We start from the raw sequence: 144179 nt of genomic DNA on the forward strand, positions 1-144179 counted from the left end.
GACTTGTCGCGAAAAGTTTTCGACAAGTTCAAGGAGTTGACTACGATGAGACCTTCTCACCCGTAGCGGTGCTTAAGTCTATCCGAATCATGTTAGCAATTGCCGCATTTTATGAAATCTGGCAAATGGACGTCAAAACTGCATTCCTTAATGGATCTCTTAAAGAAGAGTTGTATATGATGCAACCGGAAGGTTTTGTCGATCCTAAAGGTGCTAACAAAGTGTGCAAGCTCCAGCAATCCATCTTTGGACTGGTGCAAGCATCTCGGAGTTGGAATATATGCTTTGATAAGGTGATCAAAGCATATGGTTTTATACAAACTTATGGTGAAGCCTGTATTTACAAGAAATTGAGTGGGAACTATGTAGCATTTCGGATATTATATGTGGATGACATATTGTTGATTGGAAATGATATACAATTTCTGGATAGCATAAAAGGATACTTGAATAAGAATTTTTCAATAATAGACCTCGGTAAAGCTACTTATGTATTGGGCATCAAGATCTATAAAGATAGATCGAGGCGCTTAATAAGACCTTCACGAAGCACACAGCTTGACAAGATTTTGAAGGAGTTCAAATGGATTAGTCAAAGAAGGAGTTCTAGCCTGTATTGTAAAGTGTGAAGTTGAGTAAGACTCAAAGCCCGACCACGGCGGAAGATAGAAAGAGAATGGAAGTCATTCCCTATGCCTTAGCAATAGGTTCTATAAAGTATGACATGCTGTGTACCAGACCTGTTGTGTGCCTTGCTATGAGTTTGGCAAGAGGGTACAATAGTGATCCAAGAGTAGATCACTGGACAGCGGTCAAAATTATCCTTAGAGGACTAAGGAAATGTTTCTCGGTTATGGAGGTGATAAAGGGTTCATCATAAAGGGTTACGATGATGCAAGCTTTAACACTAATCTAGATGACTCTGAGTCTCAATCTGGATACGTATTGAAAGTGGGAGCAATTAGCGAGAGTAGCTCCATGCAGAACATTGTAGACATAGAAATTTGCAAAATACATACGGATCTGAATGTGTCAGACCCGTTGACAAAACTTCTCTCACACGCAAAACATGATCACACCTTAGTACTCTTTGGGTGTTAATCACATTGCGATGTGAACTAGATTATTGACTCTAGTAGACCCTTTGGGTGTTGGTCACATGGCGATGTGAACTATGGGTGTTAATCACATGACGATGTGAACTATGGGTGTTATTCACATGGCGATGTGAACTAGATTATTGACTCTAGTGCAAGTGGGAGACTGAAGAAAATATGCCCTAGAGGCAATAATAAAGTTGTTATTTTATATTTCATTATATCATGATAAATGTTTATTATTCATGCTAGAATTGTATTAACCGGAAACTTGATACATGTGTGGATACATAGACAAAACACCGTGTCCCTAGTGAGCCTCTACTTCACTAGCTCGTTAATCAAAGATGGTTAAGTTTCCTAACCATAGACATGTGTTGTCATTTGATGAACGAGATTACATCAATAGGACAATGATGTGATGGACAAGACCCATCCGTTAACTTAGCATATTGATCGTTCACTTTTACTGCTATTGCTTTCTTCATGTCAGATACATATTCCTTCAACTATGAGATTATGCAACTCCCGGATACTGGAGGAATGCCTTGTGTGCTATCAAATGTCACAATGTAACTGGGTGATTATAAAGATGATCTACAGGTATCTCCGAAGGTGATTGTTGGGTTGGCATAGATCAAGATTAGGATTTGTCACTCCGAGTATCGGAGAGGTATCTCTGGGCCCTCTCGGTAATGCACATCATAATAAGCCTTGCAAGCAATGTGACTAATGAGTTAGTTGTGAGATGATGCATTAAAGAACGAGTAAAGAGACTTGCCGATAACGAGATTGAACTAGGTATGAAGATACCGATGATCGAATCTCGGGCAAGTAACATACCGATGACAAAGGGAATAACATATGTTGTCATTACGGTACGACCGATAAAGATCTTCGTAGAATATGTGGGAACCAATATGAGCATCCAGGTTCTACTGTTGGTTATTGACCGGAGAGGTGTCTCGGTCATGTCTACATAGTTCTCGAACCCGTAGGGTCCGCACGCTTAACGTTCGATGACGATTTTGTATTATATGAGTTATGTGATTGGTGACCGAATGTTGTTCGGAGTCCCGGATGAGATCATGGACATGACGAGGAGTCTAGAAATGGTCGAGAGGTAAAGATTGATATATAGGACGATGCTATTCGGACACCGGAAGTGTTTCGGGATGCACCGGGTACTTATCGGGTCACCGGAAGGGGTTCCGGGCACCCCCGGCAAAAGATATGGGCCAAGAGGGGAAACACACCAGCCACAAAGGGGCTGGTGCGCCCCCCATATGGGCTGGCCAAATTGGAGAAGGAAAGGGGAAGGAGGAAAGGAAAAAGGGAATAGGATTCCCCTTCCCCCTCTTCCCTTCCTACTCCGAATAGGAATAGGAAAGGGGGAAGGCCGAATTGGGAGGACCCCAAGTAGGATTCCTCCTACTTGGGGCGCCCCCTTGGCTGCCTCTCCTCCCCTCCAACCTATATATATGTGGGGGGCACCGCTTGAACACACCAATAATTGTTAGCCGTGTGCGGCGCCCCCCCTCCACAGTTTACGCCTCCGGTCATATCTTCGTAGTGCTTAGGCGAAGCCCTGCGCAGATCACTTCACCATCACCGTCACCACGCTGTCATGCTGACGGAACTCATGTACTCCCTCGACACTTTGCTGGATCAAGAGTTCGAGGAACGTCATTGAGCTGAACGTGTGCAGAACTCGGAGGTGCCGTACGTTCGGTGCTTGATCAGTTGGAACGAGAAGAAGTTCGACTACATCAACCGCGTTGTCAAAACGCTTCCACTTTTGGTCTATGAGGGTACGTGGATACAGTCTCCCCTCTCATTGCTATGCATGTCCTAGATAGATCTTGCATGAGCGTAGGATTTTTTTTGAAATTGCATGCTACGTCTCCCAATAGAAAACACCATATGATCCGACTATATTACCAAAGCTCGCGATACATCAAGATCGTGCCAAATCAAGTACACGAGAGAGAGAGATTAAACACATAGCTATTGGTACAAACCCTCAGCCCTGAGGGTGGACTACTCCCTCATCATCATGGTGGCCACCGGGATGATGAAGATGGGCTCCAGTGATGATTTCCCCCTCCGACAGGGTGCCAAAACAGGGTCCAGATTGGTTTTTCGTGGATACAGAGGCTTGCGGCGGCGGAACTTCCTATCTAGGGTTATTTATGGGGGGTTCTATATTTATTGGATTTTTGGCGTCGGTTTCACGCGAAGATGGGCCTCAGGGGGCCACCACCCAACAGGGCGCGCCAGGGGGGCTGGCGCGCCCTGGTGTCTTGTCGGCAGCAGGGGGCCCCCTCTGGTGGTTCTTTGCTCCATTATTTCTCTTTTCTTCCAAAAAAAACGTCAAAAAGTTTCGTCCAATTCCGAGAACTTTTATTTCTGCTAAAAAAAAGAACCCAAAAGTTTCGTCCAATTCATTCAAATTATAGCAAAACCATATAAAATTGTTGTAAACATGGCATGAATACTTCATAAATTATAGATACGTTGGAGACGTATCCGTATCCCCAAGCTTAATTCCTACTCGTCCCCCAGTAGGTAAATGATAAAGGTAATAATTTATGAAGTGTGAATGCTAGCATAGTGCATAAGTCTGATCAATGATAATTTCAATCACTTTTCCTGGCATCATAACAGCAACTCTTTCTCATAAAACTCGTCATGATAAAGTAGCAATCAATTCACATGTTATGGTTCAAATAATGCCTTCTCTTGAAACTTAACAACCTATGGTCTTAGTCACCAAAAAATTGAAATTCAACTTATTCTCAACAAAGTCTAAGTAATAGCTCCACATACTCAATCATGATATAGTCTTCTATGATTGCTAGTACTCAAAGCATATTTTTAGAACAAATGGCATCCATCGAACACAGAGAAAGATAGGGGCTTAATGTTTCGCCTCCCAACGCATTTATCATAGAGATAATTGTCAACAATTATAAATCATGATCAAATATGTTGACTGGCCATATGTGCCTAGATCTTTCCCCACCACATGATGCTTGCTAACTATAGAATAATTGAGGTTGAAATGAGAATGCATACTATTGACTCTTGCATAAACGTAAATACTGAAAAGTAAAAGATAGGCCCTTCGCAGAGGGAAGCAGAGGTTGTCATGCACTTTTTATTTTTGGATGCACAATCTCTTAATGCAAAGGAACGTCACGTTATATTGCCCCTTATGATAGCAACCTTTATTATGCAGTCTGTTGCTTTTATTACTTTTCCATCATAAGATTGTACAACGCTTATTTTCCCTTACAATAAAAGATCAAACATATTTAGGAGCAAATTTTATTTCTTTATGCACCGATGACAACTTACTTGAAGGATCTTATTCAATCCATAGGTAGGTATGGTGGACACTCATGGCAAGAAACTGGGTTTAAGGGTTTTTGGATGCACAAGTAGTATCTCTACTTAGTACGAATTTTTGGCTAGCAAAAGATCCTAAGCAAACACCACATGTTGGAGGATCCATAACAATATAACTTCTATGCAAATATACACAACCATAACTCATTACGTTGTCTTCCTTGTCCAAACTTCAACTAATTTGCTCAAGTTTGAAAATAATTAATGGGTATTCACAATCATAGAAGATGTCCAAGATAATATATTTGTATGTGAAAGTTCTCTTCCTTATACTAATCATTCATGAATTGCTTGTATGACCAATATTGTGATTGTCAAGTTTCACACTTTCTAAACCCAATGTGAAGCTACTACTAGGCATGATATGAACATATAATTTTAACTTCATGATATTCAATTCATTCAACAATTTACTCATAGGATATAAGTGAAGCACAAGAGTAAATGACAAACTACTCCAAAAAGATATAAGTGAAGATCAAGTGAGTAGTTAAGTAAATGGGTAGCTATTCAAGGACTCTCTCTTATTTAGAAACTTTCATATCTAAGTATTTTATTAAAACAGCAAGCAAAAAAAAATAAAATGACATTCCAAGAATATCACAACTCATGTGGAGAAGCAAAAACTTAGGCTCAACTGATACTAACCGATAATTGTTGAAGAAGAAAGGTGGGATGCCTACCGGGGCATCCCAAAGCTTAGATGCTTGAGACTTCTTGAAATATTATCTTGGGATGCCTTGGGCATCCCCAAGCTTGAGCATTTGTGTCTCCTTAATTCCTTCTATATCACAGTTTCCCTAAATCTTAAAAACTTCATCCACGCAAAACTTAACAAGAACTCGTGAGATAAGTTAATATAAATCAATGCAATAACCTTATCATTCTCTACTGTAGCAAATTAATAAAATTATTATTTAACATTGCATACTAAATGCCTCTGCATATTTAATACTCTTACCCTTAAATAGAATCATCAAACAAGCAAACATATGCAGACAATGAAATCATAACAGCAATCTGTCTAAACAGGACAGTCTGTAAGGGATGCAAGAAGATCCATACTTCTCTAACTCCAAAAATCCTGAAAAATTACAACACTGTAGAAAATTTATCATAGCTTATTGTGAATACACAGACAATGCCAGTGCGGAAGTGTAGCCCATTGCTCTTGTCAGTACATTTTGTCCTGTAACGCTTCTACTTACAGGGATTGGTAGTTGATTATGTAGCATCAATCTGCATCTTGTCTTCATTATCCTCTATCCCTTCTAGTATTATCATATTTATAATTACTCTCTACAAAATGCAGAGTACAGGTAATGCTGATGAAGAAGTTTCTGTGCTGAAATTCTTGAGTTATCCTTCCCTTGCCATGGAGAAGGGCATTATAGAGCCGGTGTTAACTGTTAATGTAAGTCAGTCCTTCTAAAGCATTTATCCTCAATTGTTGTTTAATTTGCTCATACTGCCTATCGTCAACTGCTCTTTAGTTTGCTATTTCTATCAAAATGCATGTTCGCAACAACTGTAAGTTCCAAGTTTTAGTTGTAATACCAAATTCCTTATTCATACCATGCACATTACTCAATACTCCCTATATGTATGCTTGTTTTTGTGGATCTATAATCTAGTGTGTGGTGAAGCAGCCCACATTTGCATCTTGTCATCTCCTGTTTTATCTTACTGATGTGGCTGATGATATGAACAAATGCCATGCACATTAACCAAAATAGATACAATGATTGTCTTTGCCCTTCATCCATGCTTGTTTTGTTGACATGGTAATTCAGTAGTGTGCTGAAGCTCCCCGCATTATGAACAATGCCAAATTATGCTATTGATATTTTGAACTGACTCTTTATTTTCTAAATTGAAATTGGATGGAATTGACAGCACAGTTACCATCTTTGTTTATACACGTGCAAAACCTGTCATCTCTCTACTTGTTTCAGGGTGATATGCCTGATGGCATGCACAAGTCTGCTGAAGGCTGTGAGCCAAACCCAACATATATTGCAACAAAGAAGGCAAAACATCTTGAAGATAGCGAGACAACCCCAAAGTCATGTCTTGATGCAGTGTTCAAGTTACTTGAGACTAGCAGTCAGACAAGCTCACATAATTCGTTGTCTGAACCAGTTCGACTTCTCCAGTCCCAAGTATAAGCAGAAAGGCATTCTGCAACTCAACTTCGACTTGAAATCCTATCTCTAAGGAAGATCGCGGAGAACACCAATGAGAACCTTGATGCGGCTTGAACTACGTCGATATTTCCCCAAAGAGGAAGGGATGATGCAGCACAACAACGGTAGGTATTTCCCTCAGTGATGAGACCAAGGTTATCAAACCAGTAGGAGAACGAAGCCACACTACGTAAATGATACCTGCACACAAAGAACAAATACTTGCAACTTGACGCGTTAAAGCGGTTGTCAATCCCTTTCGGGTAACAGTGCCAGAAATTGTCAAGTGGACGTGATAAAATTGTAGTAGATTGATAGATGCAAATAAAAGCAAATAAAATTCAGCGAGGTATTTTTGGGTTTTTGATAATATAGATCTGAAAATAAAAGTGGCAAATAAACGAAAAGGCAAACAACAAAATAGATCTGAAAATATATGATGAGAAAATAGACCCGGCGGCCGTAGATTTCACTAGTGGCTTCTCTTGAGAAAAATAGCAAACGGTGGGTGAACAAATTACTGTTGGGCAATTGATAGAACTTCAAATAATCTTGACGATATCCAGGCAATCATCATTATATAGTCATCACGTCCAAGATTAGTAGACCGACTCCTGCCTGCATCTACTACTATTACTCCACACATCGACCGCTATCCAACATGCATCTAGTGTATTAAGTTCATGGAGAAACGGAGTAATGCAATAAGAATGATGACATGATGTAGACAAGATCTATTTATGTATAAATAGACCCCATCATTTTATCCTTAATGGCAACGATGCATATGTGTCGGTTCCCCTTCTGTCACTGGGATCAAGCACCGTAAGATCAAACCCATCACAAAGCACCTCTTCCCATTGCAAGATAAATAGATCAAGTAGGCCAAACAAAACCCAAATATCGAGAAGAAATATGAGGCTATAAGCAATCATGCATATAAGAGATCAAAGAAGACTCAAATAACTTTGATGGATAAAAAGATAGATCTGATCATAAACTCAAAGTTCATCGGATCCCAACAAACACACCGCAAAAGAGTTACATCATATGGATCTCCAAGAGACCATTGTATGGAGAATCAAGAGAGAGAGAGGAAGCCATCTAGCTACTAACTACGGACCCGTAGGTCTACAAATAACTACTCACGCATCATCGGAGAGGCACCAATGGGCATGATGAACCCCTCCGTGATGGTGTCTAGATTGGATCTGGTGGTTCTGGCCTCTCCGGCGGCTGGAATTGATTTTCGTCGACTCCCCTAGGGTTTCTGGAATATTGGGGTATTTATAGAGCAAAGAGGCGGTTCAGGGGGCACTCGAGATGGGCACAACCCACCTGGGCGCGCCTGGGCCCCTAGGCACGCCCTGGTGGGTTGAGCTCCACTCGGAGCACCCCCAGGTGCTTCTCTAGCCCACTGGATGTCTTCTGGTCCAAAAACTCCACAAAAAGTTCTGCTGCGTTTGGACTCCGTTTGGTATTGATTTCATGCGATGTAAAAAACATGCAAAAAACAGCAACTGGCACTTGGCACTATGTCAATAGGTTAGTACCAAAAAATGATATAAAATGACTATAAAATGATTATAAAACATCCAAGAATGATAATATAAAAGCATGGAACAATAAAAAATTATAGATACGTTGGAGACGTATCAGCATCCCCAAGCTTAATTCATGCTCATCCTCGAGTAGGTAAATGATAAAAATAGAATTTTTTATGTCGAATGCTGCCTAACATGTCATCTCATATTCTTTTCTTTATAGCATGGACATTTGGACTTTTATATGGTTCAAAGCAATTGTCTAGTTTTGACATGAGACTTAAATACTCAAGCATATCAACAAGCAACCATGTCTTTCAAAATATCAACGCTAAAATAAGTTATCCCTAGCCCATCATGCTCAATCATTGATCCATTCATGAAACACATTCGCATATAGCTACACCCAATACTCAAGTACGATCATAGTGCCTCCTAGTTGGTGCTTTATAAGAGAAGATGGAGACTCAAATTAATAATAAAAATTGCATAAAGTAAAAGAAAGGCCCTTCACGGAGGGAAGTAGGGATTTGTAGAGGTGTTACAGCTCAAAGTGAAAAACTTAGAGATAAAAACATTTTGGGAGGCATACTTTTCCCACCAACGAAAACGACTTAGAGCTAGATATATCATAGGCGGTTCCCAAACAGTAAATTAAGTTTATTCCTTTTTCCACCATACTTTCACTTTCCATGGCTAGCCGTATCCACGGTTGCCCTCCATACCAACACTTTCCAAGGAATTTATTATTTGACAACATAAAGTAAATTCATTTTTCATTTCGGGACTGGGCATCCCAAATACCTTTTCCTTACTCTTGTGCAACGACAAGTGAATAAACACTCATCGTGAGAATAACACATCTAGCATGGAAAATATTGGCCACCCCTCACCGCCTCACGAGCGGTACGAGCACACAAAAGAGAAATTTATTTTGAAAATTAGAGATGGCACATACAAATTTGCTTAGAACGGCAAAAAGAATACCGCATATAGGTAGATATAGTGGAGTCATGTGGCAAAACTGGTTTAAAGGATTTTGGATGCACAAGTAGTGATCATACTTAGTGCAAAATGAAGGCTAGCAAAAGATTGAGAAGCGACCAACCAAGAAACGAATAATCTCATAAGCGAGCATTAAGCATAATTAACACCGAATAATGCACCACAAGTAGGATATATTTCATTGCATGACTATTGACTTTCGTGCTTGCATAGGGAATCACAAACCTTAACACCAATATTCTTACTAAAGCACAATTACTCATCAACATGACTCACATATCACATCATCATATCTCAAAACTATTACAAGGAATCAAGTTTATTTTGTCCAATGATCTTCATGATTTTTTTTATTATATCCTTCTTGGATATCTATCACTTTGGACCTAATTTTCATGTGTTACTTTTGATAAGCTCAAACAAATATAAGTGAAGATCATGAGCATAATATTTCTTTCTCTCAAATTAATTTAAGTGAAGCAAGAGAGAATTTCTTTAAAAAAATACTAACTCTCAAACAAATATAAGTGAAGCAACAGAGCATTTCTTCAAAAAAAATACTAAAGCACACCGTGCTCAAAAAGATATAAGTGAAGCACTAGAGCAATTTCATAGCTCATAAAAATTTAAGTGAAGCATAGAGAGCAATTTTAACAAGTCATGGCATAATTTTGGCTCTCTCAAATAGGTGTGTCCAGCAAGGATTCATGACTTAGAACACAGAGCAAAATAAGCAAAGACTCAAATCATACAAGACGCTCCAAGCAAAACTCATAGTATCTGACAAATAAAAATATAGCTTCGAGTAAAATACCGATGGTCGTTAGAAGAAAGAGGGGATGCCACTCGGGGCATCCCCAAGCTTAGTTGCTTGCTTCTCTTTGGATAATAGCTTGGGATGCCATGGGCATCCCCAAGCTTAATCTCTTCTTACTCCTTATTCCTTCATCCATCGTAACATCACCCAAAACTTGAAAACTTCAATCACACAAAACTCAACAAAACCTTCGTGAGATCCGTTAGTATAAGAAGGCAAATCACTACTATAAGTACTGTTGCAAACCAATTCATATTTTATTATTGCATTATATCTACTGTATTCCAACTTTATTATGGCAAAAACTCATCAAAGAAAACCATAGAATCATCAAAACAAGCACACAACGCAAAGAAAACAGAATCTGTCAAAAACAAAACAGTCTGTAGCAATCTGGATATTTCGAATACTTCTGCAACTCCAATAATTCTGAAAAATTAGGACAACCTGAGAAAGTTTTATATTAATCATCTGCAAAAAGAATAGGAGCAAAAGCACGTTTATGTGATTTTCTAAAATTATTTTCATGAGCGCATAAGTTTCTATTTTTCAAGAAGATCAAACAACTATCACCCAAGAAGATCCTAAAGGCTTTGCTTGGCACAAACACTAATTAAAACACAAAAAACACAATCATAACAGTAGCATAATTGTGCAAACACTCAAGAACAGAAAGCAAAAAGCAAAAATAAATTTTATTCATTGGGTTGCCTCCCAACAAGCGTTATTGTTTCACGCCCTTAGCTAGGCATAAAGCAAGGATCTAAGTTTTGTCATCTTTTGTTCTAGATCCATAAGATGCTCTCATGATTGATTCACATGGTGGCCTAATTCTTGTTCTAGGGAAGTGTTCCATTCCCTTCCTTAGTGGAAATTGAAATTTAATATTGCCTTCTTTCATATCAATCATGGCACCAATAGTGCGTAAGAACGGTCTACCAAGAATAATTGGGCAAGACGGATTGCAATCAATATCAAGAACAATAAAATCTATGGGCACATAATTCCTGTTTGCTAGAATAAGAACATCATCAATTCTTCCCATAGGCTTTTTAATAGTAGTGTCGGGTGGTAGGTGTGACATATGCCAACGGGTGGCTTATCTTTATGGGAGCCAGTTAAACATCGCCGGTGCCTGGAAACGGGATGAGGCGAAGACATGCACGCCGGCGGATCTTACCCAGGTTCGGGGATCTCCGTGGAGATAACACCCCTAGTCCTGCTCCGCGGGGTCTCCGCATGATCACTAGATCAATACAAGTTGCTACAAGCGCTCCTTGAGCTGTTTGGATAGAGGAAGAGGAAGGGCGAGGCTAGCTCTCCTTTGCTCTCTAGGTGGTGTGTGGAATTATATTAGATCAACCCTTTGCATGGGTGCCCTGGGGGGTTTATATAGGCCTACCCCCAGGGGTACAATGGTAATCCGGCTGGGCGCGGGTCCCCGCCGTCAGTGTCTAGGCTCGCCGGCTTCTCCGCCGGTCATTGGGGGCCGCCGACTGGTGGGTCCCGCCGGCTGCCGGCCTCTTGGCCGACAGGCCGGCCCCACCGCTTGGGGGCTTTATCGGCGGCTGGTTACTATTGCCTCGCCTCTGATGACGAGAGCTTTGTTGAGGTAAGGGTGGCTACAGTGCCGCCGCCTTGCGGGCTCTCACTGTAGCCTTACCTTGTCTTGTCTCCTTAATGAGGCACATGTTTCGAGGGAGGGAGGTAGCCAGTTGTTAGGAGCCAGCCACACCCCTGGCTGACTAGAGGAGGCCAGGCCGCCTTCGGATATCTCTCTGGCAAAAGGGGCCCGCCGCCTACGGGCCGTACTGGCGCCTGTCGTGGGTGACATCGAGGTCAACACGGCAACAGTGCCACGCCGGACGGGGGATGGCTGGCCCGTACGGCGCCCTGTAGCCATGCCTGTTCCGGGATTCAGGGGCAGTGGGCTGTACTGCGGCCGCGCCCCATCCTATCGCCGTTATGTGGGTACAGTCTTTAGTGGGTGTAGTCTTGGCCGGCTTCTGGGAGCTGGCTTTCTTCATGGCCGGCTTCTGGGAGTCGGCTTTCCTCATGGCCGGCTTCTGGGAGTCGGCTTTCCTCATGGCTGGCTTCTGGAAGTCGCCCTGGGGATAGCCGGCCGGGGGAAGGCGGCCATATGCTTTGTATGCTTGAAGGCTTGAATGGCCCGATAATTTTTCAAAGAGCCAGGGGGTGTAGGTTAGGCTACCCGTGGCCATTTACTCCGAAAGTAGTCCCCGAAGCTGGTTGGGCTTCGAGGCTGAGAGGAGGTCGAGAAGCTCGGTCAGCTTCTTATCTTGACGAGCCATCAGTTGGAGCCAGTTTCGGTTAGGCGCGCCGTCTTGGCAAAATGTTTAAAGTCGGAAGGCGGGAGTCTGTTGGTGTGTGCACCGGGCCACGGGCCGGTCACTCGCCGCCTGCGAACCACGTGGCGTCCCTTGGCTGAAAAGAGCCTGCTAACCCACGCGCGCGACAAGACGTCGCCGCAGGCCGAGGGCCCACCACTCCAACGCCTGGGCCCAGGCGCGGATTCTTTGTGGCCCAAAGTTGTCCGCGCGTCTTCCGGTGGCAGTTTCTGCACGCCGTTAGGGCACAGTAATCGTGGGGCGTGGGGGAGTGGGCGCAGTTAATCCCACGTTCCTCCCCACGCCTCGCCTCCTCGGCTTCGCCGCACGAGGCCATAAGTAGGGGGAGGAGGGGAAGCGGCAGACGCTCGCACGCTCCTCTCCTCTCCGCCATCTTCTTCCTTCTGCTTTCTCTCGTAGCAGCGCCTCGCCGCCGCGCCGTCCCATCAATCTTCACTCCACCCTGCAGCTTTGCCGCCGCAGGGCCGTGCTTTCTCCGCCGCCGCACCCTTCCTTGTTAGCTTCTCGCCACCATGCAATACGGCGGCGACTGGGACGGCTCCAACGTCCATATGGACCACATCGAGTTCCTCCACAAGATCTGGCGATTGCCCGGCGCGGACCAGGTGCGGGTCCGTCTCGCACCTGCGAAGGAGATCACGTCGGCGCCGGATGAAGGCGAGTGGGTAGTCTTCCACTCGCACTTCCTGCACGGCATCGGCTTGCCGGCGAGCGCTTTCTTCCACTCCTTCCTCGAATTCTATCAACTCCAGCCGCACCACCTCACTCCGAACACGATGGTGCTGCTGTCCGCCTTCGTCACCTTGTGCGAAGGCTTTCTTGGCGTTCTCCCCACCCTCGAGCTCTGGGGGGAATTCTTCCAATCGAAGCTGGGCACCCGCATGCAGAGCGTGCCGGCCCAGAGCGGCGCCTTCATCGCGATGCGGAGGCCGGCGGCCGACAACCCCTTCCCCGTCATCACGTTAATCCAGTCGGTGAAGCTCTGGCAGAAGTCATATTTCTACGTGAAGAACGTCGCCCTACAAGGCGACTACGTCAACTTGCCGGCTTACGTAGCCGGCCCGCCGGCTGGGAGGCGGCCCCAATGGTCCTATCGGGCCGTGACGCTGTCGCAGGCTAGAGCTGCGGCCGTCGCCCGACTGCGGGTGATGATCCAGTCGGAGGGCCTGGTTGGATCCGACTTGCTGGCCGCCTTCGTCACGCGCCGGGTGCTTCCGCTTCAGAGCCGCCCTCACCTGATCTGTCAGATGAGCGGCCAACTCGATCCGAGTCGGATGTGCACCAAGGACATGCCGCATGAAGAGGTGGCCCATATGGTGAATTATCTGGCGAACTGCAAGCTCTCCGCAGAGTGGCGGTTTGGTAAGGAGCCATATTCCCGTGCACATCCACCGCCCACGGTATGCTCTCTTTCTTCTCCTTCTTCTCTTAGTTTTGTCGCCGAGTTCCTCTTCGCCGACTCTGACCACTCGGCACGCCTTGGCAGAGCCCTCTCTTTCGACCGGCAACCGGGTCGGAGACGGGGCGCCGATTCCTCCCCGACCGGGCGGAGCATGACCTGGAAGACCACGACTTGGGGCGGCCGCCATGGATGAAAACACCGAGGCGGATGGCGGCGAAGCCGGCGGCGAGGCAGGCGGCTCCGGGCTCGGAGCCAACTTCGACGACTGGCCGGATGACGACGAGGCGGAAATCGTCCCATGCCGCCAGCCGGCGCCCGGCCACGGCGCGGGTTCCTCTGCCGCGCCGCCTGCCCGGGGCGGCGGGCAAAAGCGCCGGGCCGCGTCGGGCTTGTTCGGCAGTCGGCCGAAGAAGCCCCAGGGCGGGGCGGCGGGATGAGGCGGCCGCGAAAGCGGCCCGCTTCCGCAAGGTGGTGAAGCAGCCGCAGACGGTGTCGGCGTAAGTGTATATTCCTTTGTATATTCTTTCTTCTTTTCTTGGTGATTTCTGAATCCTTGTCCTTTCTCGAAAATCAGGGCTCCACTTTCGCTCGAGCGGGTTGCTGCCGTCTCCGTCGTTGGATCACCGGGAGGATCCGGGAGCACCCGCCGCGTGGACCCCCGCGCCGAGCTTCAGGCGGCGATGGAGCGAAACGCGCGGGAGGCGCGGGAGGAGCGAGAGGCGGAGGAGTTGAGGGCGGCTGCCGCCAAGGCGGCACAGGAGGAGGAGGAGGCGGCGAAGGCGCGCGCCGACGCAGCAGCCAAGGCCCAAGTAGAGGCTGCGGCTGTGGCAACAGTGGAGGGGGCCTTGCTCGTCACCCCTCTGCGTGTCGCGGCGCCTGAGGTCCCGGAGCCCCCGCCAGACGAAGCTGGCGGCGACCAGCCGGGATTGGAGAGGGAAGACGACGTCGTCGTCCCGGAGAGGGAGGTGGCACCGGCCCCGCCGACTGGGGCGGCTCAAGGCGGGCGGCCTAACGTGCCGCCTGCGCAATCGGCTGGGGGCGAGCCGGCCGCAAGGACGGACCTGGTGGTCCGGTCGCCAGCGCACGGGGAAGGCCGCATTGGACCCGCAGAAAGCCGCGGGCCCCAGTTCATCGGCCTAGGACGTGGAGGCGGCCAGCGCCAGCTCGGGGTGGACGCCGGGTGGAGGGACGGATGTGGTGAACGTGGCAGCGCAGGACGTCCGGAACCGGCTTCAGCGCACCCACTGGGTTAGTCTTCCTATTTTTGCTTTTTTTATCTTGGTTTCTTCCGTGGGGGCGCGTCAGCGCACCCACTGGGTGTAGTCCCCGAGTTCCGAGTCGGCTGCTGAGCAGTCGGCTTGGAACTTCTTAGCGGGCTTTGTTTCGCTATCTTGTTCTCATTCGCTCCTCTGCCTGACTTTGCAGGACTACCACAACCTCCGCGCGGCTGCCTTCAACTCCCAGGCTCGGGAGCTGACCCAGAAGAATCCTGACCTATCTGAGAGCCGGGGTAAGTGCTTCGTCTTTTATCTTACGTGGGGGCGCATCAGCGCACCCACTGGGTGTAGTCCCCGAGATTCGGGCCGACTGCTGAGCAGTCGGGTCGGATCTTCCTTGACGACTTCTTCCTTATTGCTTCTTTCTTTTCCGCCATCCCTGTAGCGGCCAACGCCAGTCTGAGGGAGCTGCTGGGCGGGGCTCAGGCCGCCCTCTGTGTTAAGGAGGCCGAGTTTGATGCCTTGGCACAGGAGCGTGACCGCCTGGCCAAGAGGTTGGCCGACCAGGAGAAGAGCCACAAGGCGGCCCTGAAGGCGGTGCAGGACAGCGAGGCCGCCCTCCAAGCCGAGTATGAGACAGAGGCGGCCAGCTGGGCTGAAGCGAAGCAGACGCTGATCAACGGCTATGGCCAGATCGAAGACTTGGTTGACAGTAGGCCGCCTTCTTCTTCGTCCTTGCTTGCCGCTTGCCGTTTGGCTCATTTTCTGACTTGTGTTTTTCTCTTCTTTCTCTTTCTTTCTTGCGCAGAGTACTTCCCTGGCTACTCTACCGCCGCCAACCAGGTCGTCGAGGCCCACCACGAGGCACAAAGGTAGGCTGGCGCCGAGATCGCGCCGAACGCTCGCCGGTCACTGGAGGAGCAGCTCTTGGCGATTCAGGCCCGCCTCCAGCCGGCTCATCGCATGCTCCGCCGGCTTCAGCATGTTGGGGCGCAGGTGTTGGCCGCTCTCTGGCCTGGTGAGGTGATTCCCCGCACCCCCAGTCGGACTGCCGACTGGCTGGAGGTGGCGGTCGGCTGCTTCGAGGCCTGGAAGGCTTCTGCGGCTCGGTCCGGCGCCAGGCGGGCGCTGGAGTTCGCCAAGGCCTGGTATCCCGAGCTGAGTCTGGACCAGCTGGCCACCTGGCGGCAGGAGGCCGACACGGAGCTGGAGCCGGCGCGGCCGGCTATCATCCAGCGGGGTTCGGCGATTGCCGACTACACCAACACCAGCGCCTTCGCTCCTGAGGTGGACGACAACGGCGCTGCCCAGCCGGAGGAGTGGTTCGGGCTGAACCGACAGACGGCGAGGACACGGCGGAGGAGATCGACTCCAGCGACGAGGGCGAGGAGGAGGAGGAGGGTGAAGACGTCGCGCCAGATGGTGGAGCGGCCGGTCAGCCTCAGCTTGACCGTGCCTCCAGCAACAAGGCATGCGCGGGTGCACCGCCTGTAGTCGGAGATGATCAAGCTGAGACCCGCCAGTCGGCCACTCCTCCAGCCGGCGGCGCCGTCTCCACCGACCAGCCTGGCTCTCCTGCTGTGCCCTTAGTCTAGTCTGCTGCCTCTACTTTCCTGTTTTACCACTCTTGGAACAGTATTTTGTTATGTTTGCACAATTCCACCCACTGGGGGTGTATTCGAACTATATTGACTGCCGGCCTGTTGGGGGCCTTATGTGTAAATATAATTATGCATGCGTTTGGCTTTCCCTTGTTCTTTTCTTTTCATCCTTCGGCTGTTTCCTTTGCCGCCCTCCCTTGGTTGCCGCCTTCCCAGCCGGACAGCTGCTCTGCAATCTGTGGCTGGAGAAGTGCTTGGCCAGTTGGGAGGGCAAGTACTCTAGCTTTGTTGGATTATAGCGAAGTGACTGGGAGGCCGGCCAGCCGGCTGTTTTGATAGTCGGTAGGTGTGATTGGAGGCCGTCTTTGCGTTATATAAGTTCGTTAGTCCTTATCCGTTTTTCGTGTGGGCATCCTTTCTGCCTTTGGCTCTTGCCAGTCGGACAGTCGGTTCTTCGAGCTGCGACTTTCGACAAAAGAGGGCTCGGGTGCCGGCACACTACTTGTGTGACTTCAGGTAGAACTTCTAATATAACTTAAGGCGGCCAGTCCCCGGGCCGACTAGTCGAACCCGGTGCCAGATAGGAAATCAAATGTAATAATACATTCATGAAATTGACACTCGTCATTCATAGATAAAGGAGGGCAGTCCCCGAGTGCACCTCGGGGTGCCCGTTTGTATCATATTTAATATAAAAACGGTAGCATGATACATACTGTTTTCAACTGTAAAATCTTCTCAGGAGGTTTGCGTTCCATGGTCGTTCCGACTCCTTGCTGGAATCATCCCTCTTGCGTGCTCTTGGCTTCTGTGTGTCGATCAGGTAGTAGGAGTCGTTGCCTAGTGCTTTGCTGACGACGAAAGGACCTTCCCAAGGGGCCGAGAGCTTGTGCTGGACGGCTGTTCGCTGGATCAGCCGGAGCACAAGGTCGCCCTCTTGGAAGGATCTTTGCCTGACCTTCCGGTTGTGGTAACGGCGCAAACCCTGCTGGTAGATGGCTGACCGGCTGAGTGCTAACAGCCGGCCTTCTTCCAGCACGTCGACGCCGTCTTCTCGTGCTTCCTTGGCCTCCGCCTCCGTGTACATGGTGACCCGAGGTGAGTCGAACTCGACGTTAGTTGGGATGACAGCCTCGGCACCATACACAAGGAAGAACGGAGTGAAGTCGGTTGACTTGTTTGGGGTAGTATGCAGACTCTAGAGGACAGCCGGCAGCTCGTCGAGCCAGCAGCCGGCCGAGCGCTCCAGTGGTACGACCAGTCGGGGCTTGATGCCGGAAAGGATGAGGCCGTTTGCTCACTCGACCTGGCCGTTTGACTGCGGGTGGGCAACGGACGCTAAGTCCAGTCGGATGCCCTGTGTCGCGCAGAAACGTGCCAGGGCTCCCTTGGCAAAATTTGTGCCGTTGTCGGTGATGATGATGTGCGGCACACCATACCGAGTAGTGATGTCGGCAATGGATGTCACGGCAGTCGGCCCGTTCAGCTTCTTGATCGGCTTCGCTTTGATCCACTTGGTAAATTTGTCCACGGCGACAAGCAGATGTGTCAAGCCGCCGCGGGCTGTCTTGAATGGGCCCACCATGTCCAGCCCCAGACGGCAAAGGGCCAGGTGAGGGGGATGGTCTTGAGTGCAGAAGCCGGCAGGTGTTGCTTGGAACTGAAGACTTGGCATCCTTTGCAGCATTTGACTATCTCTTTGGCATCTTCCAAAGCAGTCGGCCAGAAGAAACCTGGCGGAAGGCTTTGGCCACAAGTGATCTTGAGGCTGCGTGGTGGCCGCATTCGCCTTGGTGGATATCCTTGAGGATTGCTACACCCCTTTCTGGCTCGACGCAGCGCTGGAAGACCCCAGTGACGCTGCGCTTGACAAGTTCTCTGTTTATTATTGCATATGCTCCGGCTCGGCGTTGCACTAGTCTTGCTGAGATCTCATCAGTCGGTAGCTCTCTATTGACTAGGAAATTGAGGATGGGCTGGGCCCATGATGGAGCTGTGACTTCTTCTACTGTTAGTACGGCCACTGTGACTCGGGTGGGTGGGTTGGGTGGTGGAGGGTTGGAGTTGGCCACCACTTCTTGTGTCGCTGCAATCCCCGGGCCGACTGCTGCAGTCTCCGGGCCGGGTTCTGAAGTCCCCGAGCCGGGTGCGACTACGGCAGTCCCCGGGCTGCTTGTCGAAGTCCCCGAGCCGCCTGCTGGGTTCCTCCAGTCGGATCCGGCTGCATCGGGGGCGGGTGGTACAAAGATAGAGTCCGATTCTGGAGACGGCTTGATAGATGGTTTGAGGAGGCGCTGGAGAGAGACACCGGTTGGTATAGCCTGTCGGGTGGAGCTGATCCGTGCCAGGGCATCTGCTTGGTCGTTGTCGGCCCGTGGCACGTGAAGGAACTCACACCCTTCGAAGTACCCACTGATCTGCTGGACGAGGAATCGATAGCTCGCCATGTTTGCATCCTTGGCGTCCCAGCCGCCAGATGACTGCTGGACCACCAAGTCCGAGTCACCATAACACAGGATCCGGCGTATGTCGAGCTCTTTGGCTAGCCGGAGCCCGTGTATGAGCGCCTCGTATTCAGCCACGTTGTTGGAGGCGGCAAAGTGGATTTGCAGCGTGTATCTGAGCTTGTCGCCTTTGGGAGAGGTGAGGACGATGTCGGGTCCCAAGCCGGTGCGCATCTTGGACCCATCGAAGTGCATCCGCCAATGAGTAGAGTCGGGAGCCGGCGGTAGGTACTGGGTCTCGGCCCAGTCGACGAGGAAGTCGGCCAATGCTTGGGACTTGATGGCGGTGCGGGGCTGGTAGAAGATTGTGTAAGGTGCAAGCGCAATGGCCCATTTAGCCACCCGGCCGGATGCACCCCCTGCCTATGATCTCGGCAAGCGGGGCGGTGCATACGACCGTGATGGGATGCTCTTGAAAGTAGGGCTTCAGCTTTTTGGCGGCGAAGTAGACTCCATAGCACATCTTCCGGTAGTGTGGGTAGTTTTGCTTTGAGCTGGATAGTACTTCGCTTAGATAATATACCGGCCTCTGGACTAGCTGGGCTCGGCCTTCTTCTGGGCGCTGGACCACGATGACTGTACTGACCACTCGGCTAGTTGCGGCAATGTAGAGGAGCATGGGCTCCTTCTCAGTCGGCGCCACCAGCACAGGTGGAGTGGTCAGCATCTTCTTCAACTCATGGAAGGCTTGGTCTGCTTGGTCATTCCACTCAAAATGAGTGGATTTCTTCATGAGTCGGTACAGGGGGAGAGCCTTCTCTCCTAGCCGGCTGATAAAGCGGTTTAGGGAGGCTAGGCACCCGGTGAACTTCTGTGCGTCTCGCAACTTGGTGGGAATCTCCATTCTCTCAATGGCCTTGATCTTCACAGGGTTGCACTCAATGCCGCGTTCGGAGACCAGAAAGCCTAGAAGCTGGCCGGTTGGTACTCCGAACACGCATTTCTCGGGGTTGAGCTTGATCTGGAATCGGCGCAAGTTGGCAAATGTTTCTTTGAGGTCTTCCAGCAGGGTGCCGCGCTTTTCTGTCTTCACCACAATATCGTCTATGTAGACGTGGGCATTTCTGCCGAGTTGCTTGAGGAGGCATTTTTGCATGCAACGCTGAAAGTGGCACCGACATTCCTCAAGCCGAATGTCATAGTCAGGTAACAGAAAGCTCCGAATGGTGTGATGAAGGCGGTCTTCAGGCGGTCTGCTGGGTCCAACTTAATCTGGTGGTATCCTGAGTAGGCATCCAAGAAACTCAACAGCTCGCATCCGGCTATGGATTCTATTACTTGATCAATCCATGGCAGAGCAAACGGATCTTTGGGGCAGGCCTTGTTGAGGCTAGTGTAGTCTATACACATACGCCATTTGTTGTTCTTCTTCAACACCAAGACTGGGTTGGCAAGCCACTCTGGGAAAAACACTTCCATAATAAAGTCGGCGGCAAGGAGCTTGGCTATCTCTTCTCCTACGATTCTTCTCTTCTCTTTGGACAGTCGGCGGAGAGGCTGCTTGACCGGCTTTGCGTCCACTTGGACGTGTAACTTGTGCTCGGCGAAATCCTTCGGAACACCCGGCATGTCCTTTGGGGACCATGCAAAGATGTCTCGATTCTCCCGGAGGAAGTCGACGAGCTCGCCTTCCTATTTACTGTCCAGGTTTGCACAAATGACTGCAAACCTCTCCGGGTTCTCTGGGTCTAGAGGTATTTTCTTTGTCTCCTTGGCCGGCTGGAAGGAGCCCTGCGCATCATATTCCTTGGGGTTGGGGGACAAAGCCGGCTGCTTGCCGGCCATGGCCACAACTCGCTCCAGCATCTTCTTCTCTTCTGCCACTACGAGGGACTCGGCCAGCCGGCTGCTGGCTGCAGCGCACTCGATGGACTTCTTGTAGTCGCCGGCTACAGTGATGATCCCCTTCAAGCTCGGCATCTTCATCTTCAGGTAGGCGTAGTGGGGCACAGCCATGAACTTGGCCAGAGCAGGCCGGCCAAGCAAGGCGTGGTAAGGGCTTTCCAGATCCACTACCTCGAACCAGATTGCTTCTCGGCGAAAGTGATCCTTGTCTCCGAAGAGAACATCCATCTTGATCTTGCCGATCGGGGAACAGGACAGGCCGGGTACGATGCCATGGAACACGGTCCGGCTTGGCATGAGCTGCTTCGCCTTGAGGTTCAACTTCTCCATGGTATCGCGGTACAGTATGTTGATACTGCTTCCGCCATCAATCAGAACGCGGGAGAATCGGGCAGCCCGCGTCTCCGTTGCGAGGGTGACATCCAGCACCAATGCGTAGGAGCCAGGGGACGGCATCACCTCTAGGTGGTCGGCCCAGCTCCAGTTGATAGGCCTTTCGGAGCAATGCATGAACTCGGGGTTGCTGGAGGCGACTGCGTTGACCTCTTGGTGCCGTCGGCCCCGGCTGCGCTTGTCTTCGACCTGGCTTGTGAAGACGACGTAGGCGGCTTGTTCATCAGGGAACTCGTCTTGGATGGCTCCGACTGCTGGTCGAGCAGCCGGCTGCTGGGGGGCTGGAGGCGGCGGGCCGGGAGGCGGAGGCGGCACCAGCCCCTCGCCCTTGGAGATCCGGGTGAGCCAGTGGCACTTTCGGGTCGTGTGGTTGGATGGCTTCGCGCCGCTGTGGAACTTGCAAGGGGCATCGAGAGTCTGCTCGTACGAGAAGGCCGGCTGCCAAGCCGGCCTGCCGCCCTTCTTCTTGAGAGCGGGCCGCTCTTCGGGCTGCTCGTCTTCGACTGTGGCCACCTGCCGACTGGTGGAAGGCGGCATAGGGGCCTTGCGCTTGTGGTCGTTCTGGTAGCGGCGCCGATTGGAGTCGCCAGCCAGCGTCTTAGGAGCCGGAGCGAGCACCTTCCCAAAGGCGTCCACTCGGAGCTCGGTCTTCATCGAGGAGTCAGCTGTGGCGTACTTGCCTGCAATGACCAGCAGCTCGTCGAGGGTAGCCGGCTCATCGCAGAGGAGTCGGTGCTTGAGGAGGGTGCCCTCTCGGCACCCGGCGGTGAAGTATTCGATGGCCTGCACCTCGTGCACCCCCTCGCAGGAGTTGCGGAGCTCGGCCCACCGTGTGAGGTAGTCGCGAGTCGATTCGTTGGGCCCTTGGACGCATAAGGAGAGCTGGCGGGGCTTGGGAGGCCGCTTGTACGTCCTGGTGAAGTTGCGGACGAAGACTTCCGTGAAGTCCAGCCAGCTGCTACCGCTGTAGGGCTTGAGGCTGTTGAGCCAGGTGCGTGCCGTGCCTTGCAGCATGAGAGGGACGTACTTCACTGCTACGCGCCTGTTGCCGTTCGCTATACTGACGGCGGTAGAGTAGTCGATGAGCCAATCTTCCGGCTTCACAGAGCCGTTGTACTTGGGCGTGTCTCTGGGGAGCGAGAACCGTTTGGGGAAGGGCTCGTCGGGGATGCGGGGGCCAAAGCATGGCGGGCCGACATCGTCTTCTTCTTCTAGCGCCAGGGATCGAGCTAGGCGGTCGATCCGGTGGCGGGCGTCGCTCTCGCCGACTCCCTCGCTGTAGCCTAGTTGGCCACCGAGAGTCGGATGCGTGACAGGCGGCGGGGTGGGACATCTCTGTCCACGAGGCGGGGGAGGAGGCGGATTGCCCTGGTGCTCCACCGCTCGAGGGCGGCCTTCCGCGTCGCGCTTGATGGTGATTCCAGTCCGGCTGCGGCTAGCAGCCGGCTCCTTGTCCTTCCTTGCGCGGGCGCCGCTCGCAGTCGGCGACCAGGATGTCGCGGCGTGCTCTCGGTGCGGGGGAGGACTCTCAGCGCAGGCGCCGGCTTCATGCCGTTCTGCGGCCGCATCGATCAACTGCTGGATGCGCCTTGTCATGTAGGGGAGCTCATCAGCCCCCAGCCCATTCAGCTCTTCTACTGCCGCCTGAGCAGCTCGCAGATTTTCGAGCGGTGTGGCGTAAACGGGGCGGTCCGCCCCCAGCATGCTGGCGATGGCCGCGCCGCGCTTCTTGACGAGGCCGACTCGGCTCGGCCCGCCATGAGGCGGCGTACCAAAAGCGGCGCGGTCGACTTAGCACTGGTGGGCCTCAGTGAGGCGTCTCCTGGAGGCTATCTTCTGGCCCTCCGCGATGAGGGCGAGACGACGTGCCTCCAGGGTCTCGGCGTCGGCATTGGCCGGGATGGGGACGGACAAGTCATGCATCGCCGCCTGTAGGGCGTTGTGGGCGCTCTCGCCCGAGTCGACGACGTGGCTGACGACCAGCACCTCAGTGACAGCGCTGCTGCCGCTGTCAGCTCGAGGGAGAGGGTCGTCGAAGACTACCACGTTGGAGGGGTAGGCGTCGAACGATGCCGTGTCAGAGTCGACAAGCATCGGGTCGGTGGAGCCAACCGACTCCAAGTCTACAGCAAGCTCGCTGGAGACGTGAAGCTGGTCGAGGAGGCTGATGAGGCGGCTCTCGGGGTAGTCCGTGCCCGCGTCGGACGCGGGCTCGTCGGAGATGCGAGTCTCGCCAAGAAGATCGACGAGGCAGCTTGCTGCGCAAGCGTCGTCGACGCCTTGCAGCGCGTCGGGGCAAGCGCCATCGGGCGTAGCAGGCTGGCTGCGCTCGTGGGGGAGAAAAAGGGTTCCCGTCCAGAACAGGTCTCCGGACGACGGTGCACCTGGCCCCACGGTGGGTGCCAAATGTCGGGTGGTAGGTGCGACATATGCCAACGGGTGGCTTATCTTTGTGGGAGCCAGCAAAACATCGCCAGTGCCTGGAAACGGGATGAGGCGAAGACATGCACGCCGACGGATCTTACCCAGGTTCGGGGCTCTCTGTGGAGATAACACTCCTAGTCCTGCTCTGCGGGGTCTCCGCATGATCACTAGATCAATACAAGTTGCTACAAGCACTCCTTGAGCTGTTCGGATAGAGGAAGAGGAAGGGCGAGGCTAGTTCTCCTTTTCTCTCTAGGTGGTGTGTGGAATTATATTAGATTAACCCTTTGCATGGGTGCCCTGGGGGGTTTATATAGGCCTACCCCCCAGGGGTACAATGGTAATCCGGCTGGGCGCGGGTCCCCCCCGTCAGTGTCTAGGCTCGCCGGCTTCTCCGCCGGTCATTGGGGGCCGCCGACTGGTGGGTCCCGCCGGCTGCCGGCCTCTTGGCCGACAGGCCGGCCCCACCGCTTGGGGGCTTTGTCGGCGGCTGGTTATTGTTGCCTCGCCTCTGATGACGAGAGCTCTGTTGAGGTAAGCGTGGCTACAGTGCCGCCGCCTTGCAGGCTCTCACTGTAGCCTTACCTTGTCTTGTCTCCTTAATGAGGCGCATGTTTCGAGGGAGGGAGGTAGCCGGCTGTTAGGAGCCGGCCACACCCCTGGCCGACTAGAGGAGGCTAGGCCGCCTTCGGATGTCCCTCTAGCAAAAGGGGCCCGCCGCCTACGGGCTGTACTAGCGCTTGTCGTGGGTGACATCGAGGTCAACACGGCTACAGTGCCACGCCGGACGGGGGATGGCTGGCCCGTACGGCGCCCTGTAGCCATGCCTGTTCCGGGATTCAGGGGCAGTGGGCTGTACTGCGGCCGCGCCCCATCCTATCGCCGTTATGTGGGTACAGTCTTTAGTGGGTGTAGTCTTGGCCGGCTTCTGGGAGCCGGCTTTCTTCATGGCCGGCTTCTGGGAGTCGGCTTTCCTCATGGCCGGCTTCTGAGAGTCGGCTTTCCTCATGGCCGGCTTCTGGAAGTCGGCCCTGGGGATAGCCGGCCGGGGGAAGGCGGCCATATGCTTTGTATGCTTGAAGGCTTGAATGGCCCGATAATTTTTCAAAGAGCCAGGGGGAGTAGGTTAGGCTACCCGTGGCCATTTACTCCGACAAGTAGAATCCTCCAAGTGCAAATTTAAAGAACATTCTTCAATATTGGTAAGACCAAGCACATCACATAAAGATTTCAAAATTGTAGAAACACTAGCACCCAAGTCACATAAAGCAAAACACTCATAATTTTTAATCTTGACTTTGATGGTAGGTTCCCACTCATCATGCGATTTTCTAGGAATTGAAACTTCTAACTCCAACTTTTCTTGTAAAGCTTTCATCATAGCATAAACAATATGTTTAGTAAAAGCTTTATTTTGTTCATAAGCATGGGGTGAATTTATCATGGATTGCAACAAAGAAATACAATCAATCAAAGAGCAACTATCATAATTAAAGTCTTTGTAATCCAAAAGAGTAGGCACATCACTAGTTAAAGTCTTGACCTCTTCAAACCCACTTTTATCAATTTTCTCAACAAGATTTTCACCCTACGAATTATCGGGACACCTTCTAGCTAAAGTTGACTCTTCTTCAGTCCCTTTATCATCAATTTTAATTTTACTAAACAAGGAATCAATAGAAGAAACACCAATCATTTTAAGATCTTCATCACTTTTATGAAAGCAATCACTAGAAAACGTTTTTTCTAAAAATTCTCTTCTAGCTCTAAGCATAGCGGTTCTTTTCTTACTTTCATACATACAAACATAAAGAGCTTTAATTGATTCCTCCACCTTAGGCACAAAAATTTTCATCTTGAGATTTTCCACATCATCAGAAATTCTATCAACACTTCTAGACAAATCATCAATCTTATTCAACTTTTCTTCCATTGTAGTGTTGAAATTTTTTTGAGTGTTGATAAATTCTTTAATATTATTCTCAAGATCAGAGGTGTTCCTATCATTATTATAAGATTCAGTACCATAGGAGTTACCATAATTATTAGAGGAATTACTAGGAAAAGGCCTAGGATTAAAACTGCCTCTATAAGCATTGTTATTGAAATTATTTCGTGAGATAAAATTCACATCTATGGCATCACTACTTTGCTCAATAAAGTGGACAAAGGCACATCATTAAAATCTACAAGAGCACTTTTACTAGCAACCAATTTCATAAGAGCATCAACTTTTTCACACAAAGAAGAAATTTCTTCAACTGAATTAACCTTTTTACTAGTAGGAGCTCTTTCGGTATGCCGTTGTGAATAATTTGCCATGATATTATCAAGCAATTTGGTGGCTTCACCCAAAGTAATTTCCATAAAAGTACCACGAGCGGCGGATCTAAAAGATTACGAGAAACAAAATTCAACCCTGCATAAAATTTTGTATGATCATCCAAAGATTTAACCCATGAGTTGGGCAATTCCTTAGCATCATTTTCATCCTTTCCCAAGATTGTTCAACATGCTCATGCTCAAGTTGCTTGAAATTCATGATCTGGGTTCCAAGGGAAATAATTTTTTCGGGCGGAAAATACTTAGTAATGAAAGCATCTTTGCACTTATTCCAAGAATCGATACTATGGCGAGGCAACGAACAAAACCAAATTTTTGCATGATCTCGCAAAGAAAACGGAAATAATTTCAACTTCACAACATCATTGTCCACATCTTTTTTCTTTTGCATATCGCATAATCCAAGAATGTGTTAAGATGGGACGCTGCATCCTCATTAGGAGTACCGGAAAATTGATCTTTCATAACAAGATTCAGCAAAGCAGTATTAATATCACAAGACTCCTCACTAGTGGCAGGAGGAGCAATCGGAGTACCAATAAAATCATTGTTATTGGTATTTGAGAAATCACACAACTTGGTGTTCTCTTGAGTCATTGTAACTTCGCAACAAGATTGCACTCAAAAACAGATCTGGCAAGAAAACGGCTAACGAAAAAGAAGGGCGAATAAAACGGCAATTTTTTGTGAAGTGGGGGAGAGGAAAACGAGAGGCAAATAGAAAATAATGTAAATTGCAAGGAGATGAGATTTGTGATTGGGAACCTAGTAGATGTTGATGATGTCTCCCCGGCAACGACGCCAGAAATTCCTTTTGATGTTGGCTTGAACTACGTCGGTATTTCCCCAAAGAGGAAGGGATGATGCAACGCAGCAATGGTAGGTATTTCCCTCAGTGATGAGACCAAGGTTATCGAACCAGTAGGAGAATCACGCAACACTACGTGAACGGCACCTGCACACAAATAACAAATACTCGCAACCCGGCATGTAAAAGGGGTTGTCAATCCCTTTCAGGCAACGGCGCTAGAGATAGGCAAACGGACGTGAGAGAGTTGTAGATATTGATAGATCAACGTCAAATAAAATAAAGTGAAGCAAGGTATTTTTGTATTTTTGGTTTAATAGATCTGAAAATAAAAGCAAAGGAAAATAGAACGCAAAGGCAAATATTATAAAGAAGAGACCCCGGGGCCCTAGATTTCACTAGTGGCTTCTCTCGAGAAAAATAGCAAATGGTGGGTGAACAAATTACTGTTGGGAAATTGATAGAACTTCAAATAATCATGACGATATCCAGGCAATGATCGTTATATAGGCTTCACGTCCAAGATTAGTACACCGACTCCTGCCTGCATCTACTACTATTACTCCACACATCGACTGCTATCCAGCATGCATCTAGTGTATTAAGTTCATGGAGAAATGTAGTAATGCAATAAGAACGATGACATGATGTAGTCTATTTATGTACAAATAGACCCCATCGTTTTATCCTTAATGGCAACGATACATACGTGTCGGTTCCCCTTCTGTCACTGGGATCAAGCACCGTAAGATCGAACCCATCACAAAGCACCTCTTCCCATTGCAAGATAAATAGATCAAGTTGGCCAAACAAAACCCAAACATCGGAGAAGAAATACGAGGCTATAAGCAATCATGCATATAAGAGATCAAAGAAGACTCAAATAACTTTCATGGATAAAAAGATAGATCTGATCATAAACTCAAAGTTCACCGGATCCCAACAAACACTCCGCAAAAAGAGTTACATCATATGGATCTCCAGGAGACCATTGTATTGAGAATCAAAAGAGAGAGAGAGAGAGGAAGCCATCTAGCTACTAACCAAGGACCCGTAGGTCTACAAACAACTACTCACGCATCATCGGAGAGGCACCAATGGGCATGATGAACCCCTACGTGATGGTGTCTAGATTGGATCTGGTGGTTCTGGACTCTGCGGCGGCTGGAATTGATTTTCGCCGACTCCCCTAGGGTTTCTAGAATATTGGGGTATTTATAGAGCAAAGAGGCGGTTCAGGGGGCACCCGAGGTGGGCACAACCCACCTGGGCGCGCCTGGGCCCCCCAAGCGCGCCTTGGTGGGTTGTGATCCCCTCGGAGCACCCCCAGGTGCTTATCTGGCCCAATGGATGTCCTCTGGTCCAAAACAATCCACAAAAAGTTTCGCTGCATTTGGACTCCGTTTGGTATTGATTTCTGCGATGTAAAAAACATGCAAAAAACAACAATTGGGACTTGGCACTATCTCAATAGGTTAGTACCAAAAAATGATATAAAATGACTATAAAATGATTATAAAACATCCAAGAATTGTAATATAACAGCATGGAACCATCAAAAATTATAGATACGTTGGAGACGCATCATATAACTATTGACTTTCATGCTTGCATAGGGAATGACAAACCTTAACACCAATATTCTTACTAAAACATAATTACTCATTAACATGACTCACATATCACTATCATCATATCGCAAAACTATTACAAAGAATCAAGTTTATTTTGTCCAATGATCCTCATGAAAGTTTTTATTATATCCCTCTTGAATATCTATCACTTTGGGAGTAATTTCATATGTTGCTATTGAAAGCTCAAACAAATCTAAGTGAAGAACATGAGCATAAAATTTTCTTCTCTCAAAATAATTTAAGTGAAGCAAGAGAGAACTTCTTAAAAAAATTACTAGCTCTCAAATAAATCTAAGTGAAGCATGAGAGCATTTCTTCAAAAATACTAAAGCACACCATGCTCAAAAAGATATAAGTGAAGCACTAGAACAATTCCACAGCTCATAAAGACTTAAGTGAAGCATAGAGGGCAATTCTAAAAGTCATAGCATAATTTTGGCTCCCTCAAATAAGTCTGTCCAGCAAGGATAGATGAAACAAAATAAAAAGCAAAACAAGAAAAGACTCATATAATACAAGACGCTCCAAGCAAAACTCATGATATGTGACGAATAAAAATATAGCTCCAAGTAAAATATCGATGGTCGTTAGAAGAAAGAGGGAATGCCACTCGGGCATCCCCAAGCTTAGTTGCTTGCTTTTCTTTTAGATAATAGCTTGGTATGCCATGGGGCATCCCCAAGCTTAGGCTCTTCTTACTCCTTATTCCTTCATCCATCGTGATCTCACCCAAAACTTGAAAACTTCAATCACACAAAACTCAACAAAACATTCGTGAGATCCGTTAGTAAAACAAAGCAAATCACTACTCTAAGTACTGTTGCAAACCCATTCATATTTTATTTTTGCATTATATCTACTGTATTCCAACTTTGCTATAGCTTATACCCTCCAATACAAACCATAGATTCATCAAAATAAGCACACAACGCAAAGAAAACAGAATCTGTCAAAAAACAGAACAGTTTGTAGTAATCAGGGAACTTCGTATACTTCTATAACACCAAAAATTCTGAAAAATTAGGAGAACGTGGAAAATTTGTATATAAATCTTTTTTAATAAATTTAGAGCAAAATCACGTTTATGTGATTTATGAAAATTATTTTTCTGAGCGCAAAAGTTTCTGTTTGCAACAAGATCAAAGCAACTATCATCCAACAAGATCCCAAAGGCTTTGCTTGGCACAAACACTAATTAGAACACAAAAAACACAATCATAACAGAGGCGTAATTGTGCAAACACTCAAGAATAGAAAGAAAAAGGCAAAAATAAATTTTATTCATTGGGTTGGCTCCCAACAAGCGCTACCGTTTTACGCCCTTAGCTAGGCATAATGCATAGATCTAAGTATTGTCATCTTTGCTTTCATTTCCCTTGGAGGTGTTTTTGTCAGGTGGTTTTGCAAAGACAACATAAAATACCTCATCCATAGAGAATTTAGCACTATCAAGTTGCTTATCATCGTATCCCCTTTGATTTCCGGCAACAATCCAAGAATAGTGTTGATTAACATCATTGAAAACTTGTTGGATTATGTCTAAAACAGGGACTTCCTTTTTAAGATTCTCATAAAAAATTTGATTATTTCCAAGCAAGTGCCTTTCACATATAATCACTATTATAAAGGATCTCATCTATCACCGGTTTTTCATGGTTCATACCATAAAAATCAAAGATTTCCCTAGCTTCCCGTATTATGTAGTCAAATTCATTCATAAGAACGAGGGTAGCCAACTTTTTAGCTTTGGGATTCTTTATAATAGGTAACTCATAAAACAATCTTTGTAAGGTAGGATGGGTACGAATGAATTTATTTTCAAGTTTCAGAACTAGTGCTGAAATAGCTTCTCCATAAGATTTTGTTCTTTTAAGTATAGGAGCATCATCAAGAGTTAAATTTCCGACACAATTGAAAAATTCTTGGATATGTTTCTTTCCCATAATATTCCCTTGCCCCAAAACAAAAGTTTTAGCATCCAGATTGCCAGATCGTCCAATTTTAGGAGTTAGGCCATCATCTATTTCTGCCATGCCAAAGTCACTCATGGTGACAAGTTCAAGCAAATAAGAGATCTGACGAGAAAAATGCGAACGAAAAAGAGGGCGAATAAAACGGCAATTTTTGTGAAGTGGGGGAGAGGAAAACGAGAGGCAAATGACAAATAATGTAAATTGCAAGGAGATGAGATTTGTGCATAGGAACGTGGTAGATGTTGATGATGTCTCCCCGGCAACGGCGCTAGAAATTCCTTTTGATGCGGCTTGAACTACGTCGGTATTTCCCCAAAGAGGAAGGGATGATGCAGCACAGCAACGGTAGGTATTTCCTTCAGTGATGAGATGAGACCAAGGTTATCGAACCAGTAGGAGAACCACGCAACACTACGTAAACGGTACCTGCACACAAAGATAGAATACTTGCAACCTAACGTGTTAAAGGGGTTGTCAATCCCTTTCGGGTAACGGTGCCAGAAATTGTCAAGTGGACGTGATAAAATTGTAGTGGATTGATAGATGCAATAAAAGCAAATAAAATTCAATGATGTATTTTTGGGTTTTTGGTAATATAGATCTGAAAATAAAATTGGCAAATACACGAAAAGGCAAACAACAAAGTAGATCTGAAAATATATGATGAGAAAATAGACCCGGGGCCGTAGATTTCACTAGTGGCTTCTCTCGAGAAAAATAGCATACGGTGGGTAAACAAATTACTGTTGCGCAATTGATAGAACTTCAAATAATTATGACGATATCCAGGCAATAATCATTATATAGGCATCACGTCCAAGATTAGTAGACCGTTGTCTGCCAGCATCTACTACTATTACTCCACACATCGACCGCTATCCAGCATGCATCTAGTGTATTAAGTTCCTGGAAAAATGGAGTAATGCAATAAGAACGACGACATGATGTAGACAAGATCTATTCATGTAGGAATAGACCCAATATTTTTATCCTTAATAGCAATGATACATAAGTGTCATTTCCCCTTCTGTCAGTGGGATTGAGCACCGTATGATCGAACCCATCACAAAGCACCTCTTCCCATGGCAGGAAAAACCGATCTAGTCGGCCTAACTAAACCAAAGATCCGAAGAAGAAATACGAGGCTATAAGTAATAATGCATATAAGAGATCAAAAGACTCAAATAACTTTCATGGATAAAAACATAGATCTGATCATAAACTCAAAGTTCATCGGATCCCAACAAACAGACCGCAAAAAAGAGTTACATCAAATAGATCTCCAAGAGACCACTGTATTGAGAATCAAAAGAGAGAGAGAGAGAGGAAGCCATCTAGCTACTAACTACGGACCCGTATGTCTACAATGAACTGCTCACGCATCATCGGAGAGGCACCAATGAGGATGATGAACCCCTCCATGATGGTGTCTAGATTGGATATGTGGTTTCTGGAACTTGCGGCGGTTGGAATTGTTTTTTGTCGACTCTCCTAGGGTTTCTGGAATATTGGGGTATTTATAGAGCAAAGAGGCGGTGCGAGAGGCGGACGAGGTGGGATCAAATCACCAGGGCGCGCCTGGGCCCCCAGGTGGGTTGTGCTCCCCTCGGAGCCCCCCTCTGGTACTTCTTTGGCCCAACAGGTGTCTTCTGCTCCACAAAAAATCACCAAAAAGTTTCGATGCGTTTGGACTCCGTTTGGTATTGATCTTGTGCGAAGTAAAAAACAAGCGAAAAACAGCAACTGGCACTAGGCACTATGTCAATAGGTTAGTCCCAAAAAATGATACAAATTTGCTATAAAATGATTGTAAAACATCCAAGAATGATAATATAATAGCATGGAACAATCAAAAATTATAGATACGTTGGAGATGTATCAAACCTCATTGCTAAACAACTACAGCTGGAAGCTATGACCGACATGCTAGGCCAGTTTCACAGCCCAGTAGCTCCCGCGCAAGGCTAACCTTTTTTGAAATGTCGTGGAAGTGGTCTTGGTTCAGTATTATTTTGTTATGCTGCAATGGCGCCCAGTTTTTGTAATCTGCTTCTTCGTTGCGATTTATGATCACTGGTGGCGAACTTCGATGCCTAGTGGATGTAATATACCATAAATCCTTTATTGTATAGTGTAGGTTTATTCTAAGTTACTATGCCATAATTTCTTTATTGTATAGAGTAGGTTTGTTCTTAATTCCTACTAGTTACCGTGTAACAGCCCCAAAATTGGGTTATCAATTTTTGTGCTGTTATTCCTTACTGGCAATCATTTCTCAAATCTTTCTCGTGAGTTGCTGGATAACTCTGAGAATTCTTATCATTTACAACATTTCAAAACCTTGCTCATGTCTTTGTCAGTGGGCAAGACCCCATTTGCATCCATCTCAACCCTCTCAAAACCCTAATTCCAAAATTTGGATATGCCCTTTTGTGAATACAAAGGAGCCATCACTTTCCTTGATCTGTTGATCCTCCCAACTGTTCCCAGAGACCCTCTTACCTTTCTAAACCTTGGATATGCAAAAATATTGCTAGGTCCTATGCACTATTTTTCACTTGTGATTTATTCCTTTTCTTGTCTTTCTGAGTAATAAAATCCCAAGGCATATCTAGCCATCTCCTAAATTCATGAAAAATTGTGGAGATGATAATTATGTCTAATCCAAGCTCTGGCAAAATTATTGGCCATTATTAAATAAGAAAAATTGTCTTTTCCTATTTTAAGCCAACATTCCATTTCTGCCACTTTCTAAAGGAACTACCATTTTTATAGCAGAGAAAATTCCCAAATAATTTGTGGAGCTTGCCCTTGCTATACCTTCACTAGTTTCATCCAAACCTCATGACCCACAGTTCAAAAATTGGGCACATGATCCAATGCAAGTTTCTGCCTTCTTTGAAATTTTGCAAAGGAAGTGCTTTATTCCTAATTCCATTTGAGCTGCAATTTTTCAGGATGATTAACATTGACAAATCACCCTTTTATACCAAAACTCAGCCCAATCCCTTCATCCTATCTCCCTGTGAAATTTTTCAAAATTTCTGACCAGATTGCAACTTTGTGAAGGAAGTACCTTCATGGGGTGTCCAAATCGGATGAAACTTTACCATCTTCTCACATATCCCAAATATTTAGTACCCACCAAAATTCAGCTCATTCCATTGATCTATGTGATCCCAGGATCAATTCTTTGTTTCTCTCCAAATTTTCAGTTTGTGAAGCAAGTATATTTTATCTTGCTCCATTTTGGCTGACAATTTTCCTAAGACTTCTCCTATCCATATAACCTACCTCCACAAGATTTTGGCTCATTTAATCTAGCCAATATTTCCCTAGAGTTTTCTCAAGATTTTGGGCAGAAAAGATGTTTGTGAAACAAGTACCACTTTGGAAGCTCCAAATGGTATGAAATTTTTACAACATCCATGTATGTCTGAATAACCTTGCCATATCCATTTTTAGCCCAAGGCATCACTCCTAGTGAGTGACCCTTCCTCATTTTGTTTCTGGACCAGAATTAGCAGTTGCAAAGCAACTATGTTAAATACTGGTCCAAACCGCTCCCAAATTAGCAGGACTGTAGTCCTTACTACCCTAAACCTCCCTGACATCAAGCTTCTCTCTAAACCTCACTAGTTTGTTCGCAAACTTGTGAAGCTTGGTTCTTTCTGATCTCTGCGCCTCTACCCGTTCTATCACCTCAGTCTGAATGCATCTTGGAAGGACTTCACTGCTGACATGGTTTGGCATGAAGTAGGAGGCCAGAGCACGCCTTGTCCGTGGTGATCACGAGGGTATGCCAGCCAAATCGGTGGTCTAGACACTGTTGGCGTCGGCAGGACTATTCCGGCCGGTTCTGGCTCGTCCCAGCGTGTCCAACAGCACCCCCTCGGCGTCCTCTTCCCCCTGGACTCCTCCCCCCTTCATTTTCTTCCTCGGCGTGCCATCGCTGTCGCCGCACAGTGCGTGCCCGTGAGCTCCGTTGTCTTCCACCCCAGTGTCCTCTTCCTCCTCTTGTCCCCGAGCTCTGCTCGTCTTCGTGAGCCTCTGCGCCTCGTCCGCTTCCCCCTCGTCGCCTTCCCATACCCTCCCCTCCTCCCCCCCCCCCCCCGTGAACGCTGAGCACGGCAGAGCCTCGGCCGGACTCGCTCGGTGGTGACCGGCTCAGGTGCCCTCGCCCCTGCTATAAATAGCCTGCCTGCGACCCGTCCGAGCTCACTAGCAGCTCCTCCTCACTTCTCTACGCCTCCCCACGCTCCTCATTCCCTCCCAGAGCCGTTCCCCGACCCCCACCATTGCCATGGCCACCGCCTCGGGTCCTTCTCGATTCCGGCGATGCCGCGCCCCTCCCTCCAGTTCTCCACCACCACTGCCTTCCCCAGGGCCCGGCGAGCCTCCCCATGGCCTCAGCCTTTGCTCTCCCCCACCAGAACACCATAGCCGCCAACGGCCGAACCCCTCTCCGCCGCGGGCAACACTGCTCCATCTCCCTAGCTCCTCGCCGGCGACGGAGACCACCACTAGATGCGCCTCGCTCCCCTGAGCAGATCGATGGGTCGCATGCCCCCTGCCGTGGCCGGAATCGCCGTCAGTCGTCATCGAGGTGGCCGCCTCCCTCAGCCAGGCGCACACCTCCGCGGGAGGAAGAAGAAGGCCAGCCGGGCAGGCCCCACTCCACGCGACCCAACCTGTCAAAGACTCAGCCGAGTCCACGTCAGATAAGTGGAGACGCCCCAGGCACTTTACGTTTTCCCTTAACCGAAGACGTATTGCTCGAAATACACCTTCTTTTCTCTAAAAATGCATTTCCTCGTATGCGCTTTCTGTTTTCAGCCCCGCCCGCCGAAGTGCCTATATTTTGAACGTTCACTGTTTAGTGCCTTTTCTGCCTAAAAAGTGAATGGCCATAACTTTTCAACCGTGGCTCCGATCGAGGTGATTCCAACGCTCACATTCTTTGTTCATTGAGCTCTTTCCGATGGGACTATGTTCTTGATGTTTGCACATTACCCATTTTGCCCTTGCCCTAATCCAGCCCCTCTGAGAGAGAACCCCTCTCCGGCAAATTTTTCCGCGAAGTGATCACACTTCTTCCCGGAGTATTCCTCGACCCCCAGGCAAACCAACCTCTTATCGTGAGCCTCGAACTTGCATGTTGGCTTTTCTTGCACCTTGTGTGTCTGTAGTTGTAGTAGTTCTTGTCTGTTTCGTCTACAGTTATTTCAGTTGTGGTATATGTTGTGTTGCTTGCCATGCATGCTTGTGCTTTCATGATATCTTTTGCCATGCTAGCTAGGATATTGTTGTTGGTAATACCATGTCACTGCTCTACTTTAGTCTCATATCATTGCTATGATGATCTTGTACCATTGATATGCTAGTACCTGGTATTGCCATGCTTCATATGTTATAGTTGTTCACTTGAGAGGCTTAGTATTTTGTTAATGCATTTGTATGCTGCATGCTCATTGTTGCATTAGTGTTAAATATGCTCATAATGTTGATGATGATGGACAAGATAATAATATGACTTAATAACAAACCTCCTCCGTCATCGATGGGATTGAGTCACAGTGCCACCAAATCGGGCTTCTCCAATGCAACCACATTTGCCTTTTATGGGAAGGCCCTAACTGGGTCTGTTGTCATGCCTCACACCAGTGCCTCCAACAAGGGAAGGTTATGGGCGCGCGCTACCCTGATCAGGTAGGCGGACATAAGCCTTGTGTGCCCGTAGTTGTTGTTAAGGCCTTTTGTCCCCGTTTGGGACCGTTTATGTTTTGCCACGACGGTGGCCGTTGATGCCTTTGGTAGGCACGGGGCCACCCATGACTTAGCCCAGAGGGGAGTTGGTCGGAGTGGCCGGGTGAGTGTCATGGTCAATGGATTGGTTTTGTCGGAACGCCGTTGGTCCACCCGAATGGGAGTGCAAGGCTATGGGTTCCGTGGTGTGGGTACAGTGTACTACCTCTGCAGAGTGTGTGTTAAATCTATCGATAGCCGCGTCCTCGGTCATGGACATAGTTCGTAGTAGGTCACACTATCGGGTCTTGGTCAAAATGGAGGATAAACCTGAAATAACTAAGTTGATAACTAATGTACGATAAAGAATGTGGTGACTTGGACTATGAAATAGTCGTGAGAAGTCACGGTGATGTTTTTATATGATCACGAGACGAGGTCTCGGTGAGTCATGAGTTTGCTCCGAGGAGCCATTGCAGAGTAAGAGATTGTTGCATAAAGTTAATACACTACGTCTTCATGGGAGGTAACTGGTAGTTTATTTTCAGCATAGTTCATACATGAATCCATGTCTCGTCGATACATCTTTGCCATGCCATGTTATGATCGAGATGCTATGCCATGTTTTGCTGTTGCCATGTTAGAAGTAAGTTTGATATAACAGGTTATTGCCATGCTAGTAGATGCTATGATGTTGATGCTTAGTTTGATCTATGTCTCTAGTTGATATCATGCCATGCTTAGTAATTGTGAGGAGGTAGGTTGTTGCATTCGCTTGGTACTTGCTTTGTCATCTGTTTGTTTGGATGCTATATATTTGGTTGTCTTGCAAGTACATTCAATGTACTGACCTGGCATGTCATGCCAGTTTGTAGGTCGTGCCTGGATTGTTTGCTTGTTTGATCGCGCTAGGCCGTAACCTTGCCAGTCCTGTGAGTTGTGGAGCCCAGCCAGAGTCGATATGCTGCCAAACCAAGACTTCCGCCGCCATTTAGATAGCCTTAGAGCTATGCCAGATGATTGTATTCATCGATGATGTAATACTCTATACATGTATTTGATGAATATTCGTGTACCTGGAATGCTGTATCATGGACCTGTCATGCGTCAGGTGTTATCCTGGGCTGACGTGCGAAGGCCCCCTGCTCCATGCGGATCGGGGTGCCATATACCGTATATGCCATCATTCACTATCTGAAAAAGGCGAAAATCTGATGTAGGCGACCGGGCCGAAACATTCGCCTCTAACGGGCCTGCAATTTAGCGGGCCACAATTTGGCTGGCCCGCGACTTTCTTGGGCCTGAAAGGCCATTGGGGCCTTCACACTTTGCGTCGGGCCCACAACTTACACGGGCCTACATTTGGCCCAAAGTTTAGTTGCGCCTTTAGCGGACCCAGTGCTTAGTTGGGCCCATGTATCTTCGGGCCAGTAACAGGCTGAATATTCTTCTGGCCTGTTACGGCCCAGAAGATACCATGGGCCTTTAGCAGGCCGAAATGCATGTTGGGCCTCAATTCTCAATAGTCGTGCACGGGCCTTTAGCAGGCTGAAATGTAGACCGGGCCATTATTGGCCTAGTTATATGACGGGCCATTACCAGGCCGAAACATATCTCGAGCCTTAGTTGGCCCACTGATATCATGGGCCTTTAAGAGGCCGAAAGCTTAGTAGAGGCATCAACGAGACGAATTATACGACAGGCCTTTAACAGGCCCAAAGTCACATTGGGCTGAACTATTGCCACCTTGATCACGGGCCGTTAGTGGGCCGGATGTCACGTCGGACCATATATGGTCCATAGGCAGCACGGAGCGTTCCGAGGCCGAAAGACACACCGGGCTGAAATGGGCTCATGTCTACATCGGGCCTCTAGCAGGCCGAAATGTCACTGGGCCATAATTGGGCCCAAATACTCGGCAAACAGTTAACGGGCTAGATCTGGCTTTGGGTCATAAATGGGCCATGTTTAAGCAGGCTGTTAGTGGGCTGGCCCACTAGCACCTGAGTAAATACTACGGGCCTTTGACTGGCCGGCCTTTTTAACCTATATGGGCCTGCTTTGGGCCCTGCCACGTGACGACGTATCATAGGCACGTCTCCTCCATTAGATGGACGACATCTGGCCCACCAAGGAGCCGACACGTGTTTCCTCCTGCCAATGATGATTTTACACGTGGAAAAATCCCCATTGGTCCTGGCTGTTAACGGGTTATCGAATCCAAACCGGAACCCGATAGCTTAACGGCGACCCGTTACGGTGGATGCCACGTGTCGGTTACCCTTGACGAAAGCACTTCCATGACGCGCCATTTGTCGTCATGGAAGTGGACACTTCTGTGATGATAATTTTGGTATTGTCATGGAACACTTCTACGACATCACATGTATGACTATCTTGATTCTGTCATAAAATCGTCATGGATGTACATGCATGACAGAAAACGTGACCTACTGTGACAAACATGTATCATCACGCAAGTGGATTTTTTTGTAGTGTGGTATTTTAAATTCTCAAGCTTAATGAAAACACCAAAAAGAAAGTGAGTAAAATCTTAATCTCCCTTTGCTAATTTCCTATTTTATTTGTCAGTAATTTTCTGGAACAAACTTCCTTTGTTCGTTTGAAATTACCAAACCAATTGTGTCACCTAGCTTTAGTCGAACGTAGTTGCTGACTGCCTAGTCCCTGAGGAGAACACACATCTGTTGTTTGTGGGTGATTCACTATGCTATATCTATAGTAGATCACCCTGGAAGCAGGCAAGGAAACTGCGAACAAGATGCTTAACCTGCTAGGAAGGAGGCAGGCCGAAAAGGCCGTACGGTCTCTCTATTAGACCTCGTGATGGCATCGGGCCCAACTAAGTCACCGAGGAGCACGTTAATCGCCTCGGTACATAGCTCCTCCCGAGAGACCCGTGCGGGGTCCGCAGGTCCCGTGTACCGGGACATCAGGGAGCCCCGAACCTGCAGAGGGAGGACGCGACGCGTCACCCACGTCCGCATGATGTGGCCTCCGGTCAGCCCACCTTTCTTCAGGCGGGCGGTGTCCTCCACGAGGACTTTAACCTCTGAGGTCAGCTTGGAGAGCGGAGCCCACGAGAGCAACTTCTGGGGAGGCTCATTCCCGAAGGCTGGGAGGTTGTCGCTGAGGCCCTCCACATAGAACCATGACTTGTGCCACCCTCGAACAGATTTTGGGAGGTCAAAGGAGAAGAAGGTGGAGTTGGGGTGGAGCTGCAGGATGGCTCCCCCAAGGTGTTGCTCCATTGACGCTACTGAGCTATGCTTTTTGTTATTTCATGCTTCTGTCTGTCTACAACAATAACAAAGCAACGTGGGTGCATGCTGTCCTAAAAAATCTCACCAAAAATGTTCACAAGTCATGTAAAATAAAACATATATGTACTTATTAATATGAATCAGGCGACCCATGGGTAACCCCACGGGCATGAACTCATACCCATACCCTACCCACGACTAAACGGGTTACCCATCGGGCTTATCCATGGGTGAAGATGGTGTCCCATACCCTACCCATTCGGGTCGGGTGCCCATGGGCGCCGCCGCCCATGGGTCGGATTGCCGGGTTGACTCTCCACGTACAGTCCTCTCCAGATTCCTCTCGTTTGTTCAGCATGTTCACAACGGCAGACAGCGGCGGCGCAGCGAGCGCACAAAGGCGGAGGACGAGAACGAACCACTGGAACTGGGGAAGGCATGCTACAGTAATGGTGGATGATGTGCCTTATTTCTACCGAAACTACTAAACTAGGCCAGTGGCCAAGTGACACTAGCCGACCGCTGTTCCACCCGGGTTCGATTCCACCTGATGCAGTGAAAATATCTCCAAATTTTTTGCCTCTGCCATTATTGACATGTGGGTCCCCATTGTCATCTATGCACAGCACGTCCAACACTTGCCAAAACTTCGTCCCTCGTTTTCTCTGTTTTTCGCACACTCGACATTGTGTGGGCATTTTGAAAATAGCATATCGTTTTGACTGTGCATCATATGAAGATGTGCTATGCATGAATGTTGATCAGCACGATGTTAACTGGCTGGTAGTTCCATTTTCGACCATGAATAAAACTTCCAACATGATGTTATCCCTGTTTGAAAAGGGCGTGTTAAAATAAATGCTCTGCCTCTGAAACTTGCAGTTTCTTATCTGAAACTGAAACTTGCAGTTTCTTCTCTGAGAATCACATTGTCTGCACTTTTATATGAAACTACATTTTCTTAAGTGCTAAAAATAGATCTCTAGAATTCATAAAATACTTCATATGCTCAATACTGCAAATCAGAAATTCAAAAGACATTCATATATGAAAGTACTCTCAAAATACACAACACAAAACACAATTCACAACCTGCAAATACTGACAACCCTAAGCTCCTCCTGACAATTCACAACCTGCCCGACTATTGGGTTGGGGGGCATTCCCCTCCTATTCCTCGGTGGCAGACAACCGCCCCGTGAGACGATGTGAACGACAAGGGAGAGGATGGCGGGGAAGCGTCATCGGGCCAACTGCTTTTCTCCTCTTGTAGTTGGGTTCGGTCGACGTAGACTCCACTGGCTCGCTCTGGCACGGCACCCTCACAAACGGCACCCTGTAGATGCTCGATCCTTCAATATCTAGTGGATGCTCCATCTTTGATCGATACTCCCACCACCGCTGCCTCATGATCGGATTCGGTGAATCTGTTTGCTCCATGGCCCAGAGGAGCAGCTCTATGTACTCCCGCGCGACTCCCTTCGGGAGTATCACCGCCTTTTCGCTCTATTGTAGATATTTGGCCATGGATGTTGCCGTCACCGCTAGTTGGTCCTTGTTGTTAAACCAAGACTACATCTCCAACATCCTAGCTAGCTTCACAGGGTCGCCATCTGCGATCTTCACGTATCTGTTGTACACCTCCATCGAACTACTTCTCCACAGCACCTTCACTCGCCGGCGGTGGTTTTTGAATGGAAGAGGAGAGGAGCGACACTGGTTTTGGATTGGAACAGGAGAGGAGCGGCGCTGGTTTTGAAATGGAAGAGGAGAGGAGCGGCGCTGGATTTAGATTGGAACAGGAGAGGAGCAACGGTGGTTTAAGAGGAGAGGAGCGGCGCTGGTCTTGGAAGTATTTTTTTTGTTTTGCGTATTTTGGGTCAAAGTTTGACCACATACTGTATTTTGACAAGCAAAATGTGAATGCATGTCACCAAAGATTGTATCGTTTGGTTCGTATCTAAATCTACTTTCAAATTATATTATTTTTGCAACGTATAACATATATTTTATTTGTGAAAATCATGGTCAATTATGACCAAGAATAAAAGGGAGACTAGTTAATGTGGGGTCGCTTTCTTCGTTGAAGGGTAAATTGATTTTAATTTTGATCCAATCACAGCGCGCCGGCCCTCTCGTCCAATCCTAAATCGCTGCCGTACGCTCCTCTCCCTCTTCTCCATTGCAAAACCACCTCCTCTCCTCTCCATTCCAAAACCACCATCTCGCCTCTCCCTCTTCTCCATTGCGAAACCACCCCCTCTCCTCTCCATCTACTCCATTGCAAAACCACCGTCTCGCCTCTCCCTCTTCTCCATTGTAAGACCACTGTCTCGCCTTTCCCTCTCTCCATTGCAAAACCACCCCCTTGAAGCGAAAGTCAGGCGGAGGTGGTGTGCGTACAGGTCGAAGGTCGAGCATCCAGAGGATAACGAATCGATCGAGTACGATGTGCCGTTCATGAGGGTGCAGAGCCAGCCGAAGCCACGGGAGTATTCGTTCTCCCGCCGCAAGAGGAGGCCGGATGGCGCGACGTCGCTTCCCCGCCGTTCTCCACGGTTCCCTCGACGCTCGCCTCATTTCAATGGTGGCGTTAGGGTTTAACGTAAGCTTCGCACTAACCTAATCTTCCATCTGCTCATGCTTACAATCACTGTGATAGCTATTGAAAATCATGCTTACAGTCAGTCTCCGAGTACTACGCCAATCACCCTAAAATAGCTCTGGACCAAAAACAAAGTTGTGACACTGTGTACAAATAAATAAAAATAGATTGGTGCTTCTTTCAGAAAAGACTACTCCCTAGAAAAGTGCCAATATAAGCTACTAGTATTTGGTCAGAGGATTTGTTGCCGAGAAAGATCCGTGCACAGAGAGCTCCACACATCCCACTGGTGGTGGTGGATGCCAATGCTTACATAGAGCATGGTTGGTATCAGTAATTTTTAGTTGGCACACCTCGCACTCTGCATATATGTCGGTTCCATCCGTACATATGTTCAGTTCCACCAAAATGCAGCTGAATAACCCTGTTTGCACACATAATGAAAAAGCGTGATTACATTATAGTGGCACTAGTTGATGAAACATACACTAATAAATAGAAGAAAATATTGCGATAGTATCATAGTATGCCATGCTGCGAGGGCAAGATGGGCCCTGCGACGCCTCATACAGTAGGCCTCATACCGGAAATCGACCCAATTCTCCCTGATACACCTTCTGCCAGTGATGAACATCAGTGTACAGCGGTAGTACAAGGAGGGGCCTTGAGACATTCCAATCTCTATTTTTGTGCAGATCAACTAAAATTAAGCACCCCAGTTTGCACAAACACTTAAACATTAACAATGGGACTAGTTGATGAAACATATACTAACAAAGAGAAGCACTTTCTTTATCTACATTGGAAATGAAATGATAGAGAGGACACTTGCTCTATTTTAACTGTATTATTACTTCATTTTATCAGTGGCACTAGGGTCGAGCAGGTGGCAAGCGAGGTGTACCGTGCGGCGCAAGGATGGAGGCCGGGGGTGCTTAGACTGGGATGCTGAAGCTGGCTCTTTCAGTCCCTATCTTCCCCCCTGATGTTTCAGTGGTAGAATTTGGGTTGTAATCCAAACTTGGTCGAGCTGGTGCTGCACCCGCTACCTGCCTAGCTTATGTGGCGAACTTGTCTCCTGCTAGTACTCAGTCCGTTCTAGTAGTAGTTGCATAACTGCCCATTTACGCTGAGATGTTGTCGGATAATGGTTCTCTATGGTTCGGTTTCTTTAATGAAATCGGAGGAAACCCCCTCTTTCAATATATAAAAAAATCTGTGGCACTAGCGGTGCCGAAACATTGCCTCAAATTAATAGTGCCACTAGATTAAGGTGCAAAATAATAACATTATTGCTTTATCATGGCAGTGCCAAAACAGTAGCACAAGAGCAGACTCAACATGCAGGATCTTTGGCAAATGGTTGGACCAAAAAGGAACATACCTCGTGATGGGAACCATATCTGCAGTCAACGCCATCATAGAAGGGATGACACCAGTCACCAACATGGATGATTCAATTCATGGGACCTTTTTGTGCAGTTCACCTAAAATGAAGCAATGTCCCATGAGCTAGCAGCTTCTTCTTCATTAGTTGCAATAAAATTGAGCAACATCAAGGTTGGTTGTGAAGCTCGTGGAATGTTCAACTATAATTTGTATATCATTTGTGCAGTTCAACTAAGATCAAGCGTGAAATGTATATCTCTGTTTGCACAAAAAGGTGGAAAGGAGGGTGACTAACAAGTGATGAAACATACATCAAATGAAAAGAAGCATGTTCCTTATATGAATGGCGATCCTACAAGGACAATAGCAATTTCTAAAGCAGCATCATAGCTAGATATTAGTGTGGGCATGAGGATTAACTATGACAACCGTTAAATATGACATTACTTTAATGGTGCCATTGCTTCATTTTACCAGCAACATTACATTAACAACTGCTAAAGAGTTGGTATTTGGGCACGGGAGAGTAGGAAGACCAGGATAGTTGCATTTCTAACAAAAAGAAGCAACCTATCTTAATGGGAAATTTAGCATGACATGAAAAACAGTGCCATTGATTCATATTACTGGAGGCATTACATTGAAAACAACATTGATTTAACGTGTCCTTACTTTTAATAGTGCGGCTGCTACATTTTACCAGTGGCATTACATAAGAGGGGCTCGGGGCAACAAACATCAGAACATGATATCTGGGTTGGTCCTATTTTTGTTCGGTATAGCCACCTTATACTGTGTGAGGCTAGCAAATCTAGTGCTGGACATACTTGACTTGTCCCCGACTCCCCACTTTCTTTCCTTTTTCAACCAATAGATCGGTTTATATTGAGTTTGTACTGTGTTTCCCATTATTTCCCTATTAGACCAACCGACCAGTTGGATAGCCAGTCTCTGCTACTTTTCGCCCCCATTATTTCCTCTTTTGACCAAGTCCTAGATTCAGGTAACAAATCTTCCCCCACCCCACCCCCCTTTCTTTCCTGTTTGAACCAAGTAGTACTAGATTCGACTGCATGAACTAATTTTACCTCTTAACAGTAAAAAATTAGGTGGCTTTCGAACAGCCGATCGATCCTATCTACGAGGGGGCCTGAAAATAGTAAAAGATACAAATGGAGCGACGTCAGGAGCTGAGGAAGTAGAGCAATGCCGGTTTCGAAGGAAGTTATACCTGAGGGTCGTCGATATGTCGCTAGGTGGGCGGCGGGAGGCCAGATCTGCCCACACTATGCCAGCGAGGAGGAAGGAGTCGGAGGCCCTCCCTAGCCGGCGCTGCGTGGGAGAGAATGGCAAGGCACGCTGAGCGGGATGCGCCGACAGTGGGTAAGAGCCGTCGCCGAGGACGACCGCGTGAACATTACACCTTCTCACCTTCCCCGGCGGAGAGGATCCGGCTAGATCTGTGACCAGCGGTGAGCAGAGAGAGTGTGGCCACCGCTGTCATGTTTAGATCCGGATAGGACGAGACTGTGTGAAGAGAGCAACACTAGCAAGCAAGCATGGAGGCTCCTGCCTATATAGTGGAGTAGTTTTCTTTTATCGACCGGAGCCGGCTTGACCTCTTCAATGACTGTCGAGAAGTCTTCATGCACGTGCCCCGGAGGCGCAGTTGTCGTCATTTTGATCTGAAGCACCGAATTAACATATAACACGAAAAAATGCCACATGACAAGAAAGCATAACCTCACTTCCCCAAGGAGACAACATGAATCCCGACGGACAAACTAGACGAGGATCAAAGCTCAAATTAAAGATAAACTCGTAGAAAAGGGGTCCATCGATAGATGTCCTAATTAACATAGCCGGCTTGACCTAGATGGCAGCCGAGTAGTCTTAGTGCATGTGCCCCCAATGACCAGCGCCTTGGAGGAACTCAGTTGTCGCTGTTTAACCCTCGCAGTGATCCGAAGCACATGACACCTAATATTGAGAGATGACAAGAAACCTTTTTTTAGATTTCTCATCAGAACTACAGCCTGCATGATATGTAGACGATAGCCAATCCAGCCGTCTGCTGGATTCTGGTCACATGCATGGACGAACTGATCTTCCATGTCATGCAGGGATCGTCCAAGCACTGACGTCTGTACAACACTGCTCCAGTACTATCGCTCGTCTCTCTCTTATATTAACTCAGCCGACTTGCGGGCCCAGGGAGTGTGCCTATGATCGGTTCTCAATTGCGGTCCCACATGTGTGTGCAAACGCAATATGACGCGCATTCCATTCGGGGAGCGGTGTGCCACACCGACCGACCGTCTGGGGTGCGACGCGAACGCGACGGGCATGTTGGATACATGTGTACCGTCGTTTTCTTGAGGCTTTTCTCCATGGCACAATCCATGGATACAAAATTATATTTAAAAGTCGAGGGCGGGACTTTTCCCACGTGGTAGGCAGGGCAGTTCCACCTAGTCGGTTCGACAGAGAGGCGAGAAGATGAGGGGGTAGGATGCTGCAAACGTAGGGTTGTGTGATTTGACGACGTGTTACTGCTGGACAGGTGGGGCCCTGTGATTTGACTTGCCATTATCATTTTAACTGTGACGCTACGACCGGCGTGAGTCTCCTAATTCCTGACCACCTCCATGGTATACAAGTGCCTCTCCCAATGCTCCACCATGTACAAGTGCTAAGCCTGCCACATAGGCATAAAGTCTGATGTGGCAAGTTAATTAAGAAGAGAGAGACTAGTTTGGTGATCCTAGGAAGAAACGGTGCTAAGCGTGTGTATCTAGGTGAAAAGACAATTTTGAGTCTATAGCTAATTAAATGAAGCAAGCTTAGCAACAAAAAACTAAGCACCTATGCATTGGGGACTTGAGTTGCTAAGCCATTTAATGCCCTTAGCACCTCAAGCACCATTTCGTTGGAAGAGGTCACTGTCGGTGTCAAAACCGGAGGATCTCGGGTAGGGGGTCCCGAACTGTGCGTCTAAGGCTAATGGTAACAGGAGGCCGGGGACACAATGTTTACCCAGGTTCGGGCCCTCTCGATGGAGGTAATACCCTACTTCCTGCTTGATTGATCTTGATGATATGAGTATTACAAGAGTTGATCTACCATGGGATCGTAGAGGCTAAACCCTAGGAGCTAGCCTATGATTATGATTGTTGTTCTCCTACGGACTAAAACCCTCCGGTTTATATAGACACCGGAGGGGGCTAGGGTTACACAGAGTCGGTTACAAGGGAGGAGATCTACATATCCGGATTGCCAAGCTTGCCTTCCACGCAAAGGAGAGTCCCATCCGGACACGGGACGAAGTCTTCAATCTTGTATCTTCATAGTCCAACAATCTGGCCAAAGTATATAGTCCGGCTGTCCGAGGACCCCCTAATCCTTCAATGATGATAAGTCCGGCGCGCAGATTGTCTTCGGCATTGCAAGACGGGTTCCTCCTCTGAATACTCCATAGAAGATTTTGAACACAAGGATAGTGTCCGGCTCTACAAAACAAATTCCACATACCACCGTAGAGAGTACAATAGTCCACAAATCTAATCTGCTGACAACTTTTCATAACGTGACATCACGCCACGACCCGATCTTTATTCCAACCGTTTTCCCTCAACCAGCTGCTGCACATGTTGCGAGGCGGTTTTCTTGGCACGTCTTGTCGAAGCAGAGATTGTGCCCCCTTATCACGAGATTCTCATCAATATGGGTATAGGTAACCCAACTGTGCCATCAATCGCGGCGCTTGGGGAGTAAGCGATTTTACGGGGCAAGTGGGGAGGCGCACAGTTTCTACCGCCTTTATAAAGGGATAAGGATTCCTCTTTTTCACCCACGCCTTCTCCTTCCCCTGCCCATCCATCCTCACCCACTCGAGCTCCAGCGCCCAAGTTCTCATTTTCTCCGCAAAGCCATTCCAAACATGTCCGGAGCGGGAGGCAAGTGGATGGTCTCCTCCGTTATGGAGGAGGACATTACGAAGCTCCGAGAATCCGGATACCTGGCCGCAGATATCGCGCACCGGCTCCCGGACGCGGGGCAGATCGTCCCTACTCCAGAACCCCATGAGAGGGTTGTATTCCTTCCCCACTTCGTCCGCGGACTGGGATTTCCTCTCCACCCATTTGTCCGTGGGCTCATGTTCAACTACGGGCTGGACTTCCATGATCTGGCCCCCAATTTCATCCTCAACATCTCGGTGTTTATCGTCGTGTGCGAGGCCTTCCTCCGCATCAAGCCCCACTTCGGCCTATGGCTGAAGACCTTCAACGTAAAACCGGAGGTGGTTGTTGGCCAGCAAGCGGAGTGCGGAGGCGCCATGGTGGGCAGAATGCCCAATGTCACCTGGCTCGAAGGCTCTTATGTGGAGACCGTGAAGGGGTGGCAATCGTGGTGGTTCTACATCACCGAGCCGCGCGACACCAATTGGGTGGCGGCCCCCGAATTTCGATCCGGCATCCCCATGCGGCTCACCTCCTGGAAAGAGAAGGGTCTGTCCTGGGGTTCGTCGGTGGAGCTGACCGGACTCTAGAACTGTGTCAAAAATATGATAAGCAAGAAAATCAAGCTTGTCAACGTGGTCCAGGTCATGCTCTTCCGTCGGATCCTTCCGTGTCAAAGACGGGCATTCAATATGTGGGAGTTTGACCCGGCCGAGCACCAAATGCTGCGAGAGCTTTTCAACACGACGCACAAAGACATCTGGAAGGTGCTGTTCAAGGCCGCCGAGGTACCTCCTTCTCTTACCGAGGATCGCAGACTCAGCGCAAAGCGCCTTGCCAATCCGGTAAGCTCTTTATATCTCACAAGATGTTTCTTTCCCCTGTATAATCGTGCGAGGGATCTAAATCTCCATGCTATTTTAACAGGACTGGGTAGCGACAGCAGAGCGGATCGATTGTCCGGCTCCACTGCCCGAAGATCCAGCAACGGCTCTCTTAACGGAGATGCTGGTTCCGGTGCCCTATGAGGCGCCAGAGAAGAAGGCCAAGAAGAAGGCCGCAGGGACCAGGAAGGGTCTCCGGCGCAAGGTTGTATCGGACTCATCGTCCGAAAACACTGAGGCACGCTCCTCCCCCGAAGACGAGGAGGAGGAAGAGGAAAGTTCTCCCCCTCTAGCCCGGGGGGCGGGGGGGAGAAAAGGAAGGCCGCCCCATCTGGGGAGGCCGAAGGGTCCAAGAAGGGAAGGACCCTCCCTCCGGACCACTCCACAACAGCCGCCTACAGCGACGAGGAGTGGTTGCCCAGGGACAAGCCCCTGGCGAAGTCGTAAGTATCCGGATACAATGATAGTTCTGGTATTTTTGTTTTATTTCTTCTTATATCATGTCGAACATGATCGTGCAATCCGTCCAAAGCCCACATCGACGTATCCTCTTCGGATGGATCTTTGGGCCCGTCGGCGATGAACAACGATTCGCTCCTGACAGCCACCTCCCCCCGGCCCATGGACGACACCGAGGTGCTATCTCAGAGGATACCGGACCAAGGGGAGATAGTTCTGGAGGCGCCCCAAGGCGACATTCCAGGCGCCGGGCGCGTGGGGGGTAAGACTCCCACGGGTTCTCATGACGGGGGCCGCAGCAGGTTTGGCCCTCAGCCGGATACTGCGCCAGAACCTCTAGTGGTTCCGGATTCTGACAGGCGGCCCCTCGCTAAGGGGGGCGAGCCGTCTGTGCCGATGGACTCTGTCCAACCAGAGGCGTTGGACAACTTGCTGGAAGCGCTTCGCGGCGCTTCCATTGACGAAGAGCACCGCGCTATCATGAGTGTGGTGGTCGAGAAAGTTCGGTCCGCCAAAAGGGGTTTGACCGAAGCCTGTGCCAGCCTCCTAACAGGCTTTGAGGTAAGTAATCAAATTATGAGAAAATATCACAGCATAGACAGTAGCCCCTGATGCTCTATTTGGTGTTCGGAAAAGAAAGGCCAAACAGAGGATCAAATAACAATCGTAGGAGTCTAATCAGAATATGTCTATGTGAATAAGCAGGCTTCGCTGCTGGCCGCTGCCGCTCGTACTGCGGAGGTCGCCGTACTGAAGCGGGACCTTAAGCGATCCGAGGAAGAGCTCGGCCTTACCAAGAGGCAGCTCGAAGAGAACAAAGGTAAGTGATACCCTGTTTTTATATTGATAAAGAGAAAGTGGTTTGTAGATCATAGGATCATCATGAATTTTGATAGGGGCCACGACCGAAGTGGCGGCCCTAAAGAAGGCGCTATCCGAGGCCGCAAACAGAGCGGCCAAGGAGCGCATCGAGCGCGAGAAGCAAGAGGCCCGAGTCGGCGAGGTCCAGCAAGAGCTCCAGTATTTCTTCAAGAAATACGACTCCTTGGAGCGCAACTCTAAGACGTAGGGGTCCGAGCTTGCGAAGGCCCTCGAGAACGCACAGAATGCCAAGGCCGAAGCCCAAAAGGCCCTCCAGGAGATTCAGGCGGCCAAGAAGATAGCGGCGGGTAAGGCATTCATTATGCAAAGCAAGCATGTGAAGGAGACTTTCCTTTTACTTACCCGAATTCGGAGCTCTCCAGGAGCGTTCGCAGATCTATCGCGCAGCGTATTGGAGGCCGCAGAGTTCTACCGGGCCGAGGAAGGGAGCTCGACGAAAAAGTTGTTCTGGTCTCAATATGTTGGGACCGAACATCCGATGCCCTTGAGCGACTAGCAGAAGCAACTGGTCGAGCTTCACAAGGCGGCCGAACTGGCCATGAAGGGTCTCATAGTCCGGATGTGGCCTGGCGAGCCCCTGCCTGGCAGCTACTTCAGCTTGGTAAAGCGGCTTGTGAATGCATGCCCACGGCTTGAAGTCATAAAGCGGTTCGTCTGCATTGAAGGTGCGCGCAGGGCCTTTGCCCGTGCGAAAGTGCACTGGGCAAAGATGGATGCCGAAAAGCTGGTGAAGGAGGGGCCACCGGAGAGCAAGGAGCATCGCCACCCCGAAAAGTATTATGACAGTGTTCTGAAGGGTGCCCGCCTTGTGGCGGAGGAATGTGCTAAGGATGTAATATTTGAATGAATGTACTCATGTGATCCTTGTAATATGAAAATGAGTTCATGTGCGCTATATAACGCTTCTCGATTTAAAATATTACCTTCTGTGCGGCCTTTTATAAAATCTGATAGTTGGCCAGTCGTTGGCTTCTGCCCCATGTAACTAGTACTGAGGTGTTCGAGATAAATCTAAAACACTCTTTATCCAAAAAAAATTGGTCCTTTAAGGAGGTGTTTAGCGCAGCGAACAAGGCAATCGGACTATACAGCTTTCTCACTCTGACTTAGCCATAGAAGTCTACAATTTTAAATTTTGGCGAAGCCCCTAGTATTCAGAAGGCCGAACTTGGGGCGCTATATACGCCTAAATCGGACAAGGCCGATTCCTCGCCCGAAGCGGAAAAAATCTTTAAGGATTTGAGACCTCTCGAACAGTGACCAGCTCTCGCCGCATCATGATAGTCAGTTTTAGGCTTTCTCTATTGAGGTGCTCGTCCGGAAGAACCGAGACACAATCGCAGTAGTTCTCCTCGTGCTACCTTAGCCGATATAGCGGAACGTAAGGCACCAAAACATGGGAGCTGGGAAAACCCAACTATTGACCCAAGACATGATTCGGAGCTGATGCATATAACGCTATAAGTTCGGGGTGCCGCACTGTTGAAAGTGTCCGGACTTCTCTTGCAGTGTTATGGTGTACATTGAAGCCCCTGGCGCATTGGACGTACCAGAATGTGTTGGGTAACGTAGCAGAAATTCAAAATTTTCTACGCATCACCAAGATCAATCTATGGAGTTTACTAGCAACGAGAGGGAAGGAGTGCATCTACATACCCTTGTAGATCGCGAGCGGAAGCGTTCAAGAGAACGGGGTTGATGGAGTTGTACTCGTCGTGATCCAAATCACCGATGATCCTAGCGCCGAACGGACGGCACCTCCGTGTTCAACACACATACGGAGCAGCGACGTCTCCTCCTTCTTGATCCAGCAAGGGGGGAGGAGAGTTTGATGGAGATCCAGCAGCACGACGGCGTGGTGGTGGAAGTAGCGGGATTCCAAGAGGGCTTCGCCAAACGCTGCGGGAGGAGGGAGATGTGTCACGGGAGGGAGAGGGAGGCACCAGGGCTTAGATATTGCTGCCCTCCCTCCCCCCCACTATATATAGGGCCAAGGGAGAGGGGGGGCGCAGCCTTGGCCCTTCCTCCAAGGAAGGGTGCGGCCAGGGAGGAGTCCATCCTCCCCAAGGCACCTCGGAGGTGCCTTCCCCCTTTAGGACTCTCCCTTTATCTTATCTCTTGGCGCATGGGCCTCTTGGGGCTGGTGCCCTTGGCCCATATAGGCCAAGGCGCACACCCCTACAGCCCATGTGGCCCCCCGGGGCTGGTGGACCCCCTTGGTGGACCCCCGGACCCCTTTCGGCACTCCCGGTACAATATCGACCAAAACAAGACATCCCATATATAAATCTTTACCTCCGGACCATTCAGGAACTCCTCATGACGTCCGAGATCTCATCCGGGACTCCGAACAACTTTCGGGTTACTGCATACTAATATCTCTACAACCCTAGCGTCACCGAACCTTAAGTGTGTAGACCCTACGGGTTCGGGAGACACGCAGACATGACCGAGACGACTCTCCGGTCAATAACCAACAGCGGGATCTGGATACCCATGTTGGCTCCCACATGCTCCTCGATGATCTCATCGGATGAACCACGATGTCGAGCATTCAATCAATCCCGTATACAATTCCCTTTGTCTATCGATATGTTACTTGCCCGAGATTCGATCGTCGGTATCTCGATACCCTGTTCAATCTCGTTACCGGCAAGTCTCTTTACTCCTTCCGTAACACATCATCCCGTGATCAACTCCTTGGTCACATTGTGCACATTATGATGATGTCCTACCGAGTGGGCCCATAGATACCTCTCCGTTTACACGGAGTGACAAATCCCAGTCTCGATTCGTGCCAACCCAACAGACACTTTCGGAGATACCTGTAGTGCACCTTTATAGCCACCCAGTTACGTTGTGACGTTTGGTACACCCAAAGCATTCTTACGGTATCCGGGAGTTGCACAATCTCATGGTCTAAGGAAATGATACTTGACATTAGAAAAGCTCTTAGCAAACGAACTACACGATCTTGTGCTAGGCTTAGGATTGGGTCTTGTCCATCACATCACTCTCCTAATGATGTGATCCCGTTATCAACGACATCCAATGTCCATGGTCAGGAAACCGTAACCATCTATTGATCAACGAGTTAGTCAACTAGAGGCTTACTAGGGACATGGTGTTGTCTATGTATCCACACATGTATCTGAGTTTCCTATCAATACAATTCTAGCATGGATAATAAACGATTATCATGAATAAGGAAATATAATAATAACCAATTTATTATTGCCTCTAGGGCATATTTCCAATAGTCTCCCACTTGCACTAGAGTCAATAATCTAGTTCACATCACCATGTGATTAACACTCACAGGTCACATCACCATGTGACCAACATCGAAAGAGTTTACTAGAGTCAACAATCTAGTTCACATCACTATGTGATTAATGCTCAATGAGTTCTGGTTTGATCATGTTATGCTTGTGAGAGAGGTTATTAGTCAATGGGTCTGAACCTTTTAGATCCGTGTGTGCTTTACGAATATCTATGTCATCTTGTGGATGCTACCACGCGCTACTTGGAGCCATTTCAAATAACTGCTCTACTATACGAATCCGGTTTACTACTCAGAGTCATCCGGATTAGTGTCAAAGTTCGCATCGACGTAACCCTTTACGACGAACTCCTTTTCACCTCCATAATCGAGAAAATTCCTTAGTCCACTAGATACTAAGGATAAGTTCGACCGCTGTCATGTGATCCATTCCCGGATCACTATTGTACCCCTTGACCAACTCATGGCAAGGCACACTTCATGTGTGGCACACAGCATAGCATACTTTAGAGCCTATGTCTAAAGCATAGGGGACGACCTTCGTCCTTTCTCTCTCTTCTGCTGTGGTCAGGTCTTGAGTCTTACTCAATACTCACACCTTGTAACACAGCCAAGAACTCCTTCTTTGCTGATCTATTTTGAACTCTTTCAAAATCATGTCAAGGTGTGCGTTCTTTGAAAGTATCATCAGGCGTCTTGATCTATCTCTATAGATCTTGATGCCCAATACGTAAGCAGCTTTATCCAGGTCTTCCTTTGAAAAACTCCTTTCAAACAACCCTTTATGCTTTCCAGAAATTTCACATCATTTCGGATCAACAATATGTCATTCACATATACTTATCAGAAATGTTGTAGCGCTCCCACTCACTTTATTGTAAATACAAGTTTCTAACAAACTTTGTATAAACCCAAAAACTTTGATCGCTCCATCAAAGCGTATATTCTGACTCCGAGATGCTTGCTCTAGTCCATGGAAGGATCGCTGGAGCTAGCATACCTTTTAGCATCCTTAGGATCGACAAAACCTTTCTGATTGTATCACATACAACCTTTCCTTATGAAAAATGGTAAGGAAACTTGTTTTTGACATCCATCTGCCAGATTTCATAAATGCAACTAATGCTAACATGATTCCGACGGACTTAAGCATCGCTATGGATGAGAAAATCTCATCGTAGTCAACTCCTTGAACTTGTGAAAATACTCTTTGCCACAAGTCGAGCTTCATAGACGGTAACATTACCGTCCACGTCCGTCTTCTTCTTAAAGATCCATTTATCTCAATGGCTTGCCGATCATCGGGCAAGTTCACCAAAGTCCATGCTTTGTTCTGATACGTGGATCCTATCTCGGATTTCATGGCCTCGAGCCATTCGTCGGAATCCGGGCCCACCATCGCTTCTCCATAGCCCGTAGGTTCAGTGTTGTCTAACAACATGATATCTAAGACAGGATTACCGTACCACTCAGGAGTAGTACATGTCCTTGTCGACCTACGAGGTTTGGTAGTGACTTGATCCGAAGTTTCATGATCACTATCATAAGCTTCCACTTCAATTGGTGTAGGTGCCACAGGAACAACTTCCTGTGCCCTGCTACACACTAGTTGAAGTTATGGTTCAATAACCTCATCAAGTCTCCACCATCCTCCCACTCAATTCTTTCGAGAGAAACTTTTCCTCGAGACAGGACTCATTTCTAGAAGCAATTACTTTTGCTTCCAGATCTGAAATAGGAGGTATACCCAACTGTTTGGGGTTTTCTATGAAGATGCATTTATCCGCTTTGGGTTCGAGCTTATCAGCTTGAAACTTTTTCACATAAGCATCGCAGCCCCAAACTTTTAAGAAACGACAACTTAGGTTTCTCTAAACGGTGTCGTCTCAACGGAATTGCGTGGTGCCCCTTTTAAAGTGAATGCGGTTATCTCTAATGCCTAACCCATAAACGATAGTGGTAATTCGATAAGAGACATCATGGCTTGCACCATATCCAATAGGGTACAGTTATGATGTTCGGACACACCATCACACTATGGTGTTCCAGGCGGTATTAATTGTGAAACACTTTCCACAATGTCTTAATTGTGTGCCAAACTCGTAACTCAAATACTCATCTCTATGATCATATCACAGACATTTTATCCTCTTGTCACGACGATCTTCAACTTCACTCTGAAATTACTTGAACCTTTCAATAATTCAGACTTGTGTTTCATCAAGTAAATACACTCAGCATCTACTCAAATCATCTGTGAAGTAAGAACATAACGATATCCACTGCATGCCTCAGCACTCATTGGACTGCATACATCAAAATGTATTACTTCCAATAAGTTGCTCTCTTGTTCCATCTTACTGAAAACGAGGCCTTTCAGTCATCTTGCCCATGTGGTATGATTTGCATGTCTCAAGTGATTCAAAATCAAGTGAGTCCAAGCGATCCATCTGCATGGAGTTTCTTCATGCATATATACCAATAGACATGGTTCGCATGTCTCAATCTTTTCAAAAATGACTGAGTCCAAAGATCCATCTACATGGAGCTTCTTCATGCGTTCTATACCAATATGACTCAAATGGCAGTGCCACAAGTATGTGGTACTATCATTACTATTTTATATCTTTTGGCACGAATATGTGTATCACTGCGATCGAGATTCATTTTAGGTGCAAGACCATTGAAGGTATTATTCAAATAAACAGAGTAACCATTATTCTCCTTAAATGAATGACCATATTGCGATAAACATAATCCAATCATGTTTATGCTCAACGCAAACACCAATCTCGATGGTAGAGGGAGCATGCGATGCTTGATCACATCAACCTTGGAAACACTTCCAACACACATCGTCATCTCACCTTTAGCTAGTCTCCATTTATTCCGCGGCTTTTATTTTGAGTTACTAACACTTAGCAACCGAACCGGTATCTAATACCCTGGTGCTGCTAGGAGTACTAGCAAAGTACACATTCATATAATGTATATCCAATATACTTCTGTCGACCTTGCCTGCCTTCTCATCTACCAAGTATCTAGGGTAGTTCTGCTTCAGTGACCGTTCCCCTCATTACAGAAGCAATTAGTCTCGGGTTTGGGTTTAATCTTGGGATTCTTCACTAGAGCAGCAAATGATTTGCTGTTTCATGAAGTATCCCTTTTGCCCTTGCCCTTCTTGAAACTAGTGGTTTTACTAACCATCAACAATTGATGCTCCTATTTGATTTCTACTTTCGCGGTGTCAAACATTGGGAATAGCTCAAGGATCATCATATCTATCCCTGATATGTTATATTTCATCACGAAGCTCTAATAGCTTGGTGGCAGTGACTATGGAGAACCATCACTATCTCATCTAGAAGATTAACTCCCACTCGATTCAAGTGATTGTAGTACTCAGACAATCTGAGCACATGCTCAACGATTGAGCTTTTCTCCCTTAGTTTGCAGGCTTAAGAAACTTGTCAGAGGTCTCATACCTCCTGACGTGGGCACTAGTCTGAAATCCCAATTTCAGTCTTCGGAACATCTCATATGTTTTGTGACGTTTCAAAACCGTCTTGTCGCCACAATTCTAAACCGTTGCATTACGCACTGAACTATCACGTAGTCATCAAAATGTGTATGTCAGATGTTTCGCAACATCTACATACGACGTTTGAGGTTCAGCACACCGAGCGGTGCATTAAGGACATAAGCCTTCTGTGCAGCAATGAGGACAATCCTCAGTTTACGGACCCAGTCCGCATAATTGCTACTATCAACTTTCAACTAAATTTTCTCTAGGAACATATCTTAAACAGTAGAGCTAAAGCGTAAGCTATGACATAATTTGCAAAGACCTTTTGACTATGTTCATGATAATGAAGTTCATCTGATTATTTAATGAACTCCCACTCAGATAGACATCCCTCTAGTCATCTAAGTGATACATGATCCGAGTCAAACTAGGGCGTGTCCGGTCATCACGTGAGACGGACTAGTCATCATCGGTGAACATCTCCATGTTGATCGCATCTACTATACGACTCATGTTCGACCTTTCGGTCTCTTGTGTTCCGAGGCCATGTCTGTACATGCTAGGCTCGTCAAGTCAACCTAAGTGTTTTGCTTGTGTTCCGAGGCCATGTCTGTACATGCTAGGCTCGTCAACACCCGTTGTATGCGAACGTTAGAATCTATCACACCCGATCATCACGTGGTGCTTCGAAACAATGAACCTTCACAACGGTGCACAGTTAGGGGGAACACGTCTCTTGAAATTTTAGTGAGGGATCATCTTATTTATGCTACCGTCGTTCTAAGCAAATAAGATGTAAACATGACAAACATCACATGCAAATCATAAAGTGACATGATATGGCCAATATCATCCTACACCTTTGATCTCCATCTTCGAGGCGCGGTATGATCACCTTCGTCACCGGCATGACACCATGATCTCCATCATTGTGTCTTCGTGAAGTTGTCTCGCCAACTATTACTTCTACTACTATGGCTAACGGTTAGCAATAAAGTAAAGTAATTACATGGCGTTTTCATTGACACGCAGGTCATACAATAAATTAAGACAACTCCTATGGCTCCTGTCGGTTGTCATATTCATCGACATGCAAGTCATGATTCCTATTACGAGAACATGATCAATCTCATACATCACATATATCATTCATCACATCCTTTTGGCCATATCACATCACATAGCATACCCTGCAAAAACAAGTTAGACGTCCTCTAATTGTTGTTGCATGTTTTACGTGGCTGCTATGGGATTCTAGCAAGAACGTTTCTTACCTACGCAAAAGCCACAACGTGATATGCCAATTTCTATTTACCCTTCATAAGGACCCTTTTCATCGAATCCGATCCGACTAAAGTGGGAGAGACAGACACCCGCTAGCCACCTTATGCAACTAGTGCATGTCAGTCGGTGGAACCTGTCTCACGTAAGTGTACATGTAAGGTCGGTCCGGGCCGCTTCATCCCACGATGCCGCCGAATCAAGATAAGACTAGTAACGGCAAGTAAATTGACAAAATCGACGCCCACAACTACTTTGTGTTCTACTCGTGCATAGAAACTACGCATAGACCTAGCTCATGATGCCACTGTTGGGTAACGTAGCAGAAATTCAAAATTTTCTACGCATCACCAAGATCAATCTATGGAGTTTACTAGCAACGAGAGGGAAGGAGTGCATCTACATACCCATGTAGATCGCGAGCGGAAGCGTTCAAGAGAACGGGGTTGATGGAGTCGTACTCATCGTGATCCAAATCACCGATGATCATAGCGCCGAACGGACGGCACCTCCGCGTTCAACACACGTATGGAGCAGCGACGTCTCCTCCTTCTTGATCCAGCAAGACGGGAGGAGAGGTTGATGGAGATTCAGCAGCACGACGGCGTGGTGGTGGAAGTAGCGGGATTCCAACAGGGCTTCGCCAAGCGCTGCGGGGGGAGGGAGATGTGTCACGGGAGGGAGAGGGAGGCGCCAGGGCTTAGATATTGCTGCCCTGCCTCCCCCCCCCACTATATATAGGGCCAAGGGAGAGGGGGGCGCAGCCTTGGCCCTTCCTCCAAGGAAGGGTGCGGCCAGGGAGGAGTCCATCCTCCCCAAGGCACCTCGGAGGTGCCTTCCCCCTTTAGGACTCTCCCTTTGTCTTATCTCTTGGCGCATGGGCCTCTTGGGGCTGGTGCCCTTGGCCCATATAGGCCAAGGAACACACCCCTACAGCCCATGTGGCCTCCGGGGCTGGTGGATCCCCTTGGTGGACCCTCGGACCCCTTTCGGCACTCCCGGTATAATACCGATAATGCGTGAAACTTTTCTGGCGACCAAAACAAGACTTCCCATATATAAATCTTTACCTCCAGACCATTCTGGAACTCCTCATGACGTCCGGGATCTCATCCGGGACTCCGAACATCTTTCGGGTTACCACATACTAATATCTCTACAACCCTAGCGTCACCGAACCTTAAGTGTGTAGACCCTACGGGTTCGGGAGACACGCAGACATGACCGAGACGACTCTCCGGTCAATAACCAACAGCGAGATCTGGATACCCATGTTGGCTCCTTCATGCTCCTCGATGATCTCATCGGATGAGCCACGATGTCGAGGATTCAATCAATCCCGTATACAATTCCGTTTGTCTATCGGTATGTTACTTGCTCGAGATTCGATCGTCGGTATCCCGATACCTTGTTCAATCTTGTTACCGGCAAGTCTCTTTACTCGTTCCGTAACACATCATCCCGTGACCAACTCCTTGGTCACATTGTGCACATTATGATGATGTACGACCGAGTGGGCCCAGAGATACCTCTCCGTTTACACGGAGTGACAAATCCCAGTCTTGATTCGTGCCAACCCAACAGACACTTTCGGAGATACCTGTAGTGCACCTTTATAGCCACCCAGTTACGTTGTGATGTTTGGTACACCCAAAGCATTCTTACGGTATCCGGGAGTTGCACAATCTCATGGTCTAAGGAAATGATACTTGACATTAGAAAAGCTCTTAGCAAACGAACTACACGATCTTGTGCTAGGCTTAGGATTGGGTCTTGTCCATCACATCATTCTCCTAATGATGTGATCCCGTTATCAACGACATCCAATGTCCATGGTCAGGAAACCGTAACCATCTATTGATCAACAAGCTAGTCAACTAGAGGCTTACTAGGGACATGGTGTTGTCTATGTATCCACACATGTATCTGAGTTTCCTATCAATACAACTCTAGCATGGATAATAAACGATTATCGTGAATAAGGAAGTATAATAATAATAACCAATTTATTATTGCCTCTAGGGCATATTTCCAACAGAATGTACGGGTGCAATTTGTCGTAAATAAACAAACAAGGAAAAAAGATGAAGAAATGTAATAATAAGCTAACGCTGTATATTATTATTTAAATGACACAAGTGTATGTGTACAAGTAGTGCAATAAGCAAAAAATAGGACTATTTGACATGTCCTATCCAAGGGCGAGCTATGTGTGGGTATGTAAAACAGGTATAGCGATCATTATCAGAGACCACCTGGGGATTCCCTTGTACGTCAGAGCTTCTTGCTTCCTTGGTGTTTCCTTCCCGTGATGGGTCTGATAATCAGGCTATCGTAAAGGGCTTTCAGAGAATAGGGTCCTGAAAGAAAGAAAAAGGTAAAGATATACGGGCCCTGAGGCGGTTGAGCCGCATTGTGGGCCGTGCCATAGCCGTGCCTCCGCCTATGCCCATGGTATTGTGAGTGCGTATTATGTACGCGCGGCACAAATTTCGTCGCGTGTCTGGGACTAGGACGGAGGCCGAATTGCTAGGCGAGCTCTGGACGTGCCAGGCGATCCTGTTGCAGGTTACTCCGGACTCGCTTGAAGGTGTCCGGGGGCTTTATCGCCGAATTGGCGTTTTGCCTTAGAAGGCTGCTTTGTACTTCTGTTGCGAGGGCCGCAGTGTGCTCCTCCGTACGGAGCGAGCGCTCTGTGTTTCCGTTAACTGTTATAACCCCGCGAGGTCCTGGCATTTTGAGCTTGAGGTATGCATAATGCGGTACCGCATTGAATCTAGCAAATGCGGTTTGTCCGAGCAGTGCGTGATAGCCACTGCGGAAGGGGACGATATCGAAGATTAACTCCTCGCTTCGGAAGTTGTCCGGAGATCCGGAGACCACTTCCAGTGTGATTGAGCCCGTGCAGCAGGCCTCTACACCTGGTATGACGCCTTTAAAGGTGGTCTTAGTTGGTTTGATCCTTGAGGGGTCGATACCTATTTTGCGCACTGTATCCTGATAGAGCAGGTTCAGGCTGCTGCCACCGTCCATAAGGACACGAGTGAGGTGAAATTCGTCAATGATGGGGTCAAGGACCAATGCGGCAGAACCGCCATGACGGATGCTGGTAGGGTGGTCCCTGCGATCGAAAGTGATCGGACAAGAGGACCATGGGTTGAACTTTTGGGCGACTGGCTCCATCGCATAGACGTCCCTTAGTGCACGCTTCCATTCCCGCTTGGGAATATGGGTTGCGTATATCATGTTCACCGTTTTCACTTGGGGAGGAAATTTCTTCTGTCCTCCTATGTTCGGCGACCGGGGCTCCACCTCGTCGTCGCTATACAGCCCTTTTTCCTTGTTTTCGGCGTTTAACTTGCCGGCTTGTTTGAACACCCAGCATTCTCTATTGGTGTGGTTGGCTGGTTTATCGGGGGTGCCATGAATTTGACACGAGCGATCGAGTATGCGGTCCAAACTGGACGGGCCTGGATTGCTTCTTTTGAACGGCTTTTTCCGCTGACCGGACCTGGAGCCCCTGAATCCGGCATTGACTGCCGTGCCTTCAGCGTTGTCGCCGTTGTTGCGGCGCTTGTGTCTGTTGCGACGTGGCTTGCCGTTGCTATCTCTGGCATCTGAATTGCCGGGATTTCTTGATGTGTTGTTGCTGCGAGCCAGCCAGCTGTCCTTGCCCGCACAAAAGCGGGTCATGAGTGTCGTGAGGGCTGCCATGGACTTCGTCTTCTCTTGGCCGAGGTGTCGGGCGAGCCACTCGTCGCGGATGTTATGCTTAAATGCCGCTAAGGCCTCGGCATCCGGACAGTCGACAATTTGGTTCTTTTTAGTTAGGAACCGAGTCCAGAATTTCCTGGCTGACTCCCCGGGCTGTTGGGTTATGTGACTCAAGTCATCAGCATCCGGTGGTCGCACATAAGTGCCCTAGAAATTGTCAAGGAATGCGTCTTCCAAGTTCTCCCAACTGCCGATGGAGTTTGCCGGCAGGCTATTCAGCCAATGCCGAGCCAGCCCTTTGAGTTTTAGTGGGAGGTACTTGATGGCATGTAGATCATCACCGTGGGCCATGTGAATGTGGAGGAGGAAATCCTCAATCCATACCGCGGGGTCTGTTGTACCATCATATGATTCAATGTTCACGGGTTTAAACCCTTCTGGGAATTCGTGATCCATTACTTCGTTGGTGAAGCATAGGGGGTGTGCAGCGCCTCTGTGCCGGGATATATCACGACGCAGTTCATACGAGTCTGGTCTGCTGTATTCAGCCCGGCCGGATTTGCTTTTGGTATATCCGGCGTGACGGTCGTCGTCACGCATTAGGGCGCGCCCCCGTGACCCGTAGATTGATCTTGTATGTCCTGCTTTGTTTTCCAATACGTCTCACGGGTCCTGCGTGTAGGCCCGGGCCTTGGTTGACTGGCGACGGGGTGCGGGCTGGACTTCGGGATGATACGCCGCTTTATCTCGGCCACGAGGTGGCCAGTCAGCCGCATCATACGCTGGTAATGCAGGCTTTAGTGCTTCCTCGAGTTGGGGTAGCAACCTGCGCTTTGGGTAACTTTTGGTTGGCCTCGAGTTCGTATTCCTCGGCTTCCAGAACCTCGGTCCATCTGTCCACTAGCAGATCTTGATCAGCTTGAAGCTGCTGCTGCTTTTTCGTCAGGCTTTTTGCTGTGGCTATAAGCCGGCGCTTGAAGCGCTCCTGCTCGACGGGATCCTCAGGTACGATTAATTCTTCGTCGCCGAGGCTCACCTCGTCTTCGGAGAGGGGCATGTAATTGTCATCCTCTGATTCTCCGTCTGTCGCCTGTTCCTGAGGGCTAGCTTGCCCGTCCTCCCGCTCGAAGCCTGGATGGGGAGGATTGTCTTCGTCTTCGGCACTATCTGCAGTATTATTGTCTCTTGTTCCGGTATCACTGCTTTTGCTATGGCGGGGCTTAGAGCGGCGCCGATGACGCCGGTGCTTAGATTGCTTCTCGAGGGGAGTATCCTCCGTTGCCTTATTGCCATCGCTTTCTTTGGGAGTATCCACCATATATATGTCCTATGATGAGGTGGTTGTCCAGCGCCCTGTGGGCGGTGGTTCCTGTTCTTCTCCTGCATCGTCGTCTATAACGTCGATGTCTTCGGAGCCGAAATCAAGCTTGTCGGTTAAGTCATCGATAGTGGCTATTAAGTGGGTGGTGGGTGGGGAACAAATTTCTTCATCGTCTGCTTCCCACTCAAGCCGGACATAGTTCGGACAAGGGTCTCCTGACACGGAGAGAGACCTTAATGAATTTAGCACGTCGCCCAGGGGAGAGTGCTGAAAGATATCCGTGGAGGTGAACTCCATGATCGGTGCCCAATCAGATTCGATAGGCACGGACTCAAGCAGTTCGAAGCCTGTGGCTGGGGACGAATCCAAGGGTCCGGTGACACAGGTCTCATAGGAGGTGAAGTCAGTATTCGGCTCTATCGCCGCTGAGTGTGCGGCCTCCGTGGCGGGGTCTATCCACCCGTCCTCGAATGGCACGATCTGCTCCGGATTGAGAGCTGGAGTAGCCGCAGGTGTGATCTCCCGAACACCGTCCGACGGTAGAGCTAAGTCACGCTCGTCGTGACTGTGCGGCGCACCTGACATGGGCTCGAATCCGTCGAAGATCAAGTCTCCGCGGATGTCGGCCGTATAGTTCAAGCTTCCAAACCTGACCTGATGGCCAGGGGCGTAGCTGTCGATCTGCTCCAGATGGCCAAGCGAGTTGGCCCGCAGTACGAAGCCGCCGAATACGAAGATCTGTCCGGGGAGAAAAACCTCACCCTGGATCGCATCGTTACCGATGATCGAAGAAGCCATCCAGCCTTACCATGACGGCACAGTGGAACTCTCAATGAAAGCACCAATGTCGGTGTCAAAACCGGCGGATCTCGGGTAGGGGGTCCCGGACTGTGCGTCTAAGGCTAATGGTAACAGGAGGCGGGGGACACATTGTTTACCCAGGTTCGGGCCCTCTCGATGGAGGTAATACCCTACTTCCTGCTTGATTGATCTTGATGATATGAGTATTACAAGAGTTGATCTACCACGAGATCGTAGAGGCTAAACCCTAGGAGCTAGCCTATGATTATGATTGTTGTTGTCCTACAGACTAAAACCCTCCGGTTTATATAGACACCGGAGGGGGCTAGGGTTACATAGAGTCGGTTACAAGGGAGGAGATCTACATATCCGGATTGCCAAGCTTGCCTTCCACGCAAAGGAGAGTCCCATCCAGACACGGGACGAAGTCTTCAATCTTGTATCTTCATAGTCCAACAGTCCGGCCAAAGTATATAGTCCGGCTGTCCGAGGACCCCCTAATCCAGGACTCCCTTAGTCACTCCTTGGCAAATGCAATAAATACTATGAAGAAAGAGATAGAGAGAAGTAAAAAAATACTCTTATAGCCAACCTTATAGCTAACCTTGTTGTATGAGTGACTAAGTGATGACTATGTATGACATGCCAACATCAGACAACCTAGCGCACCTGGACGGAGGAAGTAGTTTCATGCATGCGAAGTAGGCAAAAAATGCTCATTTATAGCTGTCTGAAATCTCCAAGGGCGCGACCGCGCGAGCGAGGCGACGGTCGTGGTAGGCGCGACCATGATACGGGCTGCTGACAGCCCTTGGATCTGAGATCGAACGGTCGCATGCTAAGTTGCTGAAACTTTACAGAATAACCCTCCAGGATAGGATATTCACCCATAGGTCTAGAATCACGCCATGCAACCGTTCGATGTCAGATCCAAGGGCTCTCGGAAGCTCGTATCATGGGAGCACGGAAAGCTTCTATCACCTGTAATTTTCCCGACGCTTGACGTGCGAACACGCAAATGCATGAAGCCATTTAATTGGGCGTCTAGTAGACATGATATCTAATTGGGCCCCCATAGTACTGTGCATGAATCCATTTATCCAGTGGCAAGCCACTACCCTGCCTTTCGCACGCCCAACTCATCATTGTTGTAATCGAAAAACCCTAGCAGTTCGCTCCCACTCGCCCCTAGCCGTCCTTTAACATTACAGCAGTTCGCTCCTAGCCGTCCCATTCTTTCACATTATAGCAGTTCCACTAATCCTAACCCTCCTCCCAAATCCATGGCGTCCCAAATCTCCATGATCGGCAGTGAGTACAAGGTTAGAACCATCACCAGCAATGAGTTCGACATCATCTACACCCGTTCTTCCGCGACGGTGAAAGGATGCCTTGCTCGCTTCAGACGCATGTTCGAAAAGTCAAAGGGTGATGAGTGGGTCACTGGGCTAGATGTTGAGTAGACCACAGTCCTGGGAAAAGAGAAGAATCTAAAGGAGGAAGAGAAGAAGAAGCTCACCGTGATCCAGGTTTGCGTGCATAACTTCTACTTGGTCTACCACATATGCCATGCCGACATTGAGTGTGAGGATTTTAAGAACTTCCTCGGGGGTGGCAAAGTCAAATTCGTTTCTGTAGACTTTACGAACGACAAAGAAGTCCTGGATCGGATAGGCCTTGTTGTAGGCCAGCCCTTCGACCTCTAGAGGGATGTGCTGGTGTCCTCCCGTCAGCCTTCAATGTTGACCCTGGCAGCAGCCATGGTTGATCCTTCGTACGGTAAACTAACGAAACCTCCGCCCAAGTTTCATCTTGCATGGCAGTGGAATGTACTAGATAGATACCACATCAATTACGCTGCAATGGATGCCTACCTTTGTTTCAATATCAACAAGGGTTGGATGAAGAGCGAGAGCCAAGTGTGCGGTTCAAGCAAAGAAGTATCGGCCAAAAGGAAGAGGGACAAGGACAAAGTCGAGCACGTGGACGAGGAGTCCGAGTAAGGTGGCAGTGTCGTTGCTCATGGTGGTTGTAATGCAGTGTCTACCGGATTAGTTGCTTAGTTTAATTTCAGGGTGCTTAGTTTTATTTGAGGGGTGTGTTGTGCTGAGCCCCCAGCAGAACTATGTTATGTTCCTTCTCATTACTTTAACTCTTCAATACGTACATACTAGTATTTCTTATAGTTCATCTTGTAGTTGGTAGTACTACCACTCGTTTCTTCACATTATATATGTACAATATATATGGCCAACATCATATAGCCAGCAGTTTAGTTGTCAAAGAATTTCAGGGTGCTTAGTTTTATTTGAGGGGTGTGTTGTGCTGAACACCATTATTGTGACTCATATCTCTTTTGCCATGTTATAATGACATAAATACTTATGGACCAACATGCCAGCTCTCCCTCTATCTCACTACAGTACAATAAAGTGTGGGGCCTACTTGATCCCAACAACGTTCTTATTTTCCTGTAAAATTATTCGCTGGGTTACTCCTGACAAGCGGGGCCACACTTATCATTGTGAGATAGAGAGAATCGACATGTGGGTCTAGGCTTATTTTTGTCATATAACATGGTCAACGGGTTTGACGTGAAAATAACAATGTCTAATGGCATTTTTGAGTAAACATCGAACGGAACGATGGCATTTTTGAGATATCCAATTGCATTTTTGAGCAAGCATCTCACGAATCGATGGCATTTTTGAGTAGTTGTAACTTCTAATGGAAAAACTGAGTAGTGAGACACAACTAGTGGCATAAATAATAAAAACCCAAGAATTAAATAGGTATGCTAATTTCTTTAATAGAATTTAGCACCCCACCTAAGCATGTACTAGCTTTTTTAATAGTACTATATGCATAATTTGGCGATGGGCGCTCTTTATATGTACCACCTTTTTTCTTTAATTCCATCTTGTTAGTTTCACTCCATGCCGCAATCCATCGATACTACTACTGCACAAAAGTATACATTTAAAAGGCTAGAGGGCGGGGCAGTCTTGCTTGGTCGGTTTCACGAGAGGCGAGGGCCTTTGTGATTTGATGGCTCATTACTGTTGGAAGGCGGGGCCTTGTGATTTGACTGCTTATATAAATGTTGCCGACGACCTGAGGAGGAGCAAAGAACCGTGCGGCATACTCAAGTTTCAACTGGAGTACTAGTACGACGGAGGAGCATGAAACACGGCAGCCCAGTGCGATATGGCGATAAAAATGATCTAATTTGCTAGTCATCGATCCCACGGCGCCGCTCATCGTTAGCATTGTTCTATTCATGCCTCGCAGAGAACGTGACACGTGTGGCGAAACACCCGAAGCAAAAGAAGAAACATAGGAGCAAAAGAAGAAGGAAGATAGCCCCCCCCCCCAAAAAAAGAAGGAAGACGCACACACAAGTCTGGGGCGCTGCTCTCTACTACATGAAGGGTTGCTGGCCGCGGAGCCGTAACTGCTTCTTCATCGCCTCCACGACCTCCATCTGCTCGCGCATCTCCTCCGCCATCTTCTTCATTATGTCCATGACACGGGATTTCTTGACGCAAGCCTTCATCATCTCTTCCACGGCCGCATTACGTACCTTGACAGCAGCCGGGTGCTCGATGCGGAGCTTCGCCAACTCCTCCTTCTGTCCCATACCGAGGGCGTGCAACATCTTCACCGAGGAACTACTCTTCTCGTGCAGCTTCTTCCAGCCGGCGTTCTCCACTTTCAGCAGGTCGAGCTCGTGGCGGAGCTTCACATTATCCTCCTGAAGTTGCAGGATTTCGCCGGTCGCCTTCTTATCCGAGGCAATGCTGTTCTTCAGCAGCAGCACCAAGCCGGTGGTCAACTTCCCCTGCTCATTGAGCTCGGCGGGCATGTCGTCGAGGCTCTCCTTCAGCAGCTCCACCAAGCCGTCGATGAACTCCTTCTGCTTATTAAGCTGATCGGGCATGTCGTCGAGGGATAACGACTCCAGCGCCGCAAGCTCGGTATGTTTGCCTACGCGGCTAGGGCACTCTAGGAAGCCCTCGCCTGCCCGTGAGAGATCTTTCGAGGTCTCTGCGAGGCGGCGAGCCCTCTCTCTTTTTTCTGCGGCCTTGGTCGCCACTTCCTTGTTACGAGTAGTACTCGACCTAGAGCTCTGCACACCGGCCATGGCAAGGACGGACAAACCAGAAAGACTTATGAGGAGGAAGGTAGAGTAATTTTCGGCTAAGTAGTTCCCCTTTTTATAACCTAGTACTAGCACTAGTACCAAAACCTGCATAGTGGGAACACGTTCAGGTTTGATACATACTCCACTAGGTGTGAGCAGGTTTGCAATTAATTATAGCATTGTGGTAGGAGTACTACTTTGGAATGTGATGGGAACAAGCTAAAGGTTAATTGATGGTTTTGGTTTCAAAGCCAGAAACGGCTCCCGATGAGTTTAGTGGAACATAAATTTCAAGTACTACTGCTCAAATGTGGTCGCACAAGTCAGTGATGTAACTGGTCGTACATGTCAGACCAAGCCGAGGCGTGTCCCTTCGGTGAGACGCAGGTCCGACCGACCGTCTATTGGTGTGACCGACCGTAAGTATTACGCGATGGAGACTTCTGGTTGTGGCTTCAGGTGATTGTCACAACCAAGCATTCAAAAACTAGTGATAAATCAATTACCATCTTTTTCCAAATGACCAAGTATTTTCACAGGAATACAATACATATAGATGGAGTGATTGTCAAGGTTGCAAACCGACATGGCGTTGCAACTTCACTGCAGCAGCAACAGAGTAGGTCACTACACCACTGGCAGGGAAGGAGGGCAGCTCACCTCGCCTACGAGGCATGCCCAGCGGCGCTGCCGTAGCTGGTCCCGTGATTTGGCTTCTCCTACCACCCATTTGAACAGTTGCACTGGTTGCTCATGCCATTCCGCAGGCATGCGCGTTCTTTCCTCCGTAGTCGACTCCGTGAATATGATCTCTACCATTAGCCCCAGTTCGAAATCAACGTGACGCTGCCAGATGCTGGCATCCCTCAGCATCTCTCCCCTGAGATTGACTTGCGCCTCCGCCTTGTGCTTTGCCAGGCGCATCTCCTTCGAACTTGTCTCCAATCGATGCGACGCTTCCTCGATCCGATTTGCCCTTGCTGCCCACCACCTGAAACGCAGCCCTGACATGTCCTCCGGCGCCACTGATCTGTGATTCCGGAGCAATGGATCCCCTCCGAAACACATGTGGGTTTCGCTCAAAGGGGGCAGTGCAGCGGGCCGCAGCGAGAGGGCAGCCCGCGGGATCCTGGGATCTAAGGGATCCTCCATGGCGGGATCCGGTGGGCGAGGCGGGGAGGCGAGCGTAGGCGCTGGGAGAACCCTACGAGGCTAAGATAAAGATAGTACTACTCCACTTCGTCCATATTTAAATACAAAGGCCATCAACAGTAACCCAGGAAAAAATTGATCATCCTGCCTGCGTCCTGGTTTATTGGCCCCCTTTTTATTTTGTGCCAATTTTTTACCAAAAATTTAACTAACAAAATTCAAGCACTACAGCCAAAGTTTCTGTTTTTGCACTGCACAAACCAAACAAGCAATCTAATCATCCTAAAGGCAAATCTTGGCACATTATTTTTATAGTACAAAGGATTTGTACAAGGGGATAATTATTTTTGTTGAAAAGTTTCTGTAATCAAGGTTCAAAAAGTTTCGATGGGCATGAACAAAGTTCAAGGCTAGCTCCCACTTTAACAATGCTCATCTTTCTCACTTTCGCTTTTCTTTTTAAAAAAATTTAGGTTCCCCTCTATATTTTTTTGTTTTTAAACTTTTTAAAAGCACACAACAGAAAAAATGACTCTCTAAAACTTCCGGGTTGTCTCCCTGGCAGCGCTTTCTTTAAAGCCATTAAGCTAGGCATATAGTGCTCAAGAAATGGATCCACCCGGAGCCCAAGGTATATCAAAGCCAATTTTAATTAACAATGATTTGTGATTTAGTAGTGAGCACAAAGTGACATATATCATGCACAAACGAAGTCTAACTCTCTTCCTATGCATCGGCATGTCATAACAGAACAATTCAGGCACACGAAGTAAAGGCCAATGCATAGTATAAACAGTTTCTTGCAATTTTATCGTATTGGAAACATAGAGAGGCGGAGATGTAGTTCCTCTCTCATAATAATTGCAAGTTGGAGCAGCAAGCACATGCATATTATATTTATCAAAATCATCATGTGCAATAGTAGAATGCAACCCATCAATATAGTCCTTAATAAGCGCAAACATCTCCGATATAGTGTAGTTGGGAGAATTCAAAAAGATAATAGGACTACATTGCGTGGGTGCAATAGCAACAATTTCATTCATAACATAAGGAACTATAGCAAGTTCATCTCCATAAGCATAATTCATATTGGCATCATGGCCACAAGCATAGCAAGCATCAAGTTCATCAAAAAGGGATATTTCAAATGACTCCAAGGGATCATAGCAATCATCCTTCGATAAGCACGAAGGGAAATTAAACAATGTATGAGTTGAAGAGTTACTCTCACTAGAAGGGCACGGGTAGCTAATCCGCTCTTCCTCCTTTTGATCTTCGCTCTCCTCGTCATCTTTTTCATCTAATGAGCTCACAGTCTCATCTATTTCTTCTTCCATAGTTTCCTGCAAAATATTAGTCTCTTCTTGAACAGCGGAAACTTTCTCAATAAATGCATCAATATCGGAATTATATTCATAATTCTCATAGCAATCTTTAAGTTAAGCATAATTTTCAGGTCTGTAAACATCATCATCATAATTTTCACACTTCTCAAACAAAGATTCAATTTCATAAGCACCCCTAAAAGCAACGAATTCTTCTATTCGTTCCACATCACAGTAATCATATATACCATTAGCATAAGAAGCCAAGGTTTTATTATCATTAAATTTACATGAAAAGGGAAGGTGTGGAGCCTTCATCCTAGCACTACTGGCCGTTGGATATCATCTACAATCCACCGGATTTTGCCACATGTACAATCTAGAAGACTCCATGGTTGAACTTAAGCATAATGCACAAACCTCAAAACACAAGCAATTCTCCTTTGTTCTAGAATCTTCTGTATCATAATTGCCCAAATTTTTTTCTACATGAATTGCCATTATTTGTTTTAGTTTATGCTTTACAACGCACAATTCCATGAATCTTAAAATAGATTAGCTTTTTTATAAAAACTAATTGATTTTGAATGAGATGAACTATAAGAATTAAACGAACATCTACATCATGCATATATGACTCAAAGCTTACATGCTATAATGTGGTATTTATTTATAATTTAGTTGCCAATTCGCATGAGTGCAATGCACGTGTACCTTACTAGTTTAAATGGTGTTTTTGTGTGTTGTGCATGTTAAACACATTGTACGTAGTATCATACATGGTTTAGATTCCGAACTTCTAGCTAGAGCATACATGTACTATGATTTGAATTCAACATAAAATGGATACATATATTTGAATTTGAGATCGTATGTACATGTAGTTCGTATTTATATAGGAATTTACTACTCCTATATTCATGTCATGTGTTGTGAAGATAATATTTAGATGGTTGTATAACTAACCCAAGTACAATCCCATTTAAACAGGGAAAATATACTCAAAATTAGTCCATATGCTAGACAACACGAATTGTTTTTTTATTGTTGAGGGAAGTGCAAATTGATTTGGTACTATACACGTTATGTTTGTTGTCCCGATTTTTTTAGTTTTTTTGTGGTTTTATTTGAATGCATTTCTAGTAATATAGTAAAACGGGACATGGCTCTCTCTAGTGATGAGGTGCGAATTGTCTTTTTTTTGTACACGTTAAGCTTCTTCTCCCGAAATTTCAAGTCGCGCCTTGTTATGCCGAAATTTCAAGCTAGCATCTCTGTCTATCGTGTTGTGAAACTCCTGCCTCTTCAACCCGCGCCTTGTTACCCCGAAACATTTAAGATATATCTTTGTCTCGTTGTGCTCCAAAAACTCCCTCCATCTCAACCCGTGCCTTGCTACCCCAAAATTACAACACGCGCGAAAACTCCCACCTCCTTCGAAATCCCGACATGCGAAATGCCCGTGATACCCCTGAACCGAAAGAACCACCTAGCTCAAATCGGTGGGGGTACTTTCGTAACTTACCCCACATTTTTGACAAGCGCGTCCCTAAGCCGTGGTTCCCCCCTCCCATCCCATCTGCCGACCCATTCGTACACCGAGGCCGCGAAGCCCCACACCCTCCTCCGTCCGCCACCCAACCGGAGCCTCTTCCCCGACGACATCGTCCACAGCAACACCTCGACGTCCCTCATCCACCGCAACGGATGAGGATCCATCATCGATCTCATCGTCCCGCCGGTTCAGCCACCCCGTCCTCCACCTCTAAGGAGTTGCACCGACGTTCCCCTCGTCTTTTGCGCCACCTCCATTCCCACACCGCCGTCTTCACCTGCACCACCGAAAGAGCAACATCATCACCGATTCCTTGGATGAAGTTGAGGCCTAATCAGCGCCACCAAAGGGGTTCTACACTAATCGCTGCATTTTCTTCTTGATGCAATCTCACAGTGCTGCCGGCGCTCGGTCCCGAGCCGACATGGCACGGCTCCATCCACGGCGACGTCACCGGCCACTTACTCCACAGCGTCGCTCCCTCGGCGGCGACGTCCACATCAGTAGGAGCTGCTACTGCTTTCGCTCTTGCTCGCGCTACTGCTCTGCTTTTGCTCTTGGTCCCCTGCCTGGTCTGCTCTTGCTCTTGCTCGCGCTGATGCTCTCGCTCTTGCTCTTGCTTGCGCTGCTCCTCTCACTCTTGCTCTTGCTTGCACTGCTGCTCCACTCTTGCGCGCGCTGCTGATGCACGAGCAGCAGATCCTGCTCTCCCTCGAGCCCCTGCAGCTGCTACCCGAGATGCTTGTAAGGGCATATTTCTCCCTTAGTGGTTTTGGTGATTGATGACAATGCATTTGTGGACTAATCGTGTATATTGAGCATTTCAGATATCTCATGTCTAGGCACAAGACGATTCGGTGCCCCTCGGAACCTATCGAAGACGGCGTTTCTCTATGTTTCTTTTCGATGGATTTGAGTCGTAGGAAAGCCATACTATTAAGAGGGGGTCCGCTTCGGAAAGGTTAGGGTGGAATCAACACATACACATCTATTCCTTTGCACCACCTTTCTTTCGCTTCATTGGAGCCCCAGTTGTTTCCCTTGTTGTTGCGAATATGAAGGTTTCCAAGTGCTACTGTTCTGTGGTGTGACTGCTCAAGGGAGCAGTAGTACCGCAGGGGCCCACGGTAGTACCACCCCTGGCAGCGGTAGTACCGCATTGTGCGGTAGTACCGCTCCTAGCACTCGGTAGTACCGTGGCCTCTAGCCCAGAATGGTGGCATGCGCGGAAGTAGGAGCGGAAGTAATTTTTACTTCGACACCCTACGCAGTAGTACCGCTCCCTGTGAGCGGTAGTACCGTGCCGGATTTTTGCACCGACCGAAACGCACACTACTGCAGGATGCTGCTAACGCGACACTACGATCAGAGAACCTTTGACAAAACTGTGTGCGATGCATTAATCACAAACGGGGATGTAAAAAACCGTCAAAAAAGGTGCAAAACATTTGCGATGGAGGATGCATCAAACACGGTTATGATTTTAGTTGCGTGTGCGATGCAGGGCACACGGTTAACCCGTTCGAACTATTTGCGATGAGGCAGAACAACAGAAACGGGCAGCCATATCAATCTATGTGTGATATACGGTATACAGTTCGCTCCGATGAACCGTTTGCTATTAGGGAGTGCAACATAAACGGTTAGCCAGATCAATGTGTGTGTGATATAGGGCATACAGTTCACTCGGACGAATTGTCTTCGATGAGCGAACGCAACAGAAACGGTTCAACTTAACAAGATGTGTGTGATAGGTGGCAAACAGCTGACTCGGATGAACTGTTTGCGATGAGAAATTACAACACAGATGGTTAATACAGTTAGTTCGTGTGCGATTCTGTGTGTACAAAAAACTTTGAAAATGCAAATTAGTTGCTTGCGGTGGCTAGGAGTATCGCACACGATGCGTCTACGAGTACTCGTGTGCGGTGATTAGTAAGTTACACATACGTTTCCTTATGTTAACACTTGTGTGATAAATAACACGTGGCACCGGATACAGTATTTGGGTTGTGTGTGTGCTCCACTTAGTCTTCCCGCGCTCCAGCGAATGGTTCCCGCGCTCCAGCGAATGCTTCCCGCGGTCCACATGGGTGAATTGTAAAATCCACGCCTATTCCCTCACCGGTTTCCCGCCACCAGCTAACAGCTTGCTGCATATAACCCAGGCGGCAACGCACCGCCGTGACACTCTGTGAAGATCTAGTCCTCACCCATCTACCATTAGTTATTCCAAGCATGTCAGGCAACGACCAAAGCTTCGACGTCGACGCCTACCTGCGTTACATCTTCGGCGACGAGAATGAGCCGGAGCAGGTCGGGGAGCAAGAGCTTCATCGGCCGCTGCAGGCACCAAGGCCCATCGGCAGCGATATCGGCATCACAGTCCTTGGGAGCACAATAGACATATTGCAGAGGAGGTGTGATGAGCAGTTTGCCAGCCACCGTGCAAAAGATCCAGAGCTGCTCAGCGGCATGATCGACGACCCACCCGAAGAGCCGCCGTCACCAGTGCTCATCGAGAGCCTGATGCCCCGCAAGGAATGGGCAGAGGACCTCTGCGATTCAGTCAAGAAAAAGGCAGCCTACGGCTTCATCATTGCCCACGGCGGCCGTGTCAACCTCGATCCCGATGATGTGGTGGCCAGGCTCGAGCGCATCCTTGGCGGAGTTGACATCCCCGACGAAGTAGAACATCACCAACATGATATCTTGAGGATGCTGGTGATCGACGGAATTTGCTACCAGGCCAGAGACATGGAAATGGAGCGGTTCCGCGGAGTTGTCATGCGCATGATTGCACGCTGTCAAGCTCTTCTAGAAGAGGCCCAGCAGCCCCAAGAGCCTCCCAGCGGCAGCAGCTCCGTAGGCTGAGGCGGGTCGGGACACTTGGAGTGAACGGCCGCAAGGGTGCTATGCTGATCATGGAGTCCGAGAAGACCATCGTTGGAAGGCCGCCAACTCAGCCTTTTAACTTATCTCTACCCTTATAAAAAACCGAGTTGGTGATGATGGTGTGCCTGCCATCTTGCAATATAGACCGTCCGATCTATATCTGACGGATAGAAAGCAAACTATAGCAATTTTGCAAAAAGATACCCGCACCTCTCTCCACATTTGCAGATAAGGCCTTCTCTCGTTCATCCCTATCCCCTACAACCTCATTGTTGAGCAATTAAAAAAGGAAGTCTCTGAAACAATCTAGCATGGTGGCCGCTGTCGGCGTCGTCCATCCCCATGCCTCCGCTCACTCCGACCATCAATCACCACCACGCCCAACTCCTCCTCACGTTATCTCTCCTCTTTCTCGAGATATCATTAGTTTTTACACATGGGATTACTCCCGCATGAGTCAATCACAACAGGTGTTTTGTAAAAAAATACATCTTGATGTTCCGTGCAATGCACGGGCATCTTGCTAGTATTTATTATAATTGTATGCATATGTAGGCCGTGAGTGTTCTGGGGCTTGCCGCATTTGGCATTTTAAATTATCCTGAATATGTAAGACAATTATTAAGAATTATTAACAGTTGCCATTGTAACTTTGCCTCAACGGCGAGCAGAGCGCGCGCAGGGACGCCAGAGCGGAGCGCACCGCGGCCGCCTCAACGGCGAGCAACCACGTGGTCAACCTTCTGCCATCAATAAATTTTGACCTTGTTTCTCGTCACATTGCTGATTACAACGCAATAAGTAATTGCAAATCTGTTCACAACTATCAAACTAATATGTGTTCACACTTAGCACAGGGCTATAAAAACCACCCACTCGAAAATTACTTCACAGTTCCTCTCCTCATCACCCACAAAACTGGTTTTTTCCGCCAAGTCGTTCGGCCATGACCGGTAGGAGGAGTTTAGGGTGGACATATAACCAGGCAACAAAGACCAAGGCCGCGGAAGCACTAGAGAGGTCCCGCCGCGAAGCCGCGATAGCAGCAGAGATGTCCCGGCGCGCCGCGGAGCCCTCGAACGAGCTCTCACGGCAAGGCGAGGGCTCTCACAAGCGCATTCACGGCGTCGGCCATCGCGATGAGCCGACGTTCCTGAAGTCCTTCGCCGGCAACGACGACATTCTCGCTGGCATCACTACACAGCAGTAGCTGGTCGGCGGCTTGATGAAGCTGCTCAAGATCAGCGATGCCTCAGTTGACAAGGCGACCGGCCTCGTCGAGCAACTCATGGGTGACAATGCGAAGCTCCTCAAGTTGGTCGCCGAGAAGGAGGAGGAGGCCGTCGACTGGAAGATGCTGCATGACCAGAGCAGTGCCTCGGAGATGACGGTAAAAGCGGTTGTCGAGGAACTGATGGGTGGCTTGAGGAAGCTCCGGATCGAGCGCGAGTAGGAGGTGGAGGACTCCGTGCCTGCTTTCAAGCAAAGTCGTGAGGAATTGAAGAAGGAGCTGGAGGATTTCGCCGCCCGGCGATCCATCGACGAGTAGAGACAGTAGCGACCCAGATCGTTGTCCACAATTACCTTGTTCTCTTGCCCTCGTGTCTTCCGGGCTTTGCCGCATGTGGCATTTTAAATTATCTGGAATATGTAAGACAATTATTATCTGCGCCATTGTAAATTTGTCGTCGTATTATCCGTTGCCATTTTATTTGTGATCGTATTATCCGTTGCCCTATGTGGCAATTTAAATTACGGCGGAATACGAGTTGAAAACACGAACAAAGCAAATGCTGCCATGGGATCACAAGCAAACACCCTCCCTCCAGGTGCTTTAATTAACCCATTAATGGAGAAGTTGTGAGCGAGGCATGCGGCGGCTGGTGCATGGAGGTCAAAGAGCTCGCTTCCCGGTGAGCATGGGCGGCCTTGCTGCTCGCACGTGTCCTGTCGAGCCTGCGAGGTGGACAGGATGCACGCATCCCGTCGAGCCTACGCACGGCGGACTGCTCGCACGCGTCCCGTCGAGCCTGCGCACGGCGGACTTCTCGCGCTCATCCCGTCTAATCAAACAGCTGGACGCACGCCACCGAGTATGGTTAAATTTCGACACGGTAAATATAATATAACCGTTTGTGATATTAACGTGTCAGCTTTTTGTTTCAAAAAGGACTTCTTTTTTTAGGGGTTTTCAAAAAGGACTTCGTTGGCTACTAATGTGTGCGCCTCTTCTAAAACTGGACGATTTTTTTTACCACAACATATATGTGCCATGTCATGAAACCATGCCAAGTTTCATGTTTTTGGGTGACTTTTTGATTTACTGGGATTTAAAAACCGAGATTCTCATTGTTTTAGGACGACGACAAGTTTGTAATTGATTCTCATTCCTTAAACGAGACCTAAACATGCACCCAATGACACATGTACGATTTCCCACCCATTTTGCTTCACTGGAGCATGTGGTTGTAGTTCAAATTTGAATTATGGACTACATTAGTGCATCGAAAACTTAGTAATTAGTAATATATATACAATGGCCAAACGAACCCTGAACAGTTTCAAATTTCAGCCCGATACTCATGTTATTCTATGTTGCCTGTAGAAAACAAAGTTCAAGGCGAGAAGAGGCAGCGATTATCGTTTCGCCCACAAGAGGGGCATGTTTCCCTACCGGAACCACGAGGTTTGCGACAGGCTCCGGTTTGTAAAAGGCTTGTAATATAGCTTCACCCAAATTGGACAATTATATGTACCATGTAGTGACACCATGCCAAGTTTCATGATTTCCTGGTGAGTTTTGGATTTACAAACATTGAAAAACCGAGATTCGCAATGTTTGTGGCCAAGCTAGGACGGCGAGACGGTTGAATTCATTCCCATTCGTTCCATGGGACCTAAACATGCACCCCAAGGAAACATGTACATTTTTTCTAGCCATTTTGGTGCACTGGAGCATGTATTTGTAGTTCGGATTTGAATGATGGACATTAAATGCCTAGAAAACTCAATTAATGAATAAAAAGGTCAACGAACCCTGAATAATTTCAAAGTTCAGCGTGAATCCCCAGTTGTTCCGTGTCGCGTGTAGAAGAAAATACGAGGCTAGAAGAGGGAGTGATTATCGTTTGGCCCACAAGGGGACACATTTCCCTATCGAAACCATGAGGATTCTTGCGACAGGCTCCGGTTTGTAAGAGGTTTGTAATAAAGCTTGGCCCAAATTGGCAATGTTTTTACCACGACATATATGTGCCATGACGTGACACCATGTCATCCGTCATTCGTCAAAGGCCGGACTTCCATACCTTGTCCTCAAGTGAAGTGTTGGATGAGTCTGTTGCTATGAGAATCTTGGAAAAGACCGCCGACAATGCGGTGATGCGCTCTCAACGGGTAAATAAACCCAACATTGCTTTGAAGGCCAAGGCTAGTGTGGAAGAAGAGGATGAAGAGGAAGAAGAGGAGAGTAACCTCGAAGATACAAAATATGCTTATCATGAGCACATGGCTCTCGCTTCAAGGCAATTTTGGAGCAAGAAGAACTCAAGGCCCAACTTCAACAAGAACAACTCAAGTGGCGCCAAGGGCAAGCAACGTGTGAGGACATGCTATAATTGTGGCAACGTGAGCCACTTTGTTGCGGAGTGCCCATATGAGAAGAGGGAAGACAATGGTGGCAAGCTTATCCGAAAAGACAAGGCCAAGTCCTTCCCCAACAAGAACAACTTCACCAAGAAGACTCCTCCCAAGGGGTTGGTGGCACAAGAAGAGTACAATGAGGATGATGAAGACGGTGAGACGGTTGCCATGGCCTCCGTTGCCATTGCCACAACTCCACGGGTGTCCCTCTTTGATTCACCCAATGAGAACATCACCGCCAAGTGCCTCATGGCCAAAGCCACCAACAAGGTAACCCCCAACATCAAAACCACCATCGCTACTAATCCCTCTTTGACGGATTGCATTGATGAAAGTGAGGGGTCTAGTGAGGAAGGGAATGAATTTGAGTCTTTTACGAGTAAGCTCAAGGGTGAACCCAAGAAGCACTTTTGCTCTCTTGGAACAACTTGGTGAATCCAATGACATGATCGAGCCTCACGAAGAAACCATCTCTAAGATGGAGGGGCATAGTCGTGACTATGTCGATGAGATATCGCATCTCTCTAATGCGCTTGAGGAAGAGCGTGGTCATCGTTTGGCTCTTGAGGAGTCACACAACGATGATCATGCTAAATTAAAGAAAGATCTTGAACATGCTCTTGTTGTATCCCGTGTGCTCAATTTTGAGAAGGCCAAACTTGGGGTTGATCTTGCTAGACTCAAGGAGGAGTTTGATATACTTGACAAGGCTCACAAGGCCTTGAAGGGTACTCATGCTAGCCTTAAAGAGTCTCATGATCAACTCCAAGTGAAGCTAACCAAGGAGAAAGCCACATTTCCTCATATGGTTTTAATTGATAATGCAAATGCTACTAACCCGTGTTGTGAGCATGTGCATCTTGTGGAGGAGAATGCAAAGTTGAAGGAGCAACTTGAGAAAGGCCTTGTGTCTTGCATACAAGGTGAGGAGAACCTCAATGACCGTTTGAGCAATCAAAAGGAAGTTGTGGCCAAGGAGGGAATTGGGTTTGCACCTAAGTCCAAGAACAAGAAGAAGAATGACAAGACCAAACAACCTCTTCCTCTCAAGCAAACATTTGTGAAGGAGGGAGAGGGCGCTTCTAAGGAGAAGAAGAACAATGTGAAGGGTGGTGGTGTCAAGAAGGGCATTGCCACTCCTTCCAACAAAGCCGACGACTTTAACCCTTCTTATGTGTTATGCCGTGCTAGTGATGGGCATGTTTATGCCAAATTTGTTGGTTCTCCTTATGAGTACATTGAGTGGTCTATTTGGGTTCCTAAGACCCTTGTTACTAACATCAAAGGACCAATTACAAAATGGGTACCTAAAACCAAGCATTGATCTCTTATAGGTGTTTGCTTCCGGTGGGGGATCATGGTTGCTCGATAGCAGAGCCACAAATCATATAACCGGAAGCAAGGACTTGGTGGTGGACGTGCACAAGGTCTCATCTATGCCCACCAATGTCGAGTGGGGTGATGCCTCGTCCTCTAAGGTATTGGGGCTTGGCAAGGTTGTCATTTCTCATGATCTCACGATCGAGAAAGTCATGCTTGTTGAGTCCCTTGCATACAACTTACTTTCCGTCCGTCAACTTGCACTCATGGGCTTTCCCACTTTCTTTGATACTGATACCGTGGCCCTCTTGTGGAGCAAGACTCTTAAAGTAGCCTTTGTTGGGCATGCCGAGAACGGTGTATATGTACTTTTCGGAGCGACCCACTAAGACCGCGACATGCCTAATGGCTAAAGTTGACGTGGGATGGCTTTGGCATCGCCGTTTAGCCCATGTTAATATGAGGTCTTTGCAAAGTCTTCTCAAGGGGGACCATGTCCGTGGACTAACAAATGTTAGTTTTGCCAAAGATCGTGCTTGCAGTGCTTGTATCGAACGAAAGATACATGAGAAGGCTCACCCTCCCACGACTATCATCTAGTCGAAGAGGCCCTTGGAGCTCCTTCACATGGATCTCTTTGGGCCTCCATCCTTTGATAGTCTTGGGGGTAGAAAGTATTGCTTGGTGATTGTGGATGATTATCCAAGATACACTTGGGTATTATTCTTCAAGAGGAAGAGAGAGACCCAGCAAACCATCATTGACTTTGCAAGTGAAGCTCAACGTCAACACAATGCAAAGATCTTGACGATAAGAAGTGACAACGACACCAAGTTCAAGAACTACACCTTGGATGAGTTTCTTAGTGATGAGGGGATCAAGCATCAATATTCCGCACCTTACACCCCTCAACAAAATGGTGTAGCAGAGAGGAAGAACCGGGCGTTGATGGATGCGGCAAGGACCATGATGGCGGAGTTCAAGTCTCCATACAACTTTTGGGCTGTAGCCATCAACACCGCTTGTCATGCATCCAATCGGCTCTATCTCCGCAAAGGCTTGAACAAGACTCCATATGAGATACTCACCGGTAACAAGCCCAACCTCAAGTACTTCCGGGTGTTCGGGTGTAAGTGTTTCATTCTCAAGAAAGGTGTCCGTTTGTCTGAATTTGAGGCTAGAGCTCACGAGGGCATATTTGTTGGTTATGCTACAAACTCTCATGCTTACCGTGTCCTCAACAAATCCACCGGACTCATTGAGGAGACGTGTAATGTGGAGTTTGATGAGAATAACGGCTCCCAAGTGGAGCAAAGTGGTACTTGTGATGTGGGTGATGAAATTCCTCCCCAAGCCATAAGAAGAATGGGTGTTGGTCATATCCTACCCATTGAGGAACCCCTTGTGGCCGAAGGAGAAGGACAATGTTCACTCAAGTGGAACCATCACCAACCGAAGACCCACACGCTTCCGAAGAACAAAGTGAAGGCCCTCAACCAAATGAACAAGATCAAGGGCAAGATCAACCTCAAGATGGTGGTGAACCACCAAGTGATGCCCAAGATCAAGTTCTCACCACCGAGCAAGTTCAAGATGAAGAGCAAGCTCAAGATCAAGAGCAAGCTCAAGACGACGCTCAAGATGATCAAGTTACCGCTCCTCAACTCTCTCCCGAGGAGGAATTGGAGCGTCGTGCCGCCAAGATTGCATCCAAGCTCACTACCAAAGATCATCTCATGACGAATGTGCTTGGAAGCTTAAGAAAGGGGGTAAGCACTCATAGACAATTGGCAAACTATTGTGAACATCACGCGTTTGTTTCTTGTGTGGAACCCCAAAAGGTCTATGAGGCGCTCGAGGATCTGGATTGGCTCAATGCCATGCATGAAGAACTCAACAACTTCGAGCACAACAAGGTGTGGAGATTGGTACCAAGGCCAACAGGGAACCATAATGTCATTGGAACCAAGTGGATATTCAAGAACAAGCAAGATGCTCATGGAATTATCGTTCGCAACAAGGCTCGTTTGGTAGCACAAGGCTACTCCCAAGTCGAGGGTATCGACTACGGTGAAAACTTTGCTCCCGTTGCTCGCCTTGAACCTATTCGTTTGTTGATTGCTTATGCTTCTCATCATAACTTTAAGTTGCAACAAATGGATGTGAAGAGTGCTTTTCTTAATGGTCCTATATATGAGTTGGTGTATGTCAAACAACCCCTGGGGTTTGAGGATCCCGAGTTCCCCAATCATGTGTACCAACTCGATAAGGCACTCTATGGCCTTAAACAAGCCCCACGTGCGTGGTATGAGCACCTTACCGAGTTGTTGCAAGATCGTAGGTTTGAAATTGGGAAAATCGACCCCACTCTTTTTACTAAAAAGGTCAAAGGGGAGTTGTTTGTGTGCCAACTATATGTTGATGATATTATCTTTGGTTCCCCTAACAAAGCTATCAATGAGGAATTTGCCGCTCTCATGACCTCAAAGTTCAAGATGTCCATGATGGGAGAGTTGAAGTTCTTTCTCGGGTTCGAAATCAAGCAAAGAAGAGAAGGAACTTTCATCAACCAAGCCAAATACACTCAAGACATGCTCAAGAGATTCAAGCTAAGTGATGTCAAGCCGGCTTCCACTCCAATGCCCGTCAAATGCCAACTTGACATAGATCCCAATGGTAAAGCAGTGGATCAAAAGGTATATCACTCCATGATTGGCTCCTTGCTTTACCTTTGTGCATCTAGACTGGATATCATGTTGAGTGTGGGAATTTGTGCACGGTTTCAAGCCGCACCTAAGGAAAGCCACTATGTGGCGCTCAAGCGAATCTTTCGATATTTGGCTCATACCCCAAATTTTGGCTTATGGTACCCAAGAGGAGCTAACTTCAACCTTGTGGGCTTTTCGGACTCGGATTGGGTGGGAGACAAAGTGGATAGGAAGTCAAATTCCGGAGGGTGCCAATTTCTTGGTTGCTCTTTGGTGAGTTGGTCTTCTAAGAAGCAAAGTTGTGTGTGTCTCTCGTCCATCGAAGCGGAATATGTGGCCGCCGGTAGTTGTTGTGCTCAACTTCTTTGGATGAGGCAAACTTTAAAGGATTACGGTGTCATTTGTGACAAAGTGCCTCTTTGGTGTGACAATGAAAGTGCCATCAAGATCTCTCTCAACCCGGTGCAACACTTCAAGACGAAGCATATTGAGATTCAGTATCACTTCATTTGGGATCACATTAGGCGAGGGGAGATCGAGCTCAACTATGTCAACACTCATGATAACCTTGCAGATATCTTCACGAAGCCCTTGGATGAAGCAAGATTTCGCGAGTTAAGGCATGAGCTAAATATCATTGATTCAAGCAATGTGGCTTGAACCCTTGCACACCCCACCATACTCATCTTGATGTCTTGTTTAGATGTAGGCATGGACATAGGTGGGGTGTTGTTCTCTCAATGAACTCTCCCCCCCCCATTATGCATAAATTGATCAACTCTTTCACATTAGCCATTTTTGATGGTACTTGTGCTTCAAAGACGAGTTTTGGTCATGGGCCCAAGGATAATTCATCGCGGTGCCATACCAATTGACTCAAACATAGGTGGCTCCGTCCACTGCCCTCTCTTTGGAGAGGTTGTGTTTCGTGTTTGGTCCTTGTTGTCTTTTGCCTTCCCTTTGAGCCGCGTTTGTGTTTGAGTTGCCTCGTGTGTGTGATTTTTTGCGTGTCCGGTTGCTTGAAGGTTGAAGGTTGCATTGCAAAGGCCGTGTTTTTCTGTTTTTGTCGAAACTTGCACTTTCTTGGGTTAACGGTACTACCGTGGCAAGCCACGGTACTACAGCAGGATATGGGTTGCCCTGTGCGTGCATAGCTGCATCCCAGGCACGGTACTACTGCTTCCATCGCGGCAGTAATTTTTTATTGCTGCTGGAAGAGCGGTACTACCGCCCTGTGTGCGGTACTTCCGCCCGGGCGGTACTACCGCGATGACCCGCGGTACTACCGCGCAGTCGCGAGCGCGTGGGGGTTAAGAGCGGGCAGGGGGAGTTCCAACTTCCCCATACCCATTCATCTCTTTCCCCCACCTCATCTATGTCTCTCCTGCCCAAGAACGGTGCCGGAGGACCTCGCCGAATCTCCGTCTCTGACCGCTCTCCTTGCATTCTGACCGGTGGGATCATTCCCAACCTCGCCCTCTTGCCATGGACCCCGGTATCTCCCCTAGTCCCTCTCCTTTTGCTTCATTTTTGTGCTTCTATGTCTTGGGGAGATGCATGTGTAGTTCGTGTGATTTTCGGCTAAATCTTTGCATGAGGAGATTGTAGGAGAGTGCTAGTGCAGTAGATATGCTCTTTGGTGTGATGCAACAGTGTAGTTTTGATCAACGGTAGTACCGATCTACTTTTGCGGATGTTTCTAGATCCGTAGATGATGTTCTTGCGCGATTTGAATCCGTGCGGTACTACCGCTCCTCCTGGAGCGGTACTACCGCTCGTTCGCCCAAGAACCGCCCCCGTGCGGTATTACCGCTCCTCTGGAGCGGTACTACTGCCCGGGGCGCGGAAGTAAAATTTTACTTCCGCTCCAGGCACGGTACTACCGTGCCACCCGGCACCGTACTACCGCGGCTGTAAACTTTTACATCTGCACCCTGGCCCGGTACTACCGTGGAGTTAAAAAATTACGTTGTTTTATCCTCCCAATCTCATTTCTACATGTTTCATTTGGTTTTGGCCCTAGTCTTTGCAATAATCTTTCTCCCTTGTCTCGTGTGTTTGTGTAGTGTGTCATAGGTGGTGGCTCCGGTTCCAATGTCCGGCGCTCAAATCCCAGCCGTGACACAAGCTCCAAGCGGCTTCGCAACCAAGAAGCTCCAGAGGGGTCCAATGCCCCACAACGCCACGTCAATACCACAACTAGCAAATTCAAGGAGCCAAATGTTGGCATGGATGAGATGCCTCTAGCCGAGTTTATCACTCGAAGGAGGCTCAACCCCTATGTGAAGCCTCGTGAGAATGTCAGAGTGAATGATTTGTTCTGGACCAAGCAGCAAAATCTCATCTTCCTCGGTGTGATCAAGTCCAGGCAGAACATCTATGTTCCAGTTCAGTGGATTGATATGAATCATCTGAAGAAGGACCGGGCATACTTTGGTGAGTCGTTGGATTTGGTGGAGAAGTTTGGCATTGAGGAGTTTATCACGTTCCACATGGACTTTGACCCGGAGATCGTGGCTCAGTTCTTTGCTTCCATCCACTTCCACACGGATGAGGAGCGGACTATGACTTGGATGACCAATGGGAAGAGGATGACTGCTAAGTGGAAGGAATTCATGGAGATGCTGCACGTTCGTGATGAGGGGCTCAATCTGCCCGTTGGTGTCCACCCTCATAGCAACCCAGAGTCCACCAACATGAACAAGCTTCAACTGTACCTTGTGGAGAAAAGGTTAGCAAATGACAAGAAGTCTTGGGTGCTCAACCCTTTCCTTGGCGTCATACACCGGATCTTCCGCGACACTCTCTTTTCGCGCATTGGTGATAAGGACAAGGTGCATGCTTATCTCGTGGATATGATGCTTCTTTGTGAGGAGGCATGTCGTCAAGTTCCTCAACCACTTGATGTTTCTCATATCATGTGGGTTGAGCTCCGGTTTGTGGTCTTCAATCGCAAAGTTGCCATCTATGGACCATACCTGCACCTCTTGATCTCGAAGACTTGTGAGAAGCTCTTTCCGGATGAAGAGTTTCATGCTCCAAATTGGGTTTGCCATGAGCCTATCAAGCTGCGTCAGAAGAACAAGTGGGCTAATACCACTACCCGGGCTAAGGCTGAGGCTGCTAGGATGGAGGTTGATGAGGACGAGTTTGAGGACGAGGAGGCTGAGGACAGTTCTGCAAGGTACGCTCCTCCCTCTACTGAGCCCTCTTGGGCTAAGAGGCTGAAGGCCAAGATGAAGGCTCTGTTCTGCATGCAGGCCAAGGAGCAGTACAAGACCCATGTTGCTCAGAAGGAGAGTCGCCAGCGCGACAAGAGGACCGTGAGGACGTTCGACGAGCACGTGTCGAGCGGGTCAGAGAAGAACATCACTCCTGAGGCTGACTGGATGGCCAAGCAGGGCTATCAGTGGATTGAGTCAAAGGAGGAGTCCATTCCCGCTATCGAGACCGATGAGGAGATTGTTGGGTGATCACTTCAGAGGGAGCTACCACCTGTGTCGTAGGTGTCCTCTCTGCCTTTTTGGTGTCTCGATGCCAAAGGGGGAGAGAGTGTAGGATTTGCGAGTCGTGTCTCTTTGTTTTCGTTTCGTTGGAATGTCGGGGGTTTGGTGCGACATATGCCAAAGGATGGCTTATCATGATGGGAGCTAGTAAGACGTCGCCGGTGCCTGGAAACGGGATGAGGCGTAGACATGAACGTCGGCGCACTTTACCCAGGTTGGGGGCTCTCCTAGGAGATAACACCCCTAGTCCTACTCTGCGGGGTCTCCGCATGATCACTAAATCAACAAGTAGCTAAAAGTGCTCCTTGAGCTGTTTGCTACAGGAGGAAGAAGGGCAAGGCTGACTCTCTCCTCTCTCTACGTGGTGTGTATGATATCTCAGGGGCTGAACCCTTTGCATGGGTGCCCTGGGGAGTTTATATAGGCCTACCCCCCAGGGGTACAAAGGTAATCTGGCTGGGTGTAGGACCCGGTTGTCAGTGTCTGTTGTTGCCGTCTTCTCCACCGGCAGTTGGGGCCCGCCGTTTGGTGGGACCCGCCGACTGTCTCGTACTTGGCCGACAGGCCGCACTCACCGCTCGCGGGTCTTGCCGGCTGCTTAGCACTGTAGCCGTGCTGCTGGCGATGCATGCTTTGTCGGGGAGGCGTGGCTACAGTCCCGCCGCCTGGTGGGCGTTCACTGTAGCCATTCCCCGTCTCTTGTGGTTAATGGCGCACAAACTCCAAGGGAGGGGGAGGGCCGTCTGGTCAGGAGTCGGCCTCCCCATGAGCCGGCTGGTCAGGGCTCCCCGTCTTCTGGCTTCTCACAGACAGGTGGGGCCTGTCGTCTGTGGGCCGTACCGACAGCCCGTCATGGAAGCATGGCCTTCTCTGCCATGGATGATGTCATGGCTGCGGGGCAACAGTGCTGCGTCGGGCAAGGGACGTCCGCCCGGGGCGCTGCACTGTGGCCACGCTCGGCCCTAGATTCGGGGGTGGCAGGCTGCACTATAGCCACGCCCCGTCTCGACGTATTTATATGGGTGCTAACTTTGAGGGCATGGGCGGGCCGCCTGCTAGGAGCCGGCCTCTCTAGAGGCCGCCTGCTAGGAGTCGGCCCTCCTCGAGGCTGCCTTCAGGAGTCCGCCAGCCTCGGGGAGCCGGCCGCTTGGACCAACCGGCCCCGAGAAGGAGGCGCTTGATCCTTGACATTTGAGGGGCGCAGCCGGCCCTGATGTCTTGAAATACCCGGGGAGACCGATGAGGCTACCCGTGGTCATTTACTCTGACAGTAGTCCCAGAAGCTGATGGGGCGCCGCGGCTGAAAAGGCAAGAAGCCTCAGCAGCTTCCTACTCCGAGTGGTTGGTGATCGCGCTTCGTCCGTCTTCTGAGTGCCGACATCCAGGAGCCGGCCAGGACCAGGTGGGCCGCCTGGTGTTTTCGAAATGTAGAGGCAGGAACCAAGTGGCGTGCCCGCCAGGCGCCAGGCTTGCCGCCTGCTAACCTCGCGCCATGTGGCGCCAATCAGCCGGGCTGGCCTGCCAGCCCACGCGCGCGAAGGAACATTGCCGCAGGCCTGGCCCCGCCACCACCAGGCCTCGTCACGCGCGCGGATCCGGTGCGGCCGAGGGAGACGGTTGGGATTCCGTGGCGTAGTAACTACACGTAGTTACTGCGCGGTAAACGCGGGGTCGTGGGGTCATGGGCGCAGTTAATCCCACGAACCCACGCCCCGCCCCCTTGGCTTCGCCGCTAGGGGCTATAAGTAGGGGGGAGGAGGGGGCGGCAGACGCACGCGTGCCCTCCTCTCCCTTCACCATCTTCTTCCTCCTCTCTTCACTGCTGCAGCGCCCCTGCCTCTGGCCGAAGCGCTGCCGGAGCTCATCGTCGCCGAGCTTTCCCTCCCGCGACGTTGCTGCTCCACCGCGGGTTCGCTCCTCCTTCGCCGCGCCGCCCCTCCATCGAGCTTCACGCTCTCATGCGCGCGACAAGGCGAACTTCGGTGCCTAGGGCAGCTCCAATGTTCACGAGGACGACCTTGACTTCCTCCGCAACAGGCGGCGGTTGCCCGGCGCAGGCTACGTAGAGGGGTGCGTCCCGCCGGAGAAAGAGATCACGCCGGCGCCGAAAGACGGCGAACGCGTCGTCTTTCGATCACACTTCCTTCGTCGCTTCGGCCTGCCAGCCAGCAGCTTTCTCTGCTCCTTCCTCCAATTCTATCACCTCCAGCCGCACCACCTTACACCGAACACGGTGGTGCTGCTGTCGGCCTTTGTCACGCTCTGCGAGGGCTACCTCGGCATCCTCCCCACCCTCGAGCTCTGGGGAGAGTTCTTCTATACCAAGCTCGGCACCTCAGCCAAGGAGACGCCGGCTCAGTGAGGAGCATTCATCACGGTGCGACGTCCAGGAGCCGGGAACAGCTTCCTGCCCATCAGCTTGACACAATTGGTCAAGCTATAGCAAAAATCGTACTTCTACGTCAAGAACGTCCACCCGTCGGCGGACTTCGTCAACCTGCCAGCTTATGCAGCCGGCCCGCCAGCTAAGCCTCGCACCAACTGGGCCTATAAGCCGAAGATGTTGTCGGCTGCCTCCATCACCGCCATCGCCCGGCTCAAGGTGATGACGGAGTCGGAAGGCCTCAAGGGGTCGGATCTTTTGACCACCTTCGTGGAGCGCCGAGTGCTCCCTCTCCAGGGCCGGCCTCATCTGATCAGCCGGATGAGCGAGCGTCGGGACCCATGTCGGCTTAGAACAAGGAGATGCCGGCCACCGAGGTGGCCTGCCTGGTGAACTTTATCTCGAACTGCAAGCTCTCGGAAGGGGACTCGCAGTTCGGCAAGCGACCGTACTCCCGCGGAGATCCGCCGCCCGCGGTGAGTCCTTGATTCTTCTTTCTCTTTATGCGCCAGGTTCCTCTTTTGCCGCCTGATTAGTCGGCCACAACGCAGATTCTCACACCCCAGCCGGCTATCGATGCCCTGGAGGAAGGCCACGGGTACCTGCCGGACCAGGCGGTGAGCGATGTGGACGACCCCGACTTGGGGGCGGCCGCCATGAAGGAGGACGACGCCACGGGTGGCGGTGACGGAGCAGGCGGCTCCGGAGGAGGAGGCGGTCTTGACGAATGGCCAGACGACGACGAGGAGGAGATCAAGCCGCACCGCCCGCCTGGCGTCGACAAGGCAGGCGCGAGTTCCTCGGCCGCGCCGACCGCACCAGGCGGCTCGCGGAAGCGCCGAGCCGGCCCGCCACAGTTCAGCAGCCGACCGAAGAAGCCGAAGAGCACCACCGCCTCGACCAGGCGGGAGGAGGCCGCCGCGTAGGTGGCCAGGTTCCAGAAGGCCACGAAGCAGCCACCGACCCTGTCTACATATGTTATTTGCTATCCATTGTGTTGCCCTTGCCTTTCTCTCGCCAACTCCGTCTGAATTTCTTCTTGTCTTGAACAGGGCCCGCTCTCCCTTGATCGGTCAAACTCCGCGTCCATGATCGGGACGGCGGAGGGCTCCGCCAACACCCGCCGCGTAGAACCGCGCGCCGAGCTCCATGTAGCGACGGAGCGGAATGAGCAAGAGGTGCGCGAGGAGTGGGAGAGGGCGGAGAAGGAGAAGGCGGACGCGGCCAAGGAAGTGCAGGAGGAGGCTGATGCGGCAGCTAAGGCTCAGGCCGACGCCACGGCGAAGGCCCAGGCGGACGCGGCCGCCAAGGAGCAAGCGGAGGAGGCAGCCCATAGCCAAACCCCGCGACTCATCATCCCTCTGAACTCCGTGCCGCCGGCACCGGAGACCCAGGCGCCGACTGGAAGAGCCGTCGACGATCAGCCGGTCATGGAGAGAAAAGGGAGCGACCCCGTCATCATGGAGGAGAAAGCGACCCCGCCCACGCCGACTGTCACCGCGCAGACAAATCAGCCTAAAGCACCGCTGTCGGTGTCAAAACCGGCGGATCTCGGGTAGGGGGTCCCGAACTGTGCGTCTAAGGTCGATGGTAATAGGAGACAGGGGACACGATATTTACCCAGGTTCGGGCCCCCTCTATGGAGGTAATACCCTACTTCCTGCTTGATTAATCTTGATGAATATGAGTATTACAAGAGTTGATCTACCACAAGATGTAAGGGCTAAACCCTAGAAGTCTAGCATGTATGAATATGGTAATGAGTATTCAGTCCTATAGACCTAACCCTCCGGTTTATATAGACACCGGAGGGATCTAGGGTTACACAAAGTCGGTTACAGAGAAGGATATCTACATATTTGATCGCCAAGCTAACCTTCCACGCCAAGGAGAGTCCCATCCAGACACAGGTGGAGTCTTCGGTCTTCGTATCTTCACAGCCCATCAGTCCAGCCCATGGCTAACAGGTCGGACGCCCGAGGACCCCTTAGTCCAGGACTCCCTCAGTAGCCCCTGAACCAGGCTTCAATGACGAGGTGTCCGATGCGCAGATTTGTCTTCGGCATTGCAAGGCGGGTTCCCTTCTTTCCGAATACTTCACAATGGTCTTTGGACGATCAAATTAGGCTCGGCAGCACGTGCAGCATATACTTCCACAGAGGGCATAATAATTTATCAGTCCAATCCTCTAGCAACTTTTTACAACATGACATCATGTCAGTCTGGTCATTATTTTGAACCGTTGTTTCGCCTGCGGCCCCACGTTCCAAAACGTGGTTGTCATTGGCACGTCTTATCCAAACAGAGATTGTGTCCCCTTATTGAGGGATTCTTTTATCGACACAGACGTGGGTAACTGTCGGTGTCAAAACCGGTGGATCTCGGGTAGGGGGTCCCAGACTATGCGTCTCAGGCTAATGGTAACAGGAGGCCGGGGACACAATATTTACCCAGGTTCGGGCCCTCTCGATGGAGGTAATACCCTACTTCCTGCTTGATTGATCTTGATGATATGAGTATTACAAGAGTTGATCTACCACGAGATCGTAGAGGCTAAACCCTAGGAGCTAGCCTATGATTATGATTGTTGTTCTCCTACGGACTAAAACCCTCCGGTTTATATAGATACCGGAGGGGGCTAGGGTTACACGGAGTCGGTTACAAGGGAGGAGATCTACATATCCGGATTGCCAAGCTTGCCTTCCACGCAAAGGAGAGTCCCATCCGGACACGGGACGAAGTCTTCAATCTTGTATCTTCATAGTCCAACATTCTGGCCAAAGTATACAGTCCGGCTATCCGAGGACCCCCTAATCCAGGACTCCCTCATTAGCCCTTGAACCAGGCTTCAATGACGATGAGTCCGGCGCGCAGATTGTCTTCGGCATTGCAAGGCGGGTTCCTTCTCCGAATACTCCATGGAAGATTTTGGACATAAGGATCGTGTCCGGCTCTGCAAAACAAATTCCACATACCACCGTAGAGAGTACAATATTCCACAAATCTAATCTGCTGACAACTTTTCACAACGTGACATCACGCCACGACTCGGTCTTTATTCAAACCGTTTTCCTCAACCAGCTGCTGCATATGTTGCGAGGCGGTTTTCTTGGTACGTCTTGTCGAAGCAGAGATTGTGTCCCCTTATCACGGGATTCTCATCAATACGGGTATGGGTAACCCAACCGCGTCTTCAGCGTGACGCTTGGGGGATAAGCGAGTTTACAGGGCGAGTGGGGAGGCGCTGGATCCCCGACGCCTTTATAAAGATATAAGAACTCCCCTTTTTCACCCACGCCTTCTCCTTCTGCTTGTCCATCCCCCTTCGCTCGAGCCCCAACACCCAAGCGTTCGTCTTCTCCGCCCACAAAGGCCAACAGGTACTTTCAATGATTCCATCAAAGGATGGCAGCAGCAGTGGTTTTACATCACTGAGCCGCGCGGCACGAAATGGGCCGCCGCTCCTGAATTCCGATCCGGAGCCCCCCTGCGGCTTACGTCCTGGCTCAAGAAGGGCCTGGATTGGTCTTCGTCCGATGAGCTGTCAGCTCTCCAGACACGCGTCAAGGGTATGGAAGACAAGAATATCAAACTTGTCAATGTAATCCAGGTGATGTTAGTTCGCCGGATCCTTCCTTGTCAGCACCGGTCTTGCAATTTATGGGAATTCGACTCGGCCAAGCACCAGACCCTGCGGGAGCTCTTTGGCTCCTCACACAAAGACATCTGGAAGGTGCTATTTAAGTCCGGCAAATCATGGCCGGACTCGGCCGAGGACCGCGGGCACCGCCTGTCCCGCCCCGCAAGTTTAGTAAGCCATTATAAGTTTTATCCGCATAACCCAAGAGAAATGCTTAATGTGTTTTCCTCAACTTTCCTAGGGCTAGACGAAGAAGGCAGGGTGGATCTACTGTCCGGCCCCGCTACCTGAAGAACCGGCCGACCCACTTCTAACAAAGATGCTAGTCCCGGCGCCCTACAAGGTGCCGAAGAAGAAGGCCGAGAAAGAGGCCAAGAAGACCAGGGGCGGCCTCCTTCCTCATGGTGCCTCGGACACGATATCCTAAGACTCTAGTGCATGTTTGTCCTCCGAAGAGGACGAGGAGGAGGAAGACGAATCCCCCATGGGGGGAAGAAAGAGAAGGACAGCCTCCACATTCTTGGAGGCCGAGTCGCCTAAGAAGGGAAAAACTTCTCTTCCTAAGGAGTCCACCACCGCTGATAGCAGACCGGAGTGGGATCCCAGGGCCCAGCCCCTGGAGAACTCGTGAGTATATTAAATCCGAACACATTTACGTGTCCAGACTCATCATGGCATAATATTTTAATCCGGGCCATGTTTTATGTAGTCCTGCGAGGCCCCGCACCGAGCAATCCTCGTCGGGGGATTTGCTAGGCTCGGACGCTAAGGAGAGCGGGACACCCCTGAAGGCCCCTTCCCCAAATATGTGAATGACGTCGAGGCTTCATCCCGGGAGGACCCAGGCCAAGAAGGGGGGGTAGACTTCCAAGGTGGAGACAGGAGGTCGAACTTCAGGGGCCGGACACATGGGAGAGAAGGCTCCCATGGGCGTTATCGGCGGGAGCCATCTTGAATTTGGCCCCCAGCCGGACGCAATTCCGGAGACCAATATGGCTTCGGAATTAGACAGGCGGCCTCCCTTGGCTAGAGGGGGTGTACCTGTTCCACCGGCAACCTCTGTCCAACCAGAGGTGTTGGATACTTTATTGGCGGCGCTGAAAAGCGCCTCCATTGTCGATGAACACTGTGCCCTTATGGGTGCGGCGATTGAGAAGATTCAGTCTGCAGAGAGTGGACTGAATGAAGCCTGTATTAGCCTTCTAAGAGGCTTTAAGGTATGTTTTATGAGGTTTCGAAGAGTTTCACAGTATAGATAGTAGCCCCTGATACACTGTTCGGTGAGAGAAAGAACCGGACAGAGGATCAAATCTATGCTCGCAGGCGACTCGCTTGATGACATTTACCTCTCCTCTTTTATGAACAGGCGTCAGTAACGATTGCCGCCTCTCATACTGTAGAGGTCTCCGGACTAAATCAAAGTCTGGAGCAGGCTACGGAAGAGTTGGGCCAGTTGAAAAGGCAGTTGGAGGATAAACAAGGTACGCACAAACCTTGCTCGCGTTCAGTGCGAACGAATTTAAAGTATGTTTCATGATTTACGCCAGGGGCGATGACCGAAGTCGAGGCTCTTGAAAGGGTTGTGGCCGAGGACGAGAGAAAGGCAGCCGCAGAGCGGGCTCTTCGTGGGAAGTACGAGGCCAAGGTTATTGAAGCTGAGCAAGAGCTTCAAGAGGTCATGAAAAAATGCAAGGCCGTGGAGCGGAGTCTAATGGAGAAAGAGTCTGAACTTACCAAGGCTCATCAGGCCGCATGCGATGCCCAGGGGGAAACCCAAGGTGCCCTGAAGGAGATCCAAGAGGCGAGGAAGATCGCGGCGGGTAAGGCTTGCTCCGTGTAAAGCAAGTGTTTGGGGAGAAAATCATGTTTCTAACCTTGAGTTCGGATTCCTCCAGGGGTATTTGCAGAGCTGCCACGTAGCATATCTGATGCCGCACAATTCTACCGAGCCGAAGAAAGGAACACTGCAGATGAGCTCTTCTGGTCGTAGTATCTGGCACCGAATTATCCGGTGCCTTTTGCCGATCAACTGAAGCAGCTGATCGAACTGCATAAGGCGGCCGAGCTAGCCATGAAGGATTTTATTATCCGGCTATGGCCCGCCGAGCCGATTCCAAGCAGCTCCTTCGGGCTCGTGAAGCGGCTTATGAGTGCCTGCCCTCGACTGGACGTCATCAAGCGGTCAGTCTGTATAGAGGGTGCGCGAATGGCCTTCGCCCGCGCAAAGGTGCACTGGGGGAAGATGGATGCTGAAAAGCTGGTGACCGAGGGACCGCCGAAGGGAAAGGAGCACCGCAAGCCTGAGTTATATTATGAAAGTGTTCTGAAAGGATCCTGCCTTGCGGCGGAGCAATGCACCAAGGACATTATATTTCCATGAATACAATCATGTTGTCCTTTGTAATGTTGAACAAGGTCATTCCTATTATTTATTGCCTGCTATATGAAAGTTTATCCTCCTGCGCGGCCGTTTTATATATTAATCCGGAGAGTTTGCCAGTCGTCGGCTTATGCCCCCACGTAGGAAGTATGGGGGTGTTCGGGATAAACCTGATCACTCTTTATCCCAGTTTTGGGTCCTTCGAAGGAGGTGTTCAGCACAACGAACCAGGCAATCGGACTATAGGGCTTTATCACTCTCACTTAGCCATAGGAGCTTTAGAAAAGGAAGGTAGGCGCAGCCCCTGGTGTTCGGAAGACTGCACGAGGGGCTCTATAAGCACCTGATCGGAAGAAAAACCGATCCATCGCACGCTGCATTGGTTATGGCATTATGTGGAAGGAATCCTTAAAGATTTTACGACCTCTCGAACAGCTGACCAACTCTCGCCGTATCATGACAGTCAGTTTTCGGCTTTCTCTACTGAGGTGCTCGTCCGGAAAAACCGGGACACAATCGCAGTAGTTCTCCCTGTGCCGCCTTAGCCGATATAGCGGGACGTAAGGCAGCAAAACATGGGAGCCGGGCAAACCCAACATTTGACCCAAGACATGATTCGGAGCTGATGCATATAATGCTATAAGTTCGGGGTGCCGAACTACCATGAAGGTGTTCGGACTTTATTGCCGTATTATGGGTAAAACGAAGCCCCTGGCATGTTGAGGCATATCACGATGTACGGATGCCATTTGACAAAAGAGTTTCAATAAGATATGATAGTAGATAAGCGTCATATAAATTCACATGTTGTACTTGAATAATACGTCGATGTGTATGATTACATGTAATGTAATAAAAAGAGAAAATGACTGCAGAACATACTGGGACCAGGCGGGAAGAGGCTGTGTGCGGACCCGGAGTGTAGCCGGATGGTCATCGGGGGGAATACCTAAGGGTTCCCTTGCGCGTTCGAGCTGTTTCCATATCGCCGGTCCTGGCCTGGGCAAAAATGAACCTATAAAGAAAAGGGAAGAAATGTTCATATGCCACAGAGTGGTTGAGCCGCAGTATGTGGCATGTCCTGGCTTTTGCCGGATTGTTTAATTGAGCTCCGGCCGAGCCGGGCTGTCCTGCCGCGAAGTAGTTCGGACTCCTTGACGGTGTCCGGGGGCTTGGCCGTCGACTTGAGGTTCGATTGAAAGGGCCCACTCGTTGCTTCTGCTGTTAAAGCAGTGGTACACTCTTTGGCACCGAGGGGGGGTTCGGCCTTGCCATTAACCGTGATGACACCGCGCGGACCGGGCATCTTTAGCTTGCGGTAGGCGTAATGTGGAACCGCGTTGAAACAAGCGAACGCGGTTCGTCTGAGCAGTGCCTGATAATCATTGTGGAAGGGGACGATGTCAAAGACTAACTCTTCGGCACGATAATTGTCTGGTGATCCAAAGACTACCTCAAGGGCGATGGAGCCTGTACAGCTGGCCTCCATGCCTGGTATAATACCTTTAAAGGTGGCTTTAGTGGGCTTGATCATCGATTGATTGATACCCATCTTCCGCACTGTGTCCTGGTAAAGCAGCTTTAGACTGTTGCCTCCGTCCATAAGGACTCGTGTGAGGTGGAACCCATTAATTATTGGGTCGAGGACTAGTGCGGCTGTATTGCCCTGATTGGCATTAACCGGACGATCCGTGCGATTGAAGGTGATCGGCCCTAGTTTGTATTGTGGGGCGACTGGTTCCGTTAAGTCGACCTCGCTAAGGGTGCGCATCCATTCCAGGTTGGGAATGTGGGTGGCGTTTATCACGTTCACCGTTTTGATTCGCGGGGGAAATTTCTTTTGCCCTCCTGTATTCGGTGATCTGGGCTCCTCGTCGCCATCATCACTTTGAGACCCCTTCTCCTTGTTTTCGGCACCTGACCTGCCGGCTTGTTTGAAGACCTAGCATTCTCTGTTGGTATGATTGGCTGGTGTTCCTGGGGTGCCATGAATTTGGCATGGACGGTCGAGTATGCGGTCCAGACTCGATGGGCCCGAATTGTTATTTCTGAATGGCTTTTTCCACTGACCGGACTTAGAGCCACTGAATCCGGCATTGACTGACGTGTCTTCGGCGTTATCACCATTTGAGCGACGCTTGTGTTTGTTGCGTTGGGGTTTGCCGTTGCTATCTCTGGCCTCTGCTGTGCCAAGATTACTTGTTGTGTAGTTGCTACAGGCCAACCAGCTGTCCTCGCCCGCGCAAAAGCGGGTCATGAGTGTCGTGAGGGCTGCCATGGATTTTGGCCTCTCTTGGCCGAGGTGTCGGGCAAGCCACTCGTCATGGATGTTATGTTTAAAGGCCGCTAGGGCTTCGGCATCCGGACAGTCGACAATTTGGTTCTTTTTAGTTAGGAACCGAGTCCAGAATTTCCTGGCTGACTCTCCAGGCTGTTGGGTTATGTGACTTAAATCATCAGCATCCAGTGGTCTCACATAAGTGCCCTGGAAGTTGTCCAGGAATGCGTCTGCTAGGTTCTCCCAACTTCCGATGGAGTTTGCCGGCAAGCTATTCAGCCAATGCCGAGCCGACCCTTTGAGTTTTAGTGGGAGATACTTAATGGCGTGTAGATCGTCCCCGCGGGCCATGTGAATGTGGAGGAAGAAATCCTCTATCCATACCGTGGGGTCTGTAGTACCATCATATGATTCAATGTTCACGGGTTTAAACCCTTCTAGGAATTCATGATCCATTACTTCGTCAGTGAAGCATAGGGGGTGTGCGGCGCCTCTGTGCCGGGCTATATCTTGACGTAGTTCATACGAGTCTGGTCTGCTGTATTCGGCCTGGCCGGATTTGCTTTTAATATATCCGACGTGACGGTCGTCGTTACGTGTTGGGGCGCGCCCCCGTGATCCCTAGATTGGTCTTGTATGTCCTGCTTTGTTTTCCAATACGTCTCGCAGGTCCTGCGTGTAGCCCCGGGCCTTGGTCTTTTTGTTCGACTGGCGACGGGGTGCGGGCTGGATTTCGGGCTGATACGCCGCTTTGTCTCGGCCATGAGGTGGCCGGTCAGCCGCATCATACGCTGGTAGTGTAGGCTCTAATGCTTCCTCCTCGAGTTGGGGTAGCAACCTGCGCTCCGGGTATCTTTGGTTGGGCACTCGAGTTCGTATTCCTCGGCTGCCAGGACCTCGGTCCATCTATCTGCTAGCAGATCTTGATCAGCTTGAAGCTGCTGCTGCTTTTTCTTCAGGCTTTTTCCTGTGGCTATAAGCCGGCGCTTGAAGCGCTCCTGCTCGACGGGATCCTCAGGCACGATGAATTCTTCGTCGCCAAGGCTCACCTCGTCTTCGGAGAGGGGCATGTAATTGTCATCCACTAATTCTCCGTCTGTCGCATGTTCTTAAGGGCTAGCTTGCCCATCCTCCCGCTCGAGGCCTGGCTGGGGGGATTGTCTTCGTCTTCGGCACTATCTGTAGTGTTATTGTCTCTTGTGTCGGTATCACTGCTTTTGCTATGGCGGGGCTTAGAGCGGCGCCGATGACGTCGGTGCTTAGATTGCTACTCGAGGGGATTATCCTCCGTTGCCTTATTGTCATCGCTTTCTTTGGGGGTGTCCACCATATATATGCCATATGATGAGGTGGCTGTCCAGTGCCCTGTGGGCGGTGGTTCCTGTTCTTCTCCTGCATCGTCGTCCGTAACGTCGATGTCTTCGGAGCCGAAATCAAGCATGTCGGTTAAGTCGTCAACAGTGGCTATTAAGTGGGTGGTGGGTGGGGAACGAATTTCTTCGTCGTCCGCTTCCCACTCAAGCCGGACATAGTTCGGCCAAGGGTCTCCTGACAAGGAGAGAGACCTTAATGAATTTAGCACGTCGCCCAGGGGAGAGTGCTGAAAGATATCCGCGGAGGTGAACTCCATGATCGGTGCCCAATCAGATTCGATAGGCACGGACTCGAGCGGTTCGGAGCCTGTGGCCGGGGACGAATCCAAGGGTCTGGTGACACAGGTCTCATAGGAGGTGAAGTCAGTATTCGGCTATCTCGCCGCTGAGTGTGCGGCCTCCGTGGCGGGGTCTATCCACCCGTCCTCGGATGGCACGATCTACTCCGGATTGAGAGCCGGAGTAACCGCAGGTGTGATCTCCCGAATACCGTCCGACGGCAGAGCTAAGTCACGCTCGTCGTGACTGTGCGGCGCACCTGACATGGGCTCGAATCCGTCGAAGATCAAGTCTCCGCGGATGTCGGTCGTATAGTTCAAGCTTCCAAACCTGACCAGATGGCCAGGGGCGTAGTTGTCGATCTGTTCCAGATGGCCAAGCGAGTTGGCCCGCAGTACGAAGCCGCCGAATACGAAGATCTGTCCGGGGAGAAAAACCTCACCCTGGATCGCATCATTACCGATGATCGAAGAAGCCATCCAGCCTTACCATTACGGCACAGTGGAGCTCTCAATGAAAGCACCAATGTCGGTGTCAAAACCGGCGGATCTCGGGTAGGGGGTCCCGGACTGTGCGTCTAAGGCTAATGGTAACAGGAGGCGGGGACACAATGCTTACCCAGGTTCGGGCCCTCTCGATGGAGGTAATACCCTACTTCCTGCTTGATTGATCTTGATGATATGAGTATTACAAGAGTTGATCTAACACGAGATCATAGAGGCTAAACCTTAGGAGCTAGCCTATGATTATGATTGTTGTTGTCCTACGGACTAAAACCCTCCGGTTTATATAGACACCGGAGGGGGCTAGGGTTACACAGAGTCGGTTACAAGGGAGGAGATCTACATATCCGAATTGCCAAGCTTGCCTCCCACGCAAAGGAGAGTCCCATCCGGACACGGGACGAAGTCCTCAATCTTGTATCTTCAGTGTCCAACAGTCCGGCCAATGTATATAGTCTGGCCGTCCGAGGACCCCCTAATCCAGGACTCCCTCAGTAACCCAACCGTCCGTAGGGTACAACTCCTTGGAAATAGGCAAATTTTAAGGCCAAGGAGGAGGCGTTCGATATTCTCGGCCTTTATAAAGGGGCACAGACCCGCCTTTCCCTTCCACGCTTGCTTCTTCCTCAACTCTTACTACCTCGAGTTCCAGCACCCTGGTTTCACCTTTCGCAAGCCTCCGTCATGTCCGGATCCAGCCGTCAAGGCCGGTGGATGGCTTCTTCTGTCACAGAGGAGGATATCGCGAAGCTTCGGGCGGCCAGATATCTGACCGCAGAAATCCTCCATTGGCTTCCCGTGGAGGGGCAAGATGCCACCGTCGAGCGGCTCGGGATTGGAAGGCGACGCCGTTGAACAGCTCCATCGTGAGGACAAGCTCTCAACCAAACCATAAGTGAATCCGGGGTGTTTTGATAGCGTCCCGCTCCTTTCCTGTTACCGGAGAGATGCATAACGTGCCTGCGTATTTTACAGTTCGGCACAGAGTTTTTCTGGGCAATCCTCTTCTTCGGGAGACCTCCTCCCAGAGATGATGGAAAGCGAGACGCCTCCCTCGACCTCCTCGCCCAATAAGGTGGACGACTCCGAAGTGTCATCTAGGAGGGTTTTTCTTGATCAACAAGCTGTGCAAGGGATGAAAGAGGCAATACCCGAAGGTGGACCTCCGATCGTCTGGGATTCAGGGGCCAATAATGAAGGCCCCGGACTATCCAGTTTGCAGCCAACGATGATTCTAGAGACGGGTGAATGGGTTCCTTCAAAGGATGGTCATGCTCCCAGAGCGTCTTCCGGAGACCTGGTGACGCCGGATATATTGCGGGATATGCTGCAAAAAGCATCTGTCTCGGGGGAACAGCGCACCTTGATGGGTACAGTGGTTGAGAAGATTCTACCCGCGAAGAGCGGATTGAACGAAGCCTTCATGAGCCTGCTAAAACGCTTCGAGGTTTGCGATATAATGTTTTCAACTATACTTTATTTGCAAAGATGCACATGTGTATAGGTAGTAGCCCCTGAGACTCAGGTTGGCTTCCCCTAGGAAGCGAACGGAGGATCGAAAAGAAAAATTCAAGGACTAATCTGATTAACTTGAACACAGGCTGCTTCTCCCCTGGCTACTTCCTAGACTACGGATATCGCTGAGCTGCAGCGAAAGCTTGATGTGGTCGGGGATGACATCGAGTTAATCAATATGCGTCTTGACGAGTCGCAAGGTATGTATTCGGAGCAGTCCTTTCACATACGTATTTGTAATATAAGCATGACGCTGAAAGTGATATACTGGGATATGCATGACTGCAGATGGTGCTGCCACCGTTGAGATTCTTCGAGCGGAGCTGGCCTGAGCCAAGGAGCAGGCCCGGTTTAGCGATGCGGCTGCCGAAAAGGCATCGGCTGAATTGAAAGCCGAACAAGCTGCTCGGCGCCAAGACGAGGAGAAGATATCCACGATGGCGCTTGAACTAAAAAATGCTGCTAGCCGCTGTGAACTTCTTGTGAAGGAGAATAAAGCCAAAACGGCGGAAATTGACAAGGCCTTACTAGAGGCGAGCGAAGCGCGGTCTGAATCCAGAGCAGCCGGTGAGGAAATCCGGCAAGCTGGGGAGATTGCAGCTGGTAAGCCCTTTTTCTACAAACTAAGTTCGGCGATCTGAACTATGCTCAGCTTAACCAAGTGTGGAGTTCTCTGGACGAGTTTTTAGACTTGCCGAAGAGTTCTTCCGATGCAGCGCAATTTTACCAGGCGCGGGAGGGGTATGCAACGGAGAAGCTTTTCTGGTCACAATTTGGCGCGTCGAAGCGCCCTCTATTGCTGAATGAACAGGTGTCCCAATGGGCCGAGCTTCATAGGATATCCGGCGCTGCCATGAAGAACGTCATAATCTGGTTGTGGCCAACTGAGCCTGTTCCGAATAGCTACTTTGGCTTGGTGCAGTGGCTTGTTGATGCGGTGCCACGTATCGACGCTGCGAAGCTGTCGGTGTGCATTGAGGGTGCACGGATGGCCTTTGCCCGAGTCAAGACATTCCGGGGGAAGATGAAGGCCATCGATGTTGTGGCAAAGAGTCCACCCAAGGGCAAGGACCGTTACGAACCGGAGCATTATTTTGAAGACGTCCTAGAGGCCGCCCGCTTCATAGACGGTCAATGCTCGAAAGACATAATGTTCGAGTGAGGTGTATGAGAATTGTAAAAGACAATTTTATAGTTAATCTATTTTTATGTTTTGCTCGAAAGCTTGTGTTCCTCCTCTGCGGCCCTTTGAATATAATCTGAAAGTTTTCCAGTCGTCGGCTTCAGCCCCTGAGGGAGTCCTGGACTAAGGGTCCTCGGGCATCCGGCCTATTATCTGTGGGCCAGGCTGACGGGCTGTGAAGACATGAAGGCCGAAGACTGTACCCGTGGCCGGGTTGGACTTTACTTGGCGTGGAAGGCAAGCTTGGCGACCAATTATGAAGATTCCTTTCTATGTAACCGACCCACGTAACCCTAGATCTCTCCGGTGTCTATATAAACTGGAGAGCGTAGTCCGGATAGGCGGATACTCATTACCATAGTTATACAGCCTAGGCCTCTAGGGTTTTAGCCATTATGATCTCGTGGTTGATAAACTCTTGTAACATTAATATTCATCAAGATCAATCAAGCAGGAAGTAGGGTATTACCTCCATAAAGAGGGCCCGAACCTGGGTAAACATCGTGTCCCCAGTCTCCTGTTACCATCGATCCTAGACGCACAGTTCGGGGCCCCCTACCTGCGATCCGCCGGTTTTGACACCGACATTGGTGCTTTCATTGAGAGTTCCACTGTGTCGTCGACGAAAGGTTTGATGGCTCGCCTTGTCCTTAAAGACAACATCACCTCTGGGGGAGTCTTGGCCCCAGGCCAGATCCTCCTGCTGGGCGGCTTCACCATGATCGCCCGTTCGGCCGTCGAGCCAACGATGACCTCTCGGGCCATCGAAAACCCCCTTCGGATCAACCTCGAAAACTCCAAGCAGATGGATCAGGCCAAGTTTTCGTCCTTAAACGAGCTCCTGGATCGCATCACCGCTTTGGGAATCGCCACAGATTACGATCGGATCGGACCTAAAACCGATCAAGGAGAAATAAAAACTCCACCGGTCACCCATCAGATAGCGGTAGTCGAGGAGCGGGATGGCGAGTGTTCTTCTATGTCGAAGATAGACTATATCCGGATCGCCGATCAGGAAGAGCCGGATACCCACTAGCGAAAGGATGCAGCCAGCCTTCCGAACATAGAATCGGACGGCCGTCCTAAACAATCAGAAGATACTCCGGAGCCCGAACTGTTGAGTCTGGAGGCTCTGCAGACTCCAGATAATCGGTCAGGTCAGGGTTCGGATTTAATTCCACCCACCCACCCGGACATAGACGCTCTCATGAGCATAAAACAGCAGTCTCAGGAAAGGGTCCACCACTTCTGGGCCAGATTCCTCCTTGTCAAGGACAAGGTAAAGGATTGTCATGACGAGGACGCAATATCAGCGTTCTGCAAAAATTGCGTGGACGAAGGAATCCTCAACTCCATCAATCGCCGCCGCATACTGCAATTTGCTGACTTAGCAACCATCATACAAAAGTACTGTGCAATGGAAAGCACCTGGAAAACTCAGGCAGCTCGTTGGGAACAACCGGCCGCTACCCAGCCCCACATCCGAACAAAAAGGACGCACCCTCTCGGGACGTCTGACCCAACGGCAAAGAAATCAAAACCCATTATGGGGCGCGGAACCATTATGGAAGGATGGCTCGATGGGCCATGCAAAATACACACAACACCGGATAACGCTCCAACCCACAACCTTAGAGCATGCTGGATACTCCAGCAAGTGGCCAAGAGCGGCGAGGATATCCTCACCAAGAATACACCAGAACAACACCCCCCAGAAAACGACAACCCCAAAGTACTGATGGTCTTCGAGACATCCGCCTCAAACAATAGGCGCAAAAGGGCACTCCGCGAGCTCGCTGAAGTCTGCCAAATTGCAGCAATAAACCCTTGGAACGACACGGCCATAACTTTCAACGCCGGTGATGAACCAAAATACAGGACAGTCCGAGCACCAGCCGCCTTGGTCCTCAACCCAATCGTGGACGGCTTTCGGCTCACCAAGGTTCTCATGGACGGCGGAAGCGGACTAAACCTCATCTATGAAGATATTGTCCACAAAATGGAAGTAGACAGGAGCCGCATCGAGAAAAGCAGTACGACCTTCCGAGGAATCATTCCCAGTCGGGAGGCGCGGTGTGCGGGAAAAAATCACACTTGACGTAGTATTCGGCACGCCGGAGAATTACCGGTCCGAAGAGATAACCTTCCAAGTGGCCCCTTTCAACATAGGATATCACGCCCTCTTAGGGCGAGATGCATTTACACACTTCCAAGCTATACCTCATTACGGGTACATGAAACTCAAGATGCCCAGGCCCAATGGCATAATCACTCTCGCCAGTGATCCGGTCATAACACTCCGTGCCGAAAACAAAATCGCATCCCTAGCCCTTGAGGCATTATCTCAGGCCCTCGCGGCTGAAGAATTAACCGCACTGCGCTCCACGGTGGACAGGGACGACGTGATCCTTGACAAATGACCCAAATCCACCTCCTTCAAACCGGCAGAAGAAATAGTCAGATTCCAAGTCCATCCAACAGACCCCAAGAAGACAACATCCATTGGAGCACAACTAGACTCAACGGTCGACGCCGCGCTACGAGAGTTCCTGCGCGAGAACTGGGATATATTCGCCTGGCACCCTTCTGATATGCCAGGAATCCCACGCGAATTGGCGGAACACAGCCTCAATATATTGAAGGGATATAAACCGGTCAAGCAAACACTGTGGCGTTTTTCTGAACGTAAACGTCAAGCTATGGGAGAGGAGCTAGCCAAGCTAATAGAAGCCGGATGCATTAGAGAAATAAAACACCCGGACTGGCTAGCAAACCTGGTGATGGTGCCAAAGAAGGATAAATCCTGGCGCCTCTGCGTCGATTTTAAAGACCTCAACAAGGCCTGCCCCTAAGGATCCCTTCCCCTTACCCCGCATCGACCAGATCATTGACGCTACAGCAGGACATGACTCATTATGCTTCTTCGATGCATACTCCGGATACCATCAAATCAAAATGAAGGAGTCCGATCAGGCCGCAACGGCATTCATCACTCCATACGGGCCCTTCTGCTTCAACACTATGCCCTTCGGGCTCAAAAATGCCGGTGCCACTTACCAACGCATGATTCAAACATGCCTGGAGAAACAGATCGACAAGACAGTCGAAGCATATGTGGATGACGTCGTCATCAAAACTAGGCACATCGAGTCGCTAATAGACGATTTACGCCTCACATTCGACAACCTCCGTGCGTATGACATCAAGCTCAATCCGGAAAAATGTGTTTCCGGCGTCCCCGCCGGAAAGTTACTGGGCTTCATCGTTTCCAACAGAGGAATTGAGGCAAATCCAGCCAAAATCCGAGCTCTATCACAGTTGGCCACGCCAACAGACCTTAAACAGGTCCAAAAGCTCGTGGGATGCGTGGCAGCGTTAAGCCGCTTTATCTCTAGATTGGGAGAAAAAGCCTTGCCACTCTACCGCCTTCTCCGACGTACCGACCACTTCGAGTGGACGGACGCAGCAACGACCGGGCTCGAGGAAATAAAGGCCCTCTTGGCAAACAACCCAATCCTGGCCGCACCAAATGTCGGCGAACCTATGTTATTATACATATCGGCAACACACCAGGTGGTTTGCGCCGTGCTCGTCGTCGAGCGAGAACAGGACGGACACAAATTCCCGCTTCAGAAGCTAGTATACTACGTGTCCACTGTCCTCACACCATGCAAATCCCGGTACCCTCATTATCAAAAGATAGCATACGCGGTCTTTATGGCGTCCCCGAAGTTGCGACACTACTTTCAGGAGTGTTCAATAACGGTGGCTTTCGAAGTGCCACTCAACGACATAATAAACAACCGCGATGCTATGGGCCGGATTGCCAAATGGGCCATTGAGATCCTTCCATTTGACATAACATACAAACCGCGTCGGGCCATTAAATCCCAAGTACTGGCTGACTTTGTCGCCGAATGGACAGAAGCCGAACTCCCTAAAGAGTACGGCACATATTCCAACTGGGTTATGTATTTCGATGGTTCCAAAATGCTGGCAGGGTTAGGAGCGGGTGTCGTGTTAACATCTCCCACCAGCGACGTAGTTCAGTACGTACTCCAAATACTATACACAGACTCAAACAACGCAGCCGAATACGAGGCCTTATTAAATGGGGACTCAAACCTCGCAATGTCTCAAATAAACGGAGACTTTGATGCCAAAGATCCAAAGATGGCAGCTTATCGTAACGCTGTCCTAAAAATGTCGGCTCGGTTCGAGGGGCTCGAATTTTGCCACGTCGCCCGAGAAAGTAATCAGGCGGCGGACATCCTCGCTCGCATAGGCGCTAAGCGCGACCCCATTCCACCCAACATCTTCCTGGAAAGGCTTTTTAAGCCATCCGTGGTGTGGCAAGGGGAGGGCGGCAACAACAGCCCAGATCCGAATACAACTCCGGATTCCGAACACACCGATATCATCGGGGGCTCAGCCACCGAAATTACACCGTCGACCCATCTCATCATGGCAGTCATTGCCCCATGGACGGAACCCTTCTTGGCCTACATTAATAAGAAGGAGCTTCCCGAAGACCAGAATGAGGCCCGCCGCATTGTCCGGCGTTCGAAGGCCTACAATGTTCACGACGGAGAGCTCTACAAGAAAAGTACTACCGGAGTACTTCAAAGATGTATCTCCGAGGAAGAAGGGCGGCAGCTTTTGGCGGAAATTCATGCTGGTCTAGGCGGACACCACGCCGCAGCCCGGGCCCTTGTTAGCAAGGCCTTCCGTACAGGGTTTTATTGGCCGACGGCCCGAGCAGACGCGCAGGACCTTGTCCAACGTTGCGTCGGATGCCAACTTTTCGCCAACCGAAGCCATTTGCCCCCAACTGCCTTACAAACAATCCCCATCACTTGGCCTTTTGCGGTCTGGGGGCTAGACATGGTAGGACCCCTTAAAGGAGGCAGCCGTAAGAAAAAATATCTGCTGGTCATGGTGGATAAATTCACCAAATGGATAGAAGCCAAACCAGTTAAAACGGCCAAAGCCGGACCAGTGATAGACTTTATATCCGGTGTCGTACACCGTTATGGTGTTCCACATAGCATCGTCACCGATAACGGCTCCAACTTTACAGCCGATGAGGTGAAAAATTGGTGCGCCAATCTGGGCATCAAGCTCGACTACGCCTCTATCTATCACCCGCAAAAAAACGGTCAAGTAGAACGGGCTAATGGTCTTATTATGAGCGGCATCAAACCCAGGCTAGTGCAGTCTTTAAAAGAATCAGACAAGCACTGGGTTGAGGCGCTCGACTCCGTACTCTGGGGGCTGCGGACCACGCCCACCCGTACTACCGGATACACACCTTTCTTCATGGTGTATGGTGCAGAGGCTGTGCTGCCCTGCGATATTATACATGACTCACCTCGGGTGCGTATGTACAAAGAAAAAGAGGCCGGGTTGGATCGGCAGGACAGCCTAGATGCCCTGGAGGAGGAGCGCGACGTCGCCAAAGCCCGTTCAGCATTTTATCAACAGCAGGCTCGAAGATATCAAAGCAGAGAAGTACGGGCCAAGACTTACAACGTTGGCGAACTCGTTCTACGCTTGTCGGAGAAGAAAAAGGACAAACTCAAGCCCAAATGGGAGGGTCCCTTCATAATCGACGAAGTTCTTACCAGCGGAGTGTACCGTCTTCGTGATGCATCAGACAATCGCCTAGAGCCGAACCCCTGGAACGCGGCCAGACTCCGAAGGTTTTATGCCTAGCGCCGAATTCTTTGTTCGTCCCCTTCTCCCCTATAGTTTCCATCACTTTTTCTCTCTTTTCCACCTTTATTTTTTCGCTTTAAAGCTCTCATATGGCTTGACCGAACACCGCGGACGTACACATCTTTACATATGTACGTCCATTATACCTGGGGGCTTCTTTAACAGAAGCTTGTTAATATTATTTTCCGAGCGTCAAGCTCATCACACATACGCGTTTTTTCCGTATGTCTTTTCTTCACCATTATATGCATCGATATGACTTAAGTTTTGGCCAAGCTGGGTTGCCTGGCTCCTGTGCTTACCCCTACGTTCCCGATTGTTCGGCTAGGTGGTAAAGGGAGCACCTCTGCGATTGTTACTGCCGGGTCATCCGGATGTGTACCTCAGACTGGGTGAAGCCGAAAGCTAGCATTCTTAAGGGAATATTCGGTCGATGGACGAAAAATGTTTTTTGCACTCACTCTATTGTGAACCCCCAGAAGTTATACACACTGTGATCTTCACATCACAATTCGGACATGTCTACTAATGCATGCACACCCAGGGAAAGGAACCCTTAATGGAACTATTCTCCCTGGAAGATGTTTCTTACAATCTCAATGTAATATAACATAACTAGCCGGATACAACTTGTCTGTTCAAGCAACTATGACCCCTATGCTTAGTTTTCCACGCATACCCCGGCCTATTCGGCCGCGACGGTATTCGGAAACACTCCGCACCTTCGGGTCCGGAGGTTGAAGCGAAAAGGTCTGCCATGACAAATGATATACAATTCAGCTAGAATTCCACATGGTGAGGAAAGTACATAGTCACTTGGACTCAAACATTTCCTCCTCTATACCATCTAACAGGCAGTCTAACTTACAATCCTGTTGGGAATATTTGGCGGCCACCTCTACTTGGTCATATACTAAACTAACGGGAATTTCTTCCCCATTCGGCCCTAGCGGTCCAACCCGGGCCATGTGATTAGGATTCATCTTGGTATATCGCGTTTTCACCATGGCCCAGGCCTCTCGCGCACCCTCTCGGCAGGCCGATATCTTCCGTAATCGGATACGCCGCCGCGCTCCCTTGAACAGCTCTACAAGCTCCTCCATACTTCCTGGAGGGGAGGCGGATGGCCATAAGGCCTTGGCAACACTCCGCATGGCCAGCCGAGCATGCTCGTGCACTTGCGACAGTCTTGACAACAGATCACTTGATGATCCGGACACCTCCTCTTCAGGACGGCCCGTCAATACACCTGCAAACATAACTATATCAGTTCAATTTATCTCCGAACTACTAAAAAACAGTTCGGATACATACTGAATATGCCGCCCCGCAACTTCTTGTTCTCCTTCACGGAGTCGACTAGCTGGGTCCGCACATCTTTCAACTCTTCACCCAACATAGTGTTGGAATCCTGTAGCTTGTTTTTCTCATCCCTGACGCGGGTCAGCACACGCTCGCCCGCGGCGTGTTGCCTCTTTGCCTCTCTTTCTCCCTCTTGGGCGATCTTCAACTTCTTTTCAAGTTGATCAGGCGACCCTATTACGCGATCAGTGGCAGTATTACCACAGTTGGTATACAATTATTGTTCCTCGATGGAGGGGAACTTTACCCGAGGACGGCTTCTTGAAGTTTTCCAATTCGGCAGTAGTAGCATTTAGCTGCGCCCAACACTGCTCCAGCTCTTGAGCTAGCAGTCCGTTCTTGTCTGTAAGGACCTGGTCGTACAACGATCCTTAAATCAGTTGCGCCAACTGCTTTCAGTCTCGGGGGCTACAGGCATATGGTCATCCTTTTTTGGACAAAGAAAAGTTACCTGGACATCCGCCAAATATTGCTCCGTGGCTCTTCTAAGCCCATCTCGAGCAGCTCGGATGTATGCGTCGCCTGAGTTAAAGGCATTGAATGCCTCCTCCGAGAACTTGGGGTCCCGTAAGACCGCCCTACAATGCCGATGACTCATGGCGCTCTCTACGTCCGAGTTGGTAACAGACATATTTTCCGAACCCTCGGCCGCTGGACAGTCTGGCATTGTTCCCACACTGGCCCCGTCTCTCCGACTGGATCTAAATCCTGGTTGTCGGGAGCACGACCGGTCGGGCCCCAGGACACAGTTCGGCGAACCTTTTTCCTGTAATCAAACAAACGCACAGGTCATAGTTGGATGCGGCTGCTGACAAAGCATATTTACCCATACCTCCTCGGTGAACGCCTGGTTGTGTCTTCACTGGCCTTCCTCTTCGAAGGCCTGCCCGGCGCAGGAACCGATCTCTTCGGAACCGTCAAACACCTCCCCTATAGAGCACTAGACAGTGCGGTGGGTGAGGCAGAATAAAAGCACTCTCTTAGAGAAGGTGTCTCTTGATTACTTACCTGGGAAGCAGGAAGAAGGCCAGGATAGTCGGTGATGATGGCCACTTCTGTGCCATCATAGCTCGTCTGGTAAAACACTCCCTCGGCGAGCACCACGAATATATCCAGATCCTCCTCAAATCCAGGATCAAGATCCCGGTTGTAGTTCTCCGGCTGTGGGGCGGGACTATGAAGTCCTTCGGTGACCTTTCGCCAGTGCTGTCATAACAAACGGATTTGAAATTTATCAAAAGGAATCCGGCAAGGGAAGGAATGAAGCAGAGGGGTGGAAGCCTACCCAACTGGGAGGATCATACATAGAATACCCATCTCTGAGCTTAATGCGAAGAAATTCCTCTTCCTCCCCTTTAAACAGCTCGGCCAATATCCTGGCCAGAGCGGCGGGAGTATCCGGACCTTTCCGGCCACATCGGGAGGCGTCATCCTCTCCATTGTAGTGCCACATTGGTAGCCCTCTGTATTGTAGCGGCTGAACCCCACGCACTATGGAGGTCGCCATTACCTCGATTATTGTGAGTCCGGACTGAGCGAGCATCCTTATCTTACTCATGAGCTGACGAACTTCCGCACTGTCATCCTCTTCGCGACTCCGGGGACGCCAACTGTGGCGTTTCTTCAGCGGAACGCTCGCAAACTCGGGAAGACCCTTTCGAAGTGGGTCAGGAAGTGCGACGTCCTCAATATAGAACCATTCGGAAGGCCATTCGTCAGGCGCCTTCCTTGGTGTGCCGGACAGATATCCACTATCGGAAATACGCCACACTTTGGCTCCACCCACTTTAAATATTGACCCCTCATGATTACGCGGGACAAGGCAGAACAACTTCCTCCACAGCTCAAAATGGGCCTCGATGCCCAGAAATAATTCGCATAAAGCGACATAACCCGCGATGTGCAGAATGGAGGCAGGGGTGAAGTTGTGCAGTTGGAGGCCATAATATTCCAGAAGCCCTCGGAGGAACGGATGGATAGGAAATCCGACGCCTCTTAGCAGGAAGGAGACGAAACACACTCGCTCTCCCCCAGATGGGTTGGGGAAATCCTCCGCCTGAGTCTCGCCATTAAAAGAGGCCAGTCCTGCTCGAACAGGGACCAGATCCGTGGGAGGAAGAAATCCCTGTGTTTGCAACTTCGTCAGTTGGCTGTGGGACACAAAGCACTTCACCCACCCTCCTTTCTCTGGGCCGGAACGGGAGGAGGAGCTGGGAATTCTAGTCATGTTGGAATGGTTTCTCCTAGAAGTCTCCGGGGATTTTCTCGGCGTAGCGTCGAATGGATCTAAGATCCAATCTCTTTAAATAGGCACCCGGCCTTGCATGGATGGGGTGTTATTTGCAAAAACACCCTGACCTTCCGCATTCGCTCGACACGTGGAAGACGGAGTTATTAACGCACAGAAGTCGAGGGAAGCAACATTGAATCAACAGCCGAATACATTACTTGGAAGTCATCGGAGGAGGAACCCGCCTTGCAATGCCGAAGACAATCTGTGTGCCGAACACTTCACTATTAAAGACTGGTTCGGGGGCTACTGAGGGAGTCCTAGACTAAGGAGTCCTCGGGCATCTGGCCTATTATCTGTGGGCTAGGCTGACGGGTTGTGAAGACATGAAGGCCGAAGACCGTACCCATGGCCGGGTTGGACTCTACTTGGCGTGGAAGGCAAGCTTGGCGACCAACTATGAAGATTCCTTTCTATGTAACCGACCCCATGTAACCCTAGATCTCTCCAACGTATCTATAATTTTTGATTGTTCCATGCTATTATATTATCTGTTTTGGATGTTTTATGGGCTTTATTATACACTTTTATATGATTTTTGGGACTAACCTATTAACCCAGAGCCTAGTGCCAGTTTCTGTTTTTTCCTTGTTTCAGTGATTCGAAGAAAAGGAATATCAAACGAAGTCCAAACGGAATGAAACCTTCGGGAGAGTTATTTTTGGAACGGGAGCAATCCAGGAGACTTGGAGTATACGTCAGGGAAGCAACGAGGAAGCCATGAGGCAGGGAGGCGCGCCCTACCCCCTGGGCGTGCCCCCCACCCTCGTGGGACCCTCGTGGCTCCCCTGACCGACTTATTTCGCCTATATATGTCCATATAACCTAAAAACATCAGGGAGAAGAATAGATCGGGAGTTCCGCCGCCGCAAGCCTCCAGAGACACGAAAAACCAATCGGGACCCTGTTCCGGCACCCTGCCGGAGAGGGGATCCCTCACCGGTGGCCATCTTCATCATCCCGGCGCTCTCCATGACGAGGAGGGAGTAGTTCACCCTCGGGGCTGAGGGTATGTACCTGTAGCTATGTGTTTGATCTCTCTCTCTCTCTCTCGTGTTCTTGAGGTGCTACGATCTTGATGTATCGCGAGCTTTGCTATTATAGTTGGATCTTATGATGTTTCTCCCCCTCTACTCTCTTGTATTGGATTGAGTTTTCCCCTTGAAGTTATCTTATCGGATTGAGTCTTTAAGGATTTGAGAACACTTGATATATGTCTTGCATGTGCTTATCTATGGTGACAATGGGATATTCACGTGATCTACTTGATGTATGTTTTGGTGATCAACTTGCGGGTTCAGTGACCTTGTGAACTTATGCATAGGGGTTGGCACATGTTTTCGTCTTGACTCTCCGGTAGAAACTTTGGGGCACTCTTTGAAGTTCTTTGTGTTGGTGAATAGATGAATCTGAGATTGTTTGATGCATATCATATAATCATACCCACGGATACTTGAGGTGACATTGGAGTATCTAGGTGACATTAGGGTTTTGGTTGATTTGTGTCTTAAGGTGTTATTCTAGTACGAACTCTATGATAGATCGAACGGAAAGAATAGCTTCGTGTTATTTTACTACGGACTCTTGAATAGATTGATCAGAAAGGATAACTTTGAGGTGGTTTCGTACCCTACAATATCTCTTCGTTTGTTCTCCGCTATTAGTGACTTTGGAGTGACTCTTTGTTGCATGTTGAGGGATAGTTATATGATCCAGTTATGTTATTATTGTTGAGAGAACTTGCATTAGTGAAAGTATGTACCCTAGGCCTTGTTTCCTAGCATTGCAATACCGTTTACGCTCACTTTTACTACTTGTTACCTTGCTGTTTTTATATTTTCAGATTACAAAAACCTATATCTATCATCCATATTGCACTTGTATCACCATCTCTTTGCCGAACTAGTGCACCTATACAATTTGCCATTGTATTGGGTGTGTTGGGGACACAAGAGACTCTTTGTTATTTGGTTGCAGGGTTGTTTGAGAGAGACCATCTTCATCCTACACCTCCCACGGATTGATAAACCTTAGGTCATCCACTTGAGGGAAATTTGCTACTGTCCTACAAACCTCTGCACTTGGAGGCCCAACAACGTCTACAAGAAGAAGGTTGCGTAGTAGACATCAAGCTCTTTTCTGGCGCCGTTGCCGGGGAGGTGAGTGCTTGAAGGTATATCTTTAGATCTTGCAATCGAATCTTTTAGTTTCTTGTTTTCTCACTAGTTTAGTTTATAAAATAAAACTACAAAAAATGGAATTAAGGGTGCCTCATATGCTTCATCTTTTTAATGTCTTCCGTGAAAATAAGGATTCCGATAATTGTGCTCAATTGCTAGAAGAAGAATGCATTAAAATGTTTGGCACTAAATCTTTGAATGATGAGCATGATTGCAATATTGTTAGTATGGATTATTTGAATACCCATGATGCTAATGATATGCAAAGCCACAAGCTTGGGGATGCTATGTTTGATGAATATGATATTTTTAGTCCCCTAAGTTTTGATGAGCAAATTTATTATGATGAAAGCATGCCTCCTATTTATGATGATTATTGTGATGACACGTATGCTATAAAGAATAAAGATAACCATGAAACTTGTCATCATGATTTTAATTTTCAATTGGATTATGCTTCACATGATAGTTATTTTGTTGAGTTTGCTCCCACTACTATTCATGAGAAGAAATTTGCTTATGTGGAGCGTAATAAAAAAATTATGCTTGTGGCTCATGAAAAGAATGCTTTATGTGATAGTTATATTTTTGAATTCATTCATGATGCTACTGAAAATTATTACGAGGGAGGAACATATGCTTGTAGGAATTGCAATAATATCAAGTTTCCTCTCTATGTGTTGAAAATCTTGAAGCTATGCTTGTTTTACCTTCCTATGCTAGTTGATTCTTGTTCCCATAAGTTGTTTGCTCACAAAATCCCTATGCATAGGAAGTGGGTTAGGCTTAAATGTGCTATTCATATGCTTCATGATGCTCCAGTTATGTTTCAATTCTTATCTTTTATGTGAGCATCATTGTCATCATCATGCCTAGCTAGAAAGGCATTAAAGAAAAGCGCTTGTTGGGAGACAACCCAACATTTACCCTTACTGTTTTTGTGTGTTCACATGATTATGCTACTGTAGTAATCATGTTTTATATCTTTTGTTTCAATAAAGTGCCAAGTAAGACCTTTAGGATATCTTACGGTGATAGTTGTGTTGATGCTGCTGAAAATCAGAAACTTTTGCGCCCAGTAAATTACTTTTAATAATTCACAGAAGCGTGCTATTGATATGATTATTTTTGCTCTGGATTGGTACACAAATTTCTCAGGTTTTCCTAATTTGGTAGGATTTTTGGAGTTGCAGAAGTATTTGAGAGTTACAGATTACTACAGACTGTTCTGTTTTTGACAGATTCTGTCTTCTATGTGTTGTTTGCTTATTTTGATGAATCTATGAGTAGTATCGGAGGGTATGAACCATAGAGAAGTTGGAATACAGTAGATATTACACTAATATGAATTTATAATGAGTTCACAACAGTACCAAAAGTGGTGATTTATTTTCTTATACTAACGGAGCTTACGAGTTTTCTGTTGAGTTTTGTGTTGTGAAGTTTTGGATAAAGATTCGATGGACTATGGAATAAGGAGTGGCAAGAGCCTAATCTTGGGGATGCCCAAGGCACCCCAAGGTAATATTGAAGGACAACCAAGAGCCTAAGCTTGGGGATACCCCGGATGGCATCCCCTCTTTCGTCTTCGTTCATCGGTAACTTTACGTGGAGCTATATTTTTATTCACCACATGATATGTGTTTTGCTTGGAGCGTCGTTTTATTTTCTTTTGTTTTGCTTGCTGTTTGCATAAAATCCAAAGATCTGAAATTCTTAAATGTTAGGGAGTCTTCACATAGTTACATAATTATTCGACTATTCATTGATCTTCACTTATATCTTTCGGAGTAGTTTGTCATTTGCTCAGAGCACGGCGGTGGTTTTATTTTGAAGAAATAGATAACTCCCATGCTTCACTTATATTATTTTGAGAGTCTTTTAGAAGAGCATGGTTATTTGCTTTGGTTATGAAATTAGTCCTAATATGATGGGCATCCAAGAGGGTTATAATAAAAACTTTCATATAAAGTGCATTGAATACTATGAGAAGTTTGATTCTTTATGATTGTTTTGAGACATGACGATGGTGATATTAGAGTCATGCTAGTTGATTAATTATGAATTTGAGAAATACTTGTGTTGAACTTTGTGATTCCCGTAGCATGCACGTATGGTGAACCGTTATGTGATGAAGTTGGAGCATGATTTATTTATTGATTGTCTTCCTTATGTGTGGAGGTCGGGATCGCGCGATGGTTAACTCCTACCAACCCTTCCCCTAGGAGCATGCGTGTAGTACTTTGTTTTGATGACTTGTAGATTTTTACAATAAGTATGTGAGTTCTTTATGACTAATGTTGAGTCCATGGATTATATGCACTCTCACCCTTCCACCATTGCTAGCCTCTCTAGTACCGCGCAACTTTCGCCGGCGCATTACACCCACCATATACCCTCCTCAAAACAGCCACCATACCTACCTATTATGGCCTTTCCATAGCCATTCCGAGATATATTGCCATGCAACTTTCCACCGTTCTGTTTATTATGACACGCTCCATCATTGTCATATTGTTTTGCATGATCATGTAGTTGACATCGTATTTGTGGCAAAGCCACCTTTATAATTCTTTCATACATGTCACTCTTGATTCATTTCATATCCCGGTACACCGCCGGAGGCATTCATATAGAGTCATATTTTGTTCTAAGTATCGAGTTGTAATTCTTGAGTTGTAAGTAAATAAAAGTGTGATGATCTTCATTATTAGAGCATTGTCCCAGTGAGGAAAGGATGATGGAGACTATGATTCCCCCACAAGTCGGGATGAGACTCCGGACGAAAAAAAGGCCATAAAAAAGGGGGAGAAGGCCCAAAAAAAAGAAAAAAAATGAGAGAAAAAGAGAGAAGGGGCAATGCTAATATCCTTTTACCACACTTGTGCTTCAAATTAGCACCATGATCTTCATGATAGATAGTCTCCTATGTTGTCACTTTCATATACTAGTGGGAATTTTTCATTATAGAACTTGGCTTGTATATTCCAATGATGGGCTTCCTCAAAAGTGCCCTAGGTCTTCATGAGCAAGCAAGTTGGATGCACACCCACTTAGTTTCCTTTTGAGCTTTCATACACTTATAGCTCTCGTGCATTCGTTGCATGGCAATCCCTACTCACTCAAATTGACGAGATGACATTGTAAGATCCTCGGGAAATGAACTATGGAAGCGAGTTCTGAACAAGGGTCCATCATTAAATCAAGGGGAGGTGAGGAGGTGACTGATTGACTCAGCGACAATCCGTTGAGATCTCCAAAAGATGGATTTCCCCAACTATGTCAACAAGGAGATAACATAGCTAGATTAAATGTCTTAATGACGTATGCTCGAGGAAAACATACACAGTTAAACATTGGTTGAAAGGTGCACCCGAAATATGGGCTAGGTAGCACGATCAATGTTCGAATGACGATTCATTAAGCCATGGACGTAGACTGAAACTATAGGCCAATAACTTCAAACCATTAGGGTTGCTAGAAGTTTAGAATTTACACATCACAGACCATTTGTTGGTATTTCATTTAGAAACAACACGGGGATCAGATAACAAATAGAGATGGCGAGAAGTATTACTATATCAAGAATTCTCAAGAGGTGGAGAAATTCTCACAATATCCTTGACATAAAAGATGGTAATACTCCAAGGTAGAACATAACATAGGCTGGTTAGCAAGGAGCTCCATAATTTGATCAAGTTTGTGATGAAAGGAATGAAAGGTTGTTGTCGATGGTAACTCAAATTACCAAGGAACGAGGGTGGCACTTATCATCAAGAATTCCATTGATATCCTGGAAGGAGTCAAAATGTTGATGATGTTCACGGCAAATTTTGTCAAGAGGCTCCCCGAAGATGTAATCGATCAGCGATGACATCAAGTCAAAGGAATGATGAAGCGATAGGTTAATGGAACCAAGGGGAAGGCACAAACTTGAAATCAAGCCTGTTGTTCAAGGCGAACTAATATGACGAGGAAGATCGACGTAAGCTTAGCTCATCACCGAAAGTTGTGTTCCGGGAAGGACCGGGTAGCACAGTTAAAAGTTTGCACGATAATGATATAGCCGATAAGGCTAGGAATGACTTGAAGGATTATTACACTCGTAAGCAACAAGAATTACTTAGAGTTATTGAATCGGAGTGCGGAATCGATCCGCTTATCGGTGTTCTCGAGTGACTAATAACTCAGAGCCCGTGGAAAATTGGGATCAGTGAGAATGTAGCACTTGATGAAGAACTCATAAGAAGTTATGCAGTTCCATGATAATCTCGAGATACCAGGGGGTAATACTCGACGACAGATCAAGGTAAAGGTTGGACTAGGGTATTGCCCTGCATAAATAATAGTTTTGCTACTATTTTATTACCATTTGATATTATTTAAACATTTTATAAAGGTGTAGTTTCTCCACAATAATTACCTATGCATTATTTGGCAACACCCCAACATTTTAGTTTTAATATTTGGAAACTTTTGTTGTTTGCCATATTTTGAATTTGAATTTTGATCCGGTTTTGAACTAACGCGAGATTATCAACTCTAACACAGGTGACGTGGCATCATTAGCGTAGGTTTACTGTAGCATAATTATCTGGGCGTCACAATTCTCCTCCACTACAAGAAATCTCGTCCCGAGATTTAGGAGGGAAGTAAAGGGGGAAGGTTCGGGTTACGAAATTTTAGGCAGTGTTCTTGGTCTTGGTGGTTCTTCTCGAAGAGATTGATCCATTACATTGATGTCTTCATTCTGCTGTTTCAGGTCATCATGATAAAGTTGTCGTCCTTTCTTCGGGAACTCCATCGTACTTACGAATAGGTAAGGGGCAGCTCTACAACGACAGGATGTTATAAGGGAAAATCATCTGGGGGTATCCCAAGAATGAACATATGAGTATCTCTCAAGTTGAACAAAGGAAACACATCGAGAGCAAACTAGGACAGTGCAATAAGAAGTTTCGAGCGGATAGGCAATCGTTCATTGCCTGAAACAGAGTGTGAAAGGGGTTCAAAGCAATCGGAATAAGTATTATGTCTGGTACCAGTATAGATCACTAGGCAGGTGGGCCGTGAGTTACATAAGAAGTCAAGCGCGAGGAATAACTTTGGAAACCGGGGTTGTACAGGAGAGTCAGGTTTCGATATTGTGGAACTGTGGGTTATGGGCCCACCATGTGGTTTTTTTATAGGAGCAGTGACATCTTGCACGGTCATGATAGGAAGGCATGTCAGGGAACACCCTGTCAGTTATGTCTGCAACACGTTGGTACCAAGGGCGAGGGACGAAGAGAACCATTTTCCTGCTCGTTCAAACGAGGCGGACCATTAGGCAAAGTTCTCGTCCATCGGTGGTTACCGAAATGTCACCAACAATAGTAACAGGGTCTTACTGACAGAGTTGTACACCGAGGTGTTTACCTAAGCAGGAGAATATTACTGCTTAGATCATATAGATCACCAGAAAGGTTAAACCAAACAATGAAAAGGAAAATATGATTATCAGATTAAACAGAAGAATGGAAAGGAAAATGTGTTTAAACACATATTTCAGGGGTATATCCCTCCCAAGGACAAGCAGCGTATCATATCCATGATAGGATAGAAAGTAGAAAACCATTTAGGTAAGGGGAGAGGAATTTCATGACATCACCCATACAGCGGTGTTTGGATAATTGAACAAGAAACATTTAGTATTGGGCTTCAAATGTTCTTGTTGAAAATCGGAGTACCATAGACATGCTTTGAGATAGCATTGACATGGTCAACAGGTGAAGATCAGAATTTGGAAACAAAAAGGATCCATCAGGAACAACTTATAGAATAAGTCCTACAATTTCCTCTTGGAAGAATAGCTAACCTTGCTAAAAAGAAAAACTTATAACAATAGGTCCTCCCGCCAGGTGTGCTGGGTATCATCACCTTATTGGGTCATAGTAGACCAGTGTTATAACTCTTGGAAAAATGTCCCAACCATCATATATGACCGAGATTCAGATATGAACGGTGTTTGGATACCTCAGACTCAGGATGCCTGAGAAGAAAGGTGCAAAACAAATTGACGAGACAACATTGTAAGATCCTCGGGAAATGAACTATGGAAGCGAGTTCTGAACAAGGGTCCATCATTAAATCAAGGGGAGGTGAGGAGGTGACTGATTGACTCAGCGACAATCCGTTGAGATCTCCAAAAGATGGATTTCCCCAACTATGTCAACAAGGAGATAACATAGCTAGATCGAATGTCTTAATGACGTATGCTCGAGGAAAACATACACAGTTAAACATTGGTTGAAAGGTGCACCCGAAATATGGGCTAGGTAGCACGATCAATGTTCAAATGATGATTCATTAAGCCATAGACGTAGACTGAAACTATAGGCCAATAACTTCAAAGCATTAGGGTTGCTAGAAGTTTAGAATTTACACATCACGGACCATTTGTCGGTATTTCGTTTAGAAACAACACGGGGATCAGATAACAAATAGAGATGGCGAGAAGTATTACTATATCAAGAATTCTCAAGAGGTGGAGAAATTCTCACAATATCCTTGACATAAAAGATGGTAATACTCCAAGGTAGAACATAACATAGGCTGGTTAGCAAGGAGCTCCATAATTTGATCAAGTTTGTGATGAAAGGAATGAAAGGTTGTTGTCGATGGTAACTCAAATTACCAAGGAACGAGGGTGGCACTTATCATCAAGAATTCCATTGATATCCTGGAAGGAGTCAAAATGTTGATGATGTTCACGGCAAATTTTGTCAAGAGGCTCCACGAAGATGTAATCAATCGGCGATGACATCAAGTCAAAGGAATGATGAAGCGATAGGTTAATGGAACCAAGGGGAAGGCACAAACTTGAAATCAAGCCTGTTGTTCAAGGCGAACTAATATGACGAGGAAGATCGACGTAAGCTTAGCTCATCACCGAAAGTTGTGTTCCGGGAAGGACCGGGTAGCACAGTTAAAAGTTTGCACGATAATGATATAGCCGATAAGGCTAGGAATGACTTGAAGGATTATTACACTCGTAAGCAACAAGAATTACTTAGAGTTATTGAATCGGAGTGCGGAATCGATTCGCTTATCGGTGTTCTCGAGTGACTAATAACTCAGAGCCCGTGCAAAATTGGGATCAGTGAGAATGTAGCACTTGATGAAGAACTCATAAGAAGTTATGCAGTTCCATGATAATCTCGAGATACCAGGGGGTAATACTCGACGACAGATCGAGGTAAAGGTTGGACTAGGGTATTGCCCTGCAGAAGACAAGTGCTCAAACTTGCACGAGAAACGGAATCAAGGAGAAGCATGGTCGGAACCACGTCCACGGATACCAGATGAACTTATTACAAGGGGGTAATTATTATAAGAGAAGCTTCCATGATAGGATCTACATCGTGCCCATGGTCATGAACTCAAGGGTTCAAGGTCGACTCCCACTTCTTCAATGCATAACCTTCCATTCGCCTCTCGTATTTTGATAATGACATTAGTTGTCCAAAGTTTTACCTGGTGCAATACCAGATAAGTATGTCCCGCAAAATCTTTCGGGTTCTCACAGATTAAGGAAGGCATAGTTTCAACCCATCGGGGCATCGTAGAAAGATATACTACAAACTTCAGGAGTAAATAACACAAGCTCAAAAGTAGAGCATGGTTGACAAAGCAGAGGATACAATTTACCAAAGGCATTATGTATCTGAGGAAAAGCTCACAGGCTTATTGAATATGAAGGACGCTGTCGGATAAAATCCAACAAAGGATCTGGTGGTCCACAAGGGATCTGACGTGAGCAACGGTACTCCACCAGAGGAAGAAGAATGCAAGGGGATCAGATTATAGAAACAACTGACTAACTCAAAGCTCAAAGGCAAAGGGATTATGATTTCCAAATCCAGGGATCCGAAGCAATGCTCTAATTAGGGATGGATAAGTTGAATAGCCTTAGGGATACAATCGACAGTAATTTGATTAGTCGAGAACCAGCTCCTGTTCAAATGACATCTGAGCCGGAAGGATGAATTCTAGGATTCGACTGAGGAATGCGAGCATCGCAACATATAGAAACAACAGACTCAAAAGATAATGACAAAGGGTGCCAATAGGATTACCAGACTTATGGGATTAATCGTAATTAAAGCAAGCAGGAAATTTCAGAGCAATAGGTTGCTGAGGATTTTCGGAAGATTGAATGGTATTTCGAGACTTTGTGAAATACCTGAATCATTTGCGGATGAGCGGATACTCGGTAAGTGCGAGGATTATCCGTAGGGGTATTCAAGTGACAAAGAACAGCAAGGTAGTAAGCTCAAAGGATTCTCGGAACAACAGAGAGAATTTCGGGGTATCTTGTAATAACAAGATCATCTGGGAAACATTGTATGAATGGCGAGTATGCGTGGTTATCCATAGGAGTTTATCGATGAAAGGGAATTGCAAAAGCGATGAACACAAGTTCTCGGGTTATCAGCGTAGAGTATCTTCAGGGTCTTCACGTGCAACAGACGATCATCAGTAATAAGGGGCTCTCTGGGTGAAAGTGATAACGAGATCCTAATGTTAGATTTAGTAAAATCATTTAACCCGAATAGAAGAGAGATCAGAGTCCCAGAGTATAGGCAAGGAGTAAAAGATCCTAATACCACCCAATGGCGACGTGGGCCCGTAAGCCACACAACCATGTTAGTACAAGTTTTTCAATGACTAGACTCGACTTCGGCCAAGGAGTTGGAAAGGGGACTCCTACAGGCAGTCGGCTTTGATACCAACTTGTGACGCCCCCGATTTTACCGTACACTAATCATGCACGCAAACGTGTACGATCAAGATCAGGGACTCACGGGAAGATATCACAACACAACTCTAAAACATAAATAAGTCATACAAGCATCATAATACAAGCCAGGGGCCTCGAGGGCTCGATCATAGACGAGTCAGCGGAAGCAACAATATCTGAATACAGACATAGGTTAAACAAGTTTGCCTTAAGAAGGCTAGCACAAAAGTAGCAACAATCGAAAAGGCAAGGCCTCCTGCCTGGGACCTCCTAACTACTCCTCGAAGCCGAACTCCATGTAGAATCATCCTCGGGATCTCTAGTTGCTGGACTCCAGTATCTGGTTGCGACAATCCGGTATAGAAAAAGGGAAAAGAGGGAGAAAAGCAACCGTGAGTACTCATCCAAAGTACTCGCAAGCAAGGAGCTACACTACATATGCATGGGTATATGTGTAAAGGGCCATATCAGTGGACTGAACGGCAGAATGCCAGAATAAAAGGGGGATAGCTAGTCCTGTCGAAGACTACGCTTCTGGACATCTCCATCTTGCAGCATGTAGAAGAGAGTAGATTGAAGTCCTCCAAGTAGCATCGCATAGCATAATCCTACCCGGCGATCCCCTCCTCGTCGCCCTGTTAGAGAGCGATCACCGGGCTGTATCTGGCACTTGGAAGGGTGTATTTTATTCAGTATCCAGTTCTAGTTGTCATAAGGTCAAGGTACAACTCTGGGTCGTCCTTTTACCGAGGGACACGGCTATTCGAATAGATAAACTTCCCTGGAGGGGTGCACCACATAACCCAACACGATCGATCCCATTTGGCCGGACACACTTTCCTGGGTCATGCCTGGCCTCGTAAGATCAACACGTCGCAGCCCCACCTAGGCTCAACAGAGAGGTTTGCACGCCGGTCTAAACCTATGCGCGCAGGGGTCTGGGCCCATCGCCCTATGAACACCTGCACGTTGCGTACGCGGCCGGAAGCAGACCTAGCCCCCTTAATACAAGCGCGAGCTTACGGTCCAATGCGGCGCGCGCCACTCAGTCGCTGACGTCAAAAGAGCTTCGGCTGATACCACGACGTCGGGATACCCATTACTACTCCTGCGTAGATGGTTAGTGCGTATAGACCAAATGGCCAGACTCAGATCAAATACCAAGAACTCGTTAAGCGTGTTAAGTATCCGCGAACGCCGACCAGGGCCAGGCCCACCTCTCTCCTAGGTGGTCTCAACCTGCCCTATCGCTCCGCCACAAAGTAACAGTCGGGGGCCGTCAGGAACCCAGGCCCACCTCTACCAGGGTGGAGCCACCTGTCCTTTCAGCCCCCCTCATCAAAATCACTTGCGGGTACTCAACGAGCTGACCCGACTTTAGTCACCACATGTGTCATGTATATAAAGTATATAGTATATACCCGTGATCACCTCCCGAAGTGATCACGGCCCAGTAGTATAGCATGGCAGACGGACAAGAGTGTAGGGCCACTGATGGAACACTAGCATCCTATACTAAGCAGTAGGATAGCAGGTAAGGGTAACAACTGTAACAACAATGACAGGCTATGCAGCAGAATAGGATTAACCGAAAGCATTAACATGCTACTCTTCTAATGCAGGTAGTATAGAGAAGAATAGGCGATATCTGGTGATCAAGGGGGGGGCCTGCCTGGTTGCTCTGGCAAGAAGGAGGGGTCGTCAACTCCGTAGTCGAACTGGGAGTCACCGGTAGTCTCGGGGTCTACCGGAAAGAAGTAACGGAGGGGGAACATAATAAATAACAGAGCAATCAAAGCAACACAAAGCGTAACATGACAATACGCGGTGCTAGGTGTGCCCTAACGCAGTAGTAGGTGATACCGACGAAGGGGGGAAACATCCGGAAAGGTATTCCCGGGGTTTCGCGTTTTCGGACAGATGAACCACAGTGGAAAGTTGCGTGTTTGCTATGCTAGGGAGGTGTGGCGGACGAACGGGCTGCGCAATGGGATTCGTCTCATTGTTCTGAGCAACTTTCGTGTACAAAGTTTTTTCATCCGAGCTACGGTTCATTTTCTATGATTTTTCGAAGTTTAAACAATATTATGGAATTCCTGAAAATTGGCTAAGTCTGAGAATTGTTCAGTTTTTTTCTTAAACTTCACTTGGCTGTTTTCCGAAGGCTATAACTAACGTTATGTAGATCTAATGAAGACACTACATATAAGTGTTTTACTCTATATCAACAGCACTACAAGGCCATGCCATTAGATAGCCTGAACAGCTTCTGTAACAGGTCCATTTACAGCTCTGAAGTAGTTAAGACAGTAAATCTGTTTTTCAGTTTTCTCTCTTAACAGAACATAGAATTTTGTCATTTTTATAGGAATTAATCCATGTCGTATTTGAATTTGGTCCAATGGAATAATTTGGAGGTTGTCATGTGTACTCCCAACACAAATTAATTTCAATGAAGTTAGACTTTGTTTGACCATAGTTTTGTTGCCATCCAGAGAGCTAAGAAGGTAGAAATCGCAAAAGCTAGCCAGCGCTACAGTAACATTCAGTTACTGTAGCAGTGGCAGCAAAGCAGCGAAACGCAGCGGCAGGAGCGGCCGCAAGCGCGGGCGGGCAGCTGCGGGAGTGGGCACGCGCGCGGACGGACAAGGGAGGCCACGGCGGTCAGGCACAGCGGCTAACAGCGCACGGGCGCCAACAGCAGCAACAGCATAGAGCAGCGGCAGCAAGGAGCAGAGAGCAGTAGCGACAAGCGCGGGAACAGCGGGCGACGTGCGCATACGGCCGGGGCGCGGCGGCCACACGCGCAGACGGGCGCGGGGCAAGGCCCAGGGCGCGGCCAGGGAGCAGCAGTGAGCAGACCGTAGCAGTGGCGGCTCCACCACGCATGTACGCGTACGCGTACGCGGGGGGTTCGGACGAACTCGGGGACGGCCTCTACGGCGACGAAATCGACAGGGGGAGAGGGGGTTTTGGAAGAAGAGCTCACCACGGTTCCAACGGAAGTGACGAGGAGGCCTGAGGTGGACCGGAGACGAGGCAATCGGCGACGGCGGCCGGCGATGTACGCGAATGAATCGAGCTTGATGGCGAGCGTATAGGCCCTCCCGGCTTGATTCAATGGTCGGGGACGAAGGAGACGACGACGAGGATGCTTCAAGACAAATTCGTATGACGCGGGGAGCACGGTGGCCGTGATGGCGTCGACGGCCATGGCGTACGCGAGCTCGGGCGCGTCGAGGGAGAGCGAGGCGCGGCGCGAGGAGGAAGGGGGAAGAGGCAGGGGCGTCCTAGGGTTTGAGGGGGAGGGGCGCCATGGTCTTGTTGGTGAGGGGGAGCCGGCAGATGGCCTCCATGGCGTCGGTCGGCCGACGGATGGCCTCCACGCCCCCTGCCCTCACTGTAGCGAGGTAGTAGGAGGGATGGAGGTGGGCTGCTGGGCCAGCAGGCTAACTAGGCCAAGTGGCCCAGGGGAGGGGAGGGGCTTTTCTCTTCCTTTTTTTTAACGTTTACTTTTATTGTATTTTAGTTTCCTTTTGTTTGTTTGTATCTTCTTTCTTTTTTGTTTTATTTTAGTTACTTTTTTTTAGTTTTCTAAAATGCCAAATGAGCACCTAATTTAGTATTAATAATTAGTCCACTGCCACAATTAACTTGGCACCTAAAATAAAATATTTTGTAATTGTTGAGTATTCAAAGTATTTAAATAATAGTTTTGCTACTGTTTTATTACCATTTGATATTATTTAAACATTTTATAAAGGTGTAGTTTCTCCACAATAATTACCTATGCATTATTTGGCAACACCCCAACATTTTAGTTTTAATATTTGGAAACTTTTGTTGTTTGCCATATTTTGAATTTGAATTTTGATCCGGTTTTGAACTAACGCGAGATTATAAACTCTAACAGAGGTGACGTGGCATCATTAGCGTAGGTTTACTGTAGCATAATTATCTGGGCGTCACAATTCTCCTCCACTACAAGAAATCTCGTCCCGAGATTTAAGAGGGAAGTAAAGGGGGAAGGTTCGGGTTACGAAATTCTAGGGAGTGTTCTTGGTCTTGGTGGTTCTTCTCGAAGAGATTGATCCATTACATTGATATCTTCATTCTGCTGTTTCAGGTCATCATGATAAAGTTGTCGTCCTTTCTTCGGGAACTCCATCGTACTTACGAATAGGTAAGGGGCAGCTCTACAACGACAGGATGTTATAAGGGAAAATCATCTGGGGGTATCCCAAGAATGAACATATGAGTATCTCTCAAGTTGAACAAAGGAAACACATCGAGAGCAAACTAGGACAGTGCAATAAGAAGTTTCGAGCGGATAGGCAATCGTTCATTGCCTGAAACAGAGTGTGAAAGGGGTTCAAAGCAATCGGAATAAGTATTATGTCTGGTACCAGTATAGATCACTAGGCAGGTGGGCCGTGAGTTACATAAGAAGTCAAGCGCGAGGAATAACTTTGGAAACCGGGGGTGTACAGGAGAGTCAGGTTTCGATCCTGTGGAACTGTGGGTTATGGGCCCACCATGTGGTTTTTTTTATAGGAGCAGTGACATCTTGCACGGTCATGATAGCAGGGCATGTCAGGGAACACCCTGTTAGTTATGTCTGCAACACGTTGGTACCAAGGGCGAGGGACGAAGAGAACCATTTTCCTGCTCGTTCAAACGAGGCGGACCATTAGGCAAAGTTCTCGTCCATCGGTGGTTACCGAAATGTCACCAACAATAGTAACAGGGTCTTACTAACAGAGTTGTACACCGAGGTGTTTACCTAAGCAGGAGAATATTACTGCTTAGATCATATAGATCACCAGAAAGGTTAAACCAAACAATGAAAAGGAAAATATGATTATCAGATTAAACAGAAGAATGGAAAGGAAAAGGTGTTTAAACACATATTTCAGGGGTATATCCCTCCCAAGGACAAGCAGCGTATCATATCCATGACAGGATAGAAAGTAGAAAACCATTTAGGTAAGGGGAGAGGAATTTCATGACATCACCCATACAGCGGTGTTTGGATAATTGAACAAGAAACATTTAGTATTGGGCTTCAAATGTTCTTGTTGAAAATCGGAGTACCATAGACATGCTTTGAGATAGCATTGACATGGTCAACAGGTGAAGATCAGAATTTGGAAACAAAAAGGATCCATCAGGAACAACTTATAGAATAAGTCCTACAATTTCCTCATGGAAGAATAGCAAACCTTGCTAAAAAAACTTATAACAATAGGTCCTCCCGCCAGGTGTGCTGGGTATCATCACCTTATTGGGTCATAGTAGACCAGTGTTATAACTCTTGGAAAAATGTCCCAACCATCATATATGACCGAGATTCAGATATGAACGGTGTTTGGATACCTCAGACTCAGGATGCCTGAGAAGAAAGGTGCAAAACAAATTGACGAGACGACATTGTAAGATCCTCGGGAAATGAACTATGGAAGCGAGTTCTGAACAAGGGTCCATCATTAAATCAAGGGGAGGTGAGGAGGTGACTGATTGACTCAGCGACAATCCGTTGAGATCTCCAAAAGATGGATTTCCCCAACTATGTCAACAAGGAGATAACATAGCTAGATCGAATGTCTTAATGACGTATGCTCGAGGAAACATACACAGTTAAACATTGGTTGAAAGGTGCACCCGAAATATGGGCTAGGTAGAACGATCAATGTTCAAATGATGATTCATTAAGCCATAGACGTAGACTGAAACTATAGGCCAATAACTTCAAAGCATTAGGGTTGCTAGAAGTTTAGAATTTACACATCACGGACCATTTGTCGGTATTTCGTTTAGAAACAACACAGGGATCAGATAACAAATAGAGATGGCGAGAAGTATTACTATATCAAGAATTCTCAAGAGGTGGAGAAATTCTCACAATATCCTTGACATAAAAGATGGTAATACTCCAAGGTAGAACATAACATAGGCTGGTTAGCAAGGAGCTCCATAATTTGATCAAGTTTGTGATGAAAGGAATGAAAGGTTGTTGTCGATGGTAACTCAAATTACCAAGGAACGAGGGTGGCACTTATCATCAAGAATTCCATTGATATCCTGGAAGGAGTCAAAATGTTGATGATGTTCACGGCAAATTTTGTCAAGAGGCTCCACGAAGATGTAATCGATCGGCGTTGACATCAAGTCAAAGGAATGATGAAGCGATAGGTTAATGGAACCAAGGGGAAGGCACAAACTTGAAATCAAGCCTGTTGTTCAAGGCGAACTAATATGACGAGGAAGATCGACGTAAGCTTAGCTCATCACCGAAAGTTGTGTTCCGGGAAGGACCGGGTAGCACAGTTAAAAGTTTGCACGATAATGATATAGCCGATAAGGCTAGGAATGACTTGAAGGATTATTACACTCGTAAGCAACAAGAATTACTTAGAGTTATTGAATCGGAGTGCGGAATCGATTCGCTTATCGGTGTTCTCGAGTGACTAATAACTCAGAGCCCGTGGAAAATTGGGATCAGTGAGAATGTAGCACTTGATGAAGCACTCATAAGAAGTTATGCAGTTCCATGATAATCTTGAGATACCAGGGGGTAATACTCGACGACAGATCAAGGTAAAGGTTGGACTAGGGTATTGCCCTGCAGAAGACAAGTGCTCAAACTTGCACGAGAAACGGAATCAAGGAGAAGCATGGTCGGAACCACGTCCACGGATACCAGATGAACTTATTACATGGGGGTAATTATTATAAGAGAAGCTTCCATGATAGGATCTACATCGTGCCCATGGTCATGAACTCAAGGGTTCAAGGTCGACTCCCACTTCTTCAATGCATAACCTTCCATTCGCCTCTCGTATTTTGATAATGACATTAGTTGTCGAAAGTTTTACCTGGTGCAATACCAGATAAGTATGTCCCGCAAAATCTTTCGGGTTCTCACATATTAAGGAAGGCATAGTTTCAACCCATCGGGGCATCGTAGAAAGATATACTACAAACTTCAGGAGTAAATAACACAAGCTCAAAAGTAGAGCATGGTTGACAAAGCAGAGGATACAATTTACCAAAGGCATTATGTATCTGAGGAAAAGCTCACAGGCTTATTGAATATGAAGGACGCTGTCGGATAAAATCCAACAAAGGATCTGGTGGTCCACAAGGGATCTGACGTGAGCAACGGTACTCCACCAGAGGAAGAAGAATGCAAGGGGATCAGATTATAGAAACAACTGACTAACTCAAAGCTCAAAGGCAAAGGGATTATGATTTCCAAATCAAGGGATCAGAAGCAATGCTCTAATTAGGGATGGATAAGTTGAATAGCCTTAGGGATACAATCGACAGTAATTTGATTAGTCGAGAACCAGCTCCTGTTCAAATGACATCTGAGCCGGAAGGATGAATTCTAGGATTCGACTGAGGAATGCGAGCATCGCAACATATAGAATCAACAGACTCAAAAGATAATGACAAAGGGTGCCAATAGGATTACCAGACTTATGGGATTAATCGTAATTAAAGCAAGCAGGAAATTTCAGAGCAATAGGTTGCTGAGGATTTTCGGAAGATTGAATGGTATTTCGAGACTTTGTGAAATACATGAATCATTTGCGGATGAGCGGATACTCGGTAAGTGCGAGGATTATCCGTAGGGGTATTCAAGTGACAAAGAACAGCAAGGTAGTAAGCTCAAAGGATTCTCGGAACAACAGAGAGAATTTCGGGGTATCTTGTAATAACAAGATCATCTGGGAAACATTGTATGAATGGCGAGTATGCATGGTTATCCATAGGAGTTTATCGATGAAAGGGAATTGCAAAAGCGATGAACACAAGTTCTCGGGTTATCAGCGTAGAGTATCTTCAGGGTCTTCACGTGCAACAGACGATCATCAGTAATAAGGGGCTCTCTGGGTGAAAGTGATAACGAGATCCTAATGTTAGATTTAGTAAAATCATTTAACCCGAATAGAAGAGAGATCAGAGTCCCAGAGTATAGGCAAGGAGTAAAAGATCCTAATACCACCCAATGGCGACGTGGGCCCGTAAGCCACACAGCCATGTTAGTACAAGTTTTTCAATGACTAGACTCGACTTCGGCCAAGGAGTTGGAAAGGGGACTCCTACAGGCAGTCGGCTTTGATACCAACTTGTGACGCCCCCGATTTTACCGTACACTAATCATGCACGCAAACGTGTACGATCAAGATCAGGGACTCACGGGAAGATATCACAACACAACTCTAAAACATAAATAAGTCATACAAGCATCATAATACAAGCCAGGGGCCTCGAGGGCTCGAATACAAGGGCTCGATCATAGACGAGTCAGCGGAAGCAACAATATCTGAATACAGACATAGGTTAAACAAGTTTGTCTTAAGAAGGCTAGCACAAAAGTAGCAACGATCGAGAAGGCAAGGCCTCCTGCCTGGGACCTCCTAACTACTCCTCGAAGCCGAACTCCATGTAGAATCATCCTCGGGATCTCTAGCTGCTGGACTCCAGCATCTGGTTGCGACAATCCGGTATAGAAAAAGGGAAAAGAGGGAGAAAAGCAACCGTGAGTACTCATCCAAAGTACTCGCAAGCAAGGAGCTACACTACATATGCATGGGTATATGTGTAAAGGGCCATATCAGTGGACTGAACTGCAGAATGCCAGAATAAAAGGGGGATAGCTAGTCCTGTCGAAGACTACGCTTCTGGACATCTCCATCTTGCAGCATGTAGAAGAGAGTAGATTGAAGTCCTCCAAGTAGCATCGCATAGCATAATCCTACCCGGCGATCCCCTCCTCGTCGCCCTGTTAGAGAGCGATCACCGGGCTGTATCTGGCACTTGGAAGGGTGTATTTTATTCAGTATCCAGTTCTAGTTGTCATAAGGTCAAGGTACAACTCCGGGTCGTCCTTTTACCGAGGGACACGGCTATTCGAATAGATAAACTTCCCTGCAGGGGTGCACCACATAACCCAACACGCTCGATCCCATTTGGCCGGACACACTTTCCTGGGTCATGCCTGGCCTCGTAAGATCAACACGTCGCAGCCCCACCTAGGCTCAACAGAGAGGTTTGCACGCCGTTCTAAACCTATGCGCGCAGGGGTCTGGGCCCATCGCCCTATGCACACCTGCACGTTGCGTACGCGGCCGGAAGCAGACCTAGCCCCCTTAATACAAGCGCGAGCTTACGGTCCAATGCGGCGCGCGCCACTCAGTCGCTGACGTCAAAAGAGCTTCGGCTGATACCACGACGTCGGGATACCCATTACTACTCCTGCGTAGATGGTTAGTGCGTATAGACCAAATGGCCAGACTCAGATCAAATACCAAGAACTCGTTAAGCGTGTTAAGTATCCGCGAACGCCGACCAGGGCCAGGCCCACCTCTCTCCTAGGTGGTCTCAACCTGCCCTATCGCTCCGCCACAAAGTAACAGTCGGGGGCCGTCAGGAACCCAGGCCCACCTCTACCAGGGTGGAGCCACCTGTCCTTTCAGCCCCCCTCATCAGAATCACTTGCGGGTACTCAACGAGCAGGGGTAGCAGGTAAGGGTAACAACTGTAACAACAATGACAGGCTATGCAGCAGAATAGGATTAACCGAAAGCAGTAACATGCTACTCTTCTAATGCAAGCAGTATAGAGAAGAATAGGCGATATCTGGTGATCAAGGGGGGGGGGCTTGCCTGGTTGCTCTGGCAAGAAGGAGGGGTCTTCAACTCCGTAGTCGAACTAGGGGTCACCGGTAGTCTCGGGGTCTACCGGAAAGAAGTAACGGAGGGGGAACATAATAAATAACAGAGCAATCAAAGCAACACAAAGCGTAACATGACAATACGCGGTGCTAGGTGTGCCCTAACGCGGTAGTAGGTGATACCGACGAAGGGGGGAAACATCCGGAAAGGTATTCCCGGGGTTTCGCGTTTTCGGACAGATGAACCGGAGTGGAAAGTTGCGTGTTTGCTATGCTAGGGAGGTGTGGCGGACGCACGGGCTGCTTATCCGGATTCGTCTCGTCGTTCTGAGCAACTTTCGTGTACAAAGTTTTTTCATCCGAGCTACGGTTCATTTTCTATGATTTTTCGAAGTTTAAACAATATTATGGAATTCCTGAAAATTGGCGAAGTCTGAGAATTGTTCAGTTTTTTTCTTAAACTTCACTTGGCTGTTTTCCGAAGGCTATAACTAACGTTATGTAGATCTAATGAAGACACTACATATAAGTGTTTTACTCTATATCAACAGCACTACAAGGCCATGCCATTAGATAGCCTGAACAGCTTCTGTAACAGGTCCATTTACAGCTCTGAAGTAGTTAAGACAGTAAATCTGTTTTTCAGTTTTCTCTCTTAACAGAACATAGACTTTTGTCATTTTTATAGGAATTAATCCATGCCGTATTTGAATTTGGTCCAATGGAATAATTTGGAGGTTGTCATGTGTACTGCCAACACAAATTAATTTCAATGAAGTTAGACTTTGTTTGACCATAGTTTTGTTGCCATCCAGAGAGCTAAGAAGGTAGAAATAGCAAAAGCTAGCCAGCGCTACAGTAACATTCAGTTACTGTAGCAGTGGCAACAAAGCAGCGAAACGCAGCGGCAGGAGCGGCCGCAAGCGCGGGCGGGCAGCTGCGGGAGTGGGCACGCGCGCGGACGGACAAGGGAGGCCACGGCGGTCAGGCACAGCGGCTAACGGCGCACGGGCGCCGGCAGCAGCAACAGCATAGAGCAGCGGCAGCAAGGAGCAGAGAGCAGTAGCGACAAGCGCGGGAACAGCGGGCGACGTGCGCATACGGCCGAGGCGCGGCGGCCACACGCGCAGACGGGCGCGGGGCAAGGCCCAGGGCGCGGCCAGGGAGCAGCAGTGAGCAGACCGTAGCAGTGCGGCTCCAGCACGCATGCGCGTATGCGGGGGGTTCGGACGAGCTCGGGGACGGCGTCTACGGCGACGAAATCGACAGGGGGAGAGGGGGTTTTGGAAGAAGAGCTCACCACGGTTCCAACGGAAGTGACGAGGAGGCCTGAGGTGGACCGGAGACGAGGCAATCGGCGACGGCGGCCGGCGATGTACGCGAATGACTCGAGCTTGATGGCGAGCGTACAGGCCCTCCCGGCTTGATTCAATGGTCGGGGACGAAGGAGACGACGACGAGGATGCTTCAAGACAAATTCGTACGGCGCGGGGAGCACGGTGGCCGTGATGGCGTCGACGGCCATGGCGTACGCGAGCTCGGGCGAGCGGGCGCGTCCAGGGAGAGCGAGGCGCGGCGCGAGGAGGAAGGGGGAAGAGGCAGGGGCGTCCTAGGGTTTGAGGGGGAGGGGCGCCGTGGTCTTGTAGGTGAGGGGGAGCCGGCAGATGGCCTCCACGGCGTCGGTCGGCCGACGGATGGCCTCCACGCCCCCTGCCCTCACTGTAGCGAGGTAGCAGGAGGGATGGAGGTGGGCTGCTGGGCCAGCAGGCCAACTGGGCCAAGTGGCCCAGGGGAGGGGAGGGGCTTTTCTCTTCCTTTTTTTAACGTTTACTTTTATTGTATTTTAGTTTCCTTTTGTTTTTTTGTATCTTATTTCTTTTCTGTTTTATTTTAGTTACATTTTTTTTAGTTTTGTAAAATGCCAAATGAGCACCTAATTTAGTATTAATAATTAGTCCACTGCCACAATTAACTTGGCACCTAAAATAAAATATTTTGTAATTGTTGAGTATTTAAAGTATTTAAATAATAGTTTTGCTACTGTTTTATTACCATTTGATATTATTTAAACATTTTATAAAGGTGTAGTTTCTCCACAATAATTACCTATGCATTATTTGGCAACACCCCAACATTTTAGTTTTAATATTTGGAAACTTTTGTTGTTTGCCATATTTTGAATTTGAATTTTGATCCGGTTTTGAACTAACGCGAGATTATCAACTCTAACAGAGGTAACGTGGCATCATTAGCGTAGGTTTACTGTAGCATAATTATCTGGGCGTCACATGGTTGCACTACAAAAAAAATACACTTCCGTGATGATACGTGTTTGTCACAGTAGGTCGCGTTTTTTGTCATGCATGTACATCCATGACAAATTTATGACAGAATCAAGATAGTCATACATGTGTTGTCGTAGAAGTGTTCCATGACATTACCAAAATTATCATCACGGAAGTGTCCACTTCCATGACGATAAATCGCACGTCACAGAAGTGCTTTCGTCAAGGGTGACTGACACGTGGCATCCACCGTAACGGAACGCCGTTAAGCTATCGGGTCGCGTTTTGGATCCGATAACCCGTTAACAACCCCGACCAATGGGGATTTTCCACGTGTAAAATCATCATTGGCTGGAGGAAACACGTGTCGGCTCATCGTTGGGACAGATGTCATCCACTCATTGGACAGAAGGCGCCTATGATACGTCGACACGTGGCACGGCCCAACAAAGGCCCATTCCTGTGAAAAAGGCCGGCCCGTTTGACTTGGTCAAAAGGTGGCGGGTCGGCCCATGGAAAGCCTGTTAACGGCCTGTTCACTTATAGCCCATTTACAGCCCGCTAACCCAAGGCCCGTTACGCCCTATCCGAATTAGACCCAGTAGCGTCATCTGGGCCATCCAATATGATTCCAGCCCGTTTTCACTTCTGGCCCATGTATGGCCCATGACGTCTTTTGGCCCTATGTAACTCTTGGCCTATTAACGGCCCGTGGTGAAACTGGCCCGTAATGAACAGTGTATCACTTTACACCCATTAACGGCCCGTGGTGAAACTGGCCCGTAATGAACAGTGTATCACTTTATACCCATTAACGGCCTGTTATTCCGTTGGGCCGTTTCCAGCCCATGTTATCTTTCGGCCTTCTCAGAGCCCATTTATTCTTGGGCTCATTTCCAGCATTCGTTTACTTACGGCCCGTTACTGTCATTTTCTGCTTGTGGGCCAAATTCAGCCCGTGGTTACAGTCGGCCCGTTTGTGGTCCGTTAATACGTTGGGCCGTTTTCATAGCGTCATCAAATACGGCCTATTAACGATGGCCCGTTATGGTCGGCCCATGAACGGACGATTCCAACTCTAGCCCGTTTACGGCCATAATGCGGCCTGTTATTGGCCCATGTTTGGCCAATCGATCATACGGCCCGTATAAGGCCCATTGATGATACGGCCCGTAGAAGGCCCATTGTTTCTACGGCCCGTAGAAGGCCCACTGTTTCTATGGCCCGTAGAAGGCCCACTGTTTCTACGGCCTGTAGGAGGCCCAGTGTCACTACAGTAAATATTAGCCCATGGTTATTGTGGCCTAGTTTTAAAAAATAGGTTATTGCAGCCACTAGCAAACCGCGGAAAAAGAACTGCACTGACTACAAGCAAACAAATAAATAAGACAACAAGGAAATAAATAAGCAAGCAACTTATGCTAGGCTATCACGGCTATTACACATATTACATCCACTGGGCATCAAAGTTTGCCACCAGTGATCATAAAGCGCAACGAAGAAGCAGATTACAAAAACTGGGCACCATTGCAGCGTAACAAAATAATACTGAACCGAGACCACTTCCAAGACAGTTCAAGAAAGGTTAGCCTTGCGGGGGAACTGCTGCGCAAGCTGCTGAGCAAGGCTGTGAGACCGGCCTAGCATGTCGGTCATAGCTTCCAGGTGTAGCTGTTTAGCGATGAGGTTCTCATTGGTGTTCTCTGCAATCTTTCTTAGAGATAGGACTTCAAGTCGAAGTTGAGTTGCAGAATGCCTTTCTGCTAGAACTTGGGACTGAAGAAGTCGAACTGATTCAGACAACAAATTTTGTGAACTTGTCTGACTGTTAGTCTCAAGTAACTTGAACACTGCATCAAGACAAGACTTTGGGGTTGTCTCTCTATCTTCAAGATGTTTTGCCTTCTTTGCTGCAATATATGTTGGATTTGTCTCACAGCCTTCAGCAGACTTGTGCGTGCCATCAGGCATATCACCCTGAAACAAAGCAGAGAGATGACAGGTTTTGCACGTGTATAAACAAAGATGATAACTGTTCTATCAATTCTATCCAATTTCAAATTAGAAAATAAAGAGTAAGTTCAAAATATCAATAGCATAATTTGGCATTGTTCATAATGCGGGGAGCTTCACCACACTACTGGATTACCATGTCAACATAACAAGCATAGATGAAGGGCAAAGAAAATCATTGTATCTATTTTGGATAATGTGCATGGCATGTTGTTCATATCATCAGCCACATCAGTAAGATAAAGCAGGAGATGACAAGGTGCAAACGTGGGCTGCTTCACCACACACTAGATTATAGATCCACAAAAACAAGCATACATATAGGGAGTATTAAGTAATGTGCATGGTATGAATAAGGAATTTGGTTTTACAAGTAAAACTTAGAACTTAAGGTTCTTACGAACATGCACTGTGGTAGAAACAACAAACTAAACATCAGTAAACGATAGGGAGTATGAGAAAATTAAATAGCAGTTGAGGATAAAGGCTTTAGAAGGACTGACTTACATTAACAGTTAACACCGGCTTTATAATGCCCTTCTCCATGTCAAGGGAAGGATAACTCAAGATTTCAGCACAAAATCTTCTTCATAAGCATTGCCTGTACTCTACATTTTGTAGAGAGTAATTATAGATATGATAATACTGGAAGGGATAGAGGATAATGAAGATAAGATGGAGATTGATGCTACATAATCAACTACCAATCCCTGGAAGTACAAGCGTTACAGGACAAAATGTACTGACAAGAGCAATGGGCTACACTTCTGCACTGGCATTATCTGTGTATTCTACTTGTTGGTAAGATTAAATATAGATTTGATCTTTTTTAGTAAATGGTGGGCGAGGGAGATAAGATGCAGAATGCTACAAAATGAACCAATCCCTCTTCCCATAATACAATAGTGTTTTGAACACTGGTGTACTGTACGAGACGTCCTTATATTATGGGACGGAGGGAGTAGCTGTTAATGTAAGTACAGTGATAGACCACGTTCGGTCCTTACAAGAGGACTGCAGAGCTAAACCTCTTCAAAAGCATTGGGTTGATTCTAAATTTATGTAAGAGTCCATACGGATCTTATAATGTCCACCAAATGGACGATTACGAGGCTAACATGTGCAGTGATGCTACATAATCAAATAGCTATGAAAGTAAGTATGGTCATACAGGGCAAGAGGTACTCACAAGAGCAATGCGGTGTGCAGTATAGTTGCGAGATTCTCTGGTCCCTTGAGAACGAATGTTCTTCTGCTAACAGTTTTCGTACAAGTGAGACATTAAGGCAAATACAGAAATGTAGTTCAAATTGTGATGTGATATCATAGACAGTACCTTACGCTGCAGCCGAGACCAATGTGTAACAAGATTATTCCAGTCACCGTCAGATAAATGTAGCACTGGAGACTTTACAGAAATTTCGTTTAGAGGCTTGCCATCGAAGTGCGCTTGCCTCAGGTAGGAATGATACTTCATCAACGAGTGCTTGAAAAGCACAACCAACCCTTGCTCATCATCACAATCCAGTTTGCTCCTCGCCTATTTAAAAGAATGAAATCTTGTGTGTTCTGTCAGCAGAAACATATGCAGTAATGACCATGAATAACATTAGTACATTACTTACGCGTAAGTTGCGGAGGAAGACTGGAAATTGTTCTGTGTCTGCGGTATAATCTTTCCATGAAGGAAAGATGCGCACAAAGTTCCTGACAACAACATAAGCTTCGTCTTCTAAACTGGGAAGAAATGGAACAGGGGTCCTATTTGCTGCAATTGGGGCTCTCTCTGGTGGGAAAAGGGATTTGGCAACTGGATTTGGTGTACTCTTTGCTGGAATGGGGGTTTTGCGTCGTACAGCTGGTGCTATGTCTGGCATAATCATACTGTTTGCTGCAGTTGGGGTCTGCTGAGTTGGGGCATCAGAAATGACCAGTGTAGTAGGGCTAGAGTCTGCTAGAGTTGGGGTATTTTGTGGGTCAGGTTATATTGCAACTACACCTAATGGGCTATTTGATTTATCAGGTGCCACTACCTTTTCCAAATACTTTGCTTGTGCTCCTCCACGATCAGCAATCGCCCTCTTCCTTTTGAACGTCTGATACACAAGAACAACATTTGAATGGATAAATATGGTATGATGACAGATGGAATATGTACTGAAAATGGATAGGCACGGCGTATTCACATACACGATGTGTAAACTAAGCTAATGGCAGTTCAACAAAGTAGAAGCAATGCAAAGCATCAGTTGCAAGATATGTGCGAGCAATGTAACCTTGGAAAGTTAGAGCAAGTACCTTGATGGGTGAATAAGATAGGGCATCTTCCTCTGACTCCTCCACTAGGGAGCTACATTGACTTAGGTCTCCCTCTAGCTCAGAATCACTGTTAGGATCATATTCTGAGCATGAATCTGTAGGTGGAGAGCATTTGCATTGCATTGCATCCAGACTTGATTTCAGTCCCTTAATGCCAAGCTTGACAGCCATGGCATTGTTCTGCTTTATTCTTTTCATGCGCGCAAGCTCATAATCATTATGATGCTGTTCATAATCTGAGATTCATGAAAACATAAAAAGTAGTTAGATTATCTATGGAATGCATTGCGGATTCAACTCGGAGAGTGTCTCCCTATAAACCCCTGCATATGCAAAGTTCACCTCCCCAACCATGCTGACCAGACCACACACAGAAATACAAACCCCTTATGTCTCTATAACAGGCAGGCACACATTTCAAAACTGAGGTAGGAACATTAGAATCATATGAAATTCGTATTTGAACAAATAAACTAAGCAATTATGAGTGGCGTAATGTTTAGCTTCAAGGGTGGAGTGTTGGTAGTGCGACACAAAGCAAGTAGGCAGATTGTATTCCATGTAAAAGATTGAAACCTATGTAAAAGCTGGAAATGACACTTTCTTTCTATACAATGCAGTGTTCGTTACCCACACATGATGGAAGAGATCACCTAGAGAAATACTATTCACTCATGTCTACCGTTCCAGTATTTAGAAATAGGGTGGTCCACCCTAAAAGAATATTGACAACAAATATGACAAGGCAAGCATAGATGTAGTGAATCAATCATTTACTTGTGAGCTTACTAGGACAAGTATGCAGATTTGTAACTGCAGTAAGAGACCGTCCAAAATCTGAATGAAGAAGTTTGTCTAGCACTTCTTGTTTGCAACTAATCGACGTGAATAATTGGATATTATATCGAATGAGTAAGAAAGACAAGTAAAATTGTCAACAAACCTGGCTTGCAGTAGTAATCTGGGTCAATGTCACTACGACCAACAATCCAAAATGACTAGTTTCTGTTCCGAGGGCTGGAATTTTGAAAACCCTATGAACTTTAGAGGTATTGAAGATTACCGAAATACATCTGAACCATTAAGTGTAGGTAGCATTGAGCACACAACAAACCCTAATGACAGTCCTGCCTAATGAGTAATGAATCAATTAGAAAATGGGTGATGAGGAGTAGCTGCTGAGTGTTGAGGACGTATCTCAGGATAAATCGGGTTGGCTTGGTGGGTGCTGCACGCCTGAGCCCTGAACGGACTGGGAAGGTAGGCACGGCGGCGCGCCCGGGCAGCGGTGACCCTGTTGGGCGAGCGGGTCCTGGCCTCCTGTTAGTCTGGCGTCTCCTCCTAGAGTCATGCCGTCCGGGGACGGCAAGTCGCCGGCGATGAAGGCGGCTGGGGGCGAGTAGAGATCGGAAGCGTGCAGCAGAACAGAGGGGAATCGGGGCTGGGACGACCCAAAATCCCATGGTGGGCCGGCCCACCGTGGGCACCCTGTAGAGATACACACCCGAGCGGCAAACACGCATTTTCGAAACTAATTTAGGAACATTTAGCTGACCAATTAAACAACTCTGTTTTAATAATATCATATTCGTATTTGAACAACTAAGCTTGTTTAGCTTGATGGGTGGAGCAGTGTTATTATGACACGAAGCACGTATTCTGATCATATAGTGATCATAAAAGGGGGAAACTCTAAGCATATTTTTTTAGCAAAAGAGGGTTTCCCCTCCAATTTCTATTAAAGAAACCACCACAGGACCAACATGATCAATTAAACCCTAAGCATGATCAATTAAACTGTATTATGGCTGTGCCATGGCAGATTTGAAGCTGCAAACCGGAGAAATGATATTTAGCATCCATTGTTTGCTTCGAACTAAGAACTAAATTCTAAGAGCTGAAAAGAAAGTAGAGTAACCAAGTTAAGATCTATTTTCTGGCTGAGATCAAAAAGTTGAGGAGATATGAAGTACCAGCTCTCTTGCGGCGCCGTGTAGGCATCGGGGGTGCGATGGCTGTCGGTGGCGTTGAAGCAGATCTGCGACGGTAGACGGGTGCATCGGGGGATAAGTCCCGTTGCGGTGGAAGAGAAGGTCGTGTGAGCGGCCCCGGCAAAGAGGACGACGGCGCCGATGAAGCGAGAGGACGCGATGCAAGGCTAATGGTCCATCGCCGTGGATGAGAAACGTCCATCTCTAGCAGTGGACGACGCGGTCTTGGTAGGCGCTCCGGCATGGTGGAGGACGGTGGCGATGGATGTGGTGGAGGACGGCGGCGATGGATGGGGTGGCGGACGGAGGCTGGTGTGGGGATGGGGTGTTCTAGCGCGGACGGTGTATGAATGGCAAAATGGAGGGAGAGGTACGGGGAACCATGTTTTTGGGACGCGTTTGTCTGAAATATGGGAAAGTTACGAACTTAGCCCCTGTTTAAAATTTGGACGTCTCGTCGGTTGGGGATAGGACGGTAATCTCGCATCTCGCCAATATTTGCCCAGAGCGATTTCGGGCGAGGGGAGGGTGGTTGGCGCCCATGGTTGGCGCCCACAGTGTATGAATGGGGCTGATAGGTAGGGCGGTTGTGTCACGTCTGAGTGAAGTTACAAACCTGCCCCTATTGAAAATATTTGCCTACATCGATTTCAGCTGAGTCGAGTTTGTTTTGCCGCCCACCGTGTATGAATGGGGAATGGAGGGAGAAACAGAGGTCTTTCGGACGAGGTTGAATCAAATGAGTTTTGCCGCCCATGTTTGACGCCCACCGTGTCAGAATGGGCTCAGAGGCGGTCGTGTCACGTCTAATTGAAGTTACTAACCTACCCCTATTTAGAGCAGTGGAAATCGGGCTGATGGATTGTCCGTGTAATGGGTAGACCGTAATTTCCATCTCCCAAACACTTGGCTTCGGGCAGCCGACGTGGGAGTGGACATTTTGCTGTTTCTTTCGAATTTTGGGACAATAAGCATCCACGTTTACCCTGGCAACTAAATCCGAATCCATTTTGTATTCCTATATGAATCTTTATAAATCATTTTATGTGTTTTTATATATCTTCAAAAGGACGACAAAGATGTATTCCGCTGTCATATATGAATATGGTTTACAAATGCCGATACTCAAATTCAGAAACTAGAATCCAGTTTAAGGTGAATTCGAATATTTGGAACACTTCATGTCCAACTCAAATGTCACACGCAGCATAATGTGTACTCCCATTTAGATATGTACACAAGCGATGTATCAAGATTCAAATACCGAGTCAATCAACCAAGAATGTACAGAACTAACAGACATATAAACACTTATAGAGTATATGGATCAATAATATCAACTAACATACATAAGCCAGGCCGCTGTACTTTTTTTTGGCTACAACAACATCCTTTTATTAGCCAGCATCTTGGCCCTTTCCAATGCGTGCCACTTATGGTCCATCTATACTACTACTATTGCTGAATGCACATTCAGCCCGATTGGCATATTTGTAGGTCTGGCACATCAATCCAAATAAAATGTCTCCGAGTCTTATCAATTGATACAGACTTGTGCTCAAATAAAATTACAAACCAAAAAACAAAAACAAACAATTATTGCATGATCTCTAAAACAAATGGTTTGATTGATTACATGAACAGACAACACAAAGGTTATTCAACTATGGAAAGAACATTTCACCTATGATTTACCAAGTAGGAATTTAATTTCCTTTTTTCCTTCAGGACCTTAACAATCTGGCCAGTCTCAGCTTGCTTTGTTTTGAAATCCACCAAATATTTAATGGTTGTCTTGAGTACTGCTTGTGATTGCGCTGTTTGCTTCCTCAACATGTCAACTTCATCTCTAAGTGCAGAAGCAGAATCTCTTTCTACCACTAGTTTAGCCTCTAGAGCATCAGCAGTTGGCAATTCATAATGCACGATTGGGCCGATGCCACTGCTGTGGGATGATGCAACGTCCATGGGGACCTCGCTCTTTGATCCTGGGCTAACCTGTTTTGCCATTAAAGTTCCGATTGCAGAAAAGTTGAAGTTAGCAAAACATCTCAACTGGGAGTTATAACAGCAAACCAGTTAAACAAACAAGGAATTAAAGAGTTTCAATTGGATGCTGAAAAGTAGTTATTAACATCATTGTAACCCGCTATTGCAGCAGCAAAGCAGTTAAACAAACAAGTAGATATTTAAGTTAAGGCAAACAGGTAATTCTTAATAGTAAGTATCAAACACATAGATAGGCGCAGTCTACAATATGATTAACAGGCTATGCCATTATGTAATCAGTAGCAAACTAAATTAAGCCAAGCAACGTAATTGAACAATTTTGCAATAAGTGGCTAACTAAAATTCCGAGAAGCAGGTAACTGAACTTATGCTAGTTCTTTGTACAGGCACACTGCAACTTATTTTTCGCTTACAAGGTTGTACGAAGGAGTCCATGGCATCAATTGCTTGGATACGCAGTCCCAATACTTCTTTCTTCCCACACTGCATGGGTAAGTCGAATAGTTAATCTGGTAAGATGGTGCGTCCTTTATATGTTATATGAGGACGTGTAGTCAGACTAGTTGTAGCCAAACACATCACACTGGCTTTTACTGTATATTTCATGTGATTACTTTTGGCATATCGAGATCTAAGCAATCTACAATAGGATGAAAAGACTGGCATCCTTCACATTATTGGCGAACTCAGTTCATAGAAACAAGCAATTCAACCATTCTGTGGGTAAATCAAAAGCGCCACTGGAATATTTTTCACTATCCAATCATACACGCAAAAAGGGGCGACGCCACCATAGGGGCTGGTATGGGCGGCCGCCTCAGGTGGCTGGAAAGTGTGCACCTAGTTTGAGTCGTCCAGGTTGGCTCACGCTAGTTTTGTTCGTCCCAACGCATGAGCAGGCAATGTAAAAAATGAAGAAAAATGTTTCAGTTTGGATGGGCCAATAACATAAGTGCAAGGCAGGCCCTATAGCAGGCTCGCGGCCCAAACGAGCGCCTCCCATATCGATCGACAGCAGGAAAAATCCCAATTCATTCGCTCCAGCCTCCAGTCTGGTTTGCTCCTAACCTAGCCGCCGCTGGACAGACCGACACAACACTTCCTCGCGCCCTCGTTGGAGGGCGGTCGCCGGGCTTCAAGCGAACGGAAGGACAAGAAGATGAAGATCCAACCCTGGGTGTAGCCTGCGTGGGAGGCAGCGGCGGCAGCACGGGCATGGCATCGAGCTTGCGCAAACGGACAGTCGCAGCTTGCAAGAGTAGCATGCACAACGAGCAGGTACATCACATCCCTGATTATATCTAATTCAACTCTTCAATTTCTGGCCAATAGTTAAACCTGACGGTGTTGTAAAACTGCTTGTATGTAGGGAATCTATGAGAAAATGAAACCAATTTATACTTATTTTATAACTCCCCCAATCAATACTGAACTGACTGAATCGTATGTATCTAATCAAGTTTCCGGTGCAAACATACAAGCTCATGTTGTTCTTGAGCCTGAAGTGTCTAATGAACAGACTGCTAATGAAGGATTTGATGCAAACATTTTACATGCTCCTGGCGATGAACATATAGTGTCTAATGAGGGATCTAATGCAAGCATTTTGCAAGCTCATTGAAGGATTTAGTGTCTAATGATGATCTACTATGTTGAGAGAGACAGAGATTCGCAGGCATTGATGACAAGCAAATTATAGTGCATTTTCATAGCTTGAGGAAACGTCGAGGCCATCTACCAGAAAGTCCCCGTATCATGACAACATAGCATAAATACTTTTCTAATCTGTTGTTTGAAACTATTGCCATACTTGTGCCGGATAGATATATTGATATGCAGTTTGCGCACTGGTTATACGTGCAATTACACTTTAATATTTTCAGCCAGAGAACGAATAATTCAAGCAGGTACAGACCATGTTTGTAGTCCTTGTACACCATGTTGCATTTTGTGTTTTTTGGTGCTTGCATCATTTAGTGTTTATAATCTGAACTACTTTGGATCATTAGCTGGTTTTCAAAGTGCATGTAGCTTCACATTTCTCAAGTTATGTTGAT

General features: G+C 48.0%; 1 pseudogene; it reads left to right on the plus strand.

Annotated features, from left to right (window-relative positions):
- The first annotated feature begins 47536 nt into the window (after positions 1-47536).
- Positions 47537-103910, plus strand: LOC141021622 (uncharacterized; annotated as a pseudogene).
- The last annotated feature ends 40269 nt before the right edge of the window (positions 103911-144179 follow it).

Source organism: Aegilops tauschii, chromosome 4, assembly GCF_002575655.3.
Source record: "Aegilops tauschii subsp. strangulata cultivar AL8/78 chromosome 4, Aet v6.0, whole genome shotgun sequence".
NCBI classification, from domain to species: domain Eukaryota; kingdom Viridiplantae; phylum Streptophyta; class Magnoliopsida; order Poales; family Poaceae; genus Aegilops; species Aegilops tauschii.